Here is a 127,052-nt window from a genome sequence, read left to right as displayed (position 1 = left end):
AGCTCTCTGTTCCCATGTCTGTAAGTGTATTACCAGCTTCCTGATGGACAGGCAGCAGCTTGTGAGACAGGGGAAATTCACTTCCAGCACCTGTAAAATCAGCACTGGTGCCCCCTAGGGATGTGTGCTCTCCCCACTACTCTTCTCCCTCTTCACCAATGACTGCATCACCAAGGACACCTCCGTCAAGCTCCTGAAGTTTGCGGAGGACACCACGGTCATTGGCCTCATCCAAGACGACGATGAGTCCGCATACAGAAGGGAGGCTGAACAGTTGGCTGTCTGGTGCAGTCAAAACAACCTTGAGCTGAACACGCTCAAAATGGTGGAGATGATTGTGGACTTTAGGAGGAACACCCCAACACTGACCCCCCTCAACAATTCTAAACAGCACTGTGGCAGCAGTGGAGTCATTCAGGTTCCTGGACACTACCATCTCATTGGACCTGCAGTGGGAGACCCACATTGACTCCATTGTGAAAAAGTCCCAGCAGAGGTTGTACTACTTTTGCCAGTTGAGGAAGTTCAACCTGCCACAGGTGCTGCTGATACAGTTCTACTCAACGGTCATGGAGTCTGTCCTCTGCACTTCTATAACTGTCTGCTTTGGTTCAGCTATGAAATCAGAAGACAACAAAAGAGGACAGTTCAGACTGCTGAGAGGATTATTGGTTGCCCCCTGCCCCCCTTCAAGAACTATACACTTCCAGAGGAAAAAGGATGGAGGAAAAAAAAAAACCACACCACTCTGGACCCCACTCACCCTGCCCACTACCTTTTTGAACAGTTGCATTCTGGCCGACGCTTCAGAGCTCTGAGCACCAGAACTGTCAGGCACAGGAAGTTTTTTCCCCCTCAGTCTATCTGTCTCATGAAGTTAAAATTGCCCCATTGAGCAATAATTGTGCAATACAGTTTAGTCTTTTTATATTTATCCAACACATCCACCTCTTCTGCCATTACATTCCCTTGCACTGTATATAACAGATTTGTATTTAGAGTTGCACTACGTATGTGTATGTGTGTCTGTATGCATATGGTCCGGGAGTACTTTAAAGCTTCTTTCCTCCAAGTACCGTCTCCACTTTTCTACTGCCCACACTACCACTAGGCATTCCTTCTCAGTGGTAGAGTACGATTTCTCTGCTCCACGTAGAAGTTATGAAGCATAAACTAGGATCTGCTCTGCTCCATCAAAGTCCTGTGTTAGTAGGACTAGGAGCAGTACATCACCGGTATCTGTTTGAACTTAAATTCTTACTGAAGTCAGGAGGCATAAAAACTGGTGCTCTTTGAAGTGCAATTTTAAGATCATTAAAAGCGTGCTGGCATTCTAGTGTCCAATCCCAAGATGAATTCTTACCCTTTAGTGCATGTAAAGGTGCTGCTAGCTCAGAGAAGTAGGGGGATGAACCTGTGGTACCAGCCTGCGAGACCTAAAAACCTTTGTACCTCCTTAATTCTTTTGTACTGGGAAATTTAGGGCTGCTTCGACTTTAGAAGCTTCAGTGCGGACCCCACTCTTCAGAGACAACATGTCCCAAGTACGTGATGGACTTTGAGCATGTTACACTTGAGGTTGAGTGTCAAACCTGAGGCTTCCAGCTTTGCAAAGAGCTGTTTGAGGTGTCTGAAGTGATCTTGGATGTTTTGGAGTAAATCACCATTTCGTCAAGGTAGAAGAAACAGAATTTTCCAATGTAGTTTCTAAGTATGGTGTTCAGGAGTCTTTGAAATGTTGCTGCAGCGTTCGAGTCCAAATGGGAAATGTACAAATTCGAACTGGCCATTTTGGATTATGAATGCAGTCTTCTGTATGCTGGTCTCATCCATGCCAACCTGCCAATAACCACTTTTGAGGTCCAGTGTGCTGAAGATGGTTGATCCGTACGGAGACTCGAGGATATCTTGAATCTGCAGCATAGGAAATCCATCTAGGAGTCTGGGCGTTCAGAGCACGGTAGTCAGTCAACGCAGAAGTGGGTATTGCCATCATTCATTGGTACAAGGACTACAGGCACTGCCTAAGGGGAAACAGATGGTCTTATGATGCCTTTGTTTAGCATTACGATTACCTCTCGATGAACTGTTGTTTGCTGACAGAGACAGGATAGGCTCATTTACGTACTGGAATCTCTTTGGTAGTATTAATTTGATTGTGAATGGCAGATGGTCCTAAAGCATCAGTGCACACAATCGACCAATCAAGCATTAGTCCTACCTGTTGACATTTGTGTCCTGGAGGCAGCAACTCAACTCACTAGCTCACTTATGGAAGACATTGGCACTAAAGGGAATGCAAGTTTAATGCATTTTCCAGTTCATTCTCCAGGTATAGATGACTGAGTGAATGAATGTATGGGCTCATGCCATGTGGTCAAAAGGTTCTGAAGAGTAGTTTGGTTTCAAAAGGAAGCTCACCCTCTGTCTCTACATGAGGTGGTCATTTTGGGTTATCTTTTGGACTATATTAATTAGGGCCACCCCAGACCAAAGACTTTCCTAGTCGACTAGTAGGCATTCATTTAAGCCATTAATCAACTAGTCGCAAGTTTTATATTTCTCATGCAACACAATCAGAAAATGGTTTGAGTTCCAGGGCTGAGAAAGAATGTTAAGTAACATTGCTAACACTGTTCTACATTAGAGAAATACTAAACCATAATAAGAGCCTTTAAAATATAAATTTTACAAGTGCACGAATGAAGCGAGATGCAGCAACACCTGCAAAAGCGGTAATGACTCCGAATGTGTCAGAAACCAGCAAGCAGACTGTCTGAACATCAATTTATAGAGAGAAATGCACATTAGGGTTGTGCTGACAGACTATGATCTCTGGGGTCAACGATGGTCAGAGTGATCGCCAATAGTGGATTATCATCAAATTAATGACAAATAATTTGCCCGTAGACACAGACACGCGCTTGAAGAAACACCAAGAACAGATGACAGAAAAGCTGTCTATGCGCATGTTTGTACGGAGGTGTGCAGTCTCGTGGAACTCACGCATGTAAAAGGTTTTAACTCTGTTTCTGTCTTCTGAATTTTTGTTTTGCAACAGTATCATCGGAGTGCTGCAAATGACCTCAGACATCTCAGCTCAGGAGGTGCTGAGTTCAGTTTGCTTTATTTCCACAGGGCAGTTCATTGTGAACAACTCTGCAGCCTATACATCTGTGATTAAATCATAATACAAAAACACAGTCACCTTGAACCATGATTTATATTTCATGGATCATTATAATTATTTTTACATTTATAATTGTTTTATGTCTTCATTTGTGTAAGATATTTTCTAACAGTAAATGGAAAGGTGGTTACTTGTTGTTTTGATCACTTGATTATTTTAAGTGCAGTTTGAATTTAGAAATGTATTGATTTAAATTTTTCCTTTAATGCAAAATCACTAAAGCAAGATTATTCACTGATCCCTCAGCCTAGGGGTTGTCGATGTAATTGGATATCTATCTGGTAACAAAACTAATTTATTCACACACACGATGCATTTTCCCGGACAAAATACTCGACCGTAGAGAATGCACAGATGAAGTAGGTTCTTTGCCAGAGAGAGAGAGATGTTGATAACTGTTGTAAAACCATCTTTTAAATTTAAAAAAAGGTAACATTTTAATTGCACTAGTTTTTTTCCCCCAGTTTCATTTGAATTTTTAGTTAAAATAAATGTTCAAAGTTTGAAATCAAGGTGTCTTGCTTAGGGCTAGGTAGGCTTAGGGGGCAGTGGTGGCTCAGCAGTTAAGTCTCTGGGTTACTGATCAGAAGGTCAGGGGTTCAAGCCCCAGCACTGCAAAGATGCCACTGTTAGGCCCTTGACCCTATCTGCTCCAGGTGCGCCATATCATGGCTGACCCTGCACTCTGACCCCAGCTTAGCTGGGATATGGGGAAAAAAAGAAAGAGAATTTCACTGTATAAAAGTGCAAATATATAATGTGTGATAAATATAATTAAATTAACCCCAACACTGCTTAATGAAAATTACCACATAGTATCACCTAGCATCCAACCAGTGGTAATACCAGTGTTTGGTTTCCTGTGGAGATTTTTCTGCAACCAAACCACCAATCAAAACTTGGTAAACCAAGACCCTTCTCATCAACTAATATTTGGTCAGCTATCAGGGGGCAGCCCCAATATAAATTAACTTTGGCTTTATGGTTCAAAGTTGCCTGTACCATTGTGAACTTATCAAATCACTCCAAATACACATTTACTGCAATTACTCATGGAAGGTAGAATTTTTTTGTCCCTCAAAAAGAAAGTTCAGATTTTTATCTTCTGGTCTGATTTGAGCACCAATTTTATGTAACACTATCCAGAGAATTTACTTGGTGTTGCATACAAAATGAGGGACCAGAGAAACTTCTACGTTTCAGTGAGTCATCTGTATTAACCATATATAAAGATTGGAGTAGTGCAATAAATAACAGTGCAAACAAAGCATTCAAAGTCAATATGGATCTCAAATAGTCCACAGTCTCTCAAATAAGAGTCTTTGCAATACGTAGCACTAGCTACAAAGTGCTCAGCCTTTGGTGTGGTGAATGAGATAACAGTACTTAGGTTTGGTATTGTTGAATCCTTAGTGACCCAAGAGTAATCCACAATGCGACTGCAGTTTAGTAACAATGATTGTAGATAGGAAAATATAGATTGAAGGATGAAGATAGCAGATTGAAGATAACCGATCCTTTTAGTCCTGCTATTGATAATGGTTGTGCTGGTTTCTCACACATAAAAACCCTCTGCATACAAAGACAATAAACATGTGCTCCATGCTAAGAAGCCATATTTACAAACCTTGAATATATACAAGGAATACTCAGAATAGTACTTACACTGAACACAAGAACAAACAAGTTCCTCAAAACAGGGCATGAGCATGATACAGAAACATTGAGAAAATTTCTCCGTGTGCATGGAGTCTGACTTTCTACCTTACACTTCTCTTCCCCATTTATAGGCGGACTGGCAACTCAACTCTGGAGCGCCCAGATTTTGTCTGTCAATGTAGAGAGTAGTGTTTTGTCAGGATAGTTACAGCATCTACCAGGAGCTAACTGGACCACACTTATATCCAGCAAAACACTATTATAGACTAACTCACAACAGTGTCAGTCTTCCATTTCCCACATTTAACACTGATTACAATTTAAAGAATTAAGCATTTGTGACAAAGTATTTATTTATTTTGAAGACAAATTTCTTATGTGCACTGACTAAATAATGATTCACAGTAATGTAGGCTACTGTTAGCTTACATTGAGCTAGAGACATCCATCCAGATAGAGCACTTGTATTAAAATGAATGGGAGAAGTTGAAAGGGTTTAGAAAGTTCTACCTTACAGTTAAGAGACAATCACCTTTTAGATACAGACAATCGCCTGCCAGTCAACTTGAATGCACATGCCTATTAGCTGAACCAGCCTGAAATAGCACTTTTAGCATAACCTGAGCTAAAGCACAATATTTTATATCATTGTCAGATTTTACTACTGATTTAGAATGTTTTGATTGGGATCTTGATCAGCCATTTGAGATTTTGCTCCCCCCCCCCATTCAAGATGATAGGAACTGTATTTGTGTTACTTGTATCCATAGAAAAAAAGCTGCCTGAAAATGGCTGCCGAGTGCACCGACTTGCCTTGAAAGGGACTTTTATTTCACACACACACACACACACACACACACACACACACACACACACACACACACTCTTGACAGTCCATTTACAGGGAGAGCTATCATATCAAGGCAGGAGTTGAACATGAGAAACAGATAAGTGATTTCAGTAATATTAAAACCACTTTCAGCTCAATGAAAACTTAAGTGTAAAATAGAAAATAGGCCAGAACGCATTTACAACCACAAACTTCACATCTTTGAGAAACAACATTGAACTGTATTATTTAATACTTAGTGACCGCTATAATGTGTTAATGTTGTTAACATACCTGTAACATGGGTATCATGGAGTGGAAGAGAGGAGATGCAGGAGTAGAATCTTTAAATACTTTAATTATAAACATTGGCATAGAAAATAAACTAAATCAAAACATAACACTTCAAGGACGGATAGAACTAGAGGATATTTATACAAACAATGACTAATGATGAAATGGAGGGCAGGTGAGGAGGATTGGAAACAGGTGGGAGTGATGAGGGCAGTGCACTATGGGAAATGAAGTCTGGGGGAAAACTTCAAAATAAGAGTCCTTGAAGAAAATGAAGAAAATGAGGGAGACAGACTGTGACAATACCTGTGCAGTGGCAGATTATGTTCATCTTCATTCCTAACATTCAATTTGACTGTTCTTTACGTACAAAAGGCACAGAGACACATTCTCTAGAGTGCGGGAATATATGTTACATACAGTGCATTCAGAAAGTATTCAGACCCCTTCATTTTTTTCACATTTTGTTATGTAGCAGCCTTATGCTAAAATGCTTTAAAAAAAAAAAAAAAAAAACCTCTGCATCAATCTACACTCCATACCCCATAATGACAAAGCAAAAACCAGATTTTTGATAACTTTGCAGATGTATTAAAATTAGAAAAACTGAAATATCACATTGACAAATGTATTCAGACCCTTAACTCAGTACTTAGTTGAAGCACCTTTGGCAGCGATTACAGCCTCAAGTCTTTTTGGGTATGATGCGTCAAGCTTTGAACACCTGGATTTGGGGATTTTCTGCCATTCTTCTCTGAAGATCCTCTCACGCTCTGTCAGGTTGGATGGGGACCATCGGTGGACAGTCATTTTCAGGTCTCTCCAGAGATGTTCAATTGGGTTCAAGTCCGGGCTCTGGCTGGGCCACTCAAGGACATTCACAGAGTTGTACCTAAACCACTCTTGTGTTGTCTTGGCTGTGTGCTTAGGATCATTGTCCTGTTGGAAGATGAACCTTCGGCCCAGTCTGAGGTCCTGAGCGCTCTGGACCAGGTTTTCATTAAGGATATCTCTGTATTTTGCTGCATTCAGCTTTTCTTCAACTCTGACCAGTCCCCAAGTCCCTGCCTCCCAAAACACCCCACAGCATGATACGACCACCACCATGCTTCACCGTTGGGATGATTTCCTCCAGACATGACGCTTGGAATTGAGGCCAAACACTTCAATCTTCATTTCATCAGACCAGAGAATCTTGTTTCTCACAGTTTGAGAGTCCTTTAGGTGCTTTTTTATGTCTTGCACTGAGGAGAGGCTTCAGTCTGGCCACTCTGCCATAAAGCCCAGATTGGTGGAGTGTTGCATTGATGGTTGTCCTTCTGCAAGTTTCTCCCATCTCCACACATGAGCTCAACAAAAGTGACCATCGGGTTCTTGGTCACTTCTTTTACAAAATATTTGAGACATTTTTGCAAATTTATACCTCACAAGTACAGAAAAACCTGTACACACAAAGAAAGGGAACATAAACTGTCATGGGATATTAACATAATAAAGTTATGTTATTGAATTACTATGTCAGATAAATTAGCTATATATAATCCTGCCTTACATTTTAGGTCTAACAGGTCATAGGTCATTCAAAATCCAGGTTCAACAGAATTGTAAAACAAAGTGATAGTTCACACAAAAAAGAAAATTAAGTAATTGTTTATTAACCCCTGTGTTGTTATAACACCATATGACTTTCTTTCTTTTTCTCAACATAAAGGGAGAAATTGTGAAAAAATATTGTGCTCAGTGATGTCATACAATGACAGCTTATGGTGGCCACCTCTTCAAGCTTCAAAAGCATGCAAAAGTATAATTCGGAAGTCTAATTAATTATTCCATGAGACTCATGATTGTTCTGAAAGCATACGATGAGGTTTGGTGAGAAACAAACCAAAATCTAATGTATTATTCAGTGAAAACTGACCCTCTCTGTTTCACAATTTCTCACTGAAAGATGAATACAAAATAACTGATTCAATTTGTGATCAATTTCAGTTGACTAAATATGCGCTTAATATTTGGATACATTAACAGGTCTACCTACTCCACTGACAAAAGTAGTATTAATTTTTTTAAATTTTAAAATAGGCCTACGTTAAGTCATTATAACATAACAGGCTGAAAAAACAAAAACAATTTAGAGCTAAAAAGGACATTAATACATTAATCTAAGACACCTACCTACCTATCTATCTATGTGCCTGTCTATCTATCAGAATTTTTATTTGACTGTGACAGTTGTCTGACTATCTGTAGCTACTTTAGCTAGCTGACTGTCTTACTGTAATGTCTGTGTAACTATCAATCATTCAAAACTAGTTTAAAATTTCAGACAAGTCTATGTCAAGCCAACATTAACGTTGATCTTGACAAATTTTACCTAGTTTGCTTTTCTTTAGATTAGGTTTCCCAAATATTTTATATATTTATTTTTTACAGCACGGACCAGTTTTGTTTTTAATAAATATTCTGGTTGGCCAGCTGACAGGTGGAGGAGGGTCGTGCATGACACTTCTCACATCTGTTTCATCTCAGCCATAATATATTATATTGTGGTGATCAGAACAATCGCAGAAAGCAATAATTAATTGCTCTTCTATCGAATCCTTCATTGATGGATTAGAAGTTGTCCAGCCATAAAGCCTCTGTCATGATCAATTATTACTCTTGGTATGCAGTATTGTTTTCAGAATAATTCTGTGCTTATTTCCTCACATTTGTACACAAAATGTTAGTGTAGTAATGAATAAAGTTTCTGATGAACCTTTATGTTCCTAATGAACATGACACTACTACAGTTCCATCTATCTGAGCCCTACAGCAGCATTCATATAACAAACAGAAGAGAAAAAAGTCTGGTTTTGAGAAGTTGTTTATTTATAGTGGTAATTGTCATAACTAGAGGACAATAACTATCAATCCAACCCCCACCCACCCCACAGCAAAACTAAACAATAAGCATTATAAAAGCCCCCCTGAGACAAATAAACTAATCAAAAACATTCAGTGACTGGTTTCATCCTGTGATCATCTCTAAGCTGACATGAGATCTGATGAGCGTAAAAATATACGTTTACACACACTCTTCTGTACAGCACCCAGAATGTTCTTTTCTTATCAGTCAGTATCGTGCACGTGTGTGTTTCTGACACCTGACAGACTTCAAGCAGAACCGTGAGGTTTCGACGGACGGAATACAGCTCTTCCCAGCGAATGGTTGTTATGGAGACGATAAGCCTTTCCTGTGAAGTAACTATAGGACTGCAGCACTCCGCCTGAATGCTACAACATATACTGACAGACAGAAAGTGAAGCAAAGCAAAATACCATGCAGTGGCTGACTGGAGCACTCTGTGCTGTGATTGGCTGACACATGAGCCAATCAAAGAAGAGTCCAGTGGGAGTTCTCAGGGATTTTTGATATGTGAAATATTTCACGTTTGTCTTGCTGATCAAATCCATTTCCAGCAACACTAATCCACTGACCAAACACACACACACTCACGCACTCTAATGCACATCCATCATAACTGTTACATACATGCATATATACATGTACTCTCTCTCTCTCTCTCTCTCTCTCTCTCAGAGTGGAAGGTATCAGTACGTGTGTGTGTGTGTGTATAATGGTTCTGATTATACTTGTTTGTCTTGACATCCAGTGTGTTTCTTGTCCCATTGTGTGTGTATTGTGGTGTGTGTTTGTGTGCTGCATGTCATCTTCACTCTACTCTTCTTCCTCTTCCTCTTCCTCACTTATGGGAAGCATTTCCTCCTGCAGACAGGATCTGAAGTAGCTGCTCAGTGTTGCCGCCAGGTGCCGCTTGCTGCTCTTAGACAGGAAGTGACCCTCATCTGGATAAATCTAAACAACAATCAACCAGCAAATTATCAATAAAGTGATAAACAATTGAAACAACATTCAACTATCAATAAGTGAGGGGGTCTCTGGTTATATACACTTCCATTATTGGAAAATAATGCCAATAATGCAAGTGTAAACTACTGTCCCTAAGTAGTGTTCACGTGTAGCTGTAGTTTGAGAACCTGTAGGGTGTAGTTTGCTCCGACCTTCACCAGGTTCTTGATGAGTTCAGCTGTGTGCTGAAAATGAACGTTTGCTGCAGGAAACACAAACACACCGAATGTTAGAAATAAACCACATTCATCTACATTTCCTCCATATCTCACTCACTTGTTTTGTGTACTTCCTTTTTCTCTCTAACACACACACACACACACATACATGCATACACATAGTGACTGACCATCTGCAGTGGCATGCAGCAGCATGAGCGTCTGCTCTCTGAAGCCCTGCGGATTCTGCAGCACGCTAGAAAACTAGAGAGCACACACATCTCAAAAACGGGTTCATTTTGACAGTTTTTTTAGTCTTGAAAATATCCTCCAAATTTAGTCAATATTTCATCATGTCATATTTATTCATTTTAGCAAGTTTTACTCAGACTAAAATGGCATATAATTTTAGTCAACGAAAATAAATTTTTTGTTGATGATAATGTGCCAAATTGAAAAAAAAAAAAAAATTGTCAGACTGTAACAGACCAAACTTTAACCCAATATTCAAACATTCAGAAAAATGTATAAAAATTTATTAGTTTAAATATACAACTGTCCTTGTGAAAAACCCTAAACTCCTGAAATAACAGCATAGAATGAATATACTGAAGTATGAGTTACTTTTCAAGTTACTGTATTCTGAATACTTCATGCTTTACAGACTTATTAATTTTCTGTGTTTTGGACAATTTAGGATACTGCGTTATGTGTGGCTTGTTTTTTTATGGAAACAGCATATTCAAAACGCAAGTCACACATTCTGAATAGCATTTAACACAGTTCAAGCTCACCTGTTCATTGGCTTAATTTTCTGTTCAGATGAAAATTTTAATATTGTACAGTATGTTGTTGTGGATAGAGTGATTAATGTTATGTATACATAGATAGTGTATAAGTGAGGTACTTAACCATATAAAGCGGTTAATTTTGCCGGTGTTCATGCAGCTCAACATACTGGATTATTTAATTAGATCAGGGATGGGCAACTGGTGGCCCACAGGCCACCTGTCAGACAGGACTGAGGATTGATTTTAGTTAATTAAAAAAGGGATTATGTGAGTCGCGTGGCGCCATGCAAGGGTCGGAGTGTGAACAGTGAGCTCTGCCCACTTTTCTAGTTTTTAATACTTTTTATGTCATAAACTGGTGAGATTCGATACACCCCGTTCCATAACTGTTCTATGAAGACAATATGTCAAAGAATTCAAAATCCTCGTGCTCTGGAGACATTAAAAGACACTTATGTGTCAAGCTGATACCACTGACAGGGCCGCAGACCGGGGACTCAATTTGGATGGTGCGGTTGGAGAGATTCAGCATCAAATGTTGGGCATGACGGCAATGCTGGCGAAGGTTGTTGCTGACTTGGAGGATCTTGCTGTAATACATCTTTCGATCACTGCCATGGAGACGAAATTTTCTGAGTTGGTTACAAGAGTGGGGGACGTCGAGAAACGGATCGATTATCTGGAATCATCGGAGAGGGAATTAGCTGCTAACCCGCTAGTGACCAAGACGGACTTGGAACGTGTTTGGGAAAAGCTGAAAGACCTTGAGAATCGTAACCGGCGAAACAACGTCCGAATTTTTGGAATTCCTGAGAATGAAGAAGGCCGATTTATGGCGAAATTCCTAGATGAGCTCTTCCTGAGTCTGCTTGACATAACAGGCCATAAGCTGGAAATCAAGCAAGCTCACAGAGTTCCGGCTCAGAGATCCGCGGAGGGAGACAGGCCCTGATCCATTCTGGCCAGATTTCTGAGATCATCCGATAAAGATCTCGTGTACGAGAGGCGAGGAGTAAAGGAAGGCTTTCTTGGAAGAACCACAACATTTTCTTGTTCCCAGACTTTTTTTTTTTTTTTTTGTCAAGAGAGAAATGTGATCGATTCAAGGAATGCAAGAAACTATTACATCAATGGAAGGTCGCTTTTGCACTGATGTTCCCGGCCAAACTGAGAATAGATACTAAGGATGGCTGCAAAATATTTACATGCCCACAGTAAGTGATGTCCTTCATAAAGTCAATGGAATGAGTAAGTTATTGTGTGATGCTCTCGATGCAGCCGAGTGGACCTGACTCACTGAACATTTACCTGACCATCCAAGGAAACTGGGCGCCTTCTTTGTTTCTTTTTGTGTTGGTTCCACCTAGCGGCTGGAGTTTGTTTTGTGGAATAACACTCCTTCGGGACAGTTTGTGGATGTATGTGTACGTTCTTTGTGCTTATGCCTCCTATTGGCTGGAGTTTGTTTGTGGAATAACACTCCTTCGGGACAGTTTGTAGATTAATCTGCATGTTCTTTGAGTTTATGTCTCCTATTGGATGGAGTTTATTTTGTGGAATAACACTCCTTCGGGACAGTTTGTGGATGTATGTGTACGTTCTTTGTGCTTATGCCTCCTATTGGCTGGAGTTTGTTTGTGGAATAACACTCCTTCGGGACAGTTTGTAGATTAATCTGCATGTTCTTTGAGTTTATGTCTCCTATTGGATGGAGTTTGTTTTGTGGAATATTTCTTAGGGCATGCATTACACTCATGTAACAGCCAGCTCACTGAACATTTGTTTGACTGCCCGAGGAAACTGAACGGCCTTTTTTTTATGTGTTTTGTGGAAGAACACACCTTCGGGACAGTTATGTGGATGAATCTACACGTTCTTTGTGTTTATGCCTCATATTGGCTGGCTGGCTATGCTATCAAATTGCTTGAAATAAGACAGGGGGACATCTATATGGAGAGAATGTAGCAGGTAGTTGAATTTTGGAATACAATTCATTTTAATAACATTAACCTTCCCAATCATCGATAAATGTAATGAAGCCCACCTGCCCACATCGCTCAAAAACCTTTTTATTACAGGGTCAAAATTAACTCTAACTAAATCACACAAATTTGCTATAATAAAATACCTAAATACTTAATGCCCTGTTTAGGTCACTGGAAGGTGCCTGGCTGAACAAAAGCAAGACAAAACAATAATGGGGAAAGAGGGCAACCCTGCTGGGTGCCCCTATCTAGAGTAATATAATCTGAAATTAATCCATTTGTTTGTACCGCCGCTGCCATGTGTTTATAAAGTAACTTAATACATTCAATAAACGTACTCCCAAACCCGTACATTTCCAAAATCTTAAAGATATAATCCCATTCCACCATATCAAACGCCTTTTCGGCATCAAGCGAGATGGCAGCGACCGGAGTCTGATCATTCGCCACTGACTACATGATATTGATGAAATGCCTAATGTTATCAGAAGAGCTGTGGTCCCGAATAAACCCCACCTATGTATAACAGATGTTATAACTTAATCGGTTAGCCAGAATTTTTGACAATATTTTAACGTCTAGCTGGACAAGGGAAATTGGATGGTAACTCTTACACTCGCTTGGATCTAAGTCCTTTTTAAGAATCAGACTGATCCGGGCTTGCGTCATGGTTGGCAGAAGCTTTCCATTCTTTAATGATTCCGTATAAACTTCCAGCAAAAATGGAGCCAGCGAAGCATAAGATCTAAAAAAATCAGCGGCAAAGCCCCGGAGACTTGCCTGTAGACAAGGCCTTAATTACCTCGCCAAGCTCAGTTTAAGTGTGTTTATTTTATTGTTTTACTTTGTTGAAGAGTGGAATTCATTGCTAGACTTGTGCTGTTTGTTTACTGTCTTGAACTCGCGTCACTTAAAGGTGTGTTGGTGTGTGCTATATTGTTTTGACTTGTCCAAGGGATTGCTAGATTTAGAGTTGGTTGTCCAGTGTGTGTAAAACTGTCATTGTTTTTGGTGTCTATACACAGTGCTTCACTTGTTTTAGAGTATTATGTATTGCTAAAGTGCAGCATAATTTATTTGTGGTGTACGGAAGTCGCGTTTGTACACGCGCTTGTCACCTCGCGTGACCCTTGGTTTCAGTTGACCACGTGACTAGCTTTGTTGTGCTAAGTAGTATTAAGGTATGTCCTGCTTTTTTCACTGATCGGCTTGTTAACATCGTGTATATATTTTACTTGAATGCTGAATTTACTTGAAGTGGTAGCCCTCATGTAAAGCCCTCATTGTGTGAAGACCTACTTGTGTAAAGACCAGCGAGTCTACCTGTGCGAGTCCACCAAGCAAGGACACTGACAAGGCGCCACTCACCATAGCACTTAAGTATCTTTTAATTTTATCTCTTGTCTTATTTTCCTTCTATATATTAACATGTCTTCTTCATGAATAACACATGCCATCAAGCACATCCCTGTTATCTGTTACAGACCGTTTACACGATATCGATGCAAGACCAAACGCAACCCACACAACCTGCGGCCACTTTTCACTTCAGCACCTGCTCCGTTCTCTTTCTCAGTGGGACTCTGGAACTGCCAGTCAGCTGTGAACAAAGCTGACTTCATTCCAGCCTTTGCCACACAGTCCACCCTAAGCATCCTGGCACTGACAGAAACATGGATACGTCCAGAGGATACAGCAACACCTGCTGCTCTCTCCAACAACTTCTCCTTCTCTCACACCCTTCAACACACTGGTAGGGGTGAGGGAACAGATTTGCTCATTCATAACAATTGGACTTTTTCACCACACTCTTCACTATGTAACAATACTAGTTTTGAATTCCATGCTATTACTACAATGCAATCCACAAAAATACATGTTGTTGTCATCTATCGCCCTACAGGTCAGCTGACAAACTTTCTTGAGGAGTTGGATATCCTGCTGTCCTCCTTGCTGGAGGATGGTATCCACTTGTGGTTCTTGGTGATTTCAACATACACCAAGACAAGCCCCAGGACACTGAACTGAATACTCTTCTGGCCTCATTTGACTTGGAAAGACTACACGCCACAGCAACTCATAGATCGGCAACCAGCTGGACCTCATTTTTACATGTAACTGTACCAACTCAAATATTCTTGTTACTCCTCTACATGTCTCTGATCACTACTTTGTTCAATTCAACATGACTCTCCCATCTACATTAAAACAGACTCCACCTTTGGTTTCCTTTCGCCGTAACCTCCGTTCTCTTTTCCACTGCTGTCTTTACCTCTCTTCCCACACTAAATGTATTTTCCACGCTTGATGTAAACACTGCCACAGACACACTAAGCTCTACTTTAACAACCTGTCTAGACAACATCTGTCCTATCTCCTCTAGGCCAGCACGTACTACACCACCCAGCCCCTGGCTGTCTGATGTCCTTCCTGAACATTGGACTGACCTCAGGGCAGCTGAGAGGAGATGGCGGAAATCTAAAGATCCAGCAGATCTAGGTAAATATCAGTCTCTGCTTGCAACTTTTTCAGATAACGTTAAATCTGCAAAAACCTCCTATTACCAGAACAAGATCAACAGCACCATAGACACTCGCAGCTTGTTTAGAACATTCAACACACTTCTCTGCCCTCCCCTTCCACCACCTGACACATCACTGACAGAAGATGTCTTCGCCACATTTTTTACTAATATGGTTACAACCATCAGCAATACATTCTCAGCACCACACCCTGTCCAACACCTGTCCCCTGTATGCAACTCTTCTGTCGCTATGTTCTCTCCTCTGACTGACACTGAGGTCTCTAATCTCCTCCTCTCCAACCACCCCACCACCTGTTCCCTTGACCCCATTCCTTCTCACCTTCTCCAGGCCATCTCTCCATCCATCCTACCTGCACTCACACACATAATTAACATATCTCTACTTACAGGCACTTTTCCCCCTACATTTAAGCAGGCTCGAGTAACCCTGCTGCTGATGAAACCCACACTTAACCCCACAAAAATAGAACACTACAGACCAGTCTCTCGCATCCCATTCATGGCAAAAACACTTGAAAGGGCAGTTTTCAATAAAATCTCTGCCTATCTATCACAGAACAAGCTGCTGGATGACAATCAGTCAGGCTTCAAAAGTGGACACTCCACCGAGACTGCCCTGCTGTCTGTCACTGAGTCGCTGAGACAGGCAAAAACTGAATCGAGATCATCCATCCTGATTCTGCTGGACCTTTCTGCAGCCTTTGACACAGTCAACCATCAAATCTTACTCTCTACCCTCTCCTCACTGGGCATCACAGGAACTGCTTGACTGGTTTAATTCCTATCTCTCAGGTAGGTCCTTCAATGTAGCCTGGAGAGGTGAGGTATCCAAGCCACATCAGCTACTTACTGGGGTACCTCAGGGATCAGTGCTTGGGCCACTTCTCTTCTCTATATACACAACATCACTGGGACCATCATTCAGGCACATGGTTTCTCTTACCACTGCTACGCTGATGACACACAACTCTACTTGTCTTTCCAGCCCAACGACACCACAGTGACTGATTGTATTTCAGCCTGCCTGGCAGACATCTCAGCCTGGATGAAGGAACACCACCTGCAACTCAACCCAGCCAAGACTGAACCCCTTGTCTTTCCAGCCAACCCTGCTGTTGAACACAACATCACTGTGCAGCTGTGATGATATCAGAAATTTGGCCAGAATTGATCGGGGCCTGTCTCCCTTAGAGGATCTCTGAACTGGGACTCTGTGAGCTCACTCGATTTCCAGCTTATGGCCTGTTATGTCGTGCAGACTCGGGAAGAGCTCATCCAGAAATTCCACCATATTCTGACCCTCAGATTCCAACAATTCGGACGTTGTTCGCCGGTTACGATTCTCAAAGTCTTCCATCTTTTCCCAAATGCGTTCCAAGACCACCTTGGTGGCTAGCTGATAAGCAGCTAATTCCCTCTCTGATGACTCCAGATAATCAATCCGATTCTCAACATCCGACACTCTTGAAACCAACTCAGTGAATTTTGTCTCCATGGCAGTGGTTGATAGACCATATTATATGGTAATATATGCAGGGGGAACCCATGTCTTTTGTTTGCCTGGATACAAAATCTGTCATTAAAGATTTCAATTTGATTCGCCATTATAACACATATCACATATAACATATGTAACTGATCAAAGAGACGTACTGTATGAGAGATATGTACACCAGTGCTACCAGAGCTGCTCTCCTCACAGATGCAAGGGTAAAATATATTGGCATCAAAACTTTTTACAAAATCCGTGACAGCACAAGGATCATCAAAGACATTTTATTCTGTTTTGCTCGTGCTTGTGTAAAACGAAAAAGTCGTTGTCAGAGGGAGAAACTTTCAAGTTTCACTATTTCCTATTGAGATGCCTGTCTGATTGTTGAAAAGTCTTGCGAATAGTGAGAATGTTCTCTGACGCATGGGACTGTTCACTTTGTGCATGTTACGGAGCTGGTATGGTATTGAAATGTTTTGTATTAATGCACTGAAATGCTATGTTCTTGTATCCAGTATTCAGTATTGTTATTGATGATCATTTTTGGATTTTGGCAATAATATTTAGATTTTAACTAATACCCATAAGCTATTTTATGAGGTGGGGTGAAAAATGTTGAAAATTCAATCCTTGTCTGTTTTCATTTGTGTGTTGCAAATGTACAGACAATGCAAATGAGATTAATTTTCTTGAAAATTTAAGTTTGAAATCTATTACTTGTCAATTGAACATGAATTGGTACATTTAAACTGCATGTTTTAGTAAATATGCAAGTTATACAAAAATTATTGTTTTTATAAATATTATTAAATAAAAAACTTACTTTAATATACTGTAGTTAACAAAATATTTAAACGCATATTGCATTAGTTGTGCATAGATTACCCACAATAAGGAAACTGATTAAGGGGGTGAACATTGTGAGTGCATATTTGTAATCCGGCCCCTTGGTAGAAAGGAGAAAAATTTTGGCCCTCGCCACCTTCAAAGTCGCCCATCCCTGGATTAGATGAATCAGTACTTTCTAGATGTTTCTTCTTCTGTTTGTGCACTCTTTATATCTTGCAGTTTTTATTTTTTTTTCTTATCAAATTTTTGTCAACAGTATGTTTGAATTAAAACCATTTAGTTATTGTCATGATGCATCTTTTTTGTCTCATTCTTGTTATCGTTAACAAAATAAAATTTAGGCTTGTCAACACACATTTTCGTCAGTAATGTTGTGACGAGATTAACACTGCTCAAACACAGTAAATTCACTAACAAATAACCAGCTCTCACCTGATATCTGCTGTCGTCCTGAAGAGGAAACCCCAGATAACGCTCAGAGAAAGCTGAGGCTGAACGACACAGAGAGAGAGAGAGAGAGAGAGAGAGAGAGATTGATGAGTTAGACACAAACATCGAGAGTAAATACAGAAGATGTCTGAACTAAAACTACAATGCAGTTCTGCAGAAACATAAATGTGTGCCTCTACTGAACATACAGAATGAAGGTGTGTGTTTTCATCATAACCATCTGTGTGTTGAACATCACGGCACTCACCATATAAACTCCAGTCCGTCACAGGTGACAGAGCTGCGGCACAATTAAACACATTCTCAGAAGATTTAATGAGCTGAAGTGCCACATAACCTCCATAAGCCTACAGAAACACACACAAACACCTCTGATGATTCTTCACACAGTTTGTCTTCTGTGTTTAATAATTCAACCGTGTCTTACCTGACCAAACACACCGATCCTGTTGCGGTCGATGTAAGGCAGTTTCAGCAGGTACCTGAACAAGAGCAGGACACAAAAACAGCTGTGTGGACAAACTTCTCCATTTATGTTCCAAAGAAGAAAGAAAGTCATCATGAGGATGAATAAATGATGACAGAGTTTTCATTCTTGCATAAACTGCAGAAAAACATCTTACTCGACAGCAGCGAGCTGATCCTGGACCTCGAACGCTCCCAGACGCTTGTGCACTTCCTGTAGAATCTTCTGGCCCTGGAATCCACTTCCTCTTCCGTCCAGATGAGCCGTAATGACATTATCAGAGCTGACCAACACAGAGTCCCAGTCCACTGAGTACCGCTCGTTCACCTGCTGGCCACCGGGGGCGCTGTCACTATTGTCAAGTCAAGTCATTTGAAGTTGAATAGCACTTTTCACAATCCGTTTCAAAGCAGCTTTACAGAAAGTCCCGTTGTAAGGCAAGTCGTGCATTTATTTAGTAAACACTTTAAATTAATTTATTAATTAAATGTATTAATTGAGTATTGCACACAGACACCAGACGACACATCAATGGTCATGCTGCATGTGATCGTCACACATTGTTTATATATAAATAAATCATATTTGTGATTAAAATGTACCAATTAAAGAAAATGCCATCTCTGAATGATTTTAATTCCTGCCATATTCATTCCAAATGAAACTGAATTGACTTTTACAAACAAGCAAAAACAAGCAATTTTGCAGTGTTTTGAACATACAATCCAGTAAAATTCTGTCAGGCCTGCACACTGAGCTCAAAACTGACAGCTCTTTAAAGTGTTTATAACATGAAACTGCCTTAGTGACAGATACACACACACACACACACACACACACACACACTTACATCATCAACAGTAGGGCGTACTGGCGGGACTCAGAGAAATCAGGTGGATAATTGATCTTCAGCGGAAGCTCTGCAGAGACAGTTTTCACATCAATAACATTCACAAGATGCTACAAATGTGTTTCATCTATTAAAGGGCAAGATATTAAACACATTTCAGTTTATTACATGACATTGAAGTTGTTCTGTGGAGTTTGTCAGGTACTTTACCAAAGTGATCCGTCTGGATGCTTCTAAACTCTGTCAGCTGGATTCTCTTGTATCTGAGAGCAGCTTTGAGCAGAGAGTTATTCTCCAGGATATAATAATCTGACAAGAGATAATGTTGATTAAGTGATGATTAACTGAAATAGAATATGGCTGACAGATGTTTTGATGGACAAATGAAATGATGAATACTCACTGGCCGTATTTAATGTGTGCATGATCACTGTTGGGGCTCCAGGACCTGCAGAGAATCCAAAACAATCTCTGAGATTCAAGAGTCTATATGAGTCTCTAATGATGTGCTAATGATCAGTGTAGTTTGGATGGATTTGTTGAAGCAGTATGAGAATGATTGCATCCACACACACACACACACACACAAAAAACAATATATAAAATAAATCATTTTCTTAATTTGTATTTCCGTCTTGTTTTCCAGTAAAAATATTTAAATATTCTTAAACAAGTTCTTAACAAGATGTATATTTACTTGACAAGCAAAATAAAGATATTTTGTTTTGTTTTCAGAGAAATCAGACAAAATTGTATGACATTTTATGCTTAAAACAAGGGGGGGGGGGGTAATCTGCCAATGGGGTAAGAAATATAAACTTGTTTTCCCCATTGGCAAATAGTTGTTTCTTGTTTTAAGCATAAACCCCACCCAATTGTGTTAGATTTATCTGAAAACAAGACAAAATATCTTGTCATTTTGCTTCTCAAGTAAATGTATCTTATTTTAAGAATGTTTAGATATTTTTACTGGAAAACCAAAACAAATACTAAATAAGAAAAATAATTTTTGCAATGCACTCCTCAAGACTTCTGGACTGTTCATTCATGTGTCTTCATACCTTTGCAGTGCAGTATGACATGTTGATTTGAGGGGCTGAAAACGGCACTGAAGAATGTGCAGTGAGCTTTATTGAGCTCACAGGTCAGACATCGCCGTGGAAACAACCCCACTGTTGAAACGCTGCACACAAAAGTAACCAATCAGAGGACTGATTTATTTTTAAACAATTTCTTCTCTACAAAGACATAGTTCAGTGGCTTAAATCTGTTAATAAATTGTTGTTAATTGTGTGATAAACAAGACATAACTCAACAGACATTAACTTCAGTTGTTTGTTATTTCAATCTCACCTGTAGAGATGTCTTTGTCTGGGCGAACCTTCAGTACTCAGGAAATATCTGAATTAAAACATCAAAATGCGGTTAGTCTAACCTAACCCCGAGTTACACACCAAGACTTAAGGAAGCAACATCAATGAATTTGCAGGTTGTTGCATTAATAAAAATAAATTTAAAAAGCGTGCAGACTCAATATTATTTAATTCAATTATATTCTTCTGTTGTTTAATGATCACACTTGGCCATATCAAGATTTGAATTTGATTAATTGATTTCATCTTAAAAATGTCACATCCTGTAAAATTTTGGTTATAGCACCACACTGTAGTATGGTACCAAATACAGCAACAAAATGATTTTAAAATTTTTGGTATTGCAATATTTTGTTAGTACCGGTATACCAAGCAACCCTAATGTACACTAACAAACACCCTAGAAAGAACTCTATTTTATAGAACTGAATCAAAATATAAACAGCATATACTGTATGAACAGCAATAAAGTAAATACGTAGCTTCAAAAAAGAAGGCAAAGTCTCCGTGGGGCTCAAGTGAATCAATGAATTATTTATGTGAAATAGTTCATTTGACATGATGCGTCTGAAAAAACAATTCACTTAATTGATTTGGACTTTCCAGCGCTACACGAGAGAGTGAGGACAGTTCAGGTGAATGTGTTTGATTACTCCCTCGAATCAATCGCTGCGTTAACAATACAATGGGAGAAATGAAGTGTTTTGTGATGCTACAGCGCTACTCGCTGGAAAATGTAGCTTGTTACTGGAAAAATTACACTATTGTGAAAATAGCTGAACTGCTGTCACGCTACTGATCAATGTAGTTAGTAGCACTGAGACTTTTAGTTCTGCTCACCAACACTAAAGATTAGAAAGGAGAAAATGTATTATTCAATTTCTCTATATGCAGCCTAGGCTTTGTTCAAGCTGTCAAACCACAAAGTAACTTGTTTCTGAAAAGTTGCCTGCACACGTGTCTTCCAACATTAGCTAATGTTAATAATACACAGTATGTCCATTGATGATTTGGGTCGGATTTAATGTAATTTAATAGAAAACTGTGCGAGTGGCGTGGAAGAATTTTTGAACAGCTGGGCACCACCGACAGGCGCTATGCGATGGTATGCGTATGTTTATTGAAGCAATGGTTTCAAATGTTAGGACGCTGTATACTCTCCACCTGCTGTGTCAAGTTTTTAACACACTATGATTATGCAAAACAGTTGTTTTATTATTTCACATGGAAGACCTCATTTACACTGAGAACAAATTAAAAAAATTGTACAAATTTCTATCCTGGCTAATAGAGGTGTAAATGGGATGCAGATAATCGTATACAGATATTTAACAGATATGAGAGCCACTAAGATTGTAAACAGAACCTAAATTCATCAGTCTCGTGATCTGAAGAACAAATATCTTTGGAATTATGCAATTCAAATCAATTTGAACTGAATTTGTGACGTATTGGAAAATGGTCCTGATTTGGTTCGACTCACATGCTCTGGGCGTTCTCATCGTACGCCAGAATCTCTGTAACTTCCCAGTTACCTGATGTTAGATGACGCACCTCATTCTGATCCGTACGCACCTGAACAAGCACACGACACAAAAACACAACGCATGCTTTGACATTAAACTCTATATAGTATAAAATCTAATCATGCTCTCATTTTTCTAGTCCAAACTGATGTTAGAAATCTATAGATTCAGATATATTTGTATTGATCAACCTAAAATAATTTGAACTGAACAGTCAGTCATGGCTTATTTGTACCTGAGAGGTGAACATGGCCACATGGTGAAAGTCTCCTCGTCCACCCTGCTTCACTGGAACTGTCAGGAAGAATCGGCTGCTGTCTCGTGAGAAGAACGGTTCCTGGTTCTGGAGCAGAGAACGAGCTCTGTTAATACAGTGAAAACCCTCCTAACAACAGACTGATGTCTCATTAAACTCAAAGTGTCTGAATCAGAGTCCCGCTACAGTAAAACAAGAAAGTGTAGAATAAATCTAGTGGAGACTCACCTGTCTGGACAGCCAAACCTCGGACGTTTCCTCATGCCTCTGAAAAAAAACAGCATCATCCCCATCATCATCATCACCACCACTATCATCATGTATTTATATATAAGTGTGTGTGTGTGTGTACCTTGACACAGGCTCCAGTGGTGGAGTCACACACAGTGAGAACAGAGGTGTTTTGAAGTCTGTTTAACCAGCGCACTGCTGTTTTAGTCTTACTGATCCACTTCACCATCACTACATAGTGCTCCCTACAGAGACATTGAGAGGAACTTACTCATCGCAGTCTCCATGACAGATTTCACACACACATACACACACAATACCTGAGTTTGAGTTCGTCAGGTGGTGTGAGTTCTAGAGTGTGTGTCGGTCCATACAAATTCACTACATACAGTTTCACCATTGGATTGGGCTGCCCTGCCTGAAACACAACACACAAATAAATCTGTTCATACATTTCGCATATGAAACATTACACAATTTAATTAAATCTATCTGCCTAAAGCAGATGACAAAATAAATGACCCCAAGAAGTTTTTAGACACTGAAGTCACACTTCAGTCAGTTTCATTTGTGAGTCTCAAATGCTGCTGGATCTTTTCTCAGAACAAAATGCCGTTTTCCCCATTGGCAAATAGTTGTAATTTTTGCTCAATGACTTTGAATGAACTGGTGTTGTGGTGATTTTTACTGCATGTATAAAGTCAGTTCACACATAGCCCTTTTCCACCGAAATAACGATGGTTCACGAGTCGAGCTTGTCCTCGGCTGGTTCACGGCCGGGGCAATCTGGAGCCTATCACAAACAGGCCATGCTTTTCCACTGACTTGAGATCTGTTTGAGAACCGAGCGGTGACGTAACGAGTTATGTGACTACCTCACCTGCCCAGTGTCCACAAAGAAGCATGGAGTGTGACAGTGTTTGTTTACACCTTTTTCTACTATTTTTGTGGACATATTTAAACATACATTGCTCAACAAAATTGCCAGAGATGACAGGTGATGTAATAACATTATTTTTATGAACTTTTAAATGTAAGTTAACTTGTTAAGTACCATAAACTGTAACAGTGGAATTGTAATTAACATTGGCGTAGCAGATGGTTATATTTTGATTTTTCAAAAAGGGGAGGGGGGAATGCACGCACATCCAACAATTCTACAACAGGTGCTGGATCAAGGCAAAAAGCATTGAAATAAAACTGAAGTGGATCCGCATACTGTTTAATTATTCCCTTTTATTAATTTAAAAACCACAGTCTTCATCAGGCGCTGATCATTCTGATCGAAACATTGCTGTGGTTTTGAAATTAATAAAAGGGAATAATTAAACAGTGTGCGGATCCACTTCAGTTTTATATTTGGATTTTTGCCATAGCGTATACAGTAATATTACGTTTACGTCTTGATTGAGAATCTCCACTGGTGTATTTAACAGATAGCAGCGATCTTCCTAACAAAGTAAGAAGCTGGCCAAAAATCTCCTTACTGAACAAAACAATGCACAAAATAAGGTAAGAAGAGCGTAAGGAAAGCTAACAAAGCTTGCAGATGTAATCACTTACCGAGATCAGCTACAGAAGACACAGGTGATTTTGTGTTTGTCTCGAGCGTGACTGACTGAATTAAATGCCCTGGTTATTTAGCTGGCTACTCGGTGTCCAAGACTCTGCTGCTTTTGCTTAGGTCCTTCTTATGGTCCCTGTGCTGCAATTTTTTTCAATTCAGTTATGATTTGGTCAACCGCCCGATTGAAGCCGATGTGCATCATTTAGTATCACCTCTTATACTCTTTTTTTTTTCCTTTGCAATCTCTCTAGTTTATCTTGGATCAACGTAGAAAACCATTTCACAAATACAGTGCTCATTTTGTCCGCATTTCCTAAACGCTTTTCATATCTGACATTTTTATGGATTCTAAGTACTCACTGCAGACGATATCCAGCCAAAATGTTGTTGCTTGGAAGAACTTTACATGGTGACGAAACATTGTCCTGCCTTCCGCCCCCTGATGTAATCGGTTCCTTGCATTGAGACCAGCAAGCTTTTAGAAACCATCTTTTACACCCTGGAACAGCCTTTTCTGCAGTGGAAACACGCGGAACAGTTCGAGAATTTGCACCGGCCCAGGAACCCGCACCCGAACCATGTCGGTCGGTGGTAAAGGGCTAGGTGTCCAAGCAGAGGAACCACAGATGAATTTCAGCACATTTATCATCAACATTAGACACTAACACACTGATAAACACACTTCAAACCTTTGACAAACACAAAGTGTCACAATACTCCATGTTTTCATTTTCAACATTAGATCTATTGTGTTATCATGTCTAACTTAACCAATTAAAAAGAAAAACGTTTTGCTTGAATAGTGTGCTTGTGCTATCATTTGTTAAAATAAGAGGCTTTCTTTGATATTTTACTATCTAATACAAAAAGATTCATTTAAGTTTGTCTTCAGTGTCACAATATATTTCCGGTCAGTTGTTAAACACATTCGAAACAACAGCAGGAGGTGCTTTATTCATTGTGATTCGTAAATGTCTTAAAATTTCAACATTACAAATTTGGACCAAGTTTTTCAGTGGCTGGATGCTCCTTAGATGCTTGGAAGTAACAAAAATGTGTTTAGACTTTGAAAAAAAAAAAATTGGACACTAGAACTGAAGTGAAGCAAGATGGCTGAACACATACTAACATCTGTATGATACGTTTTTGTTTTGGCACTTCTGGGTTATAAGAATGCAGCTAAAGAAAATGCTTCAGGAACAGAGAAGCACAGTTACTTTGTTTATATCCTTGAAATGGTCTTTTGTTAGATTTGAAGGGTAAAGTCACTTTTGCTGTTATTACAGCTGTGGCCTAGCGGTTAGTGTGCACGCTCCAACACATTGAACCATGGTGCTCAAGTGAGCGACAGGAGTTTAAATCTGGCTCATGATATTTCCATAAATATAAAACAGCTGATGAGTTCAAACAGGTTGTGAAGACTGAGTACTCATGTGGCTGAGAGTTACTGATGACTCTGATATCAGCTTGTGATGAAGCGTTCACACCTGATGAACTATTATTTTTGTGAAAAAGCTAATTAATCAACAATGAAAGTGTACAGACCTACAGCTGTGTATCCCTTCAGAGGTCTGGTGAAGTAACTTACCTTCGGGTATGGGTACTGTCTGCCCTTTGGGTAAGTAGAGCCGGTGAAAGTGGGCAACACCATGTTTGGCACCATACTATCATTCAGGACCAGAAATGCCAAACGCTCCCCGTCAGGTGACCACCAGTGCGCTACATGAGTGTGTAGGACCTCCTCTGTACACATACACATGCACACATACACACACAAAAAATCATTGTTAGTTTGTCATGTCATGCACACATTCTTTTCCTCTGCTGAGTCAACTGGTGTTGATGGTGCTCATGTGAGCTTCATCTTCTCACATAGAGAGAAATAAGAGCATATTCTCACCTTCATAGAGCCAATCAGCAATGCCGTTATAGACCACACCCTCCTTCCCTGATGATGTCAGTCTGAGAGAGTTACTCCTCACGTCTGACTGATAATAAATATTATTCTCAAATATATACACCTACAAACACACACACACACACACACACACACACACACACACACACACACACAAAGATGGTTTAAAATCATTCTTGATTTTATCCACTAATACAACCACAATGCTGATCGGAAGAGAGACTGTTTGATGTGACAGCAGCTGAAGTGATTTGACACACCACATGCAACAGCATAAAAACAACATTTATAGTTTGAATTTCATGATAATATGGACATGATTTGAAAGCTGAGACTTTATCAAAAACAATAGAAATCTATTTTTGACTAAATTGCATGATCTAAAAACGCCCATTACAACTTCTCACTTATTTTTGACGGAGCGTGTCACATATTGTCTCTTTCCAATGTGTTTGTGTGTAATCAGCAACAGTAATACTTAATGTGACTGCAGGTGAATACTAAATTATGAATCTCACCAGCTGATTCCCCTGAACGCCCCACGCAGCGTGCTGAAGTTTAGAGTTCAACACTTCTGGAGGATCCAACTCCCAAACTTCCCTAAACACACACACACACACACACACACACACACACGCACATGCACACAGTAAGCTGACATTAAAATGTAATGGTATATTTATAGTATTCATCTGAATTGTTTTCCAGTAGTTTGTGATCAATGGGTCAGTCTTCATGGAGATGAAAATCTGGATATTAAAAGCATAAAAAAAGTAGGAAAAAGGTTCTCAAACAACTGAAGAGGAGGTGCAGCTAAAAATCTAAATATATAACAATAAAGAGAAAGAGGTGGAGTGCTCCTTATGAAAATGGAGAGTCTCAACTTTAAAGATGTTTGAGCCGCCTGCCGGACTTTCATCAGAATTCAGATCTCAAGAGGTTTTTAATCCAATCATGCTGAGACTCTCCTTTTTCATAAAGACTGTTACACCTTTTTCTCTTTAATATTAAAAGCTTTAGTTTAGCTTTAATTTTACAAACTGGTTACTATGGAAATGAGGGACATGTGTGCTGTAAAGATGTGAGTATCAGCCAACCAAAATCAATGGTTTGTCTGCTCTATACCACATTAATAACACTGTAAAGACATCTCTGTTCTCTGTAGATTTGTAACACATGTTCTGTTATTTTTCTACCTGGTGTGAATGTTGTAAATAATGTAGGACGCAGTGAATGAATGCCGGTAAACCTGTGATCAGAAGAAAAAGAATATTAACCGAGATAGACATGAAAAAGATTCAAATGATGTAACTGCCTTCATTCACAGTTCACTAAAGAAAAGGAAATATAATGCTTTCTAATCTTAAACACATACAAAAAACATAAGCCAATAAATATGAAAAATAAAAGAACAATAATTACTGTATATGTATTATAGAATGAGAGATTCTTGCTGAACCTGTTTCAATCATTTTAAACATCAAATAGCATCATTTCAGCATGAGCTCCTGGCAAAAGAACACAATTTAACTGCTATGAAAAGTAATAGCACAAATAGTTACCTGGGTAACAGTAATAAGCAGGAAAGTCAATATAATGGCATTTTTTCTTAAGTTGTTAAAAGTAAAGTCCCACCCCCCCCCCCCCCATGAAAAGGGTGGATTTAAAGATGGAGTGTTAAAGTTGCTATTACAGTCTGAAGTTAAACTCAGATTTACTGGCGGGTTTTAATGCCCGGCTCAGTTTCGTCTTTTACAGAAGATAATCCATCTTTATCACATGAATCACTACAGTAACATATTTCATGTGTGTGTAATCACGATCTGGTGTTGTTGTGTAGCATCACAACATGATATGAGTAAATTACTCTTCCAATACAACACTACAAACTCATTTTTCATGCCTTATCTTTAAGAGACAAAGAGGGGCTTTTCTTTTTAAAACAACAACACTTCACAAAACAGCACATACCTGTTTGACATTGTAGGCAAAAAGCACATACTTCATGTCGGGGCTGATGGAGTATCTGGTGGCTTTAAATGCATCCTGGAAAAAATGTTATGGATGATGTCATTCTGAAGTCATACTGCATGGGACCAATCATATTCCTGAAATGACTGTCTGAAGAGTTTGTGTTCAATGTTCCTGTAACTGAGTTTCAGCGCATCACTTTGAAAACTTACAGGGCTTATCATCATATCACAACTTATAAAGAATCAAACCAAAACCTTGATCTTTTTATCTTTTGAGATAAAAGAGCTTGATATACTATAAAAATATACTGTAACTTAAAGAACTCAAACTTCCCTCCCCATTTATTAACATGCATATATTGAAACTAAACTAAACAACTCGTTCTGAACTTTCTGACATTAGAAACCGTCATGGTTACTTGTGTAACCTCCGTTCCCTGATGGAGGGAATGAGATGTTGTGTCGATGTAGTGACACTAGGGGTCACTCTTGGGAGCCCGAGACACCTCTGGTCTTTGATAAAAAGCCAAAGAAAATTGGCGAGTGGTATTTGCATGCCACTCCCCCGGACATACGGGTATAAAAGGAGCTGGTATGCAACCACTCATTCAGGTTTTATGCTGAGGAGCCGAGACAAGGTCCGGCCATTTCAGCGGGTAGTTCAGCGTTGTGGCAGGAGGGACACAACATCTCGTTCCTTCCATCAGGGAACGGAGGTTACACAAGTAACCATGACATTCCCTATCTGTCACTCACTCGATGTTGTGTCAATGTAGTGACACTAGGGGTCCGTATATGAAACGCCACAACTGGCTGAACTGTGTTACGTGAACTGGCGGTGTGTGACGGGCAGATCACTGTGTGCCTCATAGCCAGCACACCAGGTCGACACGTAACCTCCCCCAACATAGTTATGAGTGTCGAACGGCCCTTTGGGGACAAGTCGACTACCCAAAAGATAGAGACGGGCTAACCCAGTCGTGTCCTCTTTTCCCCTTCTTTTTTTCCACTCCCTAAAAAAGAAGGGGGATTATCCAACTGGGCCACCAGGTCTAGTCGGGGGGTGTCCCTCCCAAGGGGAAGACACCGCGGAGACAACACCTTGCCCAAAGGGGGGGGGGGGATATTTTAGTGGAAAATACGTCACATGGTCTTTCCGACCATGTGGAGAGTCTTCAAGGTAGATCCTACCCAACGGGGGAGGAGTTACTACAAACATGGAGACTGGGGCAGAGGGGCTCTGCCCAAGGAAGATGCAGTTTGCCAACAGGAAAATGAATTAGCGGAAGATATACATCGCATGGGGTTAGCCTTACAGGGAACCGCCACATGCAGAGCACCTACCCTAGAACAGGATTCTTAGTTAGCACGTGTACTGGGCCAGCAGTGAGTCTCTCCAAAAACTTGACTGCCACAGGGCTCGGAGGAAGTCAACCAGGGAAAAAACACTACTGGGAATTAATGGCGCACATCTTCAGCTCAAAAGGAGGTGGAAGGCGCTATGTGCAAGCGATACACCCGGCCAGCTATCCCGGGCTTATCCGCTTATATTGCATGCCACTAACTGCGACGAAACCGGTTCCACCCAGAGGTTGTAGAACCTTGCAAAGGTGTTGGGTGTTGCCCAGCCTGCTGCTCTGCAAATGTCTGTTATAGAGGCACCCCTGGCCAGGGCCCAGGAGGCCACTACATCCCTGGTAGAATGGGCTCATACCCCTACCGGGGGCGGCATGTCCTGGGCGAGATATGCCATAGTTTTGGTGTCAATGAGCCAGTGGGCGATCCTCTGCTTGGAGACAGCGCTTCCTTTCCACTGTGCACCAAAGCAGACAAAGAACTGCTCAGAGATCCTAAAGCTCTGCGTGTGATCCAAATAGATGTGTAAAGCACGCACCGGACACAGCAAGGACAGGGCTGGGTCTGCCTCCTCCTGGGGCAGTGCTTGCAGGTTCACCACCTGGTCCCTAAAAGGGGTCGTGGGAACCTTGGGCACATAGCCCGGTCAGGGTCTCAGGATCACGTGAGAGTAGCCCGGACCGAACTCCTGGCATGTTTCTCTGACAGAGAACGCTTGCAAGTCTCCTACCTTCTTGATGGAAGTGAATGCAGTCAGGAGGCAGTCTTCAAGGAGAGTGCCTTAAGCTCAGCTGACTGTAAAGGCTCAAAGGGGGCTCTCTGTAGACCCTGAAGAACTACAGAGAGGTCCCATGAGGGAATGAGGCCGGTCTGGAGGGATTCAGCCTCCTGGCACCTCTTAGGAACCTGATGATCAGGTCGTGCTTCCCTAAGGACTTACCGTCGACTGCGTTGTGGTGTGCTGCTATGGCGGCAACATACACCTTCAAGGTGGAAGGGGACAGCCTCCCTTCCAACCTCTCCTGCAGGAGGAAAGCACTGATCCGATTGCGCATCTCTGGGGGTCTTCCCGTCGGGAAGAACACCACTTAGCAAACAGACGCCACTTAAAGGCATACAGGTGCCTCATAGAGGGTCCCTAGCCTGAGTGATCGTGTCTACCACCGCTTAGGTCTTCTGCGTCCCATCCAGGGGCCAGACATGGAGATTCCAGAGGTCTGGTCGCGGGTGCCAGATGGTGCCCCATCCCTGAGAAAGAAGGTCCTTCCTCAGGGGAATTTGCCAGGGGGAGGTTGTCGCGAGGAGCGTGAGGTCAGTAGGGTACTACCAGGACAACCTGCTCCTCGTCCTCCCTGACCTTGCACAGGGTCTGTGCAAGTAGGCTCACTGGGGGAAACACATATTTGCACAGGCCAGGGGGCCAGCTGTGTGCCAGCGTGTCTATGCTGAGGGGGGCCTCGATCAGGGCGTACCAGAGCGTATTCTTTGGAGGCGAACAGGTCCACCTGTGCCCGTCCGAATCGACTCCAAATCAGCTGGACCACCTGAGGGTGGAGTCTCCACTCTCCCCTGAGGGTAACCTGCCATGACAGCATGTCCGCTGTAGTGTTGAGGTTGCCCGGGATGTGAGTGGCTCACAGCGACTTGAAGTGCTGCTGACTCCAGAGGAGGAGACAGTGGGCGAGTTGTGACATACAATGAGAGCACAGACCACCTTGGCGGTTGACATATGCTACCATTGCCATGTTGTCTGTCCGATCTAACATGTGCTTGCCCTGGATCAACGGCCGAAACCTCCACAGGGCGAGTAGAATTGCCAACAACTCGAGGCAGTTGATGTGCCAATGCAGTCGCGGGCCCGTCCACAGGCCAGCAGCTGCGTGCCCGTTGCAAACAGCGCCCCAGCCCATTTTGGAGGCATCCGTCATGACCACGACACGCCTGGAGACCAGTTCTAGGGGAACACCTGCCCGCAGAAACGAGAGGTCAGTCCAAGGGCTGAAAAGACGGTGACAGACCGGCCATATGCCCCAGGAGCCTCTGAAAAAGTTTCAGTGGAACCGCTGTTTTCTTTTTGAACGCTTTCAAACAGGCCACCACCGACTGGGCACGCTTGTTCGTGAGGCACGCTGTCAAAGAGACTGAGTCCAGCTCCAAACTGAGGAAAGAGATGCTCTGAACTGGGAGGAGCTTGCTCTTTTCCCAGTTGACCCGAAGCCCTAGTCGGCTGAGGTGTGAGAGTACCAAGTCCCTGTGTGTGCACAACATGTCCCGAGAGTGAGCTAGGATTAGCCAGTCATCAAGATAGTTGAGAATGCGCATGCCTACCTCCCTTAACGGGACAAAAGCTGCCTCTGTGACCTTCATGAAGACGTGAGGAGACAGGGACAGGCCGAAAGGGAGGACCTTGTATTGATACGCCTGACCCTCGAATGCAAACCGCAGGAAGGGTCTGTGTCGAGGAAGGATCGAGACGTGGAAGTACGCGTCCTTCAGATCTACCGCTGCAAACCAATCTTGACGCCGGACGCTCGCCAGAATGCGTTTTTGCATCAGCATCTTGAATGGGAGTCTGTGTAAGGCCCGGTACAGTATTCGCAGGTCCAAGATTGGCCGCAACCCACCGCCTTTATTCGGTACGATGAAGTAAGGGCTGTAAAACCCCTTCTTCATCTCGACCGGAGGGACAGGTTCTATCGCGCCCTTCCGTAGGAGGGTAGTGATCTCCGCGCGCAAGGTAGCAGCGTTTTCGTCCTTGACCAAGGTGAAGTGGATACCGCTGAACCTGGGTGGGTGCCTGGCGAACTGAATCACGTAGCCGAGTCGGACAGTCCGGATCAGCCATCGCGACGGATTGGAAAGCGCAAGCCACGCATCCAAGTTTCATGCAAGGGGGACCAAGGGGACAATGTCGTCAGACGTACCGGCGGGTGGGGCCTAGCGGCGGGGTGGAGCTCGAGGTGCCATACCACGTCGTGGCCGTGCTGAGTCTAGGGACATCGAAGCACTTACCTGGCTCCTTGTGACCACCCCCAGAACAGCCTGGGACGGGGAGGAAGAGGCCTGTCCTAACCCGTGGAGACTGCCACATAGGGGGTGGCTGTGTGCCACAACTGGGTGCTCAGGGGCGGGAAGACCACTGCTGGAGCGCCAATCCTGCAAGGAAAAACCCGTGGACGGTAGTCATGATGACGACCGTGCACACCGGGTATGTGACCCAGGGAGGAAGGAAACCGCTCTTTTGCTGAACTTTTGGGTACCGCAGCCACTTGGGCATGCGGTGAAATCAAGCAAAAAGGCAACAAAAGATTTTCCACCCGGACCTCCACTGGGGGATGGAGTGGTCTTCTTACTAGCTCCAGGTGAGTGGGTTTCGTCGTCCCTGGGTCGACCGTCTCAGGGGTTCTTTGATGACCTCCATGGGTTCTTAGCGGGTGACTGTGAGACGGGTGGCATCTGCTTCCTGCGGTGGGCTCCACTCCGGGGCCGGGCCGAAGGGGCGGGCTGCGGTGGAGCTGGTGCAGTCACCGCAGGGGGACGCCCTTGGTGACGAGCAGACGGGGTGCGGGATCTTGAGCCGCGCCAGGGCAGGATATGCCGGATAGCCTCCGTCTGCTGCTTCACTGTGGAGAACTGCTAGGCGAAGTCCTCGATGGTGTCGCCGAATAGGCCAGCCTGGGAAATGGGGGCAGCAAGGAACCGTGTCTTGTCGGCCTCACCCATCTCGACCAGGTTGAGCCAAAGGTGGTGCTTCTGGACCACTAATGTGGCCATCATCTGCCCGAGAGACTGCGCCGTGACCTTCGTCACTCGGAGAGCGAGGTCAGTTGCCGAGCGCAGTTCCTGCATCAAATCTAGGGCGGAACTACCCTCATGCGGTTCTTTCAATGCCTTGGCTTGGTGGACCTGCAGTAGAGCAATGGCGTGCAGGGCAGAGGCGGCTTGTCCAGCAGCGCTGTAGGATTTAGCCGTCAGGGACGACGTGAACCTACAGGGCTTGGACCGGAGCTTAGGGTGTCCACACCAGGTGGCGGTGCTCTGTGGGCATAGGTGCACCACGAGTGCCTTATCCACCGGGGGAATCGCCGTATAGCCCCTGGCCACCCCGCCATCGAGGGTAGTGAGGGCAGGGGAACTGCGGAATTGGGGCCGGGCAGTAAAAGGTGCCTCCCACGATTTCATCAGCTCCTCGAGCACTTCCAGGAAGAAAGGCACTGGAGCGGGGCGTGGCTGCTTTGAGCAGCACCATAAGCCCAGGAACCAATCATCGAGCCGCGAGGGTTCAGGGGAGAGCGGAGGGTTCCATTCTAACCCGACGCTCGCGGCCGCCCGGGAAAGCATGTCCATCATTTCTGCATCAGCCTGTGACTGGGCAATCGTCCCCTAGGGGGGGAGCCCAGCTGAGGCTTCTGCGTCCGACTGGACAAGCCTGCTCTCTGATGCTGCGCTGGAGAGCTCATCATCTTCGTGGGCTCCGAACAAGAGGCCAGACTCGCCATGAGACGAGCCGGCGGACTCATCCGGGAGCCCGACTGGGGCAGAGGAGCGTGCTGGGGAATGGGAGGTGATCCCTTGGGGTCCCCAAATCGCCCCCAGTGCTAGCCGCGCTGGCCTCATACCCGTAGGTAGAAGGACCGAGGCGGGGAGCCGCTGGGGTGCAACGTTGCCATGGTCATGTTCTCGCAGTGGTGAATGAACAGTAGAAATTCAGCTCAGTGAGCATGACCGTTCGGCTCCGAAGAGAAAATCTGAATGAGTGGTTGCATACCAGCTCCTTTTATACCCGTATGTCCGGGGGAGTGGAATGCAAATACCACTCGCCAATTTTCATTGGCCTTTTATCAAAGACCAGAGGTGTCTCGGGCTCCCAAGAGTGATCCCTAGTGTCACTACATCGATACAACGTCGAGTGAGTGACAGATAGGGAACTGAAAACATGAACACATCAGCACATGACCGTTCACACTGAACAATGTCAACAATGACTATTAACAGTTTGTGCAGCAGATTTCAGCACAGATTGTTTAATGTATCCATCACAATGTAATGCAGCTTTGTAAAAAGAGGCAACCTGTTTTGGAACTGCATGTCATCTTTATTTGTATAGCGCTTTAAACAATACACATCGTTTCGAAGCAACTTTACAGAAAACCATGCTTTATTGTATTTAATGTAAAGAATAAAATAACTTTACAAAGTTAAAGTATGCAAAGTCATTTGATAAAGTATGCAGCTTGCTGGGCAAGTACAGTTGAAGTCAGAAGTATACATACACCTTAGCCAAATACATTTAAACTCGTTTTTCACAATTCCGAAGAATAATCGTAGAGAGAATGATTTATTTCAGCTTTTATTCCTTTCATCACATTCCCAGTGGGTCAGAAGTTTACATATAATTTATTAGTATTTGGTAGCATTGCCTTTAAATTGTTTAACTTGGGTCAAACGTTTTGGATATCCTTCCACAAGCTTCTCACAATAAGTTGCTGGAATTTTGTCCAGACAGAACTGGTGTAACTGAGTCAGGTTTGTAGGCCTCCTTGCTCACACATGCTTTTTCAGTTCTGCCCACAACTTTTCATCGGATTGAGGTCAGGGCTTTGTGATGGCCACTCCAATACCTTGACTTTGTTGTCCTTAAGCCATTTTGACACAACTTTGGAGATATGCTTGGGGTCATTGTCCATTTGGAAGACCCATTTGCGACCAAGCTTTAACTTCCTGGCTGATGTCTTGAGATGTTGCTTCAATATATCCACATCATTTTCCTTCCTCATGATGCCATCTATTTTGTGAAGTGCACCAGTCCCTCCAGCAGCAAAGCACCCCCACAGCATGATGCTGCCACCCCCATGTTTCACGGTTGGGATGGTGTTCTTCAGCTTGCAAGCCTCACCCTTTTTCCTCCAAACATAACAACGGTCATTATGGCCAAACAGTTAAATTTTTGTTTCATCAGACCAGAGGACATTTCTCCAAAAAGTAAGATCTTTGTCCCCATGTGCACTTGCACACTGTAGTCTGGCTTTTTTATGATGGTTTTGGAGCAGTGGCTTCTTGCTTGCTGAGCAGCCTTTCAAGTTATGTCAATATAGGACTCGTTTTACTGTGGATATAGATACTTGTCTACCTGTTTCCTCCAGCATCTTCACAAGGTCCTTTGCTGTTGTTCTGGGATTGCTTTACACTTTTCGTACCAAATTATGTTCATCTCTAGGAGACAGAATGCATCTCCTTCCTGAGTGGTATGATGGCTGCGTGGTCCCATGGTGTTTATATTTGCATCCTATTTTTTGTACAGATGAACGTGGTATCTACAGGCGTTTGGAAATTGCTCCCAAGGATAAACCAGACTTGTGGAGGTCCACAATTGTTTTCTGAGGTCTTGGCTGATTTCTTTTTATTTTCCCATGATGTCAAGCAAAGAGGCACTGAGTTTGAAGGTAGGCCTTAAAATACATCCACAGGTACACCTCCAATTCAGTGCACCTCCTATCAGAAGCTAATTGGCTAATTGTCTAAAGGCTTGACATCATTTTCTGGAATTATCCAAGCTGCTTAAAGGCACAGTTAACTTAGTGTATGTAAACTTCTGACCCACTGTAATTGTGATATAGTCAATTAAAAGTGAAACAATCTGTCTGTAAACAATTGTTGGAAAAATTACTCATGTCTTGCACAAAGTAGATGTCCTAAATGACTTGCCAAAACTATAGTTTGCTAATATTAAATCTGTGGAGTGGTTAAAAAATTTTTTTAATGACTGTCTATAGAACATTAACATTTGCACTGTGAGCATTACACTGCCCTGCAAAGGCAAAACACAGTATCTGGATGAATTAAAGACTGTACTCACAAACGTGGTGTTTTTCAGCACAATCTCTGTTTCGTTTGTGAGGATGTTAGACCAGATCACGTGTCCGTTGTGATTTCTGTAGATAACTTCAGATTCTGGTAAAACATAAAAAAGGCAGACAGTGTACAAGTAGAGTGTGAGTAAAGTATGAGCACAGTATGAACAGAGCATGAATACAGTGTGAATAGAGTGTGTATAGAGTGTGAATAGACTGAAATTAGAGTGTGAATACAGTGTGCATAGTGTAAATAGTGTGAATATAGTGTGAATAGAGTGTGATTAGAATGTGAATAGAGTGTGATTTGTGTTCATAGTGTGAATATAGTCTGAATAGTGTGTGATTAGAATGTGGATAGAGTGTGAATAGAGTGTGCATAGTGTGATTAGAATGTGAATAGAGTGTGCATAGTGTGAATAGAGTGAATATAGTGTGAATAGAGTAAAGCAATGAATGGGGGATCTGCAGTGATAAAAGGATTGAATGATGAATACAATGAAAGAAGTGGAAAAATGCAAATTAGTAGGTTTTCAATGTTTCTGTGAGGGCAGTGAGTATGTACTGTAGATCATTAGAGCATCAGAAAATATCAGAGATGGCAATCATCAACATGAATCAATATACTTTACTAAAACAATAGAAAGAATATGCAATTTGGACATTTCAGTGTCTTTTAAATCTAAACTATAATGAATTCTCAATTTTAACAATCTTACATAACGGAGTGGTGGTGGCGTAGTGGACTAAAGCACTGAACTGGTAAGCAGAAGGTTGTTGGTTCAGTTCCCACAGCCACCACCATTGTGTCCTTGAGCAAGGCACTTAACTCCAGGTTGCTCCAGGGGGATTGGCACTGTAAGTCGCTTTGGATAAAAGCGTCTGCCAAATGCATAAATGTAAATGCAAAAATAATCTCAGTTGACAGAATATGCATCTTTCATTAGTGTAAACAGAAGATAAAATGCAGGAAAACTCAAGTAAATTAATGAACATGACAAATTAAAAATTTTTGGTTTGTGATGTAATTACATTCAAATGTGTGTCATTGTCCCTCATTGATTGATTGATAATCGATCGATCGAAATACTGTCTATAGTTTCTAATGTTGCACTTTAGGAGTTCACTTTCCTGAAAATGAAGTACAGCAGTTCTTGTCATATGTAGCATTAACTAACAATGGGAAACACTGTGAAACATCAACAAAAAGTCATCATGATGAAGCAGAGTTACTCAGAACAGACAGAAATCACATTAAATAGATGTTAGCACTCTCACTGGTTAACCATCTGCTTCATGTTCACTTAGTCTGTCTATGAGCTTGTTGAGACATGTGAAGGAACATTTCCTGTCTGGCTGTTATTGACTGCAGAGAGGAAAAGCAGATGGAACATTAAGAGTCAAACTCTAAATAAAATATTAATGCTCTGAGTGAGGAACTCTACACTGGAACAAAACTCTGACGGTTGAAAACAGAAAGAATAATCCTGCAGACACGACATTCAAATGTCTCAGTAGAATTGATTCAGAGAGCTGTGACGCTCACATTTATGTTGAAATTATGAAAACATGCAAATGTAGCTACAGCAAGCCTGATCCAGGTGTTACCTTCATTTACAGGACAGTGACCAGTGACCAATGAGCTCCAGGCACAAGAACAATACACAAGTGTACAAGCTGAACTGGGCCAAGAAGTTACAGAAGAAAAAATACTTTTGTCCAGATGAAGGATGTGATTCTCAACAGTTAATCTAAACATTAACTAATCGGCAGCAGCATTTCTGAGGCAAGCATTTCTGTGAGTTAGTATGAAATATTGACTTTTTTGTATTGTGCAGCATTCTGACAGTCACGTACATTCAAACACACACTCGCTATAGTAGAATCTATATGTAAACGCTTCACTCTCATTCAGCTGTATGATGATCATGTGTCAAAACTGTGAGGAACATCACACACTCATAAACACACATCTGTGTGAATGATTCTACTGCATTCACACACAAATACACACACACACACACACTGAAATATTCATGCTGCTGCCGCCAGTGTAAGACCCGAGTGCCCCTTCTCCCTTCCTGTTACCATAGCAACTAGCGCATCTACCACTCAGACACACACACACAATGCCAGTGCCTGTGAAATACTGTTGTTGTATCGGGCATCAGAGTAACTAGAATGTTTTTATGGAGGTCACAATCAGATGTAGATGATTAATGACAGTCCACATGAGTCTGAATGAGCTGCTGGTGCAGATGCTCTTGGTTCAATCATACGAGTGTGAACATGGAAGTCCACGGGATTAATTGCACTTTTGCAGCTGCTGTGGATTACTGTATACATATTGTTTCTCTTAGAAATTTTCTCAACATTTACTCACCTTTATGCCATTTCAAATGTGTATGACTTTCTTCTGCAGAACACGAAGATATTTTCATAGATGTATGATGTGTTTAAATGCATACAGTACAAGTCAATGGGGTCCAACACTTTTAAGCTCCAAATAGGATATAAGGGAAGCATAATTTCAGTGGTTTACTTACACTTCACTCCCACTTGGCGCATATACACACGCTGTGCAACGCTCTGTGCGAGGAAATGCAATCGAGCTTCAAATGATGATTGCACCAAGATGGAAAGTGAAAATGGAGTTACCTCTTAGTCCATTTCTCACCCACACCAATCGTATTACTTCTGAAGACATGGATTAAACCACTGGAGTTGTATGGATTACCTTTATGGTGCCTTTATGTGCTTTTTGGAAATTGAAAGTGTTGGACTCCACTGACTTGCATTGTATGGACATAAACACTTTACATCTCCATCAATATGTCTTTGTTTGTGTTCTGCGAGGGAAGTCATACAAATTTCAAATGGCATAAAGGTGAGTAAATGATGAGAGAATTATCATGTTTGGGTGATGTGGGAGCAGGTCATTGATTTGTAAAAATCTATCCCTTAAATATCCTCAAAGAGCTTCAATCAGAAACAACCTTTAACTGAAGATTACATTCGGCATTAAATGACCCTTTAAATGGTCATAAAACACTAAAACAGGAGATTGGCTTGAACGAACGGTTTTTGGTTAAATATTCTAATAAACAGAATGGATAATATTCTTATGTGGCTGGAATGAAGAGTGATATTTTAAAGCATATTTATCTGACATTGTTGTACAAAAAATGATCATTACAGTCACATAAAAAGAGAAAAGAGTCATCTGATGGTGATTATCAAATCAAAATCAAACCACTTTTATTGTCACACAACCATATACACAAGTGCAATAGTGTGTGAAATTCTTGGGTGCGGTTCCGAGCAACATAGTAGTTGTGACAGTAATGAGACATATACCAATTTACAATAAACATCAGATTTACAACACAATTTAAAATCTAATATACACATAATTACACACAACACAATATACAAATAATAACATACAATGTACAGTATACAATACACACAATATAGAATACACATTATACAATAAAAAAGTATATATAGTATATATAGAATGTACAGTAGGTTGTATTGTACTGTATTGACATTCAGGCTGTCGGTTGATAGTAAGTTGCCAGTGTGTTGTTAAGAGAGAATATTATATAATAATAATATAATTTATGACAGTCCGGTGTGAGATATAAGAGTAAGAGTAAGAAAGTGCAGTGCTGATGTATTTTGATCATGGGAGATCAAGAGTTCAAAAGTCTGATTGCTTGGGGGAAGAAGCTATCATGAAGTCGGCTGGTGCGGGTCCTAATGCTGCGATACCGCCTGCCTGATGGTAGCAGTGAGAACAGCCCATGGCTCGGGTGGCTGGAGTCTCTGATGATCCTCCGAGCTTTTTTCACACACCGCCTGGTATGTATGTCCTGGAGGGAGGGAAGCTCACCTCCAATGATGTGTCTGGCAGTTCGCACCACCCTTTGCAGTGCTTTGCGGTTGTGGGCGGTGCTATTGCCGTACCAGGCGGAGATGCAGCCAGTCAGGATGCTCTCTACAGTGCAGGTGTAGAACCGTGTGAGGATGTGGCGGTTCATTCCAAACTTCCTCAGCCGTCTCAGGAAGAAGAGGCGCTGATGAGCCTTCTTCACAACGGCTTCAATGTGGATGGACCATGTTAGTTCCTCAGTGATGTGGACACCCAGGAACTTGAAGCTGCTGACTCTCTCCACTGGTGCTCCATTAATGGTGATGGGACTGTGTTCTCTATCTCTTCTCCTGAAGTCCACCACAAGCTCCTTTGTCTTACTGACGTTGAGGGAGAGGTTGTGCTCCTGACACCAGTGTGTCAGAGTGTGCACCTCCTCTCTGTTTCATCATTGTCAGTGATCAGACCTACCACCGTTGTATCATCAGCAAACTTGATGGCATTGGAGCTGTGTGTTGCCACACAGTCATGTGTGTACAGGGAATACAGGAGTGGGCTGAGAACACAGCCCTGCGGGGCTCCAGTGTTGAGGGTCAGTGATGAGGAGATGTTGCTGCCCATTCTAACCACCTGGTGTCTGCTTGACAGGAAGTCCAGGATCCAGCTGCACAGCGAGCTGTTTAAGCCCAGAGCCCGGAGTTTCTCATCAAGCTTGGAGGGCACTATGGTGTTGAATGCTGAGCTGTAGTCTACAAACAACTTTCTCACATAAGTGTTCTTTTTTTCCAGGTGGGAGAGAGCAGTGTGTATTGTAGATGCAATGGCATCATCAGTGGAGCGGTTGTTGCGGTAAGCAAACTGCAGTGGGTCTAGTGAGGGAGGCAGCACAGAGCAGATGTAATCTCTGATTAGTTTCTCAAAGCATTTGCTGATGATGGGGGTCAGAGCAACAGGACGCCAGTCATTTAAGTAAGTGATTTTGGATTGCTTTGGAACAGGCACAATGGTGGATGTTTTAAAGCATGTGGGGACTACAGACAAAGAGAGGGAAAGGTTGAAAATGTCCGTAAATACACCAGCCAGTTGGTTCGTGCACGCTCTGATGACGCGGCCCGGAATGCCGTCTGGACCCGCGGCTTTGCGGATATTTACCCGTCGGAAGGATCGGGTTACATCCGCTACAGAGACGGAGAGTGAACTAACCTCTGTAGCTTCGGCCGCGAGAGCTCTCTCCGTGAGGGTGGTGTTATTTCCCTCAAAACGAGCATAAAAAGTTTTTAGCTCATCCGGGAGAGAGGCAGCGGTGTTCACGGCGGAGTTTTTATTCCCTTTAAAGACCGTGAAGGTGTTAATTCCCTGCCACCTGCTTCTAGAGTTGGTGGTGTTAAACTGTCCTTCAATCTTGTTCCTGTACTGATGTTTTGGCTTATTTATGCTCCTCCGCATTCACGGAATTAAAAGTGGAGGTCCGCGCATCAAGTGCCGCGTGAACATCGCCATTAATCCAAGGTTTCTGGTTCGGGTAGATCCGTATTGTTCTGGTCGGAACGACATCCTCTGCGCACTTTCTGATGAAACACATTACGCTATCAGCATAAAGCTCAATGTCGTCATCAGAGGCGGACCGGAACATCTCCCAGTCCACGTGATCAAAACAGTCTTGTAGCGTAGAGTCTGATTGGTCCAACCAGCACTGGATCGTTCTGAGGGTGGGTGCTTCCTGTTTCAGTTTCTGCCTGTAAGTGGGCAGAAGCAGAATGGAAGAGTGGTCTAATTGCCAAATGGTGGGAAGGGGAGGGATTTGTAACCATCCCGGAAGGGAGAGTAGCAATGGTCCAAAACCCGGTCCCCTCGTGTGTTGAAACTGATGTGTTGGTGGTATTTTGGTGCAACTGATTTGAAACTGGCTTTATTAAAGTCCCCGGTCACAATGAACACGGCCTCAGGGTGCGCGGTTTCCTGCTTGCTTATAATCCTGTACAGTTCCTTGAGTGCCCGGTCTGTGTCGGCTTGTGGCGAGATGTACACAGCAGTGATCGCTGTGAATTCCCTCGGTAGCCAGAATGGTCGACACAGAAGCATGAGAAATTCCAGATCAGGAGAGCAGAAAGACTTGATAGAATGTACGTTCCTCTGATCACACCAGGATTTGTTGATCATAAAATATACACCACCACCTCTGCTTTTACCGATCGCCTTTACTAAAACCTGACCAATATGTAAATTAATTAATGTTAAGTTATTAGCTTTAATTTACCTTGGAGCAAATGTAGGTATCCTTGCTGATGTTACAAATGCATTTGTGAATGAGGACTGATACATATGAATCCATAGCATGCTCTTCAGGAGATTTATTTAAAGATTTAAAAAAAGAAAGAAAAACACTGCATGTATCCTCTCTGAGTGTCTCATATCACTATTGCTGTACAAGTAATCCAGAATATTTTTTTATACATTTTGTAGATAATTTCTGCAAAATTCTGCTTAAAACTGTTCAAACACATCACTCCCGTAGACTCTCGTTGGAAAAAAGTTAATTGTTGTCAGAAAAATGGCGGATGGCAACAGTTGCTAAGATTGGATTGGTTAGAAATGCTTTTGAGGTGGGCTTAGCAAAGGGTCAATTGCATGGAACAAAAATATGAGATAGTTGCATATTTTGCACTGAGAGCTGACAGAGCGACATGCTCTTCATTAGTGACCGACACATTTGAAATATTTTCCTGTTAGTGTACTGCAGTGAGCTCGTGTTCTGACTTCAGATATGAATCTATTCAAACAGTGTTACTAGTTCACTGAGATATTTCACATTTTCATAATATTACTCACTTACAGAGAAAGGTTTTGATGTATCCAGTATATATAATGCAGGGGCGGACTAGGACTAAAAAGTGGACATGGACTTTCTGGCCCAGAGCGGGCAACCAAACCTGGCCCGCAACACACCACATCATAACACACCACCTCTTCGATTTCATTTTCCGATCAATTTAAAATTTCTGTGTTGGAAAAAAAAAAAGACACATTTTTATGAAGTTCCTAAACGTAAGTTCGGGAGGAACAAGCCCATCTAATCTTTCAATTAACAGCCAGAGTATATAAGCAGCTGATTACCTCTCTTCGGTCTCAGCTGTTTCCAGCATTTGGCCCCGCCCACCCGCGACAAAACCATGCGATGTCCTATCACTCTGCTTGAAGCTTTCGTCCTCCTTATCAGATAAGCTATTTTATCACAATCATTATGTTATACAATGGAAGCTGCTGCAGCAGCTCACTATTTGCATACATCGTGATAATGGCGGCTGCCACATTAACTGTGGTTTTCTACCCTGCCTTTGTAATCATTACTCGCCGAAGCAGATCCTATTGCGTTGAGGCTGCCTTGGCAAAACCGGCCACTGCTTCACCATATACCAGTACTACTGCTTCATATGGCCGTGCACAGGTCCTTTCATTTTAACTGTCTACATTTTATTCCCACACACATGATTGTTTAAATCCCGTTCTAGCGCACAGGTGGTTCCTCTTAGCGGTGCTTCAGTGGTCTCTCTCTCTCGTGCTCTCTCTCTCTCTCTCTCTGATTTTCTGGGGGTAATACGGAGTATCTCCTCACAAAACTATTGCAATGCAGATACATCAACCATGCATATTGTACAGCAGGTGGCGGTCATACAGTACTCCTAAGGAGTGAATGGCCACAAGTGAATAATGATTGTAAGTCCATTTCTCCTGCATTTCCATTTGCAGTATAGAGCTTCAGCTCTTTTATTTCTCAAATAATTTTATGCTGTTGTTCACATTGTTTCTAAAGCTGTATTTCCCAGGAATACCATTAGTCCTGAATTTCCATATGCAGTGCAGAGCTGCAGCTCTCTTTATTCTTAGATAATTGTATGCTGTTGGTCACATTATTGTTTCTAAATGTCACTAATATATATTTTCTCTTCTCTCTAGACTTATGTCCCCAAAACATCGACCGCATGCTTTCCCCTCAAATAAGCATTAACAGAAGTTTTCCCTCTACTGGCGCAAGTGCAGCCCACTCTTGGCCATGGAGCTAACTTTTCACAGATTATTTCTTATTCACAGTGTTGTGAAATGTCTTCCTAGTATAAGTTTCACCTAAATATGACTATTTTGTCTTTTCTACAGCAATGCCTGAAATTGTGCCTTCCGCAGGGGTTTCACCAATATTACTTCCAGCAGGGCTTTGCGAGAGCTCATTTAAATTCCTGTCACTGGATTGTACGCAGGTTTACCTCTCACTTTCTCTATCTAGGTGTCTTTCCAAGACTTCACCATTTCCTACCGAGGAGCCAAAAGGGGCAAACATTTTAGTTGTTAAGAAAGCACAACTGCAGTGCTCCTGCCATTGGCTCAAAACATCCCTAAGCAGCACAAATGTGCTGTCAATGTGCCACAACTGCGGCGTCTTTCGGGTCATGCAATAAACTCCCACGACACCACAAAGAAGAGCAAATGTGCTGTACAGGTGCTGCAACTGCGGCGTCTTTCGGACCATGCGACAAACTCCCACGGCACTGCAAAGCAGCGCAAATGTGCTGTCCAGGTGCCACAACTGCTGTGTCTTTTAGGCCGTGCGTCTAAACCTCCGCCATGCGACAAAGTCCCATGACACCACAAAGCACCGTGTGAAAGGATCTTAGTCCGTGGGCAATGGAGGAGTCAGGAGACAACGAAGCAGTTTCAAGGTCAGTCTTTTAATCTTCAGCTTCACACACTCACAATTGATGGTAACCATCAAAAACAAGTAAATAGTTTATAAATAAATGAAAGCACTCTCTCAGTTCGTGGCTGTTGTGCCTGTTGGTCACTCTCTCTCCTATCTGACGATCTGGTGAGCCTTTTCAGGTCTCCCTCCACCATCACTATAATGAGAGACAGGTGTTAGAGATAATTACGACCCAGGTGACGAGCCTTACCACTCTCCCTCTCCTGCAGACTGACACATGACCACACCCCCATGCCCCCCCCATTTCTGGAGAGAAAGTCAGCCACAATCATCTGCGCCCCCGGTCTTTGGATCACCTCGAACTTAAAGGGCTGAAGAGCCAGATACCAACGGGTGATCCACGCGTTAGTATCCTTCATGCGGTGGAGCCACTGCAGAGGAGCGTGATTGGAACAGTGGGTGAAGGCCCGCCCCAGCAGGTAGTAGCAGAGGGTAAGAACAGCCCACTTAATCGCAAGACACTCCTTCTTGTTGGTACTATACTTTGTCTCCCTGAAGGAGAGCTTGTGACTAATAAGTAGCACTGGCCGTTCCTCCCCTCCCACCACCTGCAAGAGCACTGCACCCAGCCCCCTGTCAGATGCATCAGTCTGCAAAATAAAGGGGAGAGAGAAATCATGTGCATGTAAAAGCAGCCCCCCACACAGTGCAGACTTTACCTTAAGAAAAGCCTGTTGGCACGACTCCAGATCGGAAGTCTCCTTTTTAGTAAGGTCAGTCAGCGGGCTGGTGACATCAGAGTAGCTAGGCACAAACCTTCAGTAGTAGCCAGACAGCCCCAAAAACTGCCTTATCTCCCTTTTGGTCTTGGGCGCCAGGCAGGCTGTGATCGCTGTAGTTATGTTAACCTGTGGATGCACCTGCCTGTGACCCATGTGGAACCACAGGTACCTAACTTCCACCCGCCCAACTGCACACTTCTTCGGGTTGGCCGTGAGTCCCGCCTGTCTCAGTGCTCTCAGGACAGCCCTCAGGTGTTGCATATGCCACCGTCAATCATTACTATAAATGATAGTATCTTCTAGATATGCAGCGGCATATGCCGTATGTGGTCTGAGGATCTTGTCCATAAGGCGCTGAAACTAACCTTAACCCTGTCTGTAAGCTGCGACAGTGACTTTCTCCGTAAGGTGGTCTCCGCAAGGGACCGGGGTGAATGAACTTGATTTGGGAGATACCTCCGGCCCAAGCTCTGCCGTCTCCAGAACTACTGTCACCAAGGCTACAGGCACCGCCTCCCTCCATGGTTTGAGGAGGTTAAGGTGGTAGATTTGACGTGCCCCTCTCCTATCCGTTCGCTTAACCTCATAATCAAGATCTCTGACTCGTCATGTGACCTCAAAGGGTCCTTGCCACTGGTGGGCAGCAACACAAGCACCTTATCTCCCTGTGTGAATTCCCATAGTCGAGTGCCCCTGTCGTACAGTCGGCATTGACGTTCTTGCGCTTGGAGCAAATTCTCCTGTGTTACCTGCCCTAAAGTGTGGAGTTTTGCTCTAAGGTCAAGAACGTGTTGAATTCGTTTTTTACTATTCGAAGGTCCTTCCTCCCAAGCTTCCCATATGATGTCAAACACGCCACATGGCCAGCGCCTATACAGTAGCTCAAATGGGGAAAACCCTGTGGAGGCTTGCGGGACCTCTCGTACTGCAAACAGCAGGAGTTCGAGCCACTTATCCCAATTCTTAGCATCTTCATGTACGAACTTACGAATCATGTTTTTTAAGGTCTTATTAAATCGTTTGACCAACCCGTCAGTTTGCAGGTGATAAACACTGGTGCAAAATGATTTAATGCCTAATAATTCTTATAGTTCACAAAGTGTACGTGACATGAAAGTTGTCCCTTGATCAGTGAGGATTTCTTTTGGAATCCCCACTCGGGAGATCATTTTTAAGACTGCCTCCGCAACACTACATGCTGAGATGTTGCACAGGGGCACTGCTTCCGGATACCGCGTTGCATATTCCACCAGAACTAATACAAAGCGATGGCCGCGTGCAGTCCGCTCTAATGGCCCGACAAGGTCCATGCCAATTCTCTCGAAGGGGACCTCGATCAATGGCAGAGGGTGCAATGGCGCTTTTGGGGTGGCCGGTAGATTCACCAACTGACATTCTCGGCACGCCACACACCATTTGCGAACGTCACCGTGAATGCCCTTCCAAAAGAAACAGGCCATTATACTGTTCAAAGTCTTTTCATGACCTAAGTGGCCAGCCATTGGGTTACAGTGAGCCACCTGGAAGAGTGTTTCCTGATGGCTCTTTGGTACTAACAGTTGAGTTGTATTCTCTTTGGTTTGAGTGTCCTGCATCACTCAATACAACCGTTCCTTGATAATAGAAAAGTATGGGTATGTGGTCGCAACATTAGGCTGGAGCTGTTGACCATCAATTACTTTCACTTGGTCAAAGGCGAGCTTGAGGGACTCATCATGCGACTACTCCAGAGGGAAATCCCCCTCAGGGAAGCCCTTGAGAACAGGAATTTCCTTGTCTGAGTCATCCTGATGCGGAGCCAACGCTGATGGATCTGGCACCACCTCTCCAGCCATAGCGTCGTACGTCACACACTGTGACACTACTTTGCAGGACGCATCCACACACATTACCCCCAATAGATTTTTAAAGCTGGGCCAATTGGTTCCCAGAATTACTGGATGGGTGAGGCGGGAATTAACCGCAGCCTCGACTCTATGCCTTTTCCCCCTGAATCGCATCTCAATGGTAACCACTGGATACTTGTGAATGTCACCATGCACACACTTCACCCTCACCAATTTGGTTAGTTATGAACGTTGGTGGATCGAGGTTTGAGAACAACCTGTATCCACCAAATCTTGATGTGTATCCCCTTTTACTCTTACCGGTATCCGATATGGCCCTGCCTGATCGGGGGTGGCCTGTGGAGCGTCGGGGATCCGGACCAGTGTCCCCACCTCTGTCACTGGATACCGAACCTGACTGTGTCCGGCTTCCCCGCAGCTCCAGCAGACCGGCCCAAGTCTTCCTTCTGCACTCATGGAGGCAGTCTCGCCAACCTGGGGGGATAGCAGAGGGAGACAGGGGGAGTAGGAGGGACAGACAAGGGAAAGGGTCCTCTAGACCAGGGGTGGGGTTGGGCGGGGCTCCTCCCCACCTCCGAGGAGCTGGGTGGGACTGAGGGGGACAGGAGGGGGGAAACATGACACACAGGGGGTGGAGAGAGAGAAGAGAGAGGAGAGAGAGAAGAAAACACTGCTTCGCCGCCTCCTGGAAACTCCGCCATGTAGTCCTCTGCCAGCTGGACGGCCTCCTCCAGCGACACCGGGCAGTGGCACTGGACCCACTCAGCCATGCCTCGGGGAAGTTGGGAGACGAACTGTTCCAGTACCACCAGATCGACGACTTCTACAATCGCAGGGTGGGAGATGCAGACTGAATTGCAGTGTGAGCTCTCCCGTTCAAATGCAGTGTGAGCCCCAGCGCATTGGTCGCAGGCTCTCCTGTTTGAATCACAGTGTGGCCCCTCCCGTTCGATCACAATGCAGGCTCTCCCGTTCGAATTGCAGGGTGGGCTCTCCCATTCCCATGCAGTGTGAGATTTCATGTCATTCACTCCGTGAGCTCTCCTGTCCGAAATGCAGTATGAGCTCTCCCGTTCGAGTGCAGTGGTGGAGCAGTAATCTTAAGAGCCTTTAACATTTCCCGTTAGCCTTCGCATTGGCATTTCTTTCGCTCATGGTTAAAATGAGCCCAACACATAATAAATAGAGCCTGCTATAACCTCCAAAATAACCTTGTGCTTTCCTTACAGGTGTGGGTATACGTAATAAAGCCATGTGTGCCCCACTTGTTCTACCGCAGCAGCACCCCACTTGGTTCCGCTGCAGCAGTGCCCCACTTGATAATGTGCCGCAGCACCTGACCAGGCTTGATACTGCCACAGCAGCTCCCGCCTATGCTCGATACTGCCACAGCAGTACCCCTTTCGCTTTTGATACTGCCGCAGTAGTGCCCCGACATTACGAACATAATAAAGTCATGTTTTCATAACTAACCATTTGCTTCTCCTACAGACGCGTACAAACGTAATTGTCATGTTTTTCCAAACTAGCCTTTTAGTTCCCTTACAGCTGCGTACACAGAGTTATTTCTATTTTCTCCGCAGGTGCTTTCAATGTCTAAGTTCCATAATTTTATAGAAGTGCATCTACAGTAATGGAAACACAGCAGCGCTCCCATAGGAGCTCCTTCACTATGCCCCCAAATACTCAATCCACTGCCGCAGCAGTAGTTTAAACTCTGCTCCCGCAGGAGCACCCCCCCTTTTTACTATTCCATCTCCTCTACTCCATTGCCACAGCACTGCCTTAACTCTGCTCCCGCAGGAGGCCCACTTTTCTCTACTGCTGCAGCAGTGTTTTACCATGCATCCGCTAAAGACCTTTGTCTTTGCTTCACAGCATTACAGCTATGGTCACCATCTCCTTTATTTCAAGCACCATATTTCCCTGTCTCTGGGTAGACCATGGAATGAGGCTATCACCGCAAGTGAGTTGATCTGACAGTATACCTATGGTACAACTCCCTATCATCGTACACAGGTCCTTTAATCTAAACCTTCCACCCAGATCGGGCCCTTACGTGAGGCTACCTCCATAAGCTGGCTGATTAGATGCAGTATATCAATGGTACAGCCCCCTATAGCTGCATAAATGTCCTTCATCTAAACCTTCCACCCAGAGCAGGCCCTTGCGTGAGGTTGCCTCCACAAGCCTGCTGCTTCGATGCAGTTTACCAAAATCTAGCACTCCTGTTAGCCTTTGATTTGGTGTTTTTTTCACCCATTTTGGGGGGGTTAAACATTGCGCATAATAAACGGTTCTACTACAGCATTATTTGTCATGGTCACATACACGTGTAAGGATACAATCATCTATAAAGCATTCATGATTTATCCATGTGCTCGCTGTCCTATATTGTAAGCATCTTTTTGGAGGGGTAAATTTAGAGCTCGAGTTAAAGCTGCTTCCACGAGCCCCTCCACCGTGGACAGCAAGCCAAATAAGTTTAGCCTAAATAAGTAGTCTCTTTTCCTGTAAAAAAACTATTGAGAGGGTCATATTCAACCAGTTGTCTACTTTTCTCTCACAGAACAACCTACTCGACAGACATCAGTCTGGCTTCAAACAAAGGACACTCAACATAGACTGTCCTCTTGTCAGTAGCTGAAACCCTGCGACTGGCAAGAGCTAACTCCAAATCATCCGTCCTCATCCTCCTTGACTTGTCTGCATTTGATAAAGTGAACCACAAGATCCTCCTGACCATCCTCTCTGACCTGGGCATCACAGGAACTGTGCTTGGATGGTTTGAATGCAGCTCTACCTGTTGTTCCAGCCTGATGACCCTACTGTCTCAGCTCGTATCTCTGCCTGCCTCTCGGACATTTCAGATGAAGAAACGCCACCTTCAGCTCAACCTTGCCAAGACAAAACTCCTCATGATCCCAGCCAACCCATCTGTTGACCACAACCTCACAATTCATCTTGGTTCAACTACACTAACACCAACCAGAACAACTCAGAACCTGGGAGTGGTGGTAGATGACCAGCTTAATTTCACTGCACACATCTCATCAACTGCCTGGTCTTGCAGATTTGCACTCTACAACATCAGTAAAATCTGATGTTGTCTGAGTATGCTACACAGCTTTTGGTCCAAGCTCTGGTCATTTTAAGGCTGGCCTCCCAGCTAACACAATTAAGCTACTGGACCAGAATGCAGCAGCGCATCTGGTCTTCAATCAGTCAAAAAGGGCTCATGTCACCCCACACTTTATTTCACTTCACTGCATACCTGTAGATGCCCACATCAAAATCAAGTCTTTGACTCTGGCCTTCAGGACAGCCAATGGAACCGCACCCTCTTACTTCAATTCACTTCTCCAGGTGTATGCTCCAACTCGCTCTCTGTGACCTATGAATGAGTGGCACCTGGTGGTCCCATCACAAAGAGGCTCAAAGTCTATTTCACAACCATTCAGTAAATGTGCAAATACAGAAATGTGCTTGAATGTGTAAGTAATTTCAAAATAAATGTTATTATATGATTTCAAAATAAGGCAAAGCAAGGCAAGGCGAGGGAAGTTTATTTAGGCTATATAGCACATTTCATACACAATGACAATTCAAAGTGCTTTACATATAAATGATAAAGAAAATGCAAGATACAATTCATTTTAAAACCAATTAAGAACAAGAAATCAGAATAAAAAGTAAAAAAATGAATAAAAAAAGAGAGAAATAAAATGATACAGTGCAATCAGTAAGTGCAGCACAGTACTCAGTCAGTAAATTCACAGTTAAACAGAAGTGTTTTCAGTCTGGATTTGAATGTGGCAACTGTTGGAGCACATCTGACCTCTTCTGGAAGCTGGTTCCAGCTGCAGGTGGCATAATAGCTAAATGCTGTCTCACCTTGTTTTGACTGAACCCTCTGCATGTCTAACTGGCTTGATCCTAATGACCTGAGAGGTCTGTTAGGTTCATATTCAACAAGCATATCTGAAATATATTTAGGCCCTAGGCTATTGAGCGATTTATAAACAAGTAATAGTACTTTAAAATCAATTCTAAATGTAACTGGAAGCCAGTGTAAAGACCTGAGGACTGGAGTAATATGCCCTGATTTTTTGGTTCGGGTGAGAATCCTAGCAGCGGCATTCTGAATGAACTGCAGGTGTCTAATGGTCTTTTTGGGAAGGCCGGTGAGGAGTCCATTGTAGTAGTCCACCCTACTGGTGATAAATGCATGAACAATGTCTTGACTGGATACAAAACATCTAATTCTGGCTATATTTTTTAAATGATAGTAGGTTGATTTAGTTATTGCTTTGATGTGACTATTGAAACTAAGGTCTGACTCCAAAATGACACCAAGATTCCTCATTTGATTTTTTGTCTTTAGACTCTTGAAGTCAAGGTGTGTTCACCTCGGGAATTTCACCTTTGATGCCAAATACAATGACCTCTGTCTTGTAGTTGTTTAACTGAAGGAAGTTTTGGAACATTCGATTGTTAATTTCGTCAATGCACTGGCACAGAACGGCTATGGCAATTTGGTTATTTTTCATAATTTGGCCTAGTGGAAGCATATACAGGTTGAACAGGAGTGGTGCAAGAATTGAGCCTTGTTGGACTCCACATGTCATGGATGTCCACTCAGATTCATAGTTGCCTATGTTCACATAGTAGCCCCTCCCTTCTAGATAAGACCTGAACCAGCTGAGGACTGTCCCAGAGAGCCCTATCCAGTTTCCCAATCTGTCTAGGAGAATGTTGTGGTCAACAGTGTCAAAAGCAGCACTGAGGTCTAATAATACCAGCACTGATATTTTGCCTGAATCAGTATTTAGCCAAATATCATTAAGGATTTTAATGAGTGCCGTCTCTGTGCTATGATGCGGTTGGAAACCAGACTGGAAAGTAGCCATTAGAGTTTAAGAATTTATTCAGCTGATTGAAAACAACCTTTTCAATGATCTTGCCTATGAAAGGAAGTTTTGAAATTGGTCTGTAGTATTTCAATATCAAGTTATCTAGATTGCTCTTTTTAAGAAGGGGCTTGACAACTGCAGTTTTTAGGGACTACGGAAACGTGCGTGTGATACATTAACTATATCTAACAGATTTTTTTCCAGACAGTTAAATGCATTTTTAAAAATGATGTGGGGAGTGTGTCAAGACAGCAGGTTGATGTTTTAAGATGCCTAACTGTTTCTTTCAGGGTTTTGCCATCAATAAAAGCCATTATATTCTCTTAACTTTTCAAAGTTTATTCTATTCTCACTCTGTAATGGGGTCTGAGCGAGAATGTAGGAGCCAAAGGCGGCCGCCTATATCGCAGGTAGGATGGGCTGGCCCTGATCAATATTCTCATTTTTTTTTATAATTAGTGGGCAAATTACCCAGCAGCCCACCGGGTAAATACCCGAATGCCCCAATGGCCAGTCCGATATAATGTGAAGAATCTCAGTCTCTGTTTCAATGATATTTCTCCAGACTGATCTATTATTGTGATATATCATGTGTTTTAGATAACCCACCATGAAAAAACAAAAACAGCTGTGATTGGTCACTTTAAATGTCAGTCAGAAAATCTCTTCCTGTGTCTTTGGACAGAATAAATGTCAGTGTGGATCAGACTTTAGGCAGATGGTCAGAAGTGTGGCTACATAAGACCACTAATGTCACAATGTTTGCCGTGTGGTATTCACTGCAGTAACAATCATTTGTAAGAATAAAGCACATAAGCATCTGTGATGAGCTGTGCTTAAGAACTCCTGATGGTGTTCAGATGACTAATGAATGAGAGCCATTAGACTTTAATGATGTGTGCTGATATTGTCTTACCGTTGATCCAGCGCGCTTCAGGGTCATGCACGTGGAAATCGCTGCTGAAAAGATCCTCCACCGTCAGTTTGGTGTCACTACCGGGCAGCGTGTCCGCTGTCACAGACAAACACACATGCAGATAGACAAAAGCATCATAGGTATCAGTAATGGAGATGGTGACAGACATTACACAAGAAACATCAGACAGGGTAACTCTGCTTTCACTCGGCAGACTGTGTGCTGGTGACCTCATGCTTACAACTCTGAGCTACAGAAAAATTGCAAGTTTGGACGACATGACATGAACTTAAGAGAAGCTTAAGTCAACACTCCAGTGAATGATGATGAAATTGTCCCTGGTAAGACAAATTAAGATGTTTTACCTGGAGTCAGCAGGATCACAGACATGGTGATGAGAGAACAGACCACCAGTATGACCAGTAGAGCGATAGCAATCCCCTTCCAGTTCCTCTGAGGAGGACTCATGCCACCCAGATCCTTCAGCAAAGACAAACAAAAAGGTTTTCTTTCTTGAGTTGCTACTAAATTCTAAGGAATAAAAGGGTTAAAGGAACAGTAATTACTTTGTGCTTTTATTATTGACATCAGTAAAGCAGACAAACACATTGTGTTTACTGTTAGCCAAAAGTTCATGAGGAGTCCTGGAATCTGAATAATTCTGATGTTATAAATGTGGCATCTTCAGGACTAATCAGCTTAAGTCAATCTTTAAATAATGTGGTATAATACGAATAATGGAATATCCCTGTAGGGACAGTCACAATCATGATCCATCATCTCTCCATTGTCTTCAACTTCATTCTTAAAGGCAGGTCTCTACACAGTATATGACACTGAACAGCAGGTTGACCAGTATGTTTTTGGGGAAAACCATCAGCATTATAAAAAATTATCAATCACAGTTGAAGTGATGCCAGAGAAGACAATGAGAGCAAAACATCTTCACCACAATGCTTTGTTTATTCTCTTGATTATGCCATACTGTTGAGAAGAGGACTGGAGATCTGTCGTCATGTCCTCTGACTCTTTACACTGTGCGTTGCAGTGTTACACCACAAAGTGTTAAAAACACTGTACACGATCATTTCCCCTCATTGACAAGAGCAGTATTAGCCCAACTCTGAGGATATTGGTATAATATATATATATATATATATTTTTTTTAACCAAAATGCTGGGTGAGTCTGTTGGGTCGTTTAGTTGGGTTATTTTCACAATTTTGAGTAGTTGTTTTGTACCACTGCTGTTGTTAGCGAGCGGTTCAGTGTCACTGACAGTACAAACCATATGAACCCCCTCACAAATAACCCAAGCTGCTGGGTCAAAATAACCCACTGCTGGTTTATCTGTGCCAAATTGGATAAAACTTGATCAGTTTCAAATTTTGCCCAGCATATTGTCAATATGAGCTGACATGTTGCGTTAAATGTACAACCCATCTTGCTGGGCTAGCCTGACCCAATATGTGTTCTGTCAAATATTCACCCAGGCAGTTTTAGAAAGCAGCTAATGCATTCCTGTTTTCAGATTGCATTACAGCAAGAGTTTCTTTTACACTTTACAGCTTTCAGTGGATAACTGCACGGCTGCTATTAAAACACATTTCCTTGTATGGAGCTGAAATGAGTGCTCATAGAGCTCAACTGTTCATCGCCATCCATCAGATCTTTACTGCATGAACAAAAAACATTTTCGCAAAAGACAACTTGGAGCTCCACTAGTCTTCCTCTTATATTAGCACTACTGATAAATATGAGCAAAACAGGCTGTGGAAAAATTTCTCTGCTGTTCATCACACCAGGTATCCTAACAAGTTGTCCAGGGCCTTTGGAAGAAAAACAGCCACACAACATTTAAAATCCACCACCTTATTTTACAGGTACTTTTTTCATGACTATCTTTCAGTCTACACCATCTGACCACAGAACTGGGCCCATTGAAAGTGCCAGTAACATCTGGCAAACTGCAGGTGTTTGAGATTGTTGTTTGGCTACAAAATAGGCTTTTTTTTTCTTTTCAAAAAGTTTGTATATTTAGAGACCTTCTGATCCGAAGACCCAAATGACGTCTGCTGTTTTCCAGCTGTGATCCTCTGAGATTCTTTGAGCATTAAAATCGTCCCCCTAACTGTGTGTGGAGCCAATATAGACACACATCATCTGTCAGACTGATTGTTAACATCTCCAGTTGATTCAAACTTCTTAATTATCAACCTGATAGTAGAAATTGCCTTTTTTAACCATTGAACTGTTTTCTTTTAGCCAATTCATGATAAGCTTTTATGGCACATCATTACTGTATTCTCTGGTCTTTCCCATAGTGATGAATGACTATAGAAATTCAAACAGGAAGTCATGACTTACCACTGAAATGTTCCTTATCACTCGGGTGAACTTAAATATTTACAATATGAATGAGAGAATACTTCAGTTAGATTTTACTCATAACAATTTCTAAGGGTGCTAATAATTGTGGCATACATTGTTTAGAAAACAATTATTGAATTTATTACACATTTATTCTTTTCAATCGTTTTCCTTCAATTAAAGGTAAAATTTTTGTAGAAAATAGAAAATTTTACATAGCCTGTTTTGTTCATAGTGGAGGGCATTGTAGACCGTTCATTGTAATCTACATAGCTCAGATAAAAAAAATTCAGTAAGACGAGCTCATGTGTTGTGTGGTATAGAAGAGCTAAACAATCAGTACATGATATTGTAATATAAGTGCATTTAAAAGACAGTAAAGTTAAAATGGCGAGCTCTGCACACTTTGCTAGTTTTTAATACTTTTTGTGTTATAAACCGGTGAGATTCGATACACCCTGTTCCATAACTGTTCAAAAACTTGATCGATTCAAGGAATGCAAGAAACTCTTACATCAACGGAAGGTCGCTTTTGCACTGATGTTCCTGGCCAAATTGAGAACAGATACTAAGGATGGCCGCAAAGTATTTACTTGTCCCCAACAAGCATTGTCCTTCATAAAATCAATTGAATGAGTAAGTCATTGTGTGGCGCTCGCTTTGCAGCCAAGTGGACCTGACTCACTGAACATTCACTTGACCATCCGAGGAAACTGGGCGCCGCGTTTGTTTCTTTTTGTGCTGGTTCCACCTAGTGGCTGGAGTTTATTTTGTGGAATAACACTCCTTCGGGACAGTTGTGGATGAATCTGCATATTCTTTGTGCTTATGCCTCCTATTGGGTGGAGTTTCTTTTGTGGAATATTTTTTTGCAGGACATTGGAATGATTAGGTCATCTGCTGCACTCATGAAACAGCCGGCTGACTGAACATTCGTTTGACTGTCCAAGGAAACTGAAAGTTTTTGTGTGTGTGTGTGCTGGTTCCGCTGGAGGCTGGAGTTTGTTTTGGGGAGGAACACATCTTTGGGACAGTATGTAGATGAATCTACATGTTCTTTTGTTTATTCTGCCTATTGGCTGGAGTTTGTTTTATAGATTTTTTTCTGTTATGTAATTCTGTCTCACAAAATTTGTATAGAAGCACCAGATTTGAGAAATCCGACAGCAAAGTTGTCACAGGGGCTCTCGTAGGCATACATGGATGCCAGTTAGCGCTGTCGTGCGTGAGGTTAACGCGCACGTTTTTCTTTTTTCTGTTTGTTTGGTTTGGGGGGAAGTTCAGGGTTTGACTGTTGCACTAATGTTGGAATGTGGTCTTTATAATTTTGTTTTTGACACACAATCAATTTTTTTCTAAATAGATTTCAGGGGCAAAGGTTGATTTTGGCTAATATTTAACACTGATGATCAGGGCTTTTTTATAGATCTTGAAGGGACATTGCAAGCCGCTGGCACCCCTCATGATATAATATTGGGAGAAGACTTTAATCTTTTGATGGACTCAGTCCTTGTTCATAGTGAAGCAAAAGTGTGTAAGCCCCCTAGAGCAACATTGACACTTCTCAGGATGTGTAAAAATCTTGGTCTTGCAGATATATGGAGACTTTTGAACCCATCTGGTAAGGACTATACATTCTTTTCATCAGTCCATAAGATTTATTCTAGAATATATATTTTTTTTTATAAAAAAGTCCCTCATTTCATCTGTTGTTGATTGCTCAACCGGAAACATCTTAGTCTCAGATCATGCCCTGGTGAGTTTAGAGGTGTTGCCACATACGGAGAAAAATAAATCATATAGTTGGCACTTTAATGTATCCCTTTTGCAAAATCCTGATTTCCAATAAATGCTAAAGGCTGAAATCAATGTTTATATGGAGACCAACTGATCCTCAGTATCCTCTGTGGGCGTGGCTTGGGAGGCACTTACGGTGGTTCTTGGGGTCGGATCATACAATATGCCTCATTCATCAAAAAATCCAAAGCATGAGAACTCGTGGAGTTGGAAGGAAATATTAAAAGTGCAGAGGCAGAGCTGAAGCACCATATGTCATCTGATGGCCTCAGAGAATTGACCCGATTGAAATACAGATATAATTCTATTTTGTCACAGAAGGTGGAGTTTTGGTTATTCAGGGCAAGACAGTCATACTTTGAGTCAGGGGAGAAAGCAGGTAAGCTTTTGACTAGATATATAAAGCAGAGAGAGTCTCTTTCTATCATTCCCTCAGTGAAATCTGCTGGTGGTGAAATTTTTACCTCAGCCATTGATATTAATAATGCCTTTAAAGAGTTCTATATTGATCTTTATAGTTCCTCATCTTCGGCTACTGATGAAGATATTAGAAACTTTGTAGACCCATTAGATCTTCCTAAACTGAAGACTGAGCAAAAAAACTCTCTTGATTCTGAGATAACCTTGGAAGAGCTTGATGAGGTAATTAAGTCCCTACCTACTGGCAAGGCGCCGGGGCCAGATGGTTTTGCCGCAGACTTTTTTAGATCCTATGCTACAGAACTGGCTCCACTTTTGCTAGAAGTTTATACGGAATCATTAAAGAATGGAAAGTTTCCTCCAACCATGACACAAGCACGGATCAGTCTGATTCTTGAAAAGGACAAAGATCCAAGCGAGTGTAAAAGTTACCATCCAATCTCCCTGATCCAACTAGATGTAAAAATTTTGTCAAAATATTGGCTAATCGATTAAGTAAGGTTATGACATCTCTTATACATATAGATCAAGTGGGGTTTATTCGAGGCTGCAGCTCTTCTGATAACATTAGGCGTCTCATCAATATCATGTGGTCAGTAGCGAATGATCCGTCTCCGGTCGCTGCCATCTCACTTGACGCTGAAAAGGCGTTTGATATGGTAGAATGGGATTATTTTTTTACAATTTTGGAAATCCAATATTGGTTGGATTAAGTTACTTTATAGACACCCAGTAGCAGCAGAACAAACAAATGGATTCATTTCAGATTATTTTACTCTGGATAGGGGCACTCGGCAGGGTTGCCCTCTTTCCCTATTATTGTTCTGTCTTACCCTGGAACCATTAGCAACCGCGATAAAAAAGGAGGATGATTTTCCAGGGGTGGTTGCAGGAGGTGTGGCGCATAAGCTTCTGCTTTATGCAGATGATATTTTATTATTTGTCTCTGAACCTACTAGATCTATGCCTTGCCTCAACAGAATTATTAATTCCTTTTCCAAGTTCTCAGGATACAAAGTCAATTGGTCTAAATCTGAAACTTTGGCTCTGACAACGTACTGTCCAGTAAAGGCTTTCCAGCCGGGTGCTTTCCAGTGGCCCAAACAGGGCATTAAGTATTTGGGGATTTTATTCCCAGCAAATTTGTCTGATTTAGTTAGTGTTAATTTTGACCCTTTAATAAAAAGGTTTTCGAGTGATGTGGGCAGTTGGGCTTCATTACATTTATCTATGATTGGGAAGGTTAATGTTATTAAAATGAATTGTATTCCAAAATTTAACAACCTGCTACAGTCTCTCCCTGTAGATGTCCCCCATCCAGAGTAAAATAATCTGAAATTAATCCATTTGTTTGTACTGCCACTACTGGGTGTCTATAAAGTAACAATCCATCCAATAAACATATTCCCAAACCCATACATTTCCAAAATCTTAAAAAGATAATCCCATTCTACCATATCAAACGCCTTTTCAGCGTCAGGTGAGATGGCAGTGACCAGAATCTGATCATTCGCCACTGACCACATGATACTATTTTTGGGAATAGCATACACCCCCTAAAGCGGCAGATACTCTGGGAGAGGTGATTACTGCTTTTGGAAAAGGTCATGAGGCATCAGTGTATTACTCCCTGTTAATTCAGAGTCTGGGGGACGGAGATTTAACTTCTCTAAAGAGATTATGGGAGAAAGATTTAAATTTGGAATTGGAGAAGAGAGAGTGGGCTAGGATTCTAAAACATTTAAAGTCTGCATCTAGAGACACAAGGGTACACCTTATGCAATTCAAGATATTACATTGATTCTATTGGACCCCCTCTAGATTGTATAGGCTTGGTCTTAAAGACACACCCACCTGCTGGTGATGCCAATCAGAGGATGGAGACATAACCCATGTCTTTTGGGTGTGTTAAGATCCAGGAGTTTTAGTTGAAGGTTCAGAGTTTTGTGTGTGATGTATTGAGCACTCGGGTATCATTTTGCCCCAGACTTTATATTTTGGGCGATGGGGCGGTCATCAATGTTGAGAATAGACACATAAAGGGTTGGGTCCTAACCAGTGTCATGTTCGCCAGACAAATACTTTTAAGGGGATGGAGGTTGGCTGGAGCACCCGCATTTCAGGAGTGGTGCTCGGAGATGGGGAGGGTGGCGGCCTTTGAAGAAGGGTCATTTAGAAGACTGGGGAAGTTTAACTTGTTTGTGGAGAAATGGGGAAGATATCTGACATTTATGGATGTGTGATTATATATATATATATATATATTGTGTGTGTGTGTGTGTGTGTGTGTGTGTCTATATCATGTATGACCACTGGGATGTTGTTGGGGCCAGGGTGGGGTGGGGTTGGGGATTGGGAGGGGTAGTAGTGGGGTTAATGTTGATTCTATGTATATGTTTTGTTTTTCTATGTTCAAATATGTAAATCAATAAAAAAATGTTATCTGAATTTTTTTTTTTTTATCAAACATATAACTAAAAAAAAAAATTTAAAAAAAGAGCTAAAGATGAAAGAACAACATATTGTAACAAGTATGAGTGCCTGTACATGTGTATGAGAGAGAAGTGTGTGTGTGTCTGTACATGTGTATGAGAGAGAAGTGTGTGTGTGTCTGTACATGTGTATGAGAGAGAAGTGTGTGTGTGTCTGTACATGTGTTTGAGAGAGAAGTGTGTGTGTGTCTGTACATGTGTATGAGAGAGAAGTGTGTGTGTGTTTGTGTGTGTGTTATTTTTAGCTGGATAAGATGTTTAATGGCTGTTAGTTTTGACCTTGCTCAGGGCACATTTAGGATGGTCAAACGGACGAACACATTAGAACACGACTGGATCGGACAGAATGAGCAGCAGCTCTTGGGTTCCTTCACATGACATCATAAATAGTGTTTCTAAACGCAGTGACAGAAGAATATGTGCATGAAGCTCTCAAACACACTCAATGTAATACATTTAAATCAACATAAGCAATGTCATCTTGAAAAATGTGCAAAATGTTTGTAATGTGTATATAATTTAATGGTCTGGACAATGTCAGAATTATAAGACCGTTGACCTTTACAATTTATTACAACCCACAAAAATAGACAGTAAATCTAAATATTCAATGAAACATTAACAAATTGGATTGGGTAAAATATTTGTGTCCTATCTTTATTATTGTTATACAGGTTTCAGTACTAGAAAAAATTCTGCATTCTGGCATCAGAAGCAGATACAGTCAGTTTTATAATTTATCCCTTTCATAACCTACTAATAAAATATGGGACTTTAAATATCGCCCTGTTGAAAATAAACATTGAACCATAAACGTGATAATGATTCAGATTTATACAGTAATGATGGCACAATTAAAGCCATAAATCAGTAATGAAATCCATCATTATCTCATATTCCAGCGTCCAGACACAGAATTACAGTGACATTTCATCAGAGCGCAGTGCTGTTTTTAGAAAGATGTTTTACGGCTCCCTGCATCTGACATAATCATCCTATTGGGTGCTTTTATTTTCAAAACAAAACAGAGAAAATAATACACAAAAAACTATTCAAAATGAATCTGTTCTGCTGGAAATAATATTGCATTATGAATGTGATTGTCATTTTTCTAAAGGCATCATAATGTAAAATACATTGAATCCTCAGTCAGTGCTGTCCACTCTTATAAACACACAGATAAACAAACATCACTGCATTAACATCTGACATTCAAAACGATAAAAATATATTGCACTGATGTCATCCCAATTCTACATTGATTTATTTTATTATTAAAACAAAACAAGCATTTTAATGTAATGTGATTGAACTTAATTTAGTTTGTACAGCACTTTGTAAAAGTAGTCAGGTCTATCTCCAATTATTTTGTCCCACTCGTTGAACTATCTTACACTAAACATTATATTTAAGCACCAAAATCTAAAAGTACTTACATTTAACATTCAACACCTGTGTTGCAGATTTTCAACAGCTTTAAAGGGATAATTCGACCAAAAATGAAAATTCTCTCATCATTTACTCATCCTCATGCCATCCCAGATGTGTATGAATTTCTTTCTTCTGCTGAACACAAATGAAGATTTTTAGAAGAATATTTCAGGCTGTAGGCTCCTACAATACAAGTGAATGGGTGCCAAAATTTGAAGCTCCAAAGTCCACATAAGGGCAAAATAAAAGTACTCCAAATGACTCTGGTGGTTAAATCCATATATTCTGAAGTAATTTGATAGGCGTGTGTGAGAAACAGATCAAGATTTAAGTCCTTTTTTTACTATAAATTCTCCTCCCTGCCCAGTAGGTGGCGATATATATGAAGAATTTGAATCACCAAAAGAAGAAGAATGTGAAAGTTAAAGTGGAGATTGGCTGGGCAGGGAGGAGAATTTATAGTAAAAAGGACTTAAATCTTGATCTGTTTCTCACCCATGCCTATCAAATTGTTTCAGAATATATGGATTTAACCACCAGAGTCATTTGGAGTACTTTCATTTTGCCCTTATGTGCTTTTGTACCTTCAAAGTTCTGGTCACCATTCACTTGTATTGTATGGACCTACAGAGCCGAAATATTCTTCTAAAAATTTTCATTTGTTTTCAGCAGAAGAAAGAAAGTCTTACACATCTGGGATGACATGAGGGTGAGTAAATGATGACAGACTCTACAGAGACTTCAGCATTCACTTTGTGGCTTTGACTCATGTATCTCTGTAGATCTTACATCTCACACAGCACAGATGTCAATCAGATAACTTAACCTGAAACAAAAGTGTCTGAATGTCTGAGTAAAAAGTGATACAGACTTCACCATGAAAATACAAAGCTGCTCTTGCTGATAAAGGTGATATACAAAACATTTAAAACAATGTGCTCTCATGCATTTACAAAACATGAAGTTCTTTATGTTTGGTTAGGGAGTATATTTTCCAATATGCCAAAATATAGCCTCTAAAAATGCATAATCTCAAAATGAGTTTCATGCTTCGAAATAAAAATATTACAAGGGGAAACAAACGTTCGTGTGTCCTGTATGAGAGAATACACACACTGTACATGTGGTCTCATCATTACAACACTGCACTTCATCACAGTCATATAAACTGTACTTTTACTCATTGTGTTCTGAACATATCGACACTTTCATAGCTTCACATATTTCTGCCGTTTTATATTTCATGCACCAAAACAAGATTCCAACCACCTAACTAATGTTCTGATGGAGAAAAGCGAGCAGTGTTTCATTCTGATTTGGTGAAGAATTCACCAGCTGATACTCGCTCTGATGTCAGTGAAAGTCGCTTGATTGTGGACGTGGTGCGCGATCAATTACTCACCAGCAGATGAGAAAAATGCCTAAAATGTCGCACCGTGTTAATCTTGAAGGCTCATGCCAGCGGACAGGTGATGTACGGGCCCCAAATGACTGACTCATGATTTTATTGATTACATTGACCAAATGATGCGCGCGTGCACACCAGTAACAGCCTGCGTGAGAGACCAATCCTCATTAGAATCGTTGCGCACCGCTCGCAGCAATTGTTGCCAATAAAAATCAAAAGCTCATCATTCACGGGCTGACAGCTCCACGCGCCGCTCGAACAGATACTGCAGGTGTTGAAGGTGACAGAAATAAGACAGTAGAATCTTCTTTTATATTAATTTCTTTACAATCATTACATCATCGTTTCGGTATAATGGAGAGGGGGTAAAATCTTTCCGTGGCAGGGAGAGCTGCCACCGCCGCAGGCAGCTCTCACTCATCCTGCCACTGCTGCAGACAGCTTTCACTGGCTCTGTCACTGTTTTAAGCGTCTTCCTTGTGATCCATCACTGTTACCTGTGCCTCACTCTCGATCCGTCAGCACAGACAGCTCCAACTCGCATCGTCACCATTACTTGCGCCTCTCTTCCGATCCGCCACCATATACACACATGCGCATGTACTGTTTCCATACACTTGGATATTTAAAACATTTTGCACAAGAAAACTTGATCCAACCTCACAATGTACAGCAATATATGCATATGTGCAACTTGCACAACAGTAAAAAGAGATGTAGTTTACTATTTAGTTCTAGCTCACTGCGAATTGTAAATTGTCTGTATTGTTTTTCAGTGTTCTGTTGTTATTTGTACTAATACGTGTGTCTACTGGTCATGTATGTCATTGTCATATGTTAGGCCTACTTGCGGTTCAGAAGACACTGCCACACAGGAGAGAAATGATAATAAAAGCACTTCAACTTACAGATTTAAACTTAGGCTGCTGCAGAGTGCAGTAATAAAGTAACGGGGAGACAGTAAAGCTTAGTAAAAGTAGTAGTAATGAAAGTAAAACTTATTTACAATAAAACCCTACCATCCAGCGAGAATGCTTTGTATCCATGGTGTTTTTATTTTATTTTAATATTATTAAGAGCACTTAGATCATGCAATCAACTTCTCTTATCTGTCCCTCATTGTCACTGTAAAACTAAGGGTGGTTGGGCCTTCTCCGCTGCAGCTCCCAAACTTTGGAACAGCCTGCCCTTTCACGTGAGGTCTGCTCCTTCACTAGCTATTTTTAAATATGTTCTTAAATCTTATCTGTATTCTCTATCCTTTGATAATTCTTAGCTTAAGTCTTTTATGGTTTAGTTACACAGACTGTATTCTGTTTATTGCATGGTATATTTTGTATGCCGCATATTGTTTATTAATGTTGTATTATTAACTTGCATATTTTGCTCCTGGATTTTTTTTTTCTTGATATGTTTTATATTTTACTGTCCAGCACTTTGGTGCAACTCTGTTGATTTTAAATGTGCTCTAGAAATAAATCTTGACTTGACTTGACTACATCAACATGAATTCATAATCTTAAAAACGTTAATGAACAAAATAAGGTGTATTTAAATATTTAAGTTGCCTATATTAAGTTATTTTTCCATAATTTGGGTCATTGTCACTCAAAATGTTTGTACTGTCAGAGATTATTTAGTAGAGATGGGCCACTTGTATTAAAATGAATGGGAGGAATTGGAACGCTCAACCAAGAAGATCTGAGCACTCAACAGTCAACGGATGTACAAAGAAAGTCCTGCCTTACAGTTAAAAGTGCCAATCACTTTTTAGATACAGACATCACCTGTCAATCAACTCTAGAACGCGCATGCGCATTAGCTATACAAGCCGAAAAACTTGCGTTTGTGTTCTGTCAACGCAAAACACAGCTCCCACCTAGATCCATCAATGCCAAATGCAGCTCTCACAGGCAGTGCCACAGGCAGCTCTTACACACAATCCGTCAAAGCAAATCCGGGTGGCGGAGGACAAATCTCAGTTGCCTCCATGTCTGAGACCATCAATCTGCGCATCTTATCACATGGCTTGTTGAGTGTGTTACTGCGGAGACGTAGCGCGTGTGGAGGCTTCACGCTATTCTCCGCGGCATCCACGCACAAATCACCACACGCCCCACCGAGAGCGAGAATCACATTATAGCGACCATGAGGAGGTTACCCCATGTGAGTCTACCATCCCTAGCAACCGGGCCAGTTTGGTTGCTTAGGAGACCTGGCTGGAGTCACTCAGCACTCCAGGTGTGATAGTCAGCATCAATACTCGCTGAGCTACCCAGGCCCCCTGTGTGACGCAGAGGCAGCTGAACTTTAAGTAGTGGTTTCAGGGGAAAAGAAATATGATAAATATATCACATACAGTATCCTCCATATTTTTTATCTTTTTGTGTTTGGAGATTTGAATTGACGCAAAGCCTGGAGAACAGTGTATACATTCTGTATTAATAACAAAAAAAAAAAATAAACAAAAAAAAATTACATTCTACATAATGAACATAAAATACCAGTAAATTGTGTGCTGGAGCGTTTTAAAATTAATTTTGATTATCCTTCCTACTTATTTTTTCACATTCAAAAACATTTTGGATTGATATAAGTAGGCTTAAAGAGGCGCAAATAATAGACGGTGCGATGAGAGCTGCTTGTGACGGTGAGAGGTTAAGTTGCCGAATTCAGCCTTGTATGACGGTGGCAGGTCGAGTGACAGCTGCCTGTGGCGGTGGCAGGTCGATGTTACCCTTACAGAACGTGCTCGAGATCCATTTGCTTTGATTTTGTTCAAGAACATCTACCCGTTTCATCCATATTCGGACCGAGATGACACAGATATGAAATAAAACTCGCATACATATTTTTGTAATGGTTGTGTAATGTAGGTGAATGAAGAGAATAAAGCGCCTCCTCGCGCTTCCGTTACCTCGTCCTGCGGATTCGCTCTCTGGTTCTGCTGCTCTTTAGTGGCCGTCATGATTAAAACTCGCTTCAGACTCCACCGACTGAAGGAGAGAGCATAAAAATATCCAACCCAGATAATCTGATGGTGTATGCTTCCTCTGACGCCTTTTTCTGGATCACAGAATCGTTAAATCGGGACTCTGCGCGTGATCTCCGTCCGTGTCCGTTGAGGAGCGCGCGGAGCGTTATTGGCATTCCACCGCAGCAGCGCGCGAGCGTGATTGATAATTAGCGTTCGGATCGATGTGTTCAGATTCAGAAATCTGTCGAAATTCAACTGTCAGAAATTAAAAAATGGTGAAAAGAGACACGACGACGGACTGACGCTGCGCTCGAGGGGCGGGAGGATTCGTGTGATGACGCGTGAGCCCGTACCAGTCATAGAGCTCGCTTTTAGCACACAGATCTTATGGTTATTATTGAATGAGGGTCGATGTATTAAAAATGCGAATTCATACAGGTTTCAAGTGTATTTTAACTAATTTCTAACGTTTCTGTGAGGCTGTTATCAAGCGCGTGTAGCGCTGTCCATGGTGCTGATCGGTCCATTGACACACGCGCTTATCAATACTGTATGAGGAATCACATCTGTACTTTTTACAAGAACAAACACATGTGCATTTATGTCCGATGTTGCTGAATAATCATGTGAGGTAACATAATAGATGATATTGAATGAAGAGCAATTAGTGTGAAAATTACACACTAATTGGAGTGTACACATGCAGTAATTCATTCAACAGATTATGAGGGTTAATGAATGAAATTCTAGTTGAACTGTAACTAATCACTGCAACAGCAATTTAATGACAAGATGAAAACAGTGGTCCAGGTGTCCTGAATAATTTAAGAGTAACACACAAACACTCATGATCACATGCTAACCCAACCATCCCCTAAATTTAAAAGACAAACAGTGAATTTCAGTGTCTCCTCATGAAGATCCTAAAGGTTTTCTGTGTCCAAATTACAAGCTAATTAAAGTGTAAAAGCACATATTAGCAGAAATTAATGCAGAAATAGCCCAGATCAGTTTGTCCTTTTAAACTCAACTGAAGAAGAGCATGAGTAAATTTACTATAAATATGAGGTGTAAAGACGGACCTCTGACACTACAGCAGGTCAGAGGTCAAACGGAGACTAATTAAGACTGGACTGACAGCAGCTATTGAATATTAAGATTTAAATGATGCCAGATAGTGTTCATTTAGCAGGTGATGTTCTGCTACCCTAAAGACAAATAAAGCTTAAATAAGGATCACCAAAAACACTTCTACATGCAGAAACGACAGTTGTGATCACAATGATCACTCACAGCAGAGCCTTTGTGAAAAAGAGATTCCCTGACAATGAACCACCAAAACATCACAGCACTGATTGTGTGAAACATTAAAGGGATGTTGCAGGTTAAGCACATAACACGTAAATGTAATTTGTCAGCTAATTTCAATGTTTAGCTGCTGTTTAAAATGTTTTAGGATGTTTCTAACATAAGTATACAAAGAACTTGTTCATATAGTTCATAAACACATAGGATGATGTTTAGGCTTTTCTATAGCCTCTATATTCATGAGCTCCAAATTTAGCCAAGGTGATGACAACCTTGTGTGAGTGTGTGTGTGTGTGTGTGTGTGTGAGAGAGAGAGAGAGAGAGAGAGAGAGAGAGAGAGAGAGAGAAAGAGAGAGAAAGCTCACAGGGCCTTCTATGCCATAAAACAACAAGGTCCTATAGAGATATGTGTTAGAATTTGGTTAAAACCAACTTTATATTTCTTCTACACACAATGAAAATTCACAATTCTCCAAATTATCAGACTGTATCAATGAAACTAAAGATTGGATGGCCAGAAATGTTTTACAGGACTCAAGATGGCGCCGACTATGGCTGCTGCGATGTGAGCTCCAACACAACATTGTAGTGTTTTGTTTGTTTTGTTTACAGTTCTTATGTTTTTTTGTATTGGATGTTGTCTGCCTTATTGTCTACGACACCGGACTTCAAATTCCACAATGCCGACCTGCTGTTTACAAACACGCCAGCGGAGCCCTTAGTCTGGGCTGCACGGCCGCGGAAATGCAGGAGGAAAAGGGGAAACAGAGCCGGCGTTCTCATCAGAGTAAGACGTCACGCAAATCGACCCCCGCTACCCAGTATTCTACTGGCAAATGTTCAGTCTCTGAATAACAAGCTCTGCGAGCTGAAAGCGCGGATCTCTTTCCAATGAGGGACGAGGGACTGCTGCATTATCTGCCTAACAGAAACTTGGATGTCTGCTGAGATTCCAGATTCAGCCATTGAACCCGCGGGGTTCTCCGTGCGCCGAGCGGACAGAGCGAAAGACCTCTCAGGTAAAAGCAGAGGTGGTGGTGTATGTTTTATGATCAACAAATCCTGGTGTGATCAGAGGAACATACATTCTATCAAGTCTTTCTGCTCTCCTGATCTGGAATTTCTCATGCTTCTGTGTCAACCATTCTGGCTACCGAGGGAATTCACAGCGGTCATTATCACTGCTATGTACATCCCGCCACAAGCCGACAGAGACCAGGCACTCAAGGAACTGTATGGGAGTATAAGCAAGCAGGAAACCGCGCACCCTGAGGCCGCGTTCATTGTGACCGGGGACTTTAATAAAGCCAGTTTCAAATCAGTCGCACCAAAATACCACCAACACATTAGTTTTAACACACGAGAGGACTGGGTTTTGGACCATTGCTACTCTCCCTTCCGGGACAGCTACAAATCCCTCCCCCGCCCACCATTTGGCAAATCAGACCACTCTTCCATTCTGCTTCTGCCCGCTTACAGGCAGAAACTGAAACAGGAAGCACCCACCCTCAGAACGAGCCAGTGCTGGTCGGACCAATCAGACTCTACGCTACAAGACTGTTTTAATCACGCGGACTGGGAGATGTTCCAGTCCACCTCTGATGACGACATCGAGCTTTACGCTGATAGCGTAACGTGTTTCATCAGAAAGTGCGTAGAGGACGTCATTCCAACCAGAACAATATGGATCTATATGAACCAGAAACCTTGGATTAATAGCGATGTTCACATGGCACTTGATGCGCGGACCTCCGCTTTTAATTCCGGGAACGCGGAGGAGCATAAACAAGCCAGTTATGCCCTCTGAAAAACCATCAGATCAGCAAAACGTCAGTACAGGAACAAGATTGAAGGACAGTGTAACACCACCAACTCTAGAAGCATGTGGCAGGGAATTAACATCATCACGGACTTTAAAGGGAATAAAAACTCTGCTGTGAACACCGCTGCCTCTCTCCCGGATGAGCTAAATACTTTTTATGCTCGTTTTGAGGGAAATAACACCACCCTCGCGGAGAGAGCTCACGCGGCCAAAGCTACAGAGGTTAGTTCACTCTCCGTCTCTGTAGCGGATGTAACCCGATTCTTCCGACGGGTGAATATTCTCAAAGCCACGGGTCCAGATGGCATTCCAGGTCACGTCATCAGAGCGTGCGCAAACCAACTGGCTGGTGTTTTTATGGACATTTTCAACCTTTCCCTCTCTTTGTCTGTAGTCCCCACATGCTTTAAAACGTCCACCATTGCGCCTGTTCCAAAGCAATCCAAAATCACTTGCTTAAATAACTGGTGTCCTGTTGCTCTGACCCCCATCATCAGCAAATGCTTTGAGAGACTAATCAGAGATTACATCTGCTCTGTGCTGCCTCCCTCACTGGATGCATTGCAGTTTGCTTACCGCAACAACCGCTCCACTGATGATGCCATTGCATCTACACTACACACTGCTCTCTCCCACCTGGAAAAAAAGAACACATATGTGAGAATGTTGTTTGTAGACTACAGCTCAGCATTCAACACCATAGTGCCCTCCAAGCTTGATGAGAAACTCCGGGCTCTGGGCTTAAACAGCTCGCTGTGCAGCTGGATCCTGGACTTCCTGTCAAGCAGACGCCAGGTGGTTAGTATAGGCAGCAACATCTCCTCATCACTGACCCTCAACACTGGAGTCCCGCAGGGCTGTGTTCTCGGCCCACTCCTGTATTCCCTGTACATACATGACTGAGTGGCAACACACAGCTCCAATGCCATCATTAAGTTTGCTGATGATATGACGGTGGTAGGTCTGATCACCGACAATGATGAAACAGCCTACAGAGAGGAGGTGCACACTCTGACACACTGGTGCATCAACATCAGTAAGACAAAGGAGCTTGTTGTGGACTTCAGGAGAAGATATAGAGAACACAGTCCCATCACCATCAATGGAGCACCAGTGGAGAGAGTCAGCAGCTAATGACCTCAAGACTAGTTTATTGTAATGCATAACTGGGAGGATGTCCAGCAAGATCAATAAATAAACTTCAATTGGTTCAAAATGCAGCAGCCAGAGTGCTGACTAGAACCATGAAATATGATCATATTAGCCCAATTTTATCATCGTTACATTGGCTACCTGTTAAATTTCATATTAATTTTAAAATTCTGTTAACTGCTTACAAAGCTTTGAATGGTCTAGCTCCACAGTACTTAAGTGACCTTCTGACACGCTATATTCAATCACGTTCATTACGATCACAAAATTTTGGTTTGTTAATAGTTCCTAGAATATCAAATTCCACAAAAGGAGGTAGATCCTTTCATATTTGGCTCCTAAACTATGGAATAGTCTCCCCAACACTGTTCGGGACTCAGACACACTTACTCAGTTTAAATCTAGACTAAATACTCATCTATTTAGCCAGGCATACACCTAATTTATCCATCAACTCACAATTAGGCTGCTTTAGTTAGGTCTGCTGGAACCAGAAACATCTATCATGATCTATAACTCTGCAATAAATTGAATGGCATCTATGCTAATATTATTGTATTTGTTTCCCTGTCTTAACCTCAGGACTCCTAACCTGAACCGGCCAGATCCAGCTCCATTCCTGCTTGGTGTTGGACTCCACTGCTACGTGTTGCTGTGTGATGATGACTAATAGCAGCCGGTGCCAGCCAGACATCACTTCAGTCTATTACGATGGACTTCAGAAGATGAACTGATGCCAACTCCAACCATAAGACATGGGATATTTCATATGCCACTGCCTGAACCTTGGATTTAGGATGAACCCCACCGAACCTCACTGGAATGACCTGTCGGTTGAACTGTGATGCACCTCATTGATCTCTGCCTGCATCACCTTTGTCTATTGATGGACTACACTCTTGAAATGGAATACATAGACTATCAATTAATTGCCAACAAAAGCCTTCATCAGCCAACTAACAAAGGACAATGCATCTATGTGAACTTCTGCAGTTAATCCAGGATGAACTTCAAAGACATTAGTCAATAATCTTACAGTTCATATAAAATCTTTTATTTTTATTATTTTTTTAAAACACTGGACCTTAACGCGTGGACTTGCACTGCACATAAATAAGTAATATTGGCATTATATTCATGATGTTTAGTCAGAGGGGAACTGGCCCCCACAGTGAGTCTGGTTTCTCTCAAGGTTATTTTTCTCCATTAATCAACATCTTATGGAGTTTTGTGTTCCTTACCACAGTCGCCTTCAGCTTGCTCACTGGGCTCTAAATACAATTATTATTTAATTATTTATTTTTATACACAATTTACAATCATATTTAATCAAATTACACAATAAGACTTTATAGATATAACAGTATAATTATTTGTTTTTTGTTTGTTTTTGTTAATGCATGATTTCCTGTAAAGCTTATTTTACAAATAAAAATGACTTGACACTTACAATGGAAGTCAAAGGGATCAATCCGTAAACATTAAAATACTCACTGTTTCGAGTAGTATAGACACAAGACATAAACAATATGTGTTAATATGATTTTAGTGTGAAAAAATCACTTACTAAGTTCACTCTTCATCCAATCACAGACTATGACCTTTACAGATGACTTCATCCTTTTTAAAACACTAGAATAAAATAAAGTGAGACTGTGATATGACAGTCAAATATAGAAATCTAAATCTGAACTGTGTTAAAGATTCCCAGAGTCACTCCTGCTGATTCTCTCTCAGTGGACTCCAGGAATAACTCCATATCTTTCTTGTGTGAATAAATGAATGATGGCAGAGTGAAAAATCTGACTGCATTCCTCTGATGTTTCCAAACAAGACCATCAGTGTATGTGTGTATGTGATTGTGTGTGCGTGCGTGTGATTGTGTGTGTGTGTGTGTGTGTGTGTGTGTGTGTGATTGTGTTGAGTAGCACAGAAGCTAAAGTCAGTCCAGTGATATGTGTGTGTGTGAGTGTGTGCAGTGTGTTACAGATTACAGAATACATGCTGTAAAATGTAATTTGTAATGTATTCCATTAGATTACTCAAGGTCAGTAACATATTCTACAGGTGCATCTCAATAAATTAGAATGTCGTGGAAAAGTTCATTTATTTCAGTAATTCAACTCAAATTGTGAAACTCGTGTATTAAATAAATTCAATGCACACAGACTGAAGTAGTTTAAGTCTTTGGTTCTTTTAATTGTGATGATTTTGGCTCACATTTAACAAAAACCCACCAATTCACTATCTCAACAAATTAGAATACATCATAAGACCAATAAAAAAAACATTTTTAGTGAATTGTTGGCCTTCTGGAAAGTATGTTCATTTACTGTATATGTACTCAATACTTGGTAGGGGCTCCTTTTGCTTTAATTACTGCCTCAATTCGGCATGGCATGGAGGTGATCAGTTTGTGGCACTGCTGAGGTGGTATGGAAGCCCAGGTTTCTTTGACAGTGGCCTTCAGCTCATCTGAATTTTTCTCATTTTCCTCTTGACAATACCCCATAGATTCTCTATGGGGTTCAGGTCTGGTGAGTTTACTGGCCAGTCAAGCACACCAACACCATGGTCATTTAACCAACTTTTGGTGCTTTTGGCAGTGTGGGCAGGTGCCAAATCCTGCTGGAAAATGAAATCAGCATCTTTAAAAAGCTGGTCAGCAGAAGGAAGCATGAAGTGCTCCAAAATTTCTTGGTAAACGGGTGCAGTGACTTTGGTTTTCAAAAAACACAATGGACCAACACCAGCAGATGACATTGCACCCCAAATCATCACAGACTGTGGAAACTTAACACTGGACTTCAAGCAACTTGGGCTATGAGCTTCTCCACCCTTCCTCCAAACTCTAGGACCTTGGTTTCCAAATGAAATACAAAACTTGCTCTCATCAGAAAAGAGGACTTTGGAACACTGGACAACAGTCCAGTTTTTCTTCTCCTTAGCCCAGGTAAGATGCCTCTGATGTTGTCTGTGGTTCAGGAGTGGCTTAACAAGAGGAATACGACAACTGTAGCCAAATTCCTTGACATGTCTGTGTGTGGTTGATGCCTTGACCCCAGCCTCAGTCCATTCCTTGTGAAGTTCACCCAAATTCTTGAATCAATTTTGCTTGACAGTCCTCATAAGGCTGCGGTTCTCTCGGTTGGTTGTGCATCTTTTTCTTCCACACTTTTTCCTTCCACTCAACTTTCTGTTAACATGCTTGGATACAGCACTCTGTGAACAGCCAGCTTCTTTGGCAATGAATGTTTGTGGCTTACCCTCCTTGTGAAGGGTGTCAATGATTGTCTTCTGGACAACTGTCAGATCAGCAGTCTTCCCCATGATTGTGTAGCCTAGTGAACCAAACTGACAGACCATTTTGAAGGCTCAGGAAACCTTTGCAGGTGTTTTGAGTTGATTAGCTGATTGGCATGTCACCATATTCAAATTTTTTGAGATAGTGAATTGGTGGGTTTTTGTTAAATGTGAGCCAAAATCATCACAATTAAAAGAACCAAAGACTTAAACTACTTCAGTCTGTGTGCATTGAATTTATTTAATACACGAGTTTCACAATTTGAGTTGAATTACTGAAATAAATGAACTTTTCCACGACATTCTAATTTATTGAGATGCACCTGTAAATACTTTGGATTACTTCTTCAGCACTGGTAGATTTTTTCACTTGTTTTGACTATAAAAACACGTGTTAAAAATACATTCTCTGAAAAACCGAAATATCTTATGCAGTGTTGATTCTAAAACAAGATAAATCTAATTGATCTGGTTTGAAAGATTTTTAGATATTTTTACAGGATAACAATAAAAAAATTATTATCAAGAATATGATTTTTGCTCTAATATCAAAGATCTTACTAGAAAAAAAATTAATTATGATCTAACGTGAATTTTCTTGATAAAAATATATGATTGTGTCTGGTAACATGTGCATGTAAAATGGCTAGAAATAGCATTTTAACTTAGCATAAAGCTGACAATTTACACAAGGTTTATTTCTATTTCTTCTGCTCCAAACTTACTTCAAACTTACTTCTCTGTCTGCTCGTATGAATGTAACACATCATAAGAAAGTGTTTCACCACTGTTCAAATGCACTTTGTATAAATGTATAAATGTTTTCCATCTCAAAGGACTAAATATTAAATGATACAAATGACAATAAAATGCAAAGTAATCTCTTCAGTAATCAAAATACTTTTTGAATGTAACTGTATTGTAATTACCAATGATTTCAATTGTAACTGTAGTGGAATACAGTTACTTATATTTTGTATTTTAAATATGTAATCCCGTTACATGTATTCTGTTACTCCCCAACCCTGAGTGTGTGTGTGTTTGTGTGATTGTGTGTGAGGGTGTGTGTGGTGTGTGTGTGAGTGAGTGCGTGTGTGTGTGTGTGCAGGTTTAAGTGGTTTATGAGGACGTTTTTAGGTTACAAACTGGTAATTACAAGGGTATTATGCTATAAATGTGGTTTATGAGGAAATTTCTAGTGTCCCCATAATTCAAATCACTTAAAAAACATACTAAACGATGTTTTATTGAACATGTAAAAATGCAGAAAGTTTTTTGTGAGGGTTAGGTTTAGGGGTAGGGTTAGGGGATAGAATCTATAGTTCATACAGTATAAAAATCATTATGTCTATGGAGAGTCCTCATAATGATAGCTGCACCAACATGTGTGTGTGTGTGTGTGTGTGTGTGTGTGATTGTGTGCCTGTGTGTATGTGCGTGTGTGTGTGTGTTCATACTCATTAAGGTATTCTCTCTCTTAGGAGTGCATGTTAATTACTCAGGTCAGAGTGATAATTGCACAAGTACGTTCTGGATTCTGCACTATTAATAACGTTTTTTAAATCCTCTGACCCCAGCTGACCTTTACTGTCACGCTCTTAATTGAGGGCTGTTAAATTTCAACCTAATCTGTTCAACAATAAACAAAAAAGATGATAAAGCACAAATGCTTATAGTCAACAAGAACTGTAAGTTTGCAGCAAAAATCATTTAAATTATCTTTAAAGATTATTTCAGTTCATGTCTGGATGAAAACACATTCAGAGGAAATCACATTTCCTGGATTATAGAGACTCTGAGACCACAAACAGTGTCTGAATGTCACGTGTGAATCTTGCAAGACTTGTTCAGAACGAAGGTCACCATCCGGACGCGAACGTTATTATCTGATTTCAGCAGCTGTATGTAACAAAGGTTAAGGATGGGAAAGGAGGAGGCAGGAACCGGCTGAACATTCAAAATAATATTTAATTTAAACAAAAAGACACAAACACAAATACACACACGGCAGCTGCGTGTGGCTCTCTCTCTCTCAAACTGCCGCATTCCGCTGTACTTAACCCTCTCTTTGGCTGATTAGCCCAATTGGGGGCCGGGCGTGCGTAGTCACAGCCCGGCCCCACCCTCTTCCTTGTCACACTCCTCCCTCCTTTGCCTCAGGCAATAATGTACTCCCCCCCCCCACCTCTCTAGGGCTGGGGAGGGGGACGAGGGGAGGGAAAAATAAAGAGGAGAGGGAAAGGGCAAGGCAGAGCGACAGTGAGAGAGAGAGAGGAGAGAGAGAAAAAAACTTGCTCGCCGGTTCCCAGACACAACGTCGCCTGGTCCTCGATCACTCCTCCACCCTCTGGCAGATGACAGCCGCTCTAGGCTAACCCTCAATACAATAGTTTAATGAAAACTTAAACATAAAGACACAGAACACAAAAGCACACACTGCAGCTGCGTGTGGCTCTCTCTCTCTCGAACTGCCACGTTCTGTTGCACTTATCCCTCTCCTCGGATGATTATCCCGATTGGGGGCTGGGCGTGCATAGTCACTCCGCCCACTGCCCTCCTCCTCGTCACACTGTAATTAAAGCACTCATTCACCCTAACCCATGTAAGTTACAACTTAGTGTTCATTTACACTATAACTAGTCTAAGTAACAATTTACACAATACTAAATATGTGAGTATTGTGGTATTTAAGTTAGGTGAAACAAACCTTCATGTAGGCCTAAACTAATTATTTACAGAAGTCTCTGACCAGGAGCAATGGTTGCAATAAAAATGCAAAATGAATGATTGACAACAATGAGCTTGTGTTTTCAGTTACAGACTTCAATCCTTCAGACATACAAGATTATATTGACATTAACACTCATTATTTTAATGAAACACGAGCAGAACAAATTTGTGTGTAAATCGTTAGTAAAACGATCCTATTAAATTCAATAGGACAATTTACAGTTGAAGTCAGATGTTTACATACACCTTAGCCAAATATATTTATACTCAGTTTTTCACAATTCCTGACATTTAATTTAATCAGAAAACATTCCCTGGTTCCCTGATCTTAGGATCACTATTTTAAATATGTGAAATGTCGGGGGAGTCACATGACGCCATGCGAGCTCTGTGCACTTTGCTGGTTTTAATACTTTTTATGTCATAAACCGGTGAGATTCGATACACCCCGATCCTTAACTGTTCTAGGAAGACAATATGTCAAAGAATTCAAAATCCTCGGGCTCTGGAGACATTAAAAGACACTTACGTGCTCAAGCTGATGCCCCTGACAAGGCCACGGACCAGGGACTCGATTTGTCCGGTGAAGTGCGGGAAATTGTTGAACTTGTCAGCAATGCTAACGAAGATCGTTGCTGACTTGGAGCATCTTGCTGAAATAAGTCGATCGATCACTGCCATGGTGACGAAATTCACTGAGGTGGTTACAAGAGTGGGGGATGTCGAGAAACGGATCGATTATCAGGAGTCATCAGAGAGGGAATTAGCTGCTAATCCGCTGGTGACCAAGGTGGATTTGTAGCACATCTGGGAAAAGTTGGAGGATATGGAAAATCGTACTCGGCGGAATAACATCCGGATTGTTGAAATTCCTGAGGCTGAAGAAGGTCGAGATATGGTAAAATTCCTGGACGGGCTCCTTCTGAGTCTGCTCGACATAACAGGCCATAAGCTGGAAATCGAGCGAGCTCACAGGGTTCCGGCTCGGCGATCCACTGAGGGATTCTGGCCAAATTTCTGAGATCATCCGATAAAGATCTCGTGTTACGGGAGGCGAGGAGTAAAGGAAGGCTTTCTTGGAAGACACACAGCATTTTCTTGTTCCCAGACTTTGCGAATTCGACAAGAGAGAAATGTGATCGATTCAATAAATGCAAGAAACTTTTACATCAACGGAAGGTCGCTTTCTGCACTTTTGCCTTTTTTGTTTCTTTTTTGCTGGTTCCGCCTAGCAGCTGGAGTTTGTTTTGTGGAGTAACACTCCTTCGGGACAGTTTTGTGGATGAATCTGCACATTCTTTGTGCTTATGCCTCCTATTGGTTGGAGTTTGTTTTGTGGAGTATTTCTTGCAAGACATTGGAGTGATTAGGTCATTTGTTGCACTCATGTAACAGCCGAATGGGCCGGGTCACTGAACACTCTACTGTCCGAGGAAACTGAACGGCCTTTTTTTTTTTTTTGTGCTGGTTCCGCTAGTTTGTTTTGTGGAGGAACACACCTTCGGGACAGTTATGTGGATGAATTTACACGTTCTTTGTGTTTTTTCTGCCTATTGGCTGGAGTTTGCTTTATAGATTATCTTCTGTTGTGTAATTCTGTCTCACAAAATTTGTATAGAAACACCGGTCTTGAGCAATCAGATGGCAAGTTGTCATGGGGGCTCTCGTAGGTTTACATGGACTGTTTGAGTTTAAAGGAATGGAGGCCAGTTGTTGCTGTCGTGTGGGGTTAATGCGCATGTTTTTCTTTTTTCTGTTTGTTTGGTTCGGGGGGAAGTTTGGGGTTTGATTGTTGCACAAATGTTGGAATGTGGTCTTTATAATTTTATTTTTGACACAATCTATTTTTCTAATATGTCAAAATGTCAAATGTTAATATGAGTGGATTGTCTCTCTCTACGTGGAATGTGAATGGGTTGGGGCACCCCATAAAAAGAAGAAAGGTTATTTCTCTTCTTAAATGTAAGAAATATGATAAAGTGTTTCTTCAAGAAATGCATCTTTCCCCACTGGAAGCTGAACATTTTGGGAAGATATGGGGTGGACATGTTTTCTTTAGTGCTGGCTCAAGTAAGAGCAGGTGAGTCAAAATAAGTAAACATCTACAATGCAAATGTCTCAAACAGATTAAAGATAAATTAGGAAGAGTCATTATTGTTTTAGCAGAAATTCAGGGGCAAAGACTTATTTTGGCTAATATTTACGCACCTAACGTTGATGATCAGGGCTTTTTTTTATAGATCTTGAAGGGATGTTGCAAGTCGCGGGCACCCCCCATGATATAATATTGGGAGGAGACTTTAATCTTTTGATGGACTCAGTCCTTGATCATAGTGATGCAAAAGTGTGTAAGCCACCTAGAGCAACATTGACGCTTCACAGGATGTGTAAAATCTTGGTCTTACAGATATTTGGAGACTTTTGAACCCATCCGGTAGGGACTATACATTTTTTCATCAGTCCATAAGATTTATATATATATATATATTATAAGTCCCTCATTTCTTCTATTGTTGATTACTCAATTGGAAACATTTTAGTCTCAGATCACGCCCTGGTGAGTTTAGAGGTGTTGCCACATATGGAGAAAAGGAAATCATATAGTTAGCTCTTTAATGTATCCCTTTTGCAAAATCCTGAATTCCAACAAATGTTAAAGGCTGAAATCAGTGTTTATATGGAGATTGACTGGTCCTCAGTATCCTCTGTGGATGTGGCTTGGGAGGCACTTAAAGCGGTTCTTAGGTGCTGTATCATACAGTATGCCTCATTCACCAAAAAAATCCAAAGCACAAGAACTCGTGGAGTTAGAAGGGAATATTAAAAGTGCCGAGGCAGAGCTGAAGCACCGAATGTCATCTAATGGCCTCAGAAAATTGACCCGATTGAAATACAGATATAATACTATTTTGTCGCGGAAGGTGGAGTTTTGGCTATTCAGGGCAAGACAGTCATACTTTGAGCCGGGGGACAAAGCAGGAAAACTCTGGCTTGATATATAAAACAGAAGAGTCTTTTTCTACTGTTCCCTCAGTGAAATCTGCTGGAGGTGAAATATTTACCTCAGCCATTGATATTAATAATGCTTTTAAGGAATTCTATCTTGATCTCTATAGTTCCACGTCTTCGTCTACTTATGAAGATATTAGAAACTTTGTGGAACCATTAGAACTCTATAAACTGACAAAGAACAAAAAAATTCTCTTGATTCTGAGATAACCTTGGAGGAGATTGGCGAGGTAATTAAGGCCTTGCCTACAGGCAAGGCTCTGGGGCCAGATGGCTTTGCCGCTGAGTTTTTTAGATCTCATGCTACAGAACTGGCTCCACTTTTGCTATAAGTTTTTATGGAATCATTAAAGAATGGAAAGCTTCCGCCAACCATGACACAAGCCCGGATCAGTCTGATTCTTAAAAAGAGCAAAGAACCAAGCGAGTTACCGTCCAATTTCCCTGATCCAGCTATATGTTAAAATATTGTCAAACATTTTGGCTAACCGATTAAGTTATGACATCTCTTATACATATAGATCAGGTGGGGTTTATTTGGAGCCGTAGCTCTTCTGATAACATTAGGCGTTTCATCAATATCATGTGTTCAGTGGCGAATGATCAGACTCCGGTCACTGCCATCTCACTTGATGCCGAAAAGGCGTTTGATATGGTAGAATGGGATTATCTCTTTAAAAATTTGGAAATGGGTTAGGGTTTGGGAATATGTTTATTGGATGGATTAAGTTACTTTATAGACACCCAGTAGCAGCAGTACAAACAAATGGATTCATTTCAGATTATTTTACTCTGGATAGGGGCACCCGGCAGGGTTGCCCTCTTTCTCCATTATTGTTCTGTCTTGCCCTGGAACCATTAGCAGCCATGATAAGAAAGAGGATGATTTTCCAGGGGTGATGGCGGGAGGTGTGACGCATAAACTTTTGCTTTACGCAGATTATATTATATTATTCGTCTCCAACCCTACTAGATCTATGCCTTGCCTCCACAGATTTATTAATTCCTTTTCTAAGTTCTCGGGATACAGATCTAATTGGTCTAAATCCGAAGCTTTGGCTCTGACAGCATACTGCCCAGTAACGGCTTTTCAGCCGGGCGCCTTTCAGTGGCCCAAACAGGGCATTAAGTATTTGGGTATTTTATTCCCAGCAAATTTGTGTGATTTAGTTAGAGTTAATTTTGACCCTTTAACAAAAAGGTTTTCGAGCGATGTGGGCAGGTGGGCTTCATTACATTTATCTATGATTGGGAAGGTTAATGTTATTAAAATGAATTGTATTCCAAAATTAAACTACCTGCTACAGTCTCTCCCAACAGATGCCCCCCTCTCTTATTTCAAGCAATTTGTTAGCATAGTGAAGTCCTTCATTTGGAATGGTAAGTGTCCCAGATTACATTTCAGTAAGATGCATAGGCCGATTGACAAAGGTGGGCTAGGCCTACCCAAGATTCCCTATCTGTCACTCACTCGATGTTGTATCGATGTAGTGACACTAGGGGTCACTCTTGGGAGCCTGAGACACCTCTGGTCTTTGATAAAAGGCCAATGAAAATTGGCGAGTGGTATTTGCATGCCACTCCCCCGAACATACGGGTATAAAAGGAGCTGGTATGCAACCACTCATTCAGATTTTCTCTTCGGAGCCAAACACTCATGCTCACTGAGCTGAATTCCCACGACTGTTCATTCACCTCTGCTGGATCTGACGGTGCATTTCAGTGGCTTCTCCCCCCTCTGCACTGGTGCACTGCAGAGAATGCCCCTGGGTGCTTCAGCAGAAATAAAAGAGTATATTTCTCTAAAAGAGTATATTCTCTAAAAGAGTATATATCTCTAAAAGAGCGGCACACATGGAACATCTTTTTAAAGATGCGTCTTTTTAAAGATGCCTTTCCTTTGTGTGTTATTCCTGGTTGCGCACGTTATCTCTCGCCTTCTGATGGTCACGATCACTGTCTTTCGTGTCTGGGCACTGCTCACGCGGAGACAGCGTTTGTGGATGGGTCATGTACTCATTGCGAGAACATGTCCATGGCAACGATGCGGTCGCGGCTTACCTTCGTAAGAAAGCAAGCCACCCCAGAGGCTCCCCGCCTCGGTCCTTCTACCCATGGGTATGAGGCCAGCACGGCTAGCACTGGGGGCGATTTGGGGACCCCAATTGGACCACCTCCGCTGGGTATCCCCCCGCGGACCTCCCATTCCCCAGCACACTCGTCTGCCCTGATCGGGCTTCCGGATGAGTCCGCCGGTTCATCTCACGGTGAGTTCGACCACTCGGAGCCCGCATAGGTGATGAGCTCTCAAGGGCTCGTCCAGTCAGACGTGGAAGCCTCAGCTGGGCTCCTCCCTTCGGGTGCAGTCCCCCAGTCACAGGCTGACGCGGAAATGATGACATGCTTTCTCCGCGAGCGTCAGGCTAGAGTCGAACCCTCCGCTATCCCCTGAATCCTCGCGGCTCGATGATTGGTTCCTGGGCTCGTGGTGCTGCTCAAAGCCACACCCCGCCCCTGTTCCTTTCTTCCCAGAAGTGCATGAAGAGCTGACAAGGTCGTGGGAGGCACTTTGTACTGCCCGGTCCCGATCTTTCAGCTTCCCCGCCCTCACTACCCTTGATGGTGGGGCGGCCAAGGGCTATTTGGCATAAAGGTGGATAAAGGTGGATAAAGGTGCTCGCGGTGCACCTATGTCCACAGAGCGCCGCCACCTGGCGCAGGTGCTCAAAGCTCCCATCCAAGGCCTGTAGGTTTACATCATCTCTGACGGCCAAGGCCTATGGTGCCGCTGGACAAGCCGCCTCTGCCCTGCACGCTATGGCTCTCCTGCAAGTCCGCCAAGGCACTAAAGGAACTGCACGAGGGTAGTTCCGCCCCAGGATTGATGCAGGAGCTGCGCTCGGCGACCGACCTTGCTCTCCAGGCAACGAAGGTCACGGCGCGGTCTCTCATGTGGGCGATGTCCACCTTGGTGGTCCAGGAGCACCACCTTTGGCTCAACCTGGTTGAGATGGGAGAGGCCGACAAGGCACGGTTCCTTGCTGCCCCCATTTCCCAAGTCCGGCAACACGGAGGACTTTGCCCAGCAGTTCTCAACGGTGAAGCAGCAGATGGAGGTTATCTGGCACATCCTGCCCCGGTGCGGCTCAAGATCCCGCACCCCGTCTGCTCGTCGCCAAGGGCATCCCCCTGCAGTGACTGCACCGGCTCCACCGCAGCCCGACATTGTGGCCCGGCCCTGGCGTGGAGCCCACCGCAGGAAGCCAACGCCACCCATCTCACAGCCGCCAAGAACCCGCAAAAGGCTTAGAAGCACCCCTGAGATGGGTGACCCAGGGATGACGAAACCTGCTGCTCTGGAGCTGGTAAGCAGACCAATCCATCCCCTGGTTGAGGGCCGGGAGGAGAATCTTTTGTTTCCTTTGCATTTAATTGCGCTGCATGCCCAAGTGGCTGCAGTACCCAAGAGTTCAGCAAGAGCGGTTTCCTTGTTCCCTGGTTCACATATCCGGTGTGCACGGCAGTCATCACGACCACCGTCCACCACTCTACTTGGCAGGTTTGGTACTCCAGCGGCGGTCTCTCTGCCCCTGAGCACCCAGCTGTGGCACAAATCCGCCCCCGATGTGACAGTCTCCACGGGTCACGAGGACAGGCCTCTTTCTCCCCATCCCAGGCTGTTCCAGGGGTGGTCACAAGGAGCCAGGTAAGTACTTTGATGTCCCTGAACTCAGCACTGCCACGACATGGTGTGGCACCTCAGGCTCCCCCCCGCCGTGAGGCCCAACCTGCCAGTACGTCTGACGAGATTGTCCCTCCGGCCAAGATGAAGAAGGGGTTTTACAGCCCCTACTTCACTGTACCAATAAAAGGCGGTGGGTTTCGGCCAGTCTTGGACCTGCGAGTACTGAACCGGGCTTTACACTCCTGTCCTAGATGCTGATGCAAAGACACACTCTAGCGAGCGTCCAGCATCAAGATTGGTTCGCGGCGGTAGACCTGAAGGATGCGTACTTCCACGTTTCGATTCTACATCGACACACACCCTTCCTGCGGTTTGCATTCGAGGGTCAGGTGTATCAGTACAAGGTCCTCCCTTCCGGTCTGTCCTTGTCCCCTCGTGTCTTCACGAAGGTCGCAGAGGCAGCCCTTGCCCTGCTAAGGGAAGTGGGCATTCGCATCCTCAACTTTCCCAACGGTTGGCTAATCCTAGCTCACTCTCAGGACATGTTGTGTGCACACAGGGACTTGGTGCTCTCACACCTCAGCCGATTAGGGCTTCGGGTCAACTGGGAAAAGAGCAAGCTCCTCCCATTTCAGAGCATCTCTTTTCTCAGTTTGGAGTTGGACTCTCATTGACAGCATGCCTCATGAACGAGCGCACACAGTAGGTGCTGGCCTGTTTGAAGACGTTCAAACAGAAAACAGCAGTTCCACTGAAATTCTTTCAGAGGCTCCTGGGGCATATGGCATCCTCAGTGGTGGAATCCCGCTCAGGTTGATGCATATGAGACTGCTTCAGCACTGGCTTCAGACTCGAGTCCCGAGATGGGCATGGCGCCACAGGACACATCGCGTGCACGGGCATGAAGCCGCAGCCTTGTGGACGGGCCCGCGGCTGCGTTGGCACATCAGCTGCCTCGAGTTGCTGGCAATTCTGCTCACCCTGCGGAGGTTCCGGCCGTTGATCCAGGGCAAGCACGTGTTAGTTTGGACAGACAACACAGCAATGGTAGCATCTGTCAACTGCCAAGGTGGTCTGCGCTCTCGTTGTATGTCACAACTCGCCCGCCGTCTCCTCCTCTGGAGTCAGCAGCACCTCAAGTCGCTGCGAGCCACTCACATCCCGGGCAACCTCAACACTGCAGTAGACGCGCTGTCATGGCAGGTTACCCTCAGGAGAGAGTGGCGTCTCCACCCTCAGGTGGTCCAGCTGATCTGAAGTCTATTCGGACAGGTACAGGTAGACCTGTTCGCCTCCCAAGAATCCTCCTACTTCCCGCTCTCTGGTATGCCCTGACCGAGGCACCTCTCGGTATAGAAGCACTGGCACACATCTGGCTCCCTGGCCTGCGCAAATATGCATTTCCCCCAATGAGCCTACTTGCACAGACTCTGTGCAAGGTCAGGGAATATGAGGAGCAGGTCATCTTGGTAGCACCCTCCTGGCCCACCACACGTGGCTCTCGGACCTCACGCTCCTCGCGACAGCCCCCCCCCCCCCTGGTGAATTGCCCTGAGGAAGGACCTTCTTTCTCAGGGATGGGGCACCATCTGGCACCCACGACCAGACTTCTGGAATCTCCATGTTTCGCCCCTGAACGGGACGTGGAAGACCTAAGCGGTCTACCACCCATGGTAGCAAACACGATTACTCAGGCTAGGACCCCCTCTACGAGGCGCCTGTATGCCTTTAAATGACGTCTGTTTGCTAAGTGGTGTTCTTACCAACAGGAAGACCCCCAGAGATGCGCAGTCAGATCGGTGCTTTCCTTCCTGCAGGAGAGGTTGGAAGGGCGGCCGTCCCCTTCCATCTTGAAGGTGTACATAGCTGCTATAGCAGCACACCATGACACAGTGGACGGTAAGTCCTTAGGGAAGCACGATCTGATCATCAGGTTCCTGAGAGGCGCCAGGAGGCTGAACCCCTCCAGACCACGCATCGTTCCCTCATAGGACCTCTCTGTAGTTCTTCAGGGTGTACAGAGAGCCCCCTTTGAGCCTTTGCAGTCAGCTGAGCTTAAGGCACTCTCCTTGAAGACTGCCCTCCTGACTGCACTCATCTCCATCAAGAGGGTAGGAGACCTGCAAGGTGTTCTCTGTCAGCGAAACATGCCTGGAGTGCGGTCCGGGCTACTCTCACGTGATCTTGAGACCCCGACCGGGCTATGTGCCCAAGGTTCCCATGACCCCTATTAGGGACCAGGTGCTGAACCTGCGAGTGTTGCCCCAGTAGGTGGCAGACCCAGCCCTGTCATTGCTGTGTCCGGTGCACGCTTTACGCATCTATTTGGATTGCACGCAGAGCTTTAGGATCTGGACCCAAAGAGCCGTTCGACACTCATAACTATGTTGGGGGAGGTTATGTGTTGGCCTGGTGTGCTGGCTACGAGGCACACAGTTGTCTGCCCGTCACACACCGCCAGTTCACGTAACACAGTTCAGCCAGTTGTGGCGTTTTGTATAGGGACCCCTAGTGTCACTACATCGACACGTCGAGTGAGTGACAGATAGGGAACGTCATGGTTACTTGTGTAACCTCCGTTCCCTGATGGAGGAAACGAGACATTGTGTCCCTCCTGCCACAACGCTGAACTCCCCGCTGAAATGGCCAGGACCTTGTCTCGGCTCCTCAGCATAAAACCTGAATGAGTGGTTGCATACCAGCTCCTTTTATACCCGTATGTCCGGGGGAGTGGCACACAAATACCACTCGCCAATTTTCATTGGCCTTTTATCAAAGACCAGAGGTGTCTCGGGCTCCCAAGAGTGACCCTTAGTGTCACTACATTGACACAATGTCTCGTTCCCTCCATCAGGGAATGGAGGTTACACAAGTAACCATGACGTTTTGTTTTATTATTATGCATTCGGTCTCTGGTTCGGTCATTGGTTGCTTCCACCTGAGAGAGCCCCTCCCTGGTTTTGTATTGCACAGGAAGTTCTTGCCCCTATTTTGCCATAGCAAAGCCATTCTATCAAACTAACCAGAGAAGTTAAGTTACACCCCGTTATCTCGCATTTGCACTCGATATGGACAAAAGTGTCCAGAGTGTTTAATTCGGATATTTATTTAAATGTTGCCTCCAGCATATGGCTGAACCCAAAAATATGTATTAAAAAGCCCCCTTTCTGCTGGTCAGAGCGGATCGTTAAAGGGGTTACTACACTCGGAGACCTATATGAGAGCAGAGTGTTGAGATCCTTTGTAAATTTGGTTAAACATTTTGGGATTCCCTGATCTTATTTTTTTAGGTAGTTACAGCTGTGCAACCTGCTCTGTACTATTTTTGGGAGTAGCATACACCCCCCTAAAGCGGCAGACACTCTGGGAGTGATGATTACTGCTTTTGGAAAAGGTCATGAGTCATCAGTGTATTACTCCCTGCTAATTCAGAGTCTGGGGGACGGAGCTTTAACTTCTATCAAGAGATTATGGGAGAAAGATTTAAACTTGGTATTGGAGGAGGGAGTGTGGGCTAGGATTCTAAAAAACATCAAGTGTGCATCTAGAGATGCAAGGGTGCGCCTTATGCAATTCAAGATTTTACATTGATTCTATTGGACCCCCTCTAGATTGTATAGGCTTGGTCTTAAAGACACACCCATCTGCTGGCGATGCCAATCAGAGGATGGAGAGACAACCCATGTCTTTTGGTGGTGTGTTAAGATCCAAGAATTTTGGTTGAACGTTCAGAGTTTTGTGTGTGACGTATTGAGCACTCTGGTTTTATTTTGCCCCATACTCAGTATTTTGGGAGATGGGGCGGTCATCAATGTAGAGAATAGACACATAAAGGTTTGGGTCCTAACCAGTGTTATGATCGCCCATTTCAGGAGTGGTGCTCGGACATGGGGAGAAGACTGTCATCTAGAAGACTGGGGAAATTGGACTGGTTTGTAGGGAAATGGGGCAGATATCACACGTTTTTGGAGGGCTCTAGGGGAGAGGCAGTGGAGAGAGAGGTGTAGTTGTTAATATGTTATATATATATATATATATATATATATATATATATATATATATATATATATATATATATATAATGTGAAATGTCAGAATAATAGTAAAGAGAATTATATATTTCAGATTTTATTTCTTTCATCACATTCCCAGTGGGTCAGAAGTTTACATACACTTTGTTAGTATTTGGTAGCATTGCCTTTAAATTGTTTAACTTGGGTCAAACATTTTGGGTAGCCTTCCACACGCTTCTCACAATAAGTTACTGGAATTTTGCCCCATTCCTCCAGACAGAACTGGTGTAACTGAGTCAGGTTTGTAGGCCTCCTTGCTCGCACATGCTTTTTCAGTTCTGCCCACAAATTTTCTATCGGATTGAGGTCAAGGTTTTGTGATGACCACTCCAGTACCTTGACTTTGTTGTCCTTAAGCCATTTTGCCACAAAAAGTATGCATGAGGTTATTGTCCAATTGGAAGACCCATTTGCGACGAGTTTTAACTTCCTGGCTGATGTCTTGAGATGTTGCTTCAATATATCCACATAATTTTCCTTCCTCATGATGCCATCTATTTTGTGAAGTGCACCAGTCCCTCCTGCAGCAAAGCACCCCCACAACATGATGCTGACACCCCCATGCTTCATGGATGGGATGGTGTTCTTCAGCTAGCAAGCCTCACCCTTTTTCCTCCAAACATAACAATGGTCATTATGGCCAAAAAGTTAAATTTTTGCTTCATCAGACCAGAGGACATTTCTCCAGAAAGTAAGATCTTTGTTCCCGTGTGCACTTGCAAACTGTAATCTGGCCTTTTTATGGCGGTTTTGGAGCATTGGCTTCTTCCTTGCTAAGCAGCCTTTCAGGTTATGTCGATATAGGACTCGTTTTACTGTGGATATAGATACATACAAGTTCTTTGCTGTTGTTCTGGGATTGTTTTACACTTTTCACACCAAACTACGTTCATATCTAGGAGACAGAATGTGTCTTCTTCCTGAGCGGTATGATGGCTGTGTGGTCCCATGGTGTTTATACTTGCGTACTATTGTTTGTACAGATGAACGTGGTACCTTCAGGCGTTTGGAAATTGCTCCCAAGGATGAACCAGACTTGTAGAGGTCCACAATTTTTTTTTTTTTCTGAGGTCTTGGCTGATTTCTTTTGATTTTCCCATGATGTCAAGCAAAGAGGCACTGAGTTTGAATGGTAGGCCTTAAAATACATCCACAGGTACACCTCCAATTCAGTACACCTCCTATCAGAAGCTAATTGGCTAATTGCCTAAAGGCTTGACCATCATTTAATGGAATTTTCCAAGCTGCTTAAAGGCACAGTTAACTTAGTGTATGTAAACTTCTGACCCACTGGAATTGTGATATAGTCAATTAAAAGTGAAACAATCTGTCTGTAAATAATTGTTGGAAAAATTACTCATGTCATGCACAAAGTAGATGTCCTAAACGACTTGCCAAAACTATAGTTTGCTAATATTAAATCTGTGGAGTGGTTAAAAAAATGAGTTTTAAAATGAGTGGTTAAAAAAAATGAGTTTTAATGACTTCAACCTAAGTGTATGTAAACTTCAACTGACTTCAACTGTATGTAAGAACAAGGTTTGGTTTGAAAGTTGGTAGGGAGATACTGCAAGGATAAAATTTTAAATGTTGGTAAAAATGTAGTAAATCCACCCCTGTAATCTCCAGAAAATTATTATTTTTTTAAATCTTACAAATGACTGTGATAAGAAAAGTAACAGGTGCCACATGACAACACCATTTATGAGCTGTTTCAGAAGAGGTAGGAAAATAATTTACACATGAATAATTATACTAAGGACCTTTAATATTTGTTAAAATGAAAATAAAACATAGTACAAAGTTAAACTATTTTCTGTGTGGTAAAATTGCACTAATGTTGGTTGGGACATTTCTAATTTAATGAAAGTTGGTACGGACATGTTCCTATCATCCCTACCTAAATCTACTCCCATGCGTAAGAATGTATTTGCAATCACATTTGTTCTGCTCATGTTTCATGAATAAAGCCCATTTACATTTACGAGAGAGAAAATGTATTAAAAATCTGACTTAGTGGCTCTTCAGCATGAAACCGATCTAAACCGTGCACTTTCCTGTGTGCGTCGCCCGCTGTCACTGACATGTTTCAACACGAAATACATAGGACATTAACATAAATAAATGTCAGTTTATGCACTCTGTTGAATTAGTATTTATTCATTTATCTTTTTTAATTTTAGAGACAGTTCCTAAGTATTTCCTAAGTTATTTATTCATTTAAATATACTTTCTTATATTTACTTTTTTTTTTTTTTTTTTGCATTTCGTATTTTAATGTAAATGCAATTTATTAACGTTAACAGTAACGCTAGAAAAAGGTTTGACCATCAACTATCACAAGATAACACTGAACACTTCTGTTGATGGCTACTTATTAGATTAATAAAGGTAAATATCATATAATGTGACTACACATTGCTTTACGAAGATATTAAAACCTACTAGCTAAGAACTGGTGGTGCAACCACTTTTAGCACTAACCTGGTTAGTAGTAAACTAATAGTTACTAAACACTTTTTTAACTTTTAAAAAGTTGAACTTTAAAGTTTGAATTTGACATCCCAACTTAAGTGAGACCTTACACACAGCTGATGCAACAAATCATAAATCATCATAATTCATCCCCAAATTCATATTACAAATCAGTCCTTGAAATAAGGCCATCAGGTTACCAGAGTTTACTGAGAATATGCTCAAAATAACAGCAACCATTTCCCACTTTTTTCCATTTCAGGTATATAATCATGCATTGATCCAAAATCTTGAATTACACCTCTTCATTTACAAAACAACACGCTGCTTTTCAGAAATCTGTATTAACAGACAAAAATATTTTTTTTCCTTATTTTTAAGTCCACATTCAACAGACCAAACTCACAAATGCAATGCTTAAATATCTATATAGCTACAAACATGTTTAAAATTGGTAATTTCCCATCTTTCTCTTTATTTCTCTCTCTGCATCTTTTGAGAATTTGAGTGCCCTCATCCAAAATAACTGATCATATTATTAAATCAAAAAGCTTCACAACATATTTTACAGGTTATATTTATCAGGCAGTGGGGGAGAGCAGGGCACACACAAACACTTTTTGGTTTTCTTAAGTTTGTGTAAATGCATTTGGAGTTCTAAGTAATTTTCTTTTTCACGTAAATTTTTACACATGTTTGGTACAAATATGTGGACTTGTTTCATGAATACAGTGTATACTTTTTTCGCCATCTCCCTGTAAAAAAGAAAAGTGAAATAGGCAGGGCGCGTTGTAACATGACCATTATGACAGCTTAAAATCCCCCTTTAACAACTATATCTGATCTAATTAAAATAAATGGAAGATAAATTAAATACCATGTCAATAGAAGCCATTTATTAACTTTGGCATTTATTTTATAGCAATAAATTTGACACTTGACAATAAATACACAACAAAGCCACAGCACTGGCCGAAATAATGAATGGACTGATCACACACACACACACTGTCACACACAGTCACACACAGGGTCACAGAGTCCTCCACAGTTTTAGCAATAAATGTGTTAATATGCGTTATTAATAAAACTTGTATATCCTCTCTTATATGCTAAAATTAGAACTTTCCTGACCCATGACATATATATACAGGTGCATCTCAATAAATTAGAATGTCGTGGAAAAGTTCATTTATTTCAGTAATTCAACTCAAATTGTGAAACTCGTGTATTAAATAAATTCAATGCACACAGACTGAAGTAGTTTAAGTCTTTGGTTCTTTTAATTGTGATGATTTTGGCTCACATTTAACAAAAACCCACCAATTCACTATCTCAACAAATTAGAATACATCATAAGACCAATAAAAAAAAACATTTTTAGTGAATTGTTGGCCTTCTGGAAAGTATGTTCATTTACTGTATATGTACTCAATACTTGGTAGGGGCTCCTTTTGCTTTAATTACTGCCTCAATTCGGCGTGGCATGGAGGTGATCAGTTTGTGGCACTGCTGAGGTGGTATGGAAGCCCAGGTTTCTTTGACAGTGGCCTTCAGCTCATCTGCATTTTTTGGTCTCTTGTTTCTCATTTTCCTCTTGACAATACCCCATAGATTCTCTATGGGGTTCAGGTCTGATGAGGTTGCTGGCCAGTCAAGCACACCAACACCATGGTCATTTAACCAACTTTTGGTGCTTTTGGCAGTGTGGGCAGGAGCCAAATCCTGCTGGAAAATGAAATCAGCATCTTTAAAAAGCTGATCAGCAGAAGGAGGCATGAAGTGCTCCAAAATTTCTTGGTAAACGGGTGCAATGACTTTGGTTTTCAAAAAACAAAATGGACCAACACCAGCAGATGACATTGCACCCCAAATCATCACAGACTGTGGAAACTTAACACTGGACTTCAAGCAACTTGGGCTATGAGCTTCTCCACCCTTCCTCCAGACTCTAGGACCTTGGTTTCCAAATGAAATACAAAACTTGCTCTCATCTGAAAAGAGGACTTTGGACCACTGGGCAACAGTCCAGTTCTTCTTCTCCTTAGCCCAGGTAAGACGCCTCTGACGTTGTCTGTGGTTCAGGAGTGGCTTAACAAGAGGAATACGACAACTGTAGCCAAATTCCTTGACACGTCTGTGTGTGGTGGCTCTTGATGCCTTGACCCCAGCCTCAGTCCATTCCTTGTGAAGTTCACCCAAATTCTTGAATCGATTTTGCTTGACAATCCTCATAAGGCTGCAGTTCTCTCGGTTGGTTGTGCATCTTTTTCTTCCACACTTTTTCCTTCCACTCAACTTTCTGTTAACATGCTTGGATACAGCACTCTGTGAACAGCCAGCTTCTTTGGCAATGAATGTTTGTGGCTTACCCTCCTTGTGAAGGGTGTCAATGATTGTCTTCTGGACAACTGTCAGATCAGCAGTCTTCCCCATGATTGTGTAGCCTAGTGAACCAAACTGAGAGACCATTTTGAAGGCTCAGGAAACCTTTGCAGGTGTTTTGAGTTGATTAGCTGATTGGCATGTCACCATATTCAAATTTTTTGAGATAGTGAATTGGTGGGTTTTTGTTAAATGTGAGCCAAAATCATCACAATTAAAAGAACCAAAGACTTAAACTACTTCAGTCTGTGTGCATTGAATTTATTTAATACACGAGTTTCACAATTTGAGTTGAATTACTGAAATAAATGAACTTTTCCACGACATTCTAATTTATTGAGATGCACCTGTATATATTAAAAAAAATCATTTATATGTTAAAAATATATTTATTTTAATTTTTTCGATTATTTGTCTTCTTTATCTTATTTATGTATACATTTTGGATGGTTAATAAGATTTTATATATACACTATATTGCCAAAAGTATTCGCTCACCCATCCAAATAATTGAATTCAGGTGTTCCAATCACTTCCATGGCCACAGGTGTATAAAATGAAGCACCTAGGCATGCAGACTGCTTCTACAAACATTTGTGAAAGAATGGGCCGCTCTCAGGAGCTCAGTGAATTCCAGCGTGGTACTGTGATAGGATGTCACCTGTGCAACAAGTCCAGTCGTGAAATTTCCTCGCTACTAAATATTCCACAGTCAACTGTCAGTGGTATTATAACAAAGTGGAAGCGATTGGGAATGACAGCAACTCAGCCACGAAGTGGTAGGCCACGTAAAATGACAGAGCAGGGTCAGCGGATGCTGAGGCGCATAGTGCGCAGAGGTCGCCAACTTTCTGCAGAGTCAATCGCTACAGACCTCCAAAGTTCATGTGGCCTTCAGATTAGCTCAAGAACAGTGCGTAGAGAGCTTCATGGAATGGGTTTCCATGGCCGAGCAGCTGCATCCAAGCCATACATCACCAAGTACAATGCAAAGCGTCGGATGCAGTGGTGTAAAGCACGCCGCCACTGGACTCTAGAGCAGTGGAGACGCGTTCTCTGGAGTGACGAATCACGCTTCTCCATCTGGCAATCTGATGGACGAGTCTGGGTTTGGCGGTTGCCAGGAGAACGGTACTTGTCTGACTGCATTGTGCCAACTGTGAAGTTTGGTGGAGGGGGGATTATGGTGTGGGGTTGTTTTTCAAGAGCTGGGCTTGGCCCCTTAGTTCCAGTGAAAGGAACTCTGAATGCTTCAGCATACCAAGAGATTTTGGACAATTCCATGCTCCCAACTTTGTGGGAACAGTTTGGGGATGGCCCCTTCCTGTTCCAACATGACTGCGCACCAGTGCACAAAGCAAGGTCCATAAAGACATGGATGAGCGAGTTTGGTGTGGAAGAACTTGACTGGCCTGCACAGAGTCCAGACCTCAACCCGATAGAGCACCTTTGGGATGAATTAGAGCGAAGACTGTGAGCCAGGCCTTCTCGTCCAACATCAGTGTCTGACCTCACAAATGCGCTTCTGGAAGAATGGTCAAAAATTCCCATAAACACACTCCTAAACCTTGCGGAAAGCCTTCCCAGAAGAGTTGAAGCTGTTATAGCTGCAAAGGGTGGGCCGACGTCATATTAAACCCTATGGATTAAGAATGGGATGTCACTTAAATTCATATGCATCTAAAGGCAGATGAGCGAATACTTTTGGCAATATAGTGTATATATATATAACATTTTTATTTATTTTATTTGTTTTGTCCCTTCACCTGTACTTGTCTTTATGACTGTATTCATACATTGTTTGATCTTATTGAACATTTATATAGAAAAAAATTCACAGTTTTAGCAGCATTTGTGGACTTTTCAGATGGTCCTTTACCCACCGTAGGCAAATTTTCCAACTTTTATCAATGTTAAATTGGCGATCTGGAACAATTTCACTGTAACACCATCTGACCAGCTTAAATACGGGACAAATCGCGTCCCGTATTGATTCGATACGGGATGCATCATTTTATCTTTAAATACGGGATGATCCCGTATTTTACGAGAGGGGTGGCAACACAAAAGTCACACAGTCACACACACACACACAGTCACACATACACATACACAGACAACCCCCCCCACACACACACACACACACAGTCACACACACACACACACAGTCACACACACAAACACACACATACAGTCACACATTCACACGCACACACACAGTCACACATACACATTCACAGACAACCCCCCCCCCACATACACACACACAGTCACACACACACACCCACACAGACCCCCCCCCCACACACACACACACACACACACAGTCACACATACACAACCCCCCACACACACACAGAGACACACACACACACACAGAGACACACACACAGAGACACACACACACACACACACAGAGACACACACACATACACACAGAGACACACACACACACACACACACACACACACACAGTCACACACACGCACAGTCACACACACAAACACACATACACATTCACAGACAACCCCCCCCACGTACACACACACTGTCACACACACACCCACACAGACCCCCCCCCACACACACACACACACAGACACACAAACACACACACACAGTCACACATGCACAGACAACCCCCCCCACACACACACAGTCACACACACAGACCCCCCCCCACACACACATACAGACACACAAACACACACACACACACTTACATACACAGAGACACACACACACACAAACACACACAGACACACACACACAGAGGCATACACAAACAGACAGACACACACACACACACACACACACACACAGAGAGACACACACACACACACACACACAAACACACACACAGAGACACACACACACACATACACATAGAGACACAGACAGACATACACACAGAGAGACACACACACACACACACACAGAGACAGACACACACACACACACAAACAGAGACACACACACAGAGAGAGAGAGAGAGAGAGAGAGAGACACACACACACACACACAGAGAGACACACACACACACACACACACAGAGAGACACACACACATACATACAGAGACACACACACAAACAGACACACAGACATACACACAGAGACACACACACACACACACAGACACACACAAACACACACACACAGAGACACACAGACAGACATACACACAAAGAGAGAGACACACACACACACAGAGACAGACACACACACACACACACAAACAGAGACATACACAAACACACACACACAGAGAGAGAGACACACACACACACACACACACAAACAGAGACACACACAAACACACACACACAGAGAGAGAGAGACACACACACACACAGAGACACACACAGACACACACACACACAGACATACACACAGAGACACACACACACACACACACACACACACACACACACACACACAGACACACATTAAGGGAAATGTAAATTACATATCTGACTGCATGGAATTTATACTTTGATCTAATTAGGGCACATTGTAACACAGCTTTACAACGTGCCGCATCAGCGCAACTTAGATTTAAACCTGACTTGTCATTTCTGCAGACTAACAAAAAAAATTAAAAGACTATGTATGATGCTAGCTAACAGATTGGATATCCAATTGGAGATTAAATTGGAGATAAAAACCAAGTTTGCCTCGTTTTCAATAAACACTAAAAACAGGGATGAATATTAACTTTCGTGGTAATTTTTTACTATTGCTACTTAAAAATGAACTTTTGGCGAATTTTTATTTTTTTATTTTGCCGCAAGTTTTTTTCTACACAGTGTTGATATGACAACAAGTAAACAAACGCAGTTTCGTCTTACCAGCGTGTGTGGAAACGTTTAAACCACGTGTGTGACAACTAACCCCGCGTTAGTTTGTGCCCCGTCCCTACAGTGTACAAAATCACCTCAGAATAAGTACATTACGATAACAATTGATCTGTGTTTAAGAATGTATTCACAGTTCAATGTTGAATTCAGTGATATTATAATCAGTTTCATTCAGAGCTGTTCATGAGTGACAGGCGTCCTCTAGTGGTGCTAATGCAAAAGTGCAGTTGACAAAAGTTTCCATTTGAGGTAATTTGCTGATTTTTAATTTAAAATGTTTTTAAATATAACACACAAACACACACACACACACACACACACACACACACACACACACTTCAGCCTCATGAGCTTTAACATCAGCAGCATTATTTTATCCACTGTACACATAAAGTGCCAGATAACATGAAATGTTCTTTATAAATACACAATACAAAAACAAATGAAATATGAGAACAGTGTATAAATCACAATAAATCAAAATTTCCATAGTTACATACTGTATAATTATCAAAATCACTGACACTATTGGATAAGGACCATAAAGGCACTTCCCATTAAAAACAAACTCCTGTTCTCTCTTTTGTGTCCATCTTCTGTTCTAAACTCACTTGCTCTTGAATCTTGCCAGTGTGTTATTGCAAATATTCTATAAATTGCTTGTGATGTTCCTCATTTATAAATATGTTTAAAAACATCAAATGGAACATGAATTTTCCTTGAACTAAAAACACCCAAGCATCCTCGAGTCAGTTGAAGGATCAGCACACACAGCAGTAAATAAACTCTGGTGTTTGCATGTTTCTGCATGTGTTGTGTGGGTGTTGTGTGTATAGAGTCATACAGCACATTAGAGATCTGCCGCCCACAAAAACAGTCATCATCCACAAGCAACATCTTTAACAGCACTTAAATGTGCCACTAAATCAAATCACAGAAAACAACTATTTCAGCATTAACCAAAGCACTACAAAAGCCCAGAGAATTCATAAACCACTAAAAAATAATTTCAACATGTCAAAAGCTGTAATGGCTAGAAAACTTGAATAATTTATTGGTACTTCAGAACAGAGCCAGAGTGGTGTCAAAAGATTGTGGACATGCACATAGTATCACAAAATATGAATATATTATATCTATATCTGTATCTATCTATCTATCTATCTATCTATATATATATATATATATTTAAGTAATATCACACAAGCAAGAGTGCGATATGGCCCTACATCGTCTCGGTTACATACGTACCATTTGTTCCCCGAGATGAAGGGAATGAGACATTGCATTTATTAATGCAAATGGGGAGTGCCTTTTTACACAAGCTAGTTGAAACATTTCTACAATAATGCCAGTATTCTAATATTGGCTATGGTGTTTAAGCCCCACCTGTTTTGGCGCGAAGCTGTCTGCTATAAAAATAGGTGCACAAACACCATTTCCTCAGAATTTCTGACTGAGAACAAGGAGTGCATCGCTCGTACCTCAAGAACTCTGAGTTTTGTAGTGCGGCTAGTGTTCACAATGTCTCGTTCCCTTTGTCTCAGGGAACCGAGTTTACGTACGTAACCGAGACGTTCCCTTACGACTCAGTACACTTGACATTGCGTTTATTAACGCATATGGGGAACAGAATCCCATCACGCCGCACTACACAACATTACCTCTCCAGAAATGAAACATGACACCGCAGTCTCGTGGGACAGCGACCGACATGGGTATGCCGCAGTGAGTGACCCTCATGTTGGGCCAGGAGGGGAGCACTCAGAATGAATATATGAACTATAGTCATACAGTATGAATTAACTCCTTCACGAACCCAGTCGGGAAGGGAGTTTATTTATAATTTAAGTGCTTGTGACTTATAGTAAATAACAATGGCCTGAATGCAGGCGGTTGTGTAAAAAGATGGGGAGCTCTTCCTTAAAGGAAGGAGCATAAGTATATATATTTGGGCAATGAAAAAGCAAGCGCTCTAAACAGAGAGGACTTGTGAAGAGAGAGACGTTATATCTAGGTTGTAAAACCTTGCGAATGTGTTTTGAGAAGACCATCCTTTTGCAAAACATGTCTTATAAGGACACACCATTCGTCCATGCCCACAAGGAGGCCATGCCGGTAGTTGAGTGTGCTTTAACACCAACTGTGCAAGTCTTACCCTGCAATTCATAAGCCAGGCCAATCGCATCAACAATCCAGTGAGAAATTTATTGCTTGGAGATGGACATTCCTTTTGTGCATCATCCATAGCATACAAAGAGTTGATCAGACAGTCTGAACTGGCGTGTATGCTCAACATATGCGTGTAGTGCCCGCACAGGACATAACAAATGCAATGATTGTTCCACATCCAAATTAAATGGAGGAGGGAAGAAGGCCTGAAGGTGAACCACCTGCGCTCTGAAGGGCGTGGTTAGAACCTTAGGCACATAACCTTTTCTGGGTTTGACAGTGGCTTTTGAAAGACCAGGGCCAAACTCCAGACATGAATTGTCGATTGATAGTGCATGCATGTCACCGACCCGTTTTACTGAGGAGAGCCAGCAGTAGTGCAGTCTTAACGGAGAGCATGCACAAATCAACAGAGTCCAAATGCTCGAAGGAGGGCCCTGCGAGAGCATTTAGGACTAAAGTTAAGTCCCAAGTCAGAACTGTAGCCGGCCAAGATGGGTTTAATCGTCTTGCTCCTTTAAGGAACTTTATGATTAAATAATGCTTGCCTATAGTGGCGCTGGCTTCATCTGTGTGGTATGCAGAAATAGTCGCCACATACACTTTGAGCATTGACGGAGTGTGTCCTGCGTCTAATCACTCTTGAAGAAATATTAGAATTTCATGTATGGGGCAGTTTACTGGGTCTTTGCCATGTGAGAGACACCAATCAGTGAACACATTCCATTTTAGCACGTAGAGGCATCTCGTGGACGGTGATCTGGCCTGTAAAATGGTGTTCTTTTTTCTTATGATTAACATTTTTTTATTGATTCATCTATTAAACAAAGAAAAGCAAAACATATACAAACAGAATCAATATTTAACCCCCACTATTACCCCCTCCCAATCCCCAACCCCACCTCAACCCCCAACAACACCCCAGTGGTCACATGATTATAGACACACAAACAAACAAAAAACCAAAACAAAACAAAAAAATATAAAATAATCAAACACATTATCCACTACACCACTCTATCCACTGTCCCTCCCTGAGAGCCCTCCAAATACGCCAGATTTTTGCCCCATTTCCCCACAAAGAAGTCTAAAATCCCCAGTCATCTGGATGACTTCAAAAAATTCTTCAAAAGCTGCCACCCTGCCCATCTTCGAGCACCACTCCTGAAATGGGGTGCTCCAGCCAACTTCCATCCTCTTAAAACTATCTGTCTGGCGATCATAACGCTAGTTAGGACACCGTTTTTTTATGTGCTTATTCTCTATATTGATGACCGCCCCACTGCCTAAAATACAGAGTCTGGGTCAAAATAAAATTTGAGTGCCCAATACCTCACACATAAAACTCTGAATTTTCAACCAAAATTCTTGGATCTTAACACACCACCAAAAGACATGGGTTGTGTCTCCATCTTCTGATTGACATCGCCAGTAGGTGGGTGTGTCTTTAAGACCAAGCCTATACAGTCTAGAGGGGGTCCAGTAGAATCTATGTAAAATCTTGAATTGCATAAGGTGCACCCTTGCATCTCTAGATACAGACTTGATGTTTTTTAGAATCCTAGCCCACATTCCCTCCTCCAATACCAAGTTTAAATTTTTCTCCCATAATCTCTTGATAGAAGTTAAAGCTCCATCCCCCAGACTCTGAATTAGCAGGGAGTAATACACTGATGCCTCATGACCTTTTCCAAGAGCAGGTAATCACCACTTCCAGAGTATTTGCTGCTTTAGGGGGGTGTAAACTACTCTCAAAAACAGTACAGAGCAGGTGGCGCAGCTGTAAATACTTATAGAACTGAGATCTGGGAATCCCAAAATGTTGAACCAAATTTTCAAAGGATCTCAACACTCCACTCTCATATAGGTCACTGAGTGAAACCCCTTTCACGATCCACTCTGACCAGCAAAAAGGGGGCTTATTAATACATAATTTGTGGTTCAGCCATATGCTCGAGGCAACATATAACTAAATATCATATTTAAACACTCTGGACACTTTCGTCCATACCGAGTGCAGATGTGAGATAATGGGGTGTAACTTAACTTCTCTGGTTAGTTTAATAGAAAGGCTTTACAATGGCGAAATACGGACAAGAACTTCCTGTTCAATACAAAACCAGGCAGGGGCTCTCTCAGGTGGAAGCGCCCAATGAGCCAAATGTCTGAGACCGAATGCATAATAATAAAACTAAATATTGGGTAGGCCTAGCCCACCTTTGTCAATCAGCCTATGTAACCTTTTGAAATGTAATCTGGGATGCTTTCCATTCCAAATTAAGGACTTCGCTATGCTATCAAATTGCTTGAAATAAGAGCGGGGAACATCTACAGGGAGAGATTGTAGCAGGTAGTTAAATTTTGGAATACAATTCATTTTAATAACGTTAACCTTCCCAATCATAGATAAATGCAATGAAGCCCACCTGCCCACATCACTCGAAAACCTTTTTATTAAGGGGTCAAAATTAACTCTAACTAAATCAGACAAATTTGCTGGGAATAAAATGCCTAAATACTTAATGCCCTGTTTGGGCCACTGGAAGACGCCCGGTTGAAAAGCCATTATCGGGCAGTACGCTGTCAGAGCCAAAGCTTCGGATTTAGACCAATTAACTCTGTATCCTGAGAACTTACGAAAGGAATTAATAATTCTGTGGAGGCAAGGCATAGATCTAGTGGGGTCGGAGACGAATAATAAAATATAATCTTCGTAAAGCAAAAGCTTATGTGCCATACCTCCCACCAACACCCCTGGAAAATCATCCTCCTTTCTTATAGAGGCTGCTAATCGTTCCAGGGCAAGACAGAACAATAATGGGAAAAGAGGGCAACCCTGCCGGGTGCCCCTATCCAGAGTAAAATAATCTGAAATTAATCCATTTGTTTGTACCGCCACTACCAGGTGTCTATAAAGCAACTTAATCCAGCCAATAAACTTACTCCCAAACCTATACATTTCCAAAATCTTAAAAAGATAATCCCATTCTACCATATCAAATGCCTTTTTGCCGTCAAGTGAGATGGCAGTGACCAAAGTCTGATCATTCGCCACTGACCACGTGATATTGATGAAATGCCTAATGTTATCAGAAGAGCTGCGGTCCCGAATAAACCCCACCTGATCTATATGTTTAATAGATGTCATAACTTTACTTAATCGGTTAGCCAGAATTTTTGACAATATTTTTATGTCTAGCTGGATCAGGGAAATTGGACAGTAACTCCTGCACTTGCTTGGATCTTAGCACTTGCTTGGATCCTTTTTAAGAATCAGACTGATCCGGGCTTGTGTCATGGTTGGTGGAAGCTTTCCATTCTTTAATGATTCCATATAAATTTCTAACAAAAGCGGAGCCAGTTCTGTAGCATAAAATCTAAAAAATTTAGTGGCTAGAAGGGTGCTATATATTTTGTTTTTGGAAGGTTTCAACAATGGAATGCAATAATGCAATAGACTTTTGACTGGAGTTCGCAAACATGAACCTGTTACTCCTGTTTAAATTGTTCTGCATTGGCTGCCAATCTGATACAGGACTGATTTTAAATGTAACTTTTGTTCAAGTCTTGAAATGGCACCATATCTTTCTGACCTACTGTGTATAAATAAACCTGTTCAGAGACTGATCAGAGATGTTTACAGTTCCCTGGTCAAGACTAAAGATCAGGGGCGACTGTGCCTTTGCGGTAGCTGGCCCTATGCTATCGAACAGTCTTCCTGTGTTCCTCAGCTCTGCTTCCACAATAGATGAATTTAAGTCAAAGCTAAAGACTTATTTATTTGATCTGGCTTATAATAAACCTTAGACTGTGTTTAAATTTCTGATTGTCATGTCTTTGTGTATTGTGGTTGTACAGCGCAGTGGTCAACTATTGTTATATTGTGCTATTGTGTTGCACTTTACTTTGAAGAAATTTTGGTTTTCGTTGCGTTTTCACTATTTCAAAAATGACAGAATACGAAAACCTGATGGTTAATTAGAGCAGATGCTCTGGTTCAATAAGCCCAATACACAATACATAGAGCTCAATATAATCTCTACATAATGACTGTGTTTTAATAGGAAGAGTGAAGTCTGCTCCCCCAGGCCAAGGTCCTAATACCTCTTGATATGTGAGGTGCTCTCATTGCAATAAGATCCTCAGTACAGTCTCGATCTAAAGCTTCCCATTTGATTTTGTTTAGGTCTGGGTTAGATGAACAGTTATTCATTAACATCCCTTATTTCTGGAGTTGTTTAATGCACTCGAGAGATGCAAGTGCAAGATTTGCATTTTACTGCTATATTCTCCGTAATGTTATATAAGCAGTTCTGCATTTTATAGTTTGCAACTGCATTTCCTAACCTTTTTGTTTCCTTTAAAGAAGTATTCACATAACAATTATATTCCCTCTACAAGTGCTCACAGTTCAGGGAGCTTCACTGCAGTCGTAACCGAGGTACGCTTCCTCTGCTTGGTTAAAGGAGCCACGCTCCCCAACTAACCTTAGAACTAAATATTTTCCGTCATTATGTTTGGGGGTTCGAGCCTCAGCAAGGTATCCCATGTGTTCAGCATGGAAGCTGAATCCCTCAGAGTGGAGCCTTCCTGCCAAAACTATCATCAAGAGCTTGTACAAATAAATTACAATCAAACAGAGTGGCCCTGACTGAACTTAGGTTAGGGTTATCTAACAGAAATACCCAGTGAAGATTGACCACATACAAGGGACTGATAATGTAATTGCTGACACTTTATCTAGAGTGTGAAAAAGGTGATTTGATAGATGGTGTTTTTACTGGGGTTTTTGTCTCTCTCACTTTTATTCCTAATTCCCTAGGGCCCAGGGATTGAAGGATTGCTGGGAGATGGGACTGGACCCAGGAGGTTGTTTTTTCTTATTCTTTTTGAGCTCCAGAGGAGAGCTCTTTGATAGTGAGAGGTGTCACAACCCTCTGTCAGCCATATCACCCTGCAGCTTTCACCTGGTTACCCACTGAAGCTAAGCAGGGTTGAGCCTGGTCAGTACCTGGATGGGAGACCTCCTGGGGAAGACTGAAGTTGCTGCTAGAAGAAGTATTAGTGAGGCCAGCAGGGGGTGCTCACCCTTTGGTCTGTGTTGGTCACTAACACCCCAGTATAGTGACAAGGACACTATACTGTAAAAGGTCACTGTCTTCTGGATGAGACATTAAACAAAGGTCCTGACTCTCTGTGGTCATTATAAATCCAAATTCCCCCCACTGGACCTTATAAATCATGACCCCCTAATAATCCCCCTCCATTAAATGGCTATATCACTCTACTGTCTTCTCTCCACCAATAGCTGACGTGTGGTGCACTATGGCTGCCGTTGCATCATCCAGGTGGATGCTGCACACTTGTGGTGGTTGAGGAGAGTCCCCTGTTCACAATGTAAAGTGCATTGAGTGTGATGTCAGTGTCAGGCACAGACATAAATGCATACACACACACACACTTGGACCTCCACACTCAGTCTTTAATTATAAATAAAGTTTTAAAATATTTGTAAATTGGGGCCTGGGTAGCTCAGCGAGTATTGACACTGACTACCACCCCTGGAGTCACGTGTTCGAATTAAGGGCATGCTGAGTGACTCCAGCCAAGTCTCCTAAGCAACCAAATTGGCCTAGTTGCTAGGGAGGGAAGAGTCACATGGGGTAACCTCCTCGTGGTCGCGATTAGTGGTTCTCGCTCTCAATGGGGCATGTGGTAAGTTGTGTGTGGATCGCGGAGAGTAGCATGAGCCTCCACATGCTGTGAGTCTCTGCGGTGTCATGCACAACGAGTCACGTGATAAAATGCGCGGATTGACGGTCTCAGAAGTGTCACCGTGCCACCACGAGGACCTAGTAAGTTGTGGGAACTGGGCATTCCAAAACTGGGGAGAAAAGGGGATAATATATATATATATATATATATATAAATTTTGTTTGTAAATATTGATTAAAATTAAATGTTTTGTTGTTTAACCCTTTTATTTTTTCCTCCTTTTGTGTTATGGTCTACCAGGAGCCTGGTTGTAACAAACACACACAGTATAGCTTCTGTATGGAGGAAGTATGAACAGATTGCCTGTTAGTGTGTCTGTGTCTGCTAGACACTTTGGGCAAAAATGTGTGAGTAAAATGAACTTGATATTTTTTTTTTTTTTTTTGTAGATGATTAACTCTTAGTGTGAATGGTAATGTGAGTTACGCTCCTGCTGTTCATGCGGAGAGATTGAATACTGTGGCATCAAATATTAAACATGAATATGAGCCTCTTCAGTTACACAGAGGGGGTTCACCACACCAACACACCACACATTTAATATGATACAATGAATGCAGTAATAATCTACAGAGAGAGAGAGAGAGGGAGGGAGGGAGGGAGAGGGAGCTCACAGCAACCAACGTGTGGGCGGACGAGAGAGAGAGAGAGAGAGAGAGAGAGAGAGAGAGTTTTATCTACACATGTAACAGTCTATTATGCAAAAGCAGAAGCTAGTTGTGATGTTTTTACATACAGCTCATCCATCAATACATGAATGAGTGAATAAGTGAGTGAATGAATGTACAGTGCAATAAGTGAACGCATCTACTGTATGCATTAACAAAGCAATCATGTCTCTGTTTCCCAACAGTTCTCTCATATAATGAAGCTCTATGTTTATGAAGAGTACAATATATACACTAAATATATGGTGTGATTACTGATAAGGCTACAATATACACTGTCTAACAAAAAGATATAGTATATACACTGTATACAGTCTGATATCTCTATAGAATATTCATTATACAGTCTGATATAATGGATAACTATTGAATATACACACTATATATACAATCTGATAAAACTGATAACTCTATGTACTATTCATTATATTTTGAACTCGTATGATTTTGACTGTATTCAGACACTTTGTCATTTATGTCAGAGTAACAAACCTATGTGCTCATAAAACAGAAAATCAAGCAAAATATATGTTACATCAAAAATTACAATCTGTGTTAGATTGAAAATTTTGATCTGTATTTGACATTAGATTAGTTTAGAGACTAATGAAAGTGCAGATTTGCAATTAATCCATTACAGCTGGAACTTTTAGTCAAAAAACATTATTAAAACTTCTCTGAGCTGCAGATGACTGCAGTCAAATCACACACACAGTCATGTAAATACTGCGTTTTACTCACTGTGATGCTCTTGTCTGATGATTGACATTTCACCTGATGAGAGACACTTGCCGTTTGATTCATCGATGAAATGAAGATCCAAACGATCAAACGATCAATGAATCTAGTGTGAGAACAGAGAAAGAAGTGATGATGAATGTAGTGAATGAGACGAGAAGCCAATGAATTCAGCTGTGCTCGCCCCCCACCTAGCCCCATCCCTCTCTCCCTCACTATTTTCAATCGCAAAGTACTTCACTGAAATGATTGTTTTACACACAATATTGGCAAAGCATAAATACACATACAACAACAGCAGTGACAAGAATAAGAAAAAAATTATGAAAACAGTAATAATGATAAAAGTAAAATAAAAATAATTTAAGGCTCACTCTCTCATAACTGCAGTACTAGAGTTGGTAACAGATTAATTTAGATTTTCCTCATGTTTATTTCACACTGCTGTGCTTTGTATTAAAATAATTTAATGTCCTCTAAGTCGCTGAATCAAAGGATCAATGTATTCATGTAAATCTATAATCAGGATGATTAAATGTCCAATAGCCTCTAATAAATGACAGATATAAACATGACATTATATAAATAATATATATTAATTTTATATAAATGTCATTATATATATTATGTTGTTGGTTGTCATAATACGAAGTAGTTTATTATATCAATGTAACTAACCATGGAAAATCACTTCATGTCATCTACCCACTCAGGTGAGTCACTGTCAAAACACTGTCATGTACAGTAAAGTACCGATATGATGAAGTCACATTTTCTTTAGATTTTTTGTCAAATATGCTTAACATCACATTATTTGCTAAAAACATATGCCGATGTGAGTGAAAACACTGAAGAACAGAGAATGAAAAAAGGGCTTCTGGAGTGATTCATGGAAAACTTCTGCATTCAGGAAAAATGTGGTTCTTTTTCAAGAAGGTAACTTCGACACTGCATCAGAAGCTGACTCTATGGGAGCACCCTTCAGGGGGCATTGAATTGAAAATCTATACCATCACACCAAGTTGATTGGCTGGTGAAGCTTGGCACTCTTATGCTGATGTCATTGTGAGCCCAGCATTACATCATCAGAAGTTTTATTTTTCAGGGCAGCATAGACACCTCTCATGCTCTAGAGCCCTAAACCAAAGTGTAGCTGTTGATCTGCACCTGGTCAGCGGTAACAAGTCCTACTATTCTCCCTGCTGTGTTCCAGCAAAAGAAGCACAGCTTCGAAAGTACTTCCATATTTGCAGTGTATCTAAATTGCACTCACAAATGAGCAAATTTGATGCAAACTAAGAGTACGCTTTGTGAAAGACATCTTTTTAAAGACGATCAATGCTTCGCAGATCTTTTCCACCTTGTAAGCGAAACATACCTGTGTCCGTATTGTGGGGTCAGATTGTGTTCATTGTGAATGCATGAAGCTCAGGACGCTACGCTCGCGGCTAGCTTTCATTGAGAAAGTGGAAGCAGACCTTTCTCCCTCCCACTTTGCTCCTTCTGTGTCTCCCGAGGCACCACATGATGGGAGCACCTCCAAATCTCCATATATATCATCTTCTCCTGTATGGTTCGCTCATGATGATCGAACCATACGGGAGAATTTATGTGCATGATGCGCATACATTTATTTACATTTACATTATCACTTACAATCGCAAAGGGGGCTGCAGTTAGAAATACAGGGCTGCATACAGGGCTGCAGTTAGAAATTCTTGGGCCTGAAACAACTGTTGCGCACTCAACGTGTTTCTATCCACGTCTCCCACTGAACATGTTTAGATGTGCTCTACAATATGTAACAGCCTTTCGGTGGCCCCCCTCCAGTCCAGCCGGGCACCCCTCAAGCCCCAGCCAAAAGGTCCAGTTGTCCCCCCTTATCAGCGGCCCTGTGCATATGGTTCGATCACGTTTGGCAGCGTGGACAAAGAGGGTGATATTTAATCGCTGGAGGCCTCTGATGCCAAGACCTGGTCATGCCCAGTCAACGAGCAGGGCATCTGTTTTTCCCCTTGAGCGGTGGAAAACAGTGGTGTATCAGCTTCCGAAACAGAGCTGAACAAGGTTCTTGGCCATACAGTCGAGAAGCATCAGCTCATATGGCCCATCCCTGATGTGCCCAAGAGCTCTTACCGAGCCAGCATAATCATGTATTTCACCGCCCGGGTCCGTTCTTTCCTGAGCTGCACAACCAGCTTGTCAGGACATGGCATTTGGCTCACATCCACTCTGTTGGGTAAGGCCTACACTTCAGCGGGTCAGGCTGGTGTGGCTCTGCACACTATGGTGGTGTTACAGGCCTACCAGGCAGATCCGCAAAAGGAATTGGATGAGAATGGTCCAGACCCCGAGCCCCTTCAAGATCTGCATCACGCAAAATCAGATTTTGCACTCCAGGCTACCAAGACCACTGCCCAGGCTCTTGGCAAATCTATGGATAGCTTGGTGTCCGCTGAACACCACATCTGGATAAATTTGTCAGATCTGATTGATAAGGACAAAGCCATACTGCTTGATATCCTGGTGTGTCAGTAGTGTTTCAAGCAATTTGATAGCATAGCGAAGTCCTTCATTTGGAATGGTAAATGTCCCAGATTACTTTTTAGTAAGTTACATAGGCTGATTGACAAAGGTGGGCTAGGCCTACCCAAGATTTTGTTTTATTATTATGCATTCAGTCTCAGACATTTGGCTCATCGGTCGCTTCCTCCTGAGAGAGCCCCTCCCTGGTTTTGTATTGAACAGGAAGTTCTGGCCCCTATTTCACCATTGCAAAGCCTTTCTATCAAACTAACCGGAGAAGTTAAGTTACACCCTGTTATCTCGCATTTGCACTCGGTATGGACAAAAGTGTCCAGAGTGTTTAATTCAGACATTTATTTAAATGTTGCCTCGAGCATATGGCTGAACCCAAAATTATGTATTAATAAGCCCCCTTTCTGCTGGTCAGAGTGGATTGTGAGGGAGACCTATATGAGAGTGGAGTGTTGAGATCCTTTGAAAATATGGTTCAACATTTTGGGATTCCCAGGTCTCAATTCTTTAGGTATTTACCGCTGCGCCACTTGCTCTGTACTATAGTAGCACACACACCCCTAAAGCGGCAGATACTCTGGGAGAGGTGATTGCTGCTTTTGAAAAAGGTCATGAGGCATCAGTGTATTACTCCCTGTTAATTCAGAGTCTGGGGGATGGAGCTTCAACTTCTCTCAAGAGATTATGGGAGAAAGATTTAAACTTGGTATTGGGGGAGGGAGTCTGGGCTAGGATTCTAAAAAATGTCAAGTCTACATCTAGAGATGCAAGTGTGCGCCTTATGCAAATTAAAATTTTACATCGATTCTGTTGGACCTGCTCTAAATTGTATAGGCTTGGTCTTAAAGACACACCCACCTGCTGGCAATGCCAATCAGAAGATGGGGACACAACCCATGTTTTTTGGTAGTGTGTTAAGATCCAAGAATTTTGGTTGAGGGTTCAGAGTTTCATGTGTGACATATTGGACACTCAAATTTCATTTCATTCAGGACAGATCTGCTCTCGCAAGCTTGGGGCACAATCTGGCATCTTCGGCCAGAGCTATAGAGATTACATGTCTGGCATCTGAACGGGGATTGTCTGACACAACAGTAAAAGTGTTTGCTAGTTGGTGCTTCTTTCAGGGTAGCAAAGCATTGCCCTATGCAGACGACACTCTCTTATATACAAGAGTATTTGGATGCAGGACTCACTCCATCCACACTCAAAGTATATGTCGCTGCCATAGTGGCTACTCATGACCTCATTGATGGCTTGTTGGTAGGCAAACACCCTCTGTTTAGTGGATTCTTGTGTGATGTGAAACGTCTGAGACCTTTTCACCCTGCTGCTGTCCAGTTCTGGGACTTAGTGCTGGTATTAGATGCACTTACAGGTCCCCAATTTAAGCAACTAGAGGTTGTAAGATTACCCATACTCTCACTGAATACTGTGCTGCTACTCACTTTGGCATCAGTAAAAAAGTGTTGGGGACCTTCTGGCCCTTTCTGTTGTTTACTCTTGCTTAGAGTTCAGACCAAGCATATCAAAGGCTATTCTCAAGCCCAAAGAGGGTTATGTGCTCAAAGTACTGGCAACCCCCATTAAGGCTTAGGTTGTTACCCTGCATGCGTTCTCTCCTCCTCATTTTGAAATGGACGAGGCTAGAAGTCTTCATATGCTGTGCACTGTGAGGGCTTTGAGCATGTACATAGACCGGACGAGTCAATTCAGGGTATAAGAACAACTCTTTATTTGATTTGGAGGCTGCTCAAAAGGATTGGCCATCTCCAAGCAAAGAATTCCCAATAGGTCAGAAGGCACACAGTGTCCCATGGGCATAAAAGCTCATTCTACCAGGAGTATGGCCTCCTCCTGGGCATGGAAAAGGGCATGTCACTAAAAGACATATATGTCTGGCTGCAGGTTGGGCTTCCCCTAAGACCTTTGCCAGGTTTTATAACCTACATGTATCTTCCCTCTCCTCCCACATGTTCACAGAACAAGAGGTTTAGTCAAGACTGACCAATTGGTTATTACAGGTGTTAGATAAAAAAAACTTGGTCTGAGAATGTAAATAAGAGAATGCATGCAATGTTTCACTACCCTGTTGGCTACCGTCATTGTGCCAAAGCCCTTGGCCAGGCGATCACTCTGCTCCCCTCCTTTCCGCTAATCTAGAAGATGTGTTGAAACATTGCTCCACTATCCAGTTTGGCTAGTGTCTCTACTTTGGCATTGAGCTGTTGGTTTATTGTTCCCACTTTACTTCCTATTTCTCAATACAAAGAGATTGCTACAGCAATGCTTTTGACCACCCTGTAATGGCTAGAAGGCATTGCACATCAGTGCTACAACATTACAGTATATGGCTCTCATAACATCAGCTTCATTTACCTTCTTGAAAAGGAACATCTTGCTTACGTTTCCTTGTATCCCTCAAAGAAGGGAACAAGACGCTGCATAGCTGTGCTGCAGCTACTGATTTTTCACTGTTACGGGCCTGAGAGATGTGCTCTACTTCTTTCAGTTGGAAAATCCTGATGGTGTGACGCAGGGCTCCGGCTTAAATGCTTATGATGACATCAGCATTAGCAGAGCGCCAAGCTTCACCAACCACTCAAATTGGCGTGATGTTATAAGATTTTTAAATCAATGCCCCCTGAAGGGTGCTCCCATAGTGTCAGTTTCTGATGCAGCGTCTCATTCCTTCCATTCAGGGAACCATGGTTACATGAGTAAGCAAGACTAGATCAGCACTCTTGGAACACGTTTTGTCCAATCAGATCTGAGGACCAACATTAACTGTTGTATAATATGTAACATTATATACTGTGCCATAATATTATTATGTAGTAATTTACTCTGCAATGTAAAAGTGTGTAAATTGTGCATGGACTCACCACCACAGTACTCTCTTTATCAGCTGTCTCCATGTTTCTCATCTGTGAATTTTCACCATTATTATCTTGTCTTGGTCAACACATCTCCATTTTGTACTTCCCAGTAAGCTGAAGCAGGTTCTCGTGAAGATCTTCATATTCTATGTTTTTGTGTGCACTAAACTTGGTTAAAATACCAAAAGTACGCTTAACAGTTACATGAACACTTTATATCTGCCATAAACTCCATGGTTGCTCAGAACTGCACCCAAGTATTTCACACACTATTGCACTTGTGTATACGGTTGTGTGACAATAGAAGTGATTTGATTTGATTTTATGTTTACTAGGGTATTGGACATGACAGCAATGTGACATAATTTAAATAATCTAAAACTATTTTAAGCTTGTTTTTTTATATATATATTTATTCATGCATTTTTGTTTAATGGAGTGATTATATTTGAGATTATACTGAATGTTTGTACATTTGAAAATATGTCACATACTGAAATGCTAGTTCACCCATAAATTAAAATCCTCTCATCATGTACTCACCCTGATGCCATCCTAGATGTGTATGACTTTCTTTCTTCAGCAGAACAAATGAAAATGTTATGAAGAATATCTCAGCTCTGTTGGTTCTCAAAATGCAAGTGAGTGAATGGTGACCAGAAATGTGAATTTCCAAAAAGCACATAAAGGCAGCATAAAAGTAATCCAGTGGTTTAATCCATATCTTCAGAAGCGATATGATAGGTGTGGGTCAGAAACAGATCAACATTTAAGTCCTTTTTTTACTATAAAGCTCCACTTTCATCTTCTTTTTTTTTGGCGAATCACATTGTTCGTGCAGGGTTAGATATCGCCACCCACTGCACCGCAACCTGTATATGCTCCCACTAGGCCACATTATGAAAAAGAACCAAACCATAGCTACACCCAGATCTGTCTAGCCCTATCGCCAAATGACTACAGCCCCATAGACTCTCTGTGCCAGTGCATTGATAAAATTAACAGTTGGATGTGCCAAAACTTCTTTCAGTTTAACAACGACAAGACAGAGGTCATTGTTTTTGGCAACAAAGGTGAAATTCCCAAAGGTAAACCTTGACTCCAAGGGGTCTAAAGACAAAAAATCAAGTGAGGAATCTTGGAGTCATTTTGGAGTCAGACCTTAGTTTCAATAGTCACATCAAAGCAATAACTAAATCAGCCTACTATCATCTAAAAATATAGCCAGAATAAGATGTTTTGTATCCAGTCAAGACTTAGAGAAACTTGATCATGCATTCATCACCAGTAGGGTGGACTACTGCAATGGACTCCTCACCGGCCTTCCCAAAAAGTTTGTTAGTCATTAAAGTAGCTAAAATACACACATTCCATTCTTACACATTTGAACATACAAACTTGATGTTGAAAGAGAGTTCATGAACACATTAAATCAACCATATTGGAGCATGATTCTGTCTGTTAAATCTGATGATTTTCTGTCTATATGAGCACACATTTGATGGCCTCCAGACGCGCTTATTAGTTTGTACTTCAATAACTTACAACAGTTAAAATATCAGGACAGATACAGCTTCATCACTGTTATATTTCAGGACATTTATGTCACAAATGTGTATCTGAGGCCTCAGAGAATTGACCCGATTGAAATACAGATATAATACTATTTTGTCGTGGAAGGTGGAGTTTTGGTTATTCAGGGCAAGACAGTCATACTTTGAGTTGGGGGACAAAGCAGGGAAGCTTTTGGCTAGATATATAAAGCAGAGAGAGTCTTTTTTTACTACTCCTTCAGTGAAATCTGCTGCATGTGAAATATTTACCTCAGCCATTGATATTAATAATGCTTTTAAATAATTTTTTCTTGATCTTTATAGTTCCACGTCTTCGTCTACTGATGAAGATATTAGAAACTTTGTGGAACCATTAGAACTCCCTAAACTGACGACTGAGCAAAAAAATTATCTTGATTCTGAGATAACCTTGGAGGAGGTTGGCGAGGTAATTAAGGCCTTGCCTACAGGCAAGGCTCCGGGGCCAGATGGCTTTCCTGCTGAATGTTTTAGATCTTATGCTACAGAACTGGCTCCACTTTTGTTAGAAGTTTATACTGAATCATTAAAGAATGAAAAGCTTCCACCAACCATGATGCAAGCCCGGATCAGTCTGATTCTTAAAAAGGACAAAGATCCAAGCGAGTGTAAGCGTTATCCTCCAATTTCCCTGATCCAGCTAGACGTTAAAATATTATCAAAAACTTTGGCTAACCGATTAAGTAAGGTTATGACATCTCTTATACATATAGATCAGGTGGTGTTTATTCGGGGCCGCAGCTCTTCTGATAACATTTGGCGTCTCATCAATATCATGTGGTCAGTGGCGAATGATCAGTCTCCAATTGCTGCCATCTCACTTGACGCCAAAAAGGCATTTGATATGGTAGAATGGGATTATCTTTTTAAGATTTTGGAAATATACGGGTTCGGGAAAACTTTTATTGGTTGGATTAAGTTACTTTATAGACACCCAGTAGCGGCGGTACAAACAAATGGATTAATTTCAGATTATTTTACTCTTTCCCCATTATTGTTCTGTCTTGCCCTGGAACCATTAGCAGCCGCAATAAGAAAGGAGGATGATTTCCCAGGGGTGATGGCAGGAGGTGTGGCACATAAGCTTTTGCTTTACGCAGATTATATTTTATTATATGTCTCCTGCCCTTCTAGATCTATGCCTTGCCTCCATGGAATTATTAATTATTAAAGTTCTCAGGATACAGAGTTAATTGGTCTAAATCCAAAGCTCTGACAGCGTACTGCCGGATAACGATTTTTCAGCCAGACATCTTCCAGTGGCCCAAACAGGGCATTAAGTATTTGGGTATTTTATTCCTAGCAAATTTGTGTGATTTAGTTAGAGTTAATTTTGTCCCCTTACAATACAAATGAATTGTATTCCAAAATGTAACTACCTGCTACAGTCTCTCCCTATAGATGTCCCCCTCTCTTATTTCAAGCAATTTGATAGCATAGCGAAGTCCTTCATTTGGAATTTAGGCCGAGTGACAAAGGTGGGCTAGGCCTACCCAAGATTTTGTTTTATTATTATGCGTTCAGTCTTAGACATTTGGCTCATTGGGTCCTTCCACCTGAGAGAGCCCCTCCCTGCTTTGTATTGAACAGGAAGTTCTTCCCCCCATTTCGCCATTGCAAAGCCTTTCTATCAAACTAACCGGAGAAGTTCAATTACACCCCGTTATCTCGCATTTGCACTCGGTATGGACAAAAGTGTCCAGAGTGTTTAATTTGGACATTTATTTAAATGTTGCCTCGAGCATATGGCTGAACACAAAATTATGTATTAATAAGTCCCCTTTCTGCTGATCAGGGTGGATTGTGAAGGGGGGTTACTACACTCGGTGACCTATATGAGAGTGGAGTGTTGAGTGTTGAGATCCTTTGAAAATTTGGTTCAACATTTTGGGATTCCCAGATCTCAGTTCTGTAAGTATTTATAGCTGCGCCACCTGCTCTGTAATATTTTTGGGAATAGCATACACCCCACTAAAGTGGCAGATACTCTGAGAGAGGTGATTACTGATTTTGGAAAAGGTCATGAGGCATCAGTGTATTACTCCCTGCTAATTCAGAGTCTGGGGGATGGAGCTTTAACTTCTATCAAGAGATTATGGGAGAAAGATTTAAACTTGGTATTGGAGGAGGGAGTGTGGGCTAGGATTCTAAAAAATGTCAAGTCTGCATCCAGAGATGTAAGGGTGCGCCTTATGCAATTCAAGATTTTATATCGATTCTATTGGACCCCCCCCCCCTCTAGATTGTATAGGCTTGGTCTTAAAGACTCACATACCTGCTGGCAATGCCAATCAGAAGATGGAGAGACAACCCATGTTTTTTTGGGGTGTGTTAAGATCCAAGAGTTTTGTTTGAATGTTCAGAGTTTCATATGTGACTTCTTGGGCACTCAAATTTTATTTTGCCCCAGACTCTGTATTCTGGATGATGGGGTGGTCATACATTTTGGGGACAAACACATAAAAAATTGGGTCCTGACTAGTATTATGATTGGCAGGCAGATTATTTTAAGGGGATGGAAGTCAGATGGGGCTCCCTCATTTCCTCATCCGGAGTGGTGTGCGGAGATGGGGAGGGTGACAGCTTTTGAGGAGATGTCAAGCAGAAGGCTGGGGGTTCGAGATTTGTTTGCTAGGAAATGGTGCAAGTATTTAGTGTTTTGGGAGGGCTCTTGGGGAGGAGCTGTGGAGAGTGAAGTTTAGTTTTATTTATATATGGTTATTAAATTTTCTTTTTGTTTTCTTTTTTTTGGGGGGGGGGGGTTGTTCATTGGGGGTCAAGGTTCAAGGTGGGGTTGGTGATTGTGGAGGGGTAATAGTGGGGGTTAAATGTTAAATGTCAGCACAATTGTACAGAGTGGTTATCTGAGTTACTGTAGACTTTGTCAGTTCAATCCAGTCTGGCAATTCTCTGTTGACCTCTCTCATCAACAAGGTGTTTCCATCCACAGAACTGCCGCTCACTAGATGTTTTTTATTTTTGCACCATTCGGAGTAATTTCTAGAGACTGTTGAGTGTGAAAATCCCAGGAGATCAGCAGTTACAGAAATACTCAAAACAGCCCGTCTGGCACCAACAATCATGCCACACTGAGATAAATCACTGAGATCACATTTTCCCCCATTCTGATGGTTAATGTGGACATGAACTGAAGCTCCTGACCCGTATCTGCATGATTTTATGCACTGCTGCCACACGATTGGCTGATTAGATAATCGCATGGATGATTGTTGGTGCCAGACAGGCTGGTTTGAGTATTTTGGCGCTGTTTTGGCGGCACGAGGGGGACCTACGCAATATTAGGCAGGTGGTTTTAATGATGTGGCTGATCGGTGTATATATCAGTTTCCAAAGCTTCATTCGGCTGGAAACCACATGACTGCTTCGGTATCTGGTTCAAAAGAAGCACAAATCCCAATACAAGTTTGAACCTATTACAGTCGCATAAGCACACTCCCGTAAAAAAATTTTTACTGCCCAGCCAACAATCATATTTTTTCCCCAATCTATTTCTTTTCATTCATGTATTAATTATTAATTTAATCTCATATGATGTATTTTTACGTTTTAACATAACATAGTAATTTTATAACCTATAAATTAAGCCCTTGTTTGAGCCTTGAATTACTGTGTTATTTATAAACACAAGTGAACAAAATACAAAAATGACATACTGTATAGCGTTGGTCATTTTTAATGCTTTAAACCCAAAAAATATCGTCAGCCACAGAGGTTCTAGGTGTGCTTAATTTTTTGACCACCAGATATCATGTTTATTGAACTGTGTACAGAAGCTTTGAGTAATGAACCAGTTTTCAATATATTTGTATTTAAAACCCCATTGCTTCAGAAAACTTCATTTTGCCATCACTACTGAGAACCTTCCTGAAACGGGAAAACTGATGTAACTGAGCTGCCGACAAACACAAGGAAAACTCTGACGCAGCGTGTGACGGATATGAATGTATGAGCTCCATTTGGAGGATGGAAAGAGATTTCTGACTCCCTTGTATGGTTATGGTGAGGTGTATGGGGGTGGACCACACAAGTAACGGGGAGTCAGATTTCGGCACACCAGTGTTCTGAAATATTTAGTTTCTGAGATTTTCAGTTGCACTGGGCGGAGCATACATTAATATTCATGAGTTTCATGTTTCGTGTTAAAGCGACACTGAAAATATTAGTGCATGCACAATCTATAAATTGTTGTGAAAAGATTAAAAGTTAAGCTTAACTTCGTTTGATGCTGAAATGTAATTAACTTTCCAAAAACATAGTTTAGATGAATTGTAATCAAAGCAGGCACTAATATTTTTAGTGTCGCTTTAACACGAAAAAGGAAACTCGTGAATATTCATGTAACCCGCCCAGTGCAACCGAAAATCTCTGAAACCGAATATTTCTGAACACTGACCACATGAAGCTTTAAACTGCCGAAGTAGGTCATTTTGTAAATGATGAAAAGCTGTATGCATCAACAGCTCCACTGTGGGCATTACAGATACTTTACCTTGTGTAAACCACTACAAAATGTGTAACGCCAGAGATGAGTCCAGCACAGAACTGATTTAAACTTTAGCATGTGTGAAAGTCACCAGCGTTTGAAACATTACAATTATTGTAACTTGTGTAAACTTCAGACCACACCTGTTACATATGCACACTTTCACAACACAAACACAGTGTCTGACTAGATTCATTAGAAACCATGAGCATTTATTGGAATGTTTTTACACTTATAAATCCAACCCACATGTGTCATCTGCCTTTAATTGATCAAAACAATCTTCTCTCTGCTGGTAATACTGCTACAGTCATCATTCCACTCAAGCTCTAATTCATAGTATTGATTTCCAAAAATGAATAAATGACATTTGAAGGTAAAAGCAGTTGAGTATTTTAAACGCCATTTAGAAAATCCAGTATATGTTTTTTTTTTCTTCTTTTTTTTCTAACACTTTCTTTTAGTCACAAATTTGACAGATTGGACAGAATCAAAGTTGGGAAACATTCTTCCTCAACAGTGACTCATGAAACATTAAAAAAACGAGAGAGCCAGGAAGTATCCGCACACACACAGTTCAATTTGTGATTCTTTACATCTCAATAATAGTAATGATGATGATGATGATGATGATGATGATGTCAGTCCAGTCTTCATCATGAATCAGTTACTGTCACACATTCACACCAGACTGAAGCCGTTTCAGTTGTTTACATCCGATCAAATCAACAAAAACACAAGAAAATGCTTGTTGTGGTTTTGACAACTATTTATCACATTTACTCTGAAGACCAGAAATTGAAAAACTATTTCTAATTTCTGCATCTGACCACCAATGAGTGTGTGTGTGTGTGTGTTTAGGACATGACACCAAACACAGGATTGTGGCGGCAGATACTCGGACCGATCTCTTCATAATCCTTCTTGGTGTGACACACTTGATAGAACTCCGGCTAAAAGAAACACACACCCACACACAGTTAGAAACGTGTTTCTGCGTCCTGCAGTGTGAGTCAGTGTTAATGTAATAATCGTTAACTAACAATGTTCCTTTGATGAATGAATGAATGAATAAATAAATGCTGCTTTAATGACCAGAACAACTCTAACACACCAAACTCTTCAGCCATTAAACAGTTTAAAACTATAAATGTAATTGAGTTCTCAGAGCACACATTAATCAAAATGTTCAAAATGAACAAATAAAAGGTTTTATGTAATACAATTAAAATGTTTTGTGAGAGCAGGAAATAATAATTACATTTTAAAGTCAGCAGCAGCTGATTGGCTCTTAAAGTGCTCCAATATAGATCTTGTTAAAAATAAACTAACGTAGAGATTCTTCAGAAGGACCTGCAGTGGCAGGTGCCACACACACACCCAACACACCACACGCAACACACACACACACACCCAATGCAACACTCACCACGCAACACACCCGCACGCAACACTCACCCGCAACCTGCACACAACACACGCATGCAACACTCACACCACACGCAACACTCACACCACACGCAACACTCACACCACACGCAACGCACAACGCACACGCAAAACGCACCACGCAACGCACCCGCACGCAACACTCACCCGCAACCTGCACGCAACACTCACACCACGCACAACACACCACACGCAACACTCACCATGCAACACACCCGCACGCAACACTCACCCGCAACCTGCACGCAACACACACTCGCAACCCGCAACACTCACACCACGCACAATACACCACATGCAACACACACACACACACAACGCAACACTCACCCGCAACCCACACACACACCATGCACAACACTCACACCTCACCACACACACATGCAACACACACCACGCACAACACAACACTCACACCACGCACAACACAACACAACTCACCATGCAACGCACACACACGCAACACAACCCTCACCACGCAACACACGCTCACGTAACATAACACTCACACCACGCACAACACACCATGCACAACACACCTTACTATATGAAGCTTTAAACCAGCTGAGTCACCTGTGGTGTAATGTGAGTGTGCGTGTAGTGGTTTCATGTGAGGGAGTGTAACTCACAGTGGATGCCAACATAGATCCTCCAAACCACACGGCATATCGCTGCATGTGATGAGTGATGACCTGGACATCGATTGGTTTGGGCTGCGAGAGAGAGAGAATGTTCAGTTGCATTATGGTTTACACGTGACAGATAACAGACAAGATTCTGCTGCTGTTCTTTAGAGCGTCACCTTGAGTTTTCCTCCGCTGAGCTCCTCACTAAGTTTTAGACGAGCATCCACCGTTCTCTTCAAATCTCTCTGCAAACGACGGCCGAAGTCACGGAACATGGTGGAACCGCCCGACAAAACAATGTTCTGAAAACAGAGACACGTTCAAACATGCACCATATCGTACAATATAGAAGCTGCATCTCTCGAGTTAATAAAACACACTTGTGAGGGAAAGTTTGATGGTGTCCGACCTTATAGAGTGGACGACGCACATCGATTGGACAGTTCTGAATGACCTCATCAACCACCTCAGAGATTGGCTGAGTGAAATCAGGATTAGCAAACTGAAAGAGAAAAATAAGAGAAAAAGTCTTAATATAGTGTGTGTGTGTGTGTGTGTGGACATCAGGGCTGCAACTAACGATTATTTTGATAATCGACTAATCTAACGATTATTAGAACGATTATTCGACTATTCAGACGATTATTGCAACGATTAATCATTAGATCTTAACCGATTATTCAGCTTGTGCCTCGACTTAAAAGGTTGTATTAAACATGCTTACTAACAATAGAGGACAAAATCATCTTTTAAAAATCTCTCTAAATGACATTCACTGAATTACAGGAAAAAATACTTTTTATTATTTTTAATTCAGTGAAAATTTCACCACAAAAAAATCCCCTTGTTATCAAGTGTTTGTCTTGTTTTCCATTTATAATGACCTAAAAATCCTTAAAACAAGATACATTTACTTGAGAAATAACATTTCTTTAAGAGAATGTATCTGAAATATAAGTGTATTTTGTATATATGTGTATTTTTTCACTTCTGTGAGTGCAGTAAAGACTAAATACACTTATAATCAAGATCTATTCTCTAAAAGCAAGTTTAAATATCTTATATGCTTCTTCTCAGGTCAATGCATCTTTTTTAAAGGATTTTTAGATATTTTAAAATATTTGTGTTTTTAATATTATATTCAACATTCTCAGATAACAATTGTTTCTTCTGCAGTATATCTGCTAAAGTAAATGTACGTTATTTTAAAGGAGTTTTAGATATTTATATTGGAAAACAAGCCAAAACAAAAACAAATCAAAAATATATTTTGTTGCGGTGTATAATGGGGTGAAGACTCTCTCACCTTTCTGTTCACTTCAATCCATCTTTAACTTAAACTCTCTCTTATTAATAAAGCTGCGATCGCCAATGTTCTTCATGATAAGAAATGCACAGTGACACACATATTATGATTCAATAGGTTGCCATCGCGTTATAATTAGTGCCCGACCGATATATCTGCCGATATTAGCCTTTCACCGATATATCAGTATCGGTGTATATTTTACAGATATGTGCCGATATGAAAACTTTTTTCAGAACATATAATGCAGAAAACAATGCTTTAGAATCAGTGTCATAGCGTAGTTTGTCCAGCAGAGTGCGCTCCGACTCCACTGTTTACAGAGCTGACTCTGAACTGACGGCGGTTCTGCAGACAGGGCGGAGTTAAACGGTGTGGATTTAAGCGATCTCTTCTCCTTAAATTGCTAACTAGTTTGTGAAAAACATACTGGAAAGTTAATAAAAAATTACCCCATCATTTTATATAACTAATATAACATTAACTCTGTCCCTGACAACCATGCCACTCATGTCTGTTTGCTGTTATCCAGCTATAGTTTGTCAGTGCAGTCAGTAATGATTGAAAGGTAAACATCAGAGCATCTTTTTGCAGCTCAGCAGACAACGGTGCGGTGGTGGATTGTGTGTGGTGAGTGTTGATTCCATGCTTCGCTGTTACCTAGTTGGTGAGAATGCTGGAAAGTAAATAAAGTCCATTTTTACTCTCTGTGACAATGAGCTTACTGCTAACTAGCTAACCATGTAGCTACTTTCATTGTTGTCAGCTGAGTGGAAGCTAATGAGTAAACATGTATTCACCAAACTGTTTTGTTCAGGATTCACAGTTTGGTACCCCCTTCAACTGAACAATTCCAGTCGTTGCATTTATAAAATGTAATATTTAGAAGTCTGGTTTTCCAGACATTAAAATAGGATACGTAATAAAAGTAGATTTAATAAATAGTGTATTCGCCCTGTGTAAATAATAATATATAGGAACTGTATCTAAAATAAATGAAGGGTGATAAATACTAATACAACAGGCTGGAAAAAATAGACATTTATTCATTTTAATATCCTTTAAATATATATTTTGAATGTGTTGAAACTTGACACCGGGTGACGCACCCTAAAAACGGCACCGTTTGATCGGTTTCATGCTGAAGAGCCACTTAGAAGTTTTTTTTTCTCTTGTAAATGTAAATGCCAACATCATCATATATGTCGAAAGGACTGAAGCCTGTCATGCAAAACATGAGCTCACTGATGTCATAAAATATCAGTCTGCTTTTTTATTCCATCCGTTACTCCTGGTCGGAGGCTTCCGTATATATTTAGTTTATGCATAGGGTTACATCCGACATAAATGTAATGGTGCAACGCTCAAATATTTAGTAGAGCGCAAATTGTGACTTAGTGCCCATTTACGCCACAACTAGGCTAAGTTGTAACGTACATATAGCTATTGCAACCGGCCCCTGATGTTTATTTAGCGATTTATTTTATTTTAATTTATTATTTATTTAAATGGTCAGCATTTGACTGATCTGTTTTCATTCCAGCTCAAAAATTAGCTATATATCGGCCACCATATTGGTAATCGGTGAATTTTCCCTCTCTAAAATCGGTATCGGTCGGGCTCTAGTTACAATCTAGCTGCATTAAGTGTGTGCGCTCGAGGGATGAGCGTCCCATGACATTAAAGCTGTAACGCATTAAATAGAACCGCATTAAAGCTGTAATGCATTAAATAGAACCGCATTAAAGCTGTAACGCATTAAATAGAACCGCATTAAAGATGTTACGCATTAAATAGAACCGCATTAAAGATGTAACGCATTAAATAGAACCGCATTAAAGATGTAACGCATTAAATATAACCGCATTAAAGCTGTAACGCATTAAATAGAACCGCATTAAAGATGTAACGCATTAAATAGAACCGCATTAAAGATGTAATGCATTAAACAGAACCGCATTAAAGATGTAACGCATTAAATAGAACTGCATTAAAGCTGTAACGCATTAAATAGAACTGCATTAAAGCTGTAACGCATTAAATAGAACCGCATTAAAGATGTAACGCCGGGGTGTTTCCTTTAAAGACGCTTGACACGCAAGTTTAGCTTAAGCTGAGCGTCAGCTCCGGCTCTGTTTATTCCACAACAAGAGTGCTTCTGTATTTACTTATTTAGTATTTTTGCATTATAATTCCCTCATACTTTGATCTACATCAGCTGAATCTGTTTGTAAAGTTTAGAGTGTGTCTGGACTGTGAGATGTGTTTTCTTCCTCTCCTCAGTCAGGTGTGAGCTGCAGTGCTGCTCTTGTGTGCAATCATTAGAGTTTCATATGATCTTATGATATGTTAAATGACATCAAACGATTATTCCACAACAAAAAACATCGACTAATCATTTCAGCCCTAGTGGACATACCTCAGGATGGAAGAATATTTCGGGTCCCAGGAAGCGCTCGTATCCCACATCGATGGTGAACTCTTTCTTACTGATAGCGTTGATGCCAGTGTACTGTTTGATCCATTTAGATCCGTCTGTGTCGTATTTATTAAACTCCTTCACCAGGTCAGGACACACGTAACTGAAGCGCTCCTACACACATCAGACACAAACACTCATTATAATGTCATATAGTCTAGAAGACTCATGAACACACACACACACACACACACACACACACACTCACCTTGACGGCTTTGGCAGTCTCCAGCGACTGTTCGGGTGGGATGCCCACTTCTCTCTCCCTCAGTAACTGCTGTGTGAAATACGTGATGTCACGACCTGCGATGGGAATGTGTTTAATACAGCTGCCAATCACGTAACCCTCTGCCTGTGAACCAATCAGATTTGACAATCAGTCAAGGCCAATTTGCTTCAACAGAATCAAACACATGTAGAGTCAACACTTAATTTGAGGAGTTTATCAATCACCATGTCAACAATCATTACAGTTCAGACATGTCACATCGGCGTTAACGACAAAACTAAGATGGATAAAATCAACCGTCTGTCAAATGACTGTGATATTGCACTGGCTGGTAAATGTCAGAGATTCGTGTAGTGGCACCAAGATCCTTTCACTGTGTGTTGTGTCTGGACTTGTTGGACGTCTCCATCACTTCAGTTGATCCGTAACAGTAGGCCTGTCGCGATTAAATAATCGTCTGATCATGGCTATTTGAGACAACTGTGATTATTGGTCATTCAAATTCCAATAACATTTTAATGCCCAAATAAGGGCATTTAAAGTGAATGTACTGTATAAATGCCATGAACTCAGAGCGTCACTGAGCCGCACCTGAAGAAAATGTTCACTATCAATGTTTATACTTGTTAGTTTACACAAAGCACTCCGGTATCACTTTAAATGATCGTGTAATGGCAAATGTTCCTGATTCATGCACACAGTGGAGGAAATGCACGCTTACTTCTGTGGCGTGACAAAATGATGAAACAAAATCTCAAAGGTTTTGCTTCATGAGAAATAAGGGCTCGTGGGTTTAATCAAAGAGCATTAAAATAACATGAAAGTGAAGAAATTAGGACAGAAATATTTACTATTGCATAATATAATAAAATATAGTAAAAAATCATTTTTATTTTTAAATTATAAAATAGGAGTTCAAAAAGAGTAAATGTAAAACAGACCAAAACTAAAGTTGACCAAAAAGAGACATATTTTAAGTATTTAGAAATATTTTGATATTTAAAAGCCTGAAAAGGAAATCATAGTTTATTGCCATTTTATTTTTTGATATATATATTTGAAGTTAAATATGTAAAAATGACTTCTTAAGATGTATGGAGCACACATGCTGAAAAAAAAGCACACCTTAAAAAAATATGACAATTTATATGATCATCATAATCGCAATTAATTTTTTGACAATTAATCGTCAGCCATATTTCATAATCGTGACAGCCGTACATGACAGTTATATCTACACTGAATTTAAACGATTCAACCTTTTCCACGGACTGTTTTCACAACACTCTCCGTTTCACCGCATGACTCTACAGTCCAGCACAATATTATAAGACCTCATGAGAGTAAAAGTTTGATTTGATTCTTTGTGTAATGTGTGTCCACAATCCATTAGTCATTGAATAATGTGTCTTTTAATATCCTTTCTGTTCTTTACAGTCAGCTGTTGAAGAAACATTCATTCTAAATCACACATAGTACGGATGCAGTACAGCTGTTTGACTCAATTCTCATTAATATCCGCTCAACCGAAACACTTCTGCACGCTGAACTGCTGCTGTTCTTAAAGAGACAGTACTGTTTTAGCACTTGTTCTACATTTCAGTGTAAACTCAATGTAATCCGACTTTGTAAAAAAATATGCAGATAAATAACATGTCATAAAATGTCAACATATTTATATACTTACACATTTATTAGAGGCAATCACACATCTAATAAACACTGTAAATATTGAAGGATTTACGTAATCTATGGAGCCCTGCCTCATCAACCTCATGTATTTGTTTTTAAAAAAAAAGAGCAGCACGTAATGTTAGATGTGGAATTATATTTATCAGTGTTAAAGATTTTTCTCTGCTGGTCCGGTCAGGCCAATAGTTCAGATCTGTAGGTGCCCAGCCAAAATTTTCACTGACTCATCAACGACAACAAAAAGAAAAAAATACCTGTTATTTTTGAAAGCACCGTTTTTGTTTCACACGGCTGCGTGCGCTTTCTTCTCACGCACACAGAGAGACCTAGAGGAAGTGAAGCCATACTTTGGTATATCGCACGTAAAGATGGTTTAAGCGGAAAGTGTTTTTAATAGTGACGGATTGACTAGATGTTTTAAAAACATGCAGCTCATGCACAAGGCTCTGAGAACAGAGATGACACACAACGGTCAGACACGTCCGCCCGACACACAACGGTCATAACTATTGAAAACAGCACATATGGATATACGCAGAAACATATCTTTGTGAGGTAGTTTACGTGTGTGTCAAAGAACACTATTGTTGAGCCCTGCTTGGGAACATTGTGTTAAGTGTGTATCTGACATTTCAAACGGTGACAGATCGCATCATTATTTATACATTATAATTTTATGACATTATTTACATTGATAGAAGGTGGAGTTTACATTTTTAAAAAGATTAAATTTAATTAAAATTATAATTATCCAGGTTTGATCAATATTTTAAATTTTTCAGTTGCATTAAATGTAATACATCATGTGAAATGTCTGGCAATCCTATAAGTGTGTGTGTGCGTGCGTGCGTGTTCCTGTAAGTGTGTGTGTGTGTGTGTCAGACGCACCACTGGAATGACGTGAGTAACTCCGTCTCCGCTGTCGATGACGGTTCCTGTGAGTGTTCTCTCACCGACCTGACGAGATGTCCATGAAGCAGCCAGAGCCAAAACCGCCTGATAAACACACACGACATCAGCAAACACACATCAACATAAACACTGTACCTGTGTGTGTGTGTGTGTGTACCTGCACAGCGATGTAGAGTCCCGGCACATTGAAGGACTCAAACATGATCTCGGCCGTGTACTCGCGGTTTTCTGGCGTGTTTAATGGAGGTTCAGTCTGAGACACAAATAAAACACCATCAGATCACATGATCAAATTAGACTTACAGGAAGCTGCAGTAGAGTTTACTGACTCTGTCACATGTGTGCAGTACCACATCCAGTTCATGCCCTTTACAGTCCATTAAACTCTTCAGTTTAAAACAGCATTCTTTAAGACATTACACTGCAAAAAAATCATTTACTAATCGAGCATTTCTTTCTCATTTTAATATCTGCAGATCCTTAAGAAATGACTTGAGAAGCAGAATGGCATGACATTGTAAGTCTTATTTTCAGAGAAATCTAACACAATTTGGTGGGATTTATGTTTAAAACAAGAAAAAACTATTTTCCAATGAAGACAAATACACCGGTTTTTCATTTGAATAATATTTTTTCTTGTAATAAGCATTAACCTTTCTAAATTTCTCTGAAAACATGTAATATGACATTCTGCTCCAGTGGAGGTTAAAGGTCATCTGTCACTCACCAGTAGGAAGTAATGGTCCTCAGGTTCAGCTCTCAAGTATTTAAAGATCACCTGCTCCATAAATCTCTCCATCAGATCCCAATCCTCCACGATTCCATGCCGGATCGGCCACTACAGATACAGGAAGAGAATATTCTCATGATTTATGAACAAACAATATTCAAAAAGACTGTTACAACACATTTACAGGGTTCTCTTTTTGACCAATGAACTTAAAATTTGACCTTTCAAGACGTTTGTAATAATTGTACACATATTTTTAGAATGAATTCTGATTCAGACAGACTGAAATGAACAAATGAATCAGTGAACCGTTTTGACTAATTCATTGAAAAATACTCATTTAAGAGTAATTCAATTAAATCAGACATCACTATGGCGAGCGAGCATCTTTTATAATATCTTCAACATGAAATATTTTAAAGCACAGAAAAACTAGAAAAATTAAATCTGGAAAATTTCCATGGCTTTTCCAGGCTTGGAAATCACAATTTTAAAATTCCATGACAATTCCTGGTTAT

At 41.7% G+C, this 127,052-nt stretch overlaps 2 protein-coding genes across 4 annotated transcripts in view; both read right to left on the bottom strand.

Moving 5' to 3' along the window:
• Positions 1–8,827: 8,827 nt before the first annotated feature.
• LOC127448435 (inactive dipeptidyl peptidase 10-like) lies at positions 8,828–111,247 on the bottom strand. 3 transcript variants are annotated; one of them, XM_051710942.1, is made up of 27 exons: positions 111,022–111,247; positions 105,602–105,704; positions 53,916–54,030; positions 53,551–53,646; positions 36,528–36,622; positions 28,314–28,388; positions 27,539–27,591; positions 26,861–26,942; positions 26,325–26,445; positions 26,013–26,167; positions 23,178–23,275; positions 22,979–23,102; positions 22,855–22,893; positions 22,606–22,713; positions 22,328–22,419; positions 20,825–20,872; positions 20,533–20,654; positions 19,875–19,919; positions 19,682–19,780; positions 19,472–19,541; positions 18,779–18,973; positions 18,583–18,637; positions 18,403–18,502; positions 18,138–18,196; positions 10,235–10,307; positions 10,014–10,087; positions 8,828–9,831 (listed from the first exon to the last, which is right to left on the bottom strand). In XM_051710942.1, exons 2-27 carry the CDS (start codon positions 105,662–105,664, stop codon positions 9,694–9,696), a joined length of 2,394 nt encoding a protein of 797 aa, XP_051566902.1. In that variant the 5' UTR covers positions 105,665–105,704; positions 111,022–111,247; the 3' UTR covers positions 8,828–9,693. The 3 variants fall into 3 exon arrangements, with proteins under 3 accessions (XP_051566902.1, XP_051566903.1, XP_051566904.1); XM_051710943.1 differs by lacking the exon at positions 111,022–111,247 and having other exon boundaries at positions 105,602–105,737; XM_051710944.1 differs by lacking the exons at positions 105,602–105,704; positions 111,022–111,247 and adding an exon at positions 66,385–66,758.
• A 6,055-nt stretch (positions 111,248–117,302) lies between these two features.
• actr3 (actin related protein 3) overlaps positions 117,303–127,052 on the bottom strand; it is a 13,941-nt gene continuing 4,191 nt past the window's right edge. Inside the window, exons 4-12 of the mRNA XM_051710398.1 lie at positions 126,532–126,642; positions 125,962–126,057; positions 125,781–125,888; positions 123,180–123,323; positions 122,912–123,085; positions 119,596–119,688; positions 119,363–119,488; positions 119,190–119,273; positions 117,303–118,064 (exon numbers count right to left, since the gene is read on the bottom strand). Coding sequence (XP_051566358.1) covers positions 117,969–118,064; positions 119,190–119,273; positions 119,363–119,488; positions 119,596–119,688; positions 122,912–123,085; positions 123,180–123,323; positions 125,781–125,888; positions 125,962–126,057; positions 126,532–126,642 — 1,032 coding nt within the window. The 3' untranslated portion in view covers positions 117,303–117,968. The remainder of the gene's footprint in view (positions 118,065–119,189; positions 119,274–119,362; positions 119,489–119,595; positions 119,689–122,911; positions 123,086–123,179; positions 123,324–125,780; positions 125,889–125,961; positions 126,058–126,531; positions 126,643–127,052) is intronic.

This window comes from Myxocyprinus asiaticus, chromosome 11 (assembly GCF_019703515.2).
Source record: "Myxocyprinus asiaticus isolate MX2 ecotype Aquarium Trade chromosome 11, UBuf_Myxa_2, whole genome shotgun sequence".
Classification (NCBI taxonomy): domain Eukaryota; kingdom Metazoa; phylum Chordata; class Actinopteri; order Cypriniformes; family Catostomidae; genus Myxocyprinus; species Myxocyprinus asiaticus.
Note: the sequence above shows the minus strand (reverse complement) of the source record. Positions and strands in the feature narration are given on the sequence as shown.

What these genes read in the sequence shown, in the direction of transcription:
- LOC127448435 (XM_051710942.1), bottom strand. Translation starts at nt 105,664, where the DNA reads ATGAATCAAACGGCAAGTGTCTCTCATCAGGTGAAATGTCAATCATCA. An exon ending in TGGCCATGTTCACCTCTCAG is followed by an intron (nt 22,420 to 22,605) that starts GTACAAATAAGC and finishes GTGCTTGTTCAG; the next exon opens with GTGCGTACGGATCAGAATGA. An exon ending in GACGGACTGGAGTTTATATG is followed by an intron (nt 18,197 to 18,402) that starts GTGAGTGCCGTG and finishes TGTGTCGTTCAG; the next exon opens with CCTCAGCTTTCTCTGAGCGT.